Genomic DNA, 138,495 nt, shown 5'->3' with positions numbered 1-138,495 from the left:
ACTGACTACTACCTAATGTGCCAGAAATACCGTTGGTCCTCATTATTCATGGTGGTTCTATTGTCTGAGTCACCAAGAACACTGAATTCGCAAATATTGGAACATTGCTCCCAGAGGATATACAGTGTTAGGTTTCTGCTGACCTCTGGTCACAATATTTTCATCAGCCAGTCAACCTATAACCTCATTTTATTAATGTTTCTAGTTTGTTTTGTTTTTTCTCTTTCTGTTTAAAGACACCATATTTAATATGTCTGAGTAAGCTTATCTAACATGCATTTTCACACAGCCTTCTTGGGCTTAGGAACATTAGACCGCACTTTAGCACTATGCTTGAGAGCCATTTTAAAGAACAAAATCAAATATGTTACCTATACTTTAATTAAAAATTTTTAAATAATAGGGGCGCCTTGGTAGCTCAGTCAGACTCTTGGTTTTGGCTCAGTTTATGACCTCATAGCTTGCCAGATCAAGCCCCACACCAGGCTGTATGCTGGCAGCACAGAGCCTGCTTGGAATTCTCTGCCCTTCCCCCTCTTGCATGCTCACGCACTCTCTTACTGTTGCTCAAATAAATAAATAAACACTTCAAAAATTGTAAATAATAAAATAGTTTTCTCAAAAGAAAAATAAATGGCAAAAATAAATAACAAAAAGCACGTAAAAAGCAAAAAACAAATCACAAAAAGGATGCTGTGTCAAGTGACACATTTTTCACAATTCTGTGTATGTCCGTGAATGACCGCAAAATTGCCACAAGTATTGATTTTGGGATTACAAATAAATTTTAGCAAGTGGACAAATTCACAGATAAGGAATCCACAAATCAGCACTTATTGCCAACACCCTAGTTACTCTTACTGGGAAAGGCATTTATGACTCCTCTAGAAGAAATAGTGCAGTTTTTGTATGCATTTATTCGTGAGCTTTTATTTTTTTAATGTTTATTTATTTATTTTGAAAGAGAGAGAGAACGAGCTGGGGGCAGAGAGAGAGAGAGAATCCCATGCATGCTTTGTGCTGTCGGCACAGAGCCCGACACAGCGCTCCATCTCATCAACTGTGAGATCATGACCTAAGCCAGAATCAAGAGTCAGACACTTAACTGACTGAGCCACCCAGGCATCCCTGTGCATGCGCTTTTAAAATGTTCTTATTTAGGGGCGCCTGGGTGGCTCAGTCGGTTGAGCGACCGACTTCGGCTCAGGTCATGATCTCACGGTCCGTGAGTTCAGGCCCCGCGTCGGGCTCTGTGCTGACAGCTCGGAGCCTGGAGCCTGTTTCGGATTCTGTGTCTCCCTCTCTCTGACCCTCCCCCATTCATGCTCTGTCTCTCTCTGTCTCAAAAATAAATAAACGTTAAAAAAATTTAAAAAAAAATAAAATAAAATAAAATAAAATAAAATAAAATAAAATAAAATAAAATGTTCTTATTTATTTTTAAGTAATCTCTACACCCAACATGAGGGTTGAACTTACAACCCCAAAATCAAGAGTCACATGCTCTACTGTCTGAGCCAGCCAGGTGCCCCCATTGTTTTTAGTAGCTAGTATAATTGATAATAGCCAGTAATAAACTCAGTCATTAACAGTTAATTTACTGACTTTTACAGCCTTGTGAAGTAAATATTTCTATTTAAAAGAAATGAAAACTAATTTGAAAGATCTGAGTAACTTATTCATACTCCCATAGCTAGTAAATAGCTATGTATAGTAAATAGAGGAGTGGGGTTTTGTCTGGCATCTAAGGTCTTAATCATTACACTGTACTGAACCTCCCCTCCAAAAGGATCCTTGTTCTGCTAGGTCATTGAAGTGGTTTCTGAGTAAAGCTCCCATGCTGTCATGAGAGGGATGTGCAGGAGTGTTACCAGATTGATTTTTTTAAGTGTAATTCTCTCTTTAAGATAATTTGCCCTGTTTTCATTATTAAATTAATTTTAATATTCGCTTACTTTTAAATCTGATTTAGTTATATAACTAAAAGAGGAAGAATAGTATATTACAATCACAGAATTTTAGAACTGGGAGTGTCTTTTTAAAATAATATAATAAAATCCACCTATTTTACACATGAGCAGACTGAAGCTTCAGGAGATTAACTTGCCCACACAGTTAATTACGAAGGCCATCATCCAAATTGCTTAAACTCTCAATCTAACTTCTCTAAGTTTTATGTCGTTCCTTGTACTCAAAAGATTGTTTTAACCAGATTCAGCAAAGAGTAACCAGAGTTAAGCCAAAATCAACTGCCACTACTCACTACTTTTTAACCTTGACATCCTGTACTGAGCCACTGATATGAGACAAATCTACATTAGAGCAGGGGGAGGAGGCACTCAAAGACACTCAGGCACCTTGGTGAAGGAAAGAGAGCCTGCCTGAGACAAACGTCATCTGATTAGTGACACTTGAAAATGCAGGCCCAGTGTTATCAGATCCTTGAATTTTTCATTGGAAGCTCAAAAAACAGATATTATTATGAAATATTGGCAACTATGTCAAACTTTAAAACCACACTATAAGACAAAAAGCAAATATGTCCATGGGCCGGTTTGAGGCCACCAGCAGTTTGAGACCTGTACTTAAGAGGATTCAGCTTACACTGCAACTTGCATTCCTGTGCACAGTGAGTGACTATGAGAAGGAACCAAAACCAGAGTTTACTGACAGGCTAAATGAAAATGCTTGAGTCAAGTTTATAAGTCAATAAACCATTAAGTGACCAAGCACAGTTAATCTGTCTGTTTACTTCTTGAAATAGCTTGTTTACATGTGTTTTGGCTGCCTATTACCCACAGTGCAGAGATCTTCCATGTTTATTACAAGTTCAAATTGATTAGTATTTTGAGGCTAAGTAGAATTTTGCAGTCTCATATGTTAGCAGACTTGTTGTCCTTATCTAATGCCTGCAAGCCTCTGACGTAGTATTATCACTTGCTGGAAATTCATATTTTATCTTGTTTCACAGCAGTAGACATTACACAGCATCTGCAACCAAAGTTTTACTCAGTAAAACTTAGTACTTAGTACTCTCTTAGTACTCTCAGACATAGAATGTCCCCAGATGCATCCAGAAGTCTTAGCTTATTTATTTCTTGAGAAAATGATGGAAGTTACGGTTCTAAAAGCATGAATTGGTATAAAAGTACAGCATTCTAATCTAAAGTGTAGCTGTCGGTTATGATAAATTTCTGTTCCATTAATATCAGAAAGAAATAGATGAGAGTAAATACCTGGAAAATTATGGGAAAACTGTGGCATTCATTCATCTTTTTTTTAAAGCTTCTCATTGAAGTAGAACACACATACAGAAAATTATACAAATTACACAGTTCAGGGGATTTTCTCAAAATGAACGTGCCTGTGTAACCAGAACCCAGATTAAGAAATGAAATATTTATACTATTGTTGATGGACATTTGGCTTTCCATTTAGGAGTGATTACATTTAGTGCTGCCATGAACATTCTTTTACATGGTTTTTTTTGTTTTGTCTGAGGTGAATTTAGCACACATCTCTGTTAATTATATACACAGGAGTAGAATAGCTAGGTCATAGAGTATACATATTTTGAGCTTTAATAGTGGCCAATTTGCCAGTATGTTTGAACTAGTTCAGACTCCACAATTGTGTATGAGTTCTTGTTTCACATCCTAACCAATGCTAGATCTTCGCTCTTCCATTATAAATCATTCTGATGGATGTCTCATGTGGTTTGACTTTACATTTCCTGATAATTGAGATTGAGCACCATTTCTTTTGCTTATTGGCCATTTGGATATCTTGTAAAGTGCACTGGCTTTGTAAACTTTTTTCTTTAACTTTTTTTTACATAAAGTTTATTTATTTATTTTGAGAGCAAGAACCAGTGGGGGAGGGGTCAAGAGAGGAGGGGGGGTGGGGACAGAGAATCCAAAGTGGGTTCTGTGCTGACAGCAGAGAGCCCAATGTAGGGCTCGAACTCATGAACCGAACCCTGAAATCATGACCTGGGCTGTAGTCAAATGCTTAACCAACTGAGCCACCCAGACACCCCTCTTTAACTTTTAAAAATAAGTAGTTTGCATATATAAACATTCTCATTCGGGCTAGCTCCTTTCCCTCCATTGACTCCACTGCAATGTATAACATCTTAGAGATCTGCTGATATATGTGTAAAACCAGAATGGCTTTGGCCCACAAGATTGCCTTCTAGATAACTTTATAAACAAGAGGAAACTTTGTGTGGAATTTTTTAGGCCATTTAAACTACCAGCATTTGAACTTACAGCATTTCTTGGTAAGAAAGAGTAAAATAAAAGTAATAAATAGAGACATACTTTTTAAAAATTTCATTTTTGGAATAGCCATTTGCCTTTTTGGTTTTTTTAGTTGGTTTTATGAATTCTGATGGTAAACAGAATCAGCTGTTAATTAGTAATATGTTCCTAATTAGAAGAGTTAATTTAGAAAGAATGTAGCTCAAATTTGCCCTTTTAAAAAATATTTATATAGTTGTTGGGGAAGAGGGGTGCCTGCGTACAAGTAATACATGGTCATAGTCAAAACTTCAAAAGTTACAGAAATACATAACATAGAAATTGACAGTTTCCCATAATCTCATATTCCAGATCATTGGTTGATTTGTATTCATCCAGATTTCCGTCTGTGAATTTGCTAACATATATCACAAATGATATACCCTACATACAGCTTTGTCACTTGCTTTTTAACCTAACAACTACATGTTACTGCATCTTTAGGAGTTTAAAAGATATCTGTGATAATTGGGTACTCATTATTGATGATAAGAATGACTTATTGAAACAATAAATAATAAATTAGTATATCAATTTTATTAACCTTACTTATAGATGCTTAAAATGGTTCACCTAGCAGTTTCAGTACGCATTTTTTTTAATATTTATTCATTTTTGAGAGCGCGAGCAGGGGAGGGGCAGAGAGAGACAAAGACAACAGAATCCAAAGCAGGCTCCAGGCTCCCAGCTGTCAGCCCAGAGCCTGACGTGGGGCTTGAACCCACAAACCGTGAGATCACGACCTGAGCCGAAGACGCTCAACCGACTGAGCCACCCAGGTGCCCTTCAGTATGCATTTTTAATTTACTTAGCACAGTGTTTTCCTAGTACACAGAAAAATTCCAACTAAAAAAGATCTAAATTAATGTAGTTTATGAGCAGTTGAAAGTGGCTTGATTTTTTTTTTTTTCAGCAGCTTTTTAAAATATATTTAAGACATCCTAATCAGAATCCAGATGCTGAATTGGTGAATCTACTGTTTTTTATGAGAAATTCACTGGATTGAGCCTGTACTTCACACTTTGTAACAAAATGGTAGTTTCTCATCATTTCAAGTGGTACTGGTGGCTGTCAGATTAAGAATGTGCTCTGCAGAAAACCTGGAAATCTGACTAGTCTTCCAAGGGTTATGTTTGTTTTCTAGTTCACTACTCAGCACTATTGGGAATGTCATCAAATCCTTCCTAAAGGTGAGTTATCCTAGTCTTTGGAAATCTCCAGGTGAATTCTTTTTAAGCAGTGAGGCTTAAATTTAAAAGTATATACTGTTAGGCTTTATAAAAAGCAATATTTTAAAAATTAAGTAAGTTCCAAGGTATTCTGCTTTGTATCTGATGTACAGTCTTCACTTTGCTCTAATCTAAAGGAAACTCTTCAGGTAAATCATTATATTCTGAGCGTTCTAGTCTCAATTGGTTGCACCTTCTTTTGAAATGAGAATAACAGGCACCTGGGTGGCCCAGGCGGGTAAATGTCCACTCTTGGCTTTAGCTCAGGTCATGATCTCACAGTTTGTGAGTTTGAACCCTGTGTCAGGCTCTACAGTGGTAGTGTGGAGCCTGCTTGGGATTCTCTTTCTCCCTCTCTGCCCCTCCCCTGCTCATGCTCTCCCTCTCCAAATAAACTTTTAAAAAGTGAGAATAAATGAGCTGCATTTTCTCTATTCAAGTTTGAAAGATTATATAAAATAATACTGTTGCTAAATATTAATGACGATATATTCTTTCAGTACCTTCATCTTAACCATGTGGTCTAGGTTTGGGAGTTTGCCTCGCGTTTCTAGTACTTTGCTAGTGGAAGAACCCTTCCAGTCTTGTGAAGTATTTCACTCGTATTTGCTTTTCTGTTCCAATGGGACCAGATGGAAGTTTCTTTGTGGATTATACATTTGGCAAACTCAGGAATAGAAAATAGGCATTCTTCTCTGGAGGCTTTTCTGTGACTGAACTGGCGTCATGTAATAGATGTCCTCAGTAAAGCTGGTGGGTGGGAGAAGGTTTAATACAGCTGTTACTGTGCAGAGGGAAAAAATGCTGTGATGTGTTGTTGCTATCCTAAATGTGAAATTTAATAGCTGATCAGATAATTGCAGGATAAATTGTTTTATTCAGGGTCCCAAAAAAGGTGATTCAAAAGACTGTTAGATTTGCTTTGGAAACATTAGGATCCAAAAGAGCATAAAGATAAATGTCTCATTCTCCTCTCCTTCCATGGGTAGAATGGGTTAACCCAAATAAAATGACTCTTAACCCTGTGGGTTTTAGATGTTTTCACTAATTGGGAAAACAAAATTGTTTCCCATTTGTTCTTCTGGAGACACAGAAATAGAGCTATAGTTCTTCAAACTGTTTGTGTAAATGGTCAAATTACTTTTTTGGTTTTTAAACAGACTTGTTTCCTGAGCTGAGAACTCATTAACAGACTTACCCTGCAGTATGTTTTTGTCTCCTGAATTAAAGCAGATCAAAACAAAACAACAACCAAGAAGGCCCACCATAACCTGCATGTAGGTTTTTAGCAGTAAGGAACTACCCGTGACAGATGCCTAGCCATTGTCATGTGAACAACTTTGTTATAGTAAACATAAACAAGAGATGCACTGGGGGAGCTACCAGAACTGCTTGATGAGACTTTAAGGAGAGTCATTATACCTTAAGCAGCATGACTATTTAGGGAGTATCCTGTTCAGGATTTTGGAAAGCTCCAAGTGTGTGGTGGCTGTGGACTTATGAGGCTGCTGATGGTTTCTGTGTTACCTGTTTCTAAAATAAATTTTCCCCTTTTTTAAATGAATCATTTTATTCTATTTTATTTTTTATGTTTATTTATTTTAGAGCAAGAGATAGAACATGAGTGGGGGAGGGGCAGAGAGAGAGGGAGACACAGAATCTGAAGCAGGCTCCAGGCTCTGAGCTGTCAGCACAGAGCCCGACGCGGGGCTCGAACTCACGGACCGCGAGATCATGACCTGAGCCGAAGTCAGATGCCCAACTGACTGAGCCACCCCAGGCGCCCCTAAATGAATCATTTCGGGGGGGGGGGGGGGGGAAACCCAGCCTGCTAGGCTGAAACAAAATCTTGTGAACTTGGGGATTTAAAATTAAACTGATTTGGGGCACCTGGGTGGTTCACTTGGTTAAGCATCAGACTCTTGATTTCAGCTCAGGTCATCTTCTCGTGATTCGTGGGATGGAGCCCCATGTTGGGCTCTGCACTGATGCACTGAGCCTGCTTGGGATTCTCTCTCCCTCTCTGCTCACTGTCTCTCAAAAAAAAATAAAAATTTAAAATTAAACTGATATATTGTCAGTAGGGTTGTGGGCCAATATTGCAACCATATTGCTTTCACATGTGTTTATGGACTATATGTAATTAATTAGTCTTATACTTTATTCTTTGTGTTTATAAGCTTGTGAAAAAATCAGGTACTTATGGAGGAACTTCATCGAGATCTGACTTTGCAAGTGCAGTTTTATCTGTGCTTTTAAGTTCAAGAAGTTATTAAGTGAGACTCCTGGAGGTCAGAGAGGGACAAATTAAATATAAGGCTAATCCGAGTCCCAAGATGTTTTGAAGGGTGGCTGGTTTGTTTTGTTTTGGAGTAGCAGTTGTGTTTGTTGTGCTCTCGGAAGCAAGACCCCTGATCTTAAGAGTGTCAGTACTTGTCTTTCTTGTTTTCTTTAGGTTAATGTTTGAATTTTCTTAATCAGGTTGAGTAAAATAGGTATCCTGCCCTAAGGGCTTTCCTGCTTAGTGGAAAAGCTGTGATTTATAAAGTTAACACCATAATGAAATAAATTGATGGTGAAAAGCCTTGAGCAGATTGCCTGTGTAATAAATTTTAGACTATTTACCCAGGTCAGTTTGTTTAGTATTATTATTATTATTATTATTATTATTATTATTATTTCTGTTCTTGTCAGAATTGTCATTTCTAATAGTAGGATCCCTCAAACTCTTTAAACCAAATCTTGCTTGCTATTGTAGAAAATAGGCTCAGATTTCTTCTTAAAGTCCAAACCATTTCTTTAAAAACTAACAGATGTTTGCCCTCCTCTTCAGTCAGTGAGAGGTGACAGTTAAGTGCACTCTTACAGGTTTCTTTCCTCTTTGCTTCTCAACACTTCCACGTTCAGTGGAAGTAGACTTGCATCCCTTTGGGTTCTGACTGAAGCACACACCCATCCCCTTCCTGCCTCCCTGGAACTGTTTCAAGATTTGGAGAGAAGGGTTTGTTTGGGGGCGTTTCCCTCATCTTATCTCCGTCTGAGCATGTGCTAGGGTTGAATCTGTTTTGACCCTTCCACTTTAAATTTGGAGCTGAAGCACGAGTTTAAAGTACAACAAGAGAAGAGAGTCTGCTGAACTTTAAACATGAGGGATCCAGGGAGGAAGGTGCGTACATGCATTCTGAAGCTTTCCCAGAGAGGTTGTCCATCTTTATTTATTCAGACACAGAATTGTAAGCTAATAACTACTAGGCAAAGGGAAAATATTTAAAACTATTTAAAGATGTGTGACACATTGTGTGTTTATGTGCTTAATTTTACAGGAATGCCTCTAGTATTGAGTTTTGAAATTGATGGGAGAGCAAGTAAATTCTGAATTTTTATTTGAAAGCCTTTTGGAAAAGCTTAGGAGGATGGGTATTTGCAATGAAAAATGTATTGTTTGTGATTGATCTTTAAGGCAATGACTAAAAAAGCATAGATAGACATTTTAGGTATTTTATCATTTTGTCTTCTAAAGCATAAAATTTTTAAAAAGCTATAAATAGTTATTATTAGATAAAGGTCACCCAGATTCTCCTCAGAGTTGAAAAGCAAGTCTCTCTCCATTGATTATTACTTATCTTTGTCTAGTGGCTTTGAGGACAGTACATTGTGTGTATAGACTGATTTCTTTCTTGACTGATCTTTTCCAGAGCCTGGCCCAACTCGAGAATCTGTGCAAACAGCTCTATGAAACAACAGACACAACCACTCGACTGCAGGCAGAGAAAGCCTTGGTTGAATTCACCAACAGCCCTGATTGCCTGAGCAAGTGCCAGCTGCTCCTCGAAAGAGGAAGTGTACGTAAGGCTTGAAAAATCCTGTAGGATCAGAGAGGTTTAGGAAAATACATTCTAAGTTTAAGGGTGGACTGGGATAAGTTTTGTTCCTTAATTCTTCTAGGTACCTCTGCCTCCTTAATTTCACCTTTAAAAAGCACCATAGCCAGCTGCCTGGTCGACAACAAAAGGACACACAGCCCCATCAGGAAAATCTCACTGAAATATATCTTGTTCTCTCATTTTTCATCTTGAATCAAATTTCTGGGACTTTTTTTTTCCTGTTTCTCACACTTAAGTACCACCTCATATCCTTTACAAAGAAGACAGACCTTTCTTACCCACATAGCCCGTGTCACACAGCGTACAAGCTCCCTGGTCACCTCTGTTCTTCCTCCTCTGTACCAGAGTCACTGCTTACTGCCTCAGAGGGGTTGGGGAAAATCTTGACAACGAAAACTACAAGAAGTTACAGTTTTTAAAAAGGGAATCAGAGCTCCTTCCAGCTTAAAAATGGCAGTGTGGTGATCAATATAATGCTGTTAATGAGACATAATTTGATTAAGTTAACATTTTAGGCAAGATGGAGATCTTAGGAAGGGAAGGGTAAGAATCCAACCAGGGTATCATGAAAGGGCACCGAGAGTCAGAATCCCGACTGGCAGCAAATATCTGAAGGTTACAGAGACCCGGGTCAGAGGTTGTAGAGTGCTCTGCTCTGCTTCTGCATGTAGTGTTTTGTATATTGCTTTCCAGTCGCTCAGTCTTAGGATTGACCCACTTAGATTTGTATATTTGTGCTATGGGAGATGCACAACCAGCTCTTACAGGTGACTCCCACTGGGGCCCCACCCTATCGTATCTGACATCGTTAACTCCAGATCCTCACGTTGACAGTCAGTACGTAAAACAGGCTGGAATAAATTGGTGCAATACTAAACACAATTATAGTGGGTGCTTCCTTCTAATCTCTATTGACTTCTTAGAGTGACCTAGCAGATTTATTGGAATTATGTGTGAAAACCACTTAGATGTTATATAATGTATAGTTACATTTATATGCTCTATTCTGCAGTTAGAGTAACCTCTCTTGCGTTATTAGTGATTTGACACACCTGCTGTAATCAGTTAACCCATGTTCAGGGCTGTTGAGTAAAAGTCACATGTCAAGTGATTTTTTTATAGATTTTTTTTTCTTAAGCATAAAGTTTTTTATAACTGGTGGCATTATGCAGTGCCTATGGATAGCCTGCTGTCTTAAGGACTTTTAGTGTCGTGGGAAATTATCCTTAAACCTTAATTAAATTGTTTTAATAGTTCTGAGTCTGTCACTGTTACATGACACTATTATAATAGAGCCACATGGAAGAATTTGTACATGGCTCCCTTTTATACATTATGATCAGTTAGAGTACTCTTGATTCTCCATAAGGTTAAAATTCATAAAATCCACATACGAGAATATGATAATGCTATTCCCTTGCACAGGGCATAATTTTTCTTTCTCATAAATAATTGTTATAAATTTACTTTAAAACTACCATATACATTCTGGAAAGCTGTATCTGATTGCTAGTTATGCTGCTGTGAAGATAAAAGTTTAGGATTAACTGTACAGCTTAATGTAATGACTTCCTCTAATGCTGCTTTTTTTTTTTTTTTTAAACTTTCTAATGGTATACTACAGGAATATTTTGAGTTGAAACTTTTTGAAGCATCATTATAACAAGGCTTTTGACTGAAGATTTCTCAGTTTAAATAAGAGATCTGTCTTCTTAATATCTTTCTGAAGTGACCCCCTCTAAGTGATACAGAAGTGGCACTGGGTTCAGTTTGATCAGGCCATTCACTTCATACTGCCTTGTTCGTAACTGAAATCAGTTAAGTGAACACGTACTATGTGTGGGACTCGTTTTTCCTGAGGCCCTCTAAAATGCAGAGAAACGAAGAAAATGGCAAAACTGATTAATTTTTCTTCAATCTAAGCATAGATATCCAAATAAAAAGCCTCATGACTGACTAATTCAATAAAATTGAATTCTGAGTCTTTTCCCCCCTCTTTTCACAGTCCTCTTACTCCCAGTTACTGGCAGCTACATGCCTTACAAAGCTTGTATCACGCACAAACAACCCTCTACCATTGGAGCAACGCATAGATATTCGTAAGTAGAGAATTATCAGTTTTTCCCTCAAGAAATTAGTTTGTTTAATGATGTGCTAATAATAGTTAAATTCGTGTTGCTTGTTTGATAATGTTCTGAAATTGCTGAGCATAAAAAATATATAGAATCCAGGTTTTTTCCAGAATTAGGGGCCTTATATAATTATTTCTAGATAAGTCTAAGTCCTCCCTTTTGTCATCAGGGGGACAGTCCTGTCCTTTGTCATCAGACTGTTTTGTTCAGCCTTTACTGCCACTAATAACTAAGAAAAAACAACTGTTAAGGATTTTGAATTCTGTGCAGACAAGCTCAGTACATTCAAGCTCAAGTACATTCAGAACGGCCATACTCCAGGGTCTTCATTGTGACAAGTATAAAATCCTGAATTGGAAAGCCTAGTAATCTTAAATTCAAAGTGCCATTTTCTCAGTAGTATTAAGAATTAAGGGAATACAACAAAAACAAGAGTTACAGGAGGTTTAGGGGAAATAGTCTAAATTTACCATTCCTCAGACATTTCGTATATTTAAAGATGTTTGCCCTTCCCTGGCAGAGCTTGCTTTATGTGACTTTTTTTGTTTTGTAGGGAACTATGTGCTCAACTACCTTGCCACTCGGCCAAAGTTGGCGACTTTTGTGACGCAAGCGCTTATTCAGTTATATGCCAGGATCACAAAACTGGGCTGGTTTGACTGTCAGAAGGATGACTATGTCTTCAGAAATGCAATCACAGATGTCACAAGGTTTTTACAGGTAAGATGTATATATCTGATGTAATAGGAATGTGAGAAGCAGCTTGCATACGCATATGTAATAAACATTACACATTTAAACATTACACAAAGTGGTATTATCTTATACATTCTCTTCTGTGTCTTTTTCACCTTTAATATGCCTTAGCTTTGCGTGTTTACACGTCAGCACAAACTCTGTTCCAATCTTAAGGTACCATAATTTAGTTAACTAATTTCTTATATAGGTGGGCATTTAGTTTAGTTTTATATTTTGACTGTTACGTAAACACTTGAATGAATATCCTAGAATATATATACCTGTCATATTTGGAGTAAGTGTGTTTGAAGGGTGAATTCCTAGCCATGGAATTATACAATCAAAGGGCTATGTGCGTTTTTGGCTGTCAAAGATACTTCCAAATTATCCTCAAAAAAAGTTGTTTCCTACAGCAATTAAAGAGTGTCTGCCTTTCTCCCGTACCTTCACCCTGCGAGCTCAGCTTTTTAATTTTTCCAATTTAATAGCTAAAAAGAATTAGTATCTCAGCATTTGAGTTATAAATGAGACAAAACAAAATTTTCATTTGTTAATTTACTACCTATTTTCTTCTGTGAACTTCCTGTTTATATCTTATGTACATTTTAAAAATCTGGTTGTCTTTTTCTTATTGTATGTAGTCTCTTTGTAAATTATGTTATGCATTCATTTGTCACTTATCTTAAATGTATTTTGCCAGTTTCTCTTTGTATAATGGATATGAGGTAATACGAGTATTTTTAAAGTACAAAAGGCCTCAATGTTGATAAAGGCAGATTTAGCAGTCTCCCTGCATGACTGCTAGGTTTTGTGTGCTGCAAAGCAATAGTTTTATTTTATTTTATTTTATTTTATTTTATTTTATTTTATTTTATTTTATTTTATTTTATTTTATGTTTATTTACTTTTTGAGAGAAAGAGAGAGACAGAGGCATGAGCAGGGAGGGGCATAGAGAGGGAGACACAGGATCCCTAGCAGGCTGCAGGCTCTGAGCTGTCAGCACAGAGCCCAGCATGGGGCTTGAACTCACAAACCATGAGATCGTGACCTGAGCTGAAGTCAGACACTCAACCAACTGAGTCAGCCAGGCGCCCCAGCAAAGCAACAGTTTTAAACTGCAATTCCTTGCTACCTTATCCAGGCAGTTTTGATAGCAACACAGGATTGTGCCATTTCAAAATTGTGAGTGCACTGCCATTGCTGAAATCAAGCTGCACATCCCAACTTCTACCTTATGTTTTTGTTTTTGTTTTTGTTTTTTTTTTCCAGGATAGTGTTGAATACTGCATCATTGGCGTCACAATTTTATCTCAGCTAACCAATGAAATTAATCAAGTAAGTGCTACAGCCTTCCTCATTGAAGTAAGTGCCATATTTTTTCTCAGTATTGGTGTTTTCTGCTATGTGTGGGATGATCTTTTTTGGCAGTTGTGTGCTTTTGCGGTAAGTGATTAATGCCCTTTGAAACAATAGTTCCATTGGGTTTTCCTCTGTAAGTGCAACCTTCCTCATTCTTAATGTCCTGGTCCTCTTCTGTCTCCAGAATATTTGATCCTCCCATCAGCTAGCTATCCTTGCTGGAATTAAGGTTCATTGTGAGAGATGGGAGGAACAGTCCTAAGTCAAAACGTTAATGAAACAATTGTTAAATGAGTCCAAAAAAGGGACCACAAAAGTGGAACCAGAATATTTGTGTGCCACTTCTGTATACATTAGTATGTGTTTATAATCATTTAAAACTCAGTTCCCATGTGCTATTAAAGATTTGTGAGGGGATCTTTTTAGAATGCATAAAACATTGTGCTAAATACCAAATAATTATTTGAGTATCCATTGACGTTATAGATTACTACAGAGGAAACACCAGTGGCTTTCTTTCGCTCTGGCTATTATTTTGGTAGTCATTTACTTTTATATCCGGCTAAAATTTTATAATTATTGAACAGGCCAGTATTAATATTAATTGTGACATCTCACCCTTCGGTTGTCAGCTGTTAATTACATTGGCATCACTGTTGCTATGGTGCATATTTATGCAGACATTTTTATTAACCCTGAGAAATTTTAACTGTTAGTACTACTATAAATGCATCAGCTTACAGCCATTTAAAATCTGGAGTCCATATTATATTCTATGTCACATGTGATCCCCACTGTGATCAATCATTATCAAAATAATAATAGCTTATACTTTTGAGTGATTACTATGTGACAGGCACTGTTCTAAAGACTTCACTTATATTAACTAATTTTATTCTCACAGTAGTCCTGTGAGGTAGGTACTATGGTTGTCCCGTTTTCTATATGAGGAGACTGAAGCACATAAAGGTAAATAATTTGCCTAAGATGTCACAGTCAGCAAGCAAAAGTATCTGAATTTGAACCCACATAGTCTTATTCCAGAACCTATGCTCTTAACAACTAACTTATTAATGTAACTGCTATTACCTTTGTGGTAGTAGTAAAGCATGCATTAACTAAATACAGAGATTGTGGAGTTAATGTTCTCCTTTTTGGGGGTGACTGGGTGGCTCAGTCAGTTAAGCATCCAACTTTGGCTCAGGTCATGATCTCATGGTTCATGGGTTTGAGCCCTGCGTTGGGCTCGGTGCTGACAGCTCAGAGTCTAGAGCCTGCTTTGGCTTCTGTGTCTTCCTCTCTCTCTAATCCTCCCCCACTTGTTCTCTGTCTCTCTCTCAAAAATAAATAATAAACATTTAAAAAAATTTTTTTTAATGTTCTCTTCTTTGAAGCTTGGCCCCACAAAATACATTAATGTTAATATTTTTAAAAAAGAAAACTTCAAACTTTTGTCTTTCTTAATGGAAATGTGTGTAATGTACTTAATGTAATTATTCTCTATTATGATCAGCATACTTGGAATATGGTACATAATCTAGCAATGGAATAATATTCAAGACATTTATGATGACACAGTGACAGTGAAGCTAGAATTGGGGAATATTTTGAACCACTATAAAATTCAATTTTCTGTTGGGTTTGTGTTTTTTTGGGGGGAGGGGATTGTCAGATTTAAATCAGCATTTTTCTGTCTAAGTTCGTGTTTGAACTTAGAAATAAAATCAAGGGAGGGGTGCCTGGCTTGTTCAGTAGGAGGAGCATGTGACTCTTCATCTCATGGTCGTGAGTTTGAGCCCCACACTGGGTGTAGAGATTACTTATAGATAAAGCGTTAAAAAAAAAAGAGAGAATCAAGGGGAATGCTGCATTACTCTTTAATGAGCCCCCTCTTGAATGAGTTGATTGGTCTATAGAAGAGATTTAAGCTTTCGGTAGGTGGTTGGACTAAAAATTCCCTTGGTAACCTTGAAATTCCTTTGTTCCCTTACTGAAGTGTCTGTGTGTCAGAAATAGAGGGCATACTAAAGAAGCCAGCGATGGAGTCCTTAACCACAGAAACCTTTAAAGTTTGGCTGAAAAGAGAAGAACAGAGGAAAAAAATGAGAGACCAATACAACCATTCAATTTAAGTGCTCACTTCTGGGATAGAGACTACATGTTGAAATAGGTTAGAGAAGGCAGAGAATGTTGTGGGCTATTGTCAGTTATCCTAAGTTCATGGTTGTTAGTTAATTAATGACTGTTGTAGAAATTCTATGGTAACTTTAGCCCTGAGCAGATTGTTTACCAAACCCAAGCCTTGCCACTGTCTGTTTCTGAGACTAAGCCACAATACAACATGCTAGTAATTATTAGCAATATCTGCCAGCAGTTTGTTAAATTTTACCCCCTTGTGCAGAGGAAATTAAAACTTTGCAGCGGAGATACTCATCTCTCTTTCCGTCTTCCATCTGTAAGCAATAGACAGATCCTGGCTAGCTGTTAGCCGCTTATTGTCCTTTGCATCCTCTTACTATACATAAGTTAATGGTGATTTAAACATTAAAAATGTATTTTGTATATACAAGTTGGTTTTATTGGAAATCCTAGTTTATTTGAAGTCTGCATGAAAGTTTTTTTTCTTTGCAATTAATTCTAAAACTTGGATTGGTTTATTTTTTGCACAGGCAGACACCACCCATCCTTTAACCAAGCACAGAAAAATAGCCTCTTCTTTCCGAGATTCATCGTTATTTGATATCTTCACACTTTCCTGCAATTTACTAAAACAGGTAAGATTGTAGGTTGGGTCCTCCTTCCTAGGCCTCTTTGAAAGGATGAGAATGAGTGGGGACCTGTTAGGGGTCAGCTCCAAGCCAACCCCTTGAGAGTTGGTGCAGCCCTTTAACCATCACGATCTCTCCTACGACACCTGCCTCTGAGATGCGGAAGAAAGTGGCACGCTGACCACTGACATTAGGAAAAGGATTGGAATTGCCCTATTTCAGAGCTGTTCCCCTAAGCAAAGCACAGTAAATGAACACATATCCCAAGGAATCTAGTATAGCACAGAATTTGGGACTTGCTGTTTGCTTTTTTTATACGCACATAAAATCTCCCTTCATGGAGTAAAGGCATGTTAGCTTTATGGTGTTTGGATTCTTAGTGCTCTGAAAGTAGGTTCAGGCTGCATTGTTAGCATACTGAAACAGGCCAGCTCCCCTGCCCCCTGCTGAGTTACAGGCAGCAAATAAACAAGCAACATCTGTAAGGAAAAGTAGATTTTGAATTTTTAACATCCATTTAGATTTCATATCCTGAAGGGGTAGACAGTTATCATATAAGGAAATTACCTGTTTTAAAGCAGAAAATTGGTGTTGTGGTTCATTTATGGATAGAGTTGAACTAAGAAAACAATGCTCACCTATGAGTTCTACACATTTGTAACAATGTGTAAGGAAGCTTCTCTCTGTAGAAAGCTAAATGGGATTAGCCTCTGGCTGTTTGTTTTTGTTTTGTTGTGGGGGGTTTGGGGGAGTTGGGTTTTTGTTTTTGTTTTGTTTTTGTCTTCAGTCTCTTTTTCCATTATGTGTCAACTTTTAGAAGCAAGTTTGGATTCTTTCTGTTGCTCCATTTAATGATCTTCATCTTCCTCAATTACTTCATTCTACCTCAGAATTCCCAAACAGTCCTCAGGTTGGGCAAGCTGCCTGGCAAAAGCTGTTGTACCCCCTGGAGGGGAAAAGCTTTGGAGAAAACTGAGGATTGACTCCTCCCCACTGATACTGTCAAAAACAGTTAGCCAGCCAGTCACTGAGTTCACAGACGCTATCCAGAAATTATTAGGATCTCATAGCAAATGGAACAACCACACATCCCATATTGCTTCAGAATCCCTTGTGGTCACTGTGTCTACAACATTTAAAGGATAAGTGTCCAAAGAAGGAGGTCTTTAAATACCAGTTTCATGTTTTTATAGTAAATAAGGATCTAGGATTTTCATAGTGACGTTAAGGTGATGGAAGTACAGCGTCTTTTGCAGGGGAAAACTTACTTTATTGAGTTGAAATACTGCCCTCCTTTTCTGGCTTAACAGCCTTCTCAGGAGTCTGGCAGCAAGCTGGGAAGAGAGGAGTGATTGTTTGGGGCTCATTATGTGGTCACTTTTACAGGCTTCAGGAAAGAATCTAAACTTGAATGATGAAAGTCAGCATGGCTTGCTCATGCAATTGCTCAAACTCACTCATAACTGCCTAAACTTTGATTTCATCGGCACTTCTACTGACGAGTCCTCAGATGACCTGTGCACAGTACAGATCCCCACCAGCTGGAGATCAGGTAACAGAATTTTACCACCTGGGACAGACTGCTGCTGCTCAGACCTGCACAGCGTCTGTGGGATGACAACCCTTTGCTTGTTGTTAGAGACAATTTAGAAGGTCAGCATCTGCCTTGATAAAGTGAGGAAGAGGTTGTTGGAGGAATCTTACAGATCCCTCAGCCTCAGAGCCTTTTTTTAGTTACTGGGTTACTAACGAATGTAACTTTGACCTTCCTACATTAATCACCTAGAGACCTCTGTGATCTTACTCATTTGACATAATTTCTAGCTTTAAAAATGAAATAAAAGAACTTGTTCTTATTCTGTGTTCTTTAGGATAAAACTTGAACACAGTCCTGATTGGTTTAAGTTCTCTGAGAGTCAGAAAAATGAATCTGTCTCTTAGAGGAGCTAAAACCTAGTTCTCTAAAAACAGCAGTGAGGGAAACAAAAAGCCCCTCTTACCTTGTCACTTTGAAAGGAGGTAAACACTGGGAGATAGGAAAGCAGGGAGATGTCCACTGATACATAGTCCCATGTGTACCACTGGCAACGAGCAGACATACTCAGTAACGCACTCCTTTGTCTTTTTCCAGCATTCTTAGATTCTTCAACTCTGCAGCTGTTTTTTGACCTGTATCATTCCATCCCTCCTTCATTTTCACCTCTGGTGAGTCAGGACCACAGTTTCTAAAACAAACCTACTTCTAGAAAGTAGCAATGGTGAATGAGCCTTATGCTTGTTCATTTTGTTGTATAAAATCCTAGAAGCAAGGCATAGAAATAGTGGGGGTAGTTATCTAGCCTTTTGTGGTAAAGCTTGTACCCTAAAGGTTCTTGCAGTAAAGTCTTAACTTAATTCTCTCTAAATTTATTCCTGTCTAATGACAAATTGCTGCAGATGTCAAGCTCTTTTGGTCTTATCTTGAATCTGACTTTATACTACACCTCAAATCACAGGCTGGAGTGGGAGGGTTCACCTTGTATTGTCTAAATGAAGATGATCCTGCCCAAGAAAAGTTTTTAAAATCCTCAGGCACATGTTACATAGGTGATAAATGGAAGCTGTAAGGGGAAGACAAATTTGTATACTATCCTGGACAACATTTGAGGGCTCTTGGAAGTAATGCATTTCTTCTTTAAAGCAGAATAATTACCCTCCTCAAATCTCAAAATTATCCAGGTCCTAAGAGATACTGGTCTCATATTTCAAATTGTTTGGTGTAAAATGCTACTGTACGAAACACACAAATAAAACAGGAAAGTAATGGATGTTTTGCATAGTTTTTCTACAGTAGACTGTTTCCCTGGTTATTATGGTACTTTTCCAAATGTAGACCTTTGCTTTAGTAGAAACATGAAACATTGCTGTTTTTATCTTTACGTTTACTTCAGGAAAAGGTAGCTCACTCAAGAGGGGTAGTTAGTGAAAGGACTATTTGTAAAGATATGTGGGCAACGTTAAGGGAATCCAACAAGGGGTGGTGAGGTGCCATACACCCTTAAGGGAGTACAATAGTGGGGAGCCCTTGGGGGCAAGAGGAGAAAACCCTGGAAAGAGCTGAAGCTGTGGCTTAGGGGAGGGCTGGACAGCAGAAGTAGGGATACTGCCAATCATGGCCCAGCCAGGAGTTGAGAAGGGGTGCCTCTCTCTTCCTGCCCTTAATCTCCTGCTAGAACTTTCCAGTGGTTGAGGCCTACTAGAGGCAAGAGGGCAGTGGAGCTTGGCTCTGCTTAGTTAACAGAAGTCAGCTTCTGAAGGAGTAGAGCAGTGTGGAGAATGATAGAAGATACAGATCTGGAGGGGCAAACAGTGTAAATATCTAACATAGTGGGGAAAGAGAAGTGTTTTCAGTATAAAGCCTGGGTTTTTTTAGGACACAGATATAACTTGGTTATTTCATTATAGCACTACATAGCAAAGCCTGATGAGCCAAAATTCTTCATGAAACAGAGAAAACCAAATCTAAAACTTTACTTAAACTATGAATTGAATGATATTTTAAAACCTTAAATACATATCTTAACAAGAATCAAAGAAGCCAGTAGGTGGTCAAAGAATAATACCTAAGTGAATTTCTAAACTCTGGATTTAACTAGTTGTTATGGTAACTTGGATCTAATGGGGTTTTTTTTTCTTGTAATAAAGCTGTTTCCAATATCCTAAGTTGCATCTTCCTGAACTTTTTCTACGTCATTGAAATGGTAGCAGGGGTTGAAAGGAAAGAATTAATGGCATATGTAAGAAGAATATTATAGGAGGGGAAGGAGGGAAAAGATAATATGGAATAGCCATATCATCTTTTTAATCAATTGTGTTTGGATTGCATCTGCTTTTAGGTATTATCCTGCTTAGTACAGATTGCCTCAGTCAGAAGATCCCTGTTTAATAATGCAGAGAGGGCCAAGTTTCTCTCTCATCTTGTTGATGGTGTTAAACGAATACTGGAAAACCCACAGGTAAGATTTTTGAGGATTTATTTTTATTTGAATAAATACATACATATATATGCTGTTGTGGGGGTGGGGGTGATTAGTATATGCCTATCTGTTAGGAGTCAGAAGGAAATCCGTCTAGAGGCCACACTTAGCAGAAATCCTAGAGAGCAGTTGGGTGTGTCATTCTTCAGAAGGTTTAAGTGAATCTGTATCTGTAGGCAGTTTCTTGATCCCAAACGAGGGATTTGTATGCTCTCGCTTCAAGAATGCAGGACTTATACAGGAAAAATAGGGAGAGAGCTAGTAATTTTCCCTCAAGAAATGTGGTTTTTGTTTTTGTTTCTTTTTTTTTTTAATATACATTATTTACCTAAGTGTATAGGGCTGCTTTTAGGTGGGAAGAGAGATAAAGTGCTTTTTCTAATATATACATTCTGTAACTCGATTGCCCTTTTTGTCTTTTTCAGTCCCAGAGATTCAGCCAACACCTACTTTTCTTAAAGTACCACTTCTCTACACTAGGAAATACCATACAAGCATTTCATTTTTAAATATACTTAGTCCTGTCCCTCTGTTTAAAAAAAAAAAAAAAAATTTTTTTTTTTTTTAAAGTTGAAGTATAGTTGTCTCAGAATGTTACATTAGTTTCAGATGTACAACATAGTGAAACAACTCTTTATGTTATGGTATTCTTACCTCAAGTGTAGCTACCATCTGTCACCACACAACACTACTACAATACCATTGATTATATTCCCTGTGCCGTACCTTTTGTCCCTGTGACTTATTGACTCCATAGCTAGGAGTCTGTATTCCCACTCCCCCTTCACCCATTTTTGGTCATCCCCACAAACCTTCCTCTCTGGCAACCATCAGTTTGTTCTCTGTATGTATAGGTCTGTCTCTGCTTTTTTTTGTCTGTTCATTTGTTTTGTTTTTTAGATTCCACATATAAATGAAATCATACGGTATTTGTCTTTCTCTGTCTGCCTCTCTATATATATGCACACACATACACACACACACACACACACACACACCACTTTTCTTTATCCATTCATCTGTCACTGGACACTTACGTTGCTTCCATGTCTTGGTTATTGTGTTGTATATGCTGCAGTACACATAAGGGTGCATATATCTTTTCAGGTTAGTGTTTTTGTTTTCTTTGAGTAAATACCCAGTAGTGGAATTACTATATCATATGGTATTTCTGTTTTTACTTTTTTGAGGAACCTCCATACTGTTTTCCACAGTGACTGCACCAATTTACATTCCTCCCAACAGTGCATGGGAGTTTGTTCTTCACCACATCCTCACCACCATTTGTTATTTTTTGTCTTTTTGGGTCAAGATTTTTTGTTTGGTTTAAAGTAAGCTCTACACCCATTGTGGGGTTTGAACTCATGACTCTGAGATCAGGAGTAGCATGCTCTAATGACTTAGCCAGCCACGTGCCCCAGTATTTCTTGTCTTTTTTTAACTAGCTATTCTGACAAGTGTAAGTGGTAGTATCTCATTGTGGTTTTGAGGATTAATGATATTGAGCATCTTTTCATGTGTCTGTTGGACATCTATATGTCTTCAGAAAAATGTCTATTCAGATCCTCTGCCCATTTTCTAATCAGGTTGTTTTTTGGTGTTGAGTTGTATGAGTTCTTTATATATATTGGATGTTAACCCCTTATTTATATCATTTGCAAATATCTTCTCCCATTCAGTGGGTTGGTTGTCTTTTCATTTTGTTGATGGTTTCCTTCACTATGCAAAACCATTTTATTTTGGTATAGCCCCAGCACTTTATTTTTTGCTTTTCTTTCTCTTGCCTGAGGACACATATCTAAAGAAATGTTGCTGTAGCCATTGTCAAGAAGATGACTGCCTACATTTCCTTCTAGGAGTATAATGGCTTCAGATCTCACATTTAAGTCTATAGTCCATTTTGAGTTTATTTTTGTGTATGATATAAGAAAGTGGTCCAGTTTATTTTTTTTTTTTTTTTTTTTTTTTTGCATGTAGCTGTCCAATTTTCTCAGCAGCATTTATTGAAGACTGTTAAAAATGCATTTATTCATTTAACAAATACACAGATCACCTACTATGTGCCAGGGATGTGTTGGTGAACAAAACAAAGTATGCTAATAGAGGAAGACCTGTGTAAGAAAACAGATATGTTTGTCTAATATGCAAGCAAATCCAAAGTGTTTGATAGAAGTATGAAGTAAAACACATAAACATACTAATATAGGACTAAATTTATTATAACAATGGTGATATAATGTAAATAAACTAAACATTTGTGTAACTTTGCCACTGAAGTGTTAGTCTTATTTAATGATAAATCTGACAGATGTGAGAATGAAAATTTCATAATTTTTTTATCAGTATAAGACCAGTCATATCTTAGAATGTGCTCCTTTTATGCTATTTAATAGCCACTTTAGGCAATTAATGTGATCCTTCTGGGCTTCTATTTCAGACTCTTTATTGATGCTAGAAATTTTATCTCACAGGATGATTTTTATGAACACATGAAATAATAGATGCGACCGTCCCTTTTTAAAAACAACTTTTAAAAAAAATTGTTTTTAAACATGCTAACAGAAGTGTCATTCTTTTTTTTTTATTATTAATTTTTTTTTAACATTCATTTTGGAGAGACACAGCACGAGTGGGGGAGGGGCAGAGAGAGAGGGAGACACAGAATCCAAAGCAGGCTCCAGGCTCTGAGCTGTCACCAAAAAACCATGACTCAGGGCTCGAACTCACGAACCGCAAGATCATGACCTGAACCAAAGCTGGACGCTTAACTGACTGAGCCACCCAGACACCCCGAGATGTGTCATTCTAAGGGAGGACCTGTAGCTCAGAAGTTAAAGTAGATTCTCCTTTCCCCTCATGCCATCCCAAATGTCATTCTGGAAGTATAGTGAATCACATTTTACATTTCATTTTCCTTCTGTGCTGTCACCAGAGTTTATCAGACCCAAACAATTACCATGAGTTTTGCAGACTACTGGCCCGATTGAAGAGTAACTATCAACTGGGAGAATTAGTAAAGGTGGAAAACTACCCTGAGGTCATCCGATTGATAGCTAACTTCACAGTGACCAGCCTACAGGTTTGTCTTTGATTGCTTGTCTCTCTCTCACCTACACATAGGAACCTTTTCTCTGGCTCATTGGTTTTAAACTTCTAAGAATACAGGCAGACCTCGTTTTCTTGCATTTCATTTTATTGCGCTTCACAGATACTGCATTTCTGACAAAGTGAACGTTTATGGCACCCCTGCGTCGAGCAAGTCTTCTGTCTGTGCCATTTTTCAGCACCATTTGTTCACTTCATGTCTCTGTGTCACATTTTGGTAATTCTCCCAATATTTCATGCTTTCTCATGTGTATTACAGTGATCTGTGATCAGTGATTACAGCTTCCTGAAATCTCAGATGATGGTTAGCATTTTTAGCAATAAAGCATTTTTTAATTAAGATATGTACATTGTCTTTTTAGACATAATGCTATTGCACACTTAATATACTATAGTATAGTGCAAACATAACTTTCTTATGTGCACTGGGAAACAAAAAATTCATTTGACTCACTACTGTAGTGGTCTGGAACCAAACCCATGGGTGTGCCTGTATTCCCTTTTTTCCCTCAAGCCAAAGTGAATAGAAGTATAGGGCAACTCTGCAGAGTAGTTCTTGCAGCCTACTCATTTGCATTTAAAAAAGTGCAAGGATTTGGTTAGAGGAACTTGTAGGAATTGCAGGGATAATATTTAGATTATCACTCTGAAAAAGGCAAGATTGGAACAGGGAACTAGACAGAAGAGGGAAGAGTTAGTGACATCTTTTTCTTAGTCACGTAGTATAAGGCAGTGGTTCTCAAATTTTATGGCTTGATTCAAAATCCTCTGGAGTTTGATGAAAAATGCAAGTGCTTGTCTTACCTCCATAATTTCTGCTTCAGTAGGTCCAGGGTGGAGCCTAAGTGTCTCTGTGTCCAGCAAGTTCTCCCGGTGATCCTCATGGATACTAATGTTTGAGAACCACGTACGCAAGGCTTTCCTTGTGGGAAGGTTTACACAACCAGGATAGAACAGCTCTTTTTATTAGATGGTTAATCTCTGAAATACTAATAAGTACATTGGATGAGTTGTCATGCACAGAACAAAGCCCATAAAAATCTGTCTTTTTTTTTTCCCCAAGTCTTTATCCTTTGTGTCAAGTGGCATGGGACTAATGTATTGTGTACAGAAATGAGAAGTATACTTCCTACTCTTTTGGCTTTCCTTAGCACTGGGAATTTGCCCCGAATAGCGTGCACTATCTCCTGAGCCTATGGCAGCGGTTGGCAGCCTCTGTGCCATACGTGAAAGCCACAGAGCCCCACATGCTGGAAACTTATACTCCTGAGGTCACCAAAGCCTATATCACATCCCGTTTGGAATCTGTGCACATCATACTGAGGTAAGGAACCTGGGACAGGGTTCAGTATTCTCTCTCCAGTTGCCTGGTGTTGGACTTGCCAGAGATGAGACACCCACTTGGCAAAGGCATTCTTGACATGATTCTCTTTTGGAGCTAATGCTGTTAATGGCCATTTTTTCATGTCAGCAGAATAGCAGATGAGAGCATAAAATCTGAAAGAATAGTCTTTAACATACTTATTAGGTCTCTCTTTTTTGCCATCCTTAGTAATATCTTTGACTACTAGGTATATCAGTATACTGTTTGTCCTTGCCACTGATTTCCTTTAAACATGAGAGGAACATTTATAAGCTATAGATGATAAGAATTATGTGTAAGCTATAGGTGCTTTATTTTCCTGAAGAAATAAATGGGTAAATAAGATGACACAATCCAGAGCTTACTAGGAGATGATCCTAGGCAGTGGATAGCTGATTGTATTATAGGAACACATGGTTTCTGTCTACCTTGACTGTTAACTAGACCGGAAATCTATAGCTAAAGAAATGTTAGACCCTTTCAAAAATGACCTGTATAAAGTGAAGTTATTCTTTGTTTAGGGACCTTTCTTGTAGATTTTTTTGTTAGCTGTTTTTCAGGGGAATTTACTTGGATTCTGAAGGTCTGAGGTATTTTTAAAATCAGATCTTAATTGGCTCAGAGTCAAGTACATTTAATTGCCATGAGTGATAGTCTCAACTGTTAATGACTTGAATCATTTCAAAATCCAAGTATTTGTGAAGCCCACTAGAAAGCATCATTCTCTCTTTTTTTTTTTTTTTTTTTTTTTTTTTTTAACATTTATTTATTTTTAGAGAGAGCACAAGCAGGAGAGGGTCAGAGAGAGAGGGAGACAGAGAATCCCATGGAGGCTCCGCGATATCAGTGCAGAGCCTGATGTGGGGCTGGATCTCACAAACCATGAGATCGTGACCAGAGCTAAAATCAAGAGTCAGACACTTAACTGACTGAGCCCTCAGGAGCCCCGAAAGCATCCTTCTCTTAGTGACATAGTTTCTTTTCCTGAGGATTCAGCTGGTTTCATTGAGGCAGTGTTGAGGAGTGGTTAGACGTGCAGGCTCTGTGCCCAGGGAAGCCAGTTAATAGCTGTGTGCTCTTGGGCAAGGTTATTCGAAGGATCACACAGCTATGTCCTGGCCCAGTGTGTGGACCATGGTGCACCCACAACTGTGAACTCTAGCTGTAATGGGGGCAGTGTTGCAGCCGCTGGGGTGTCACACTACAATGTAGCAATACACAAAGAGCTTGCAGTATGACAAGATTTTTAAATCTAGGAGCAGTAGGTAAGGTAGGACCTGGTGTAGATCCACAGTGCCTCAACTGCAATTCTGAAATCCAAGATCTAGAACCAAATTTTCTCATCAGTTTGGAATGAAAATGCATTTGGTGGCAAAACTTGACATGTGCTAGTATGAGCACATTTATAGTTTTTTCTAAAACTTATGTTTTTTGTGACTATTCATAATATTGATACATTTTGCTACAGGAATGTTGTATTTGATACCCCAGAGAGTCCATTGAGGGTTCATATTATATGGTAGAAGCATTCATATTGCTTCATTAAAATCTGGAGATTTCTAAGTTTCAAAATACATTGGGCCACAAAGACCGCACATGAGGACAGGATATTTGTAGTCCCAAAGGTTATTATAGTCAAGGACCAAGAGCCCCTGGGGTGAGAAGCATAAGACAGAGAGGGTTGAGGCAGACGAATGTTAAGGGAGCAGTTGTTCAGATCAAAAGACTGGACACGAACACACAGAATCTATCTAAAGAAGACGCATCCTAGGGTGACGACACTGGTCTTCCCACTTTTTATATATATTCCTTCTGTGCAAAAGGGAGTGTGGGGATGTGGGCCTCTACCAGTGGAAGTGTTGGCTAAATGCAGAAGAACAAGAGCTGTCGTGGTAAGGAAATCAATAGCATATTTTAAGAGAGCCGCCTTCTTCTTCCCTCGGGATCAGGGATGGACTGGAAGACCCTCTGGAGGACACAGGCCTGGTGCAGCAGCAGCTGGACCAGCTGTCTACTATCGGACGTTGTGAATACGAGAAGACGTGTGCGCTCCTTGTGCAGTTGTTCGACCAGTCTGCCCAATCCTATCAGGAGCTGCTACAGAGCGCCAGCGCAAGCCCCATGGACATCGCCGTGCAGGAGGGTGAGTGGGTGGGGGATGTGGCCTGTTAGGCGGTGCTGCCAGTACCCCTTCACTCGTTGCCACCTCTCTCTCTTTTTTTTTTTTAATGTTTATTTTTGAGAGAGCGCAAGTCGGGGAGTTGGGGGGGGAGGGAGAGAGGCGAGACACAGAATCCCAAGCAGCCTCTGCACTGTCAACACAGAGCCAATCAGGGCTCCACGCAGGGCTCCTCCTACTCACGATTTTGACCTGGGCCGAAATCAAGAGTCAGATGCTCAGCTAACTGAGCCACCCAGGCACCCCTTATCACCACCTCTCTTTCCTCCCTTTACCCCAAAATGACTCTTCCATCATTAGTTACCTCCATCTGCACGAAAGGCTATTATAAATAAATGCCACAGGTAGCTGGGGAAGAGTAACCAAAATCTTATCTACATGGATGTCTTTAACTTCAAGAAAGTACTGGACTATAAAAGTAATGACCTTGTCTGATAGGAGAATGTCTGTTACCTAATGAATTTCCCTTAGCAGAGTGGGGTGATAGCTATACTCTGTAGGAAGAGTTAGGCATTATGGCTTTACCATAGTGTTCTTAAGATTACAGAAGCCCATAGTAAGAAATGAACCTCACTGTGAGGAAATTTCTTCAATGAAGTAACCACTGGAGTGGACACTAATAGGTCTTCTTCCTGTTGCAGGAAGGCTGACATGGCTGGTTTACATCATTGGCGCAGTGATTGGTGGCCGGGTTTCATTTGCCAGCACTGATGAGCAAGATGCTATGGATGGCGAGCTTGTCTGTCGGTAAGTGGTCTCACAGAGGCTTTCTATTTCACTGCTGTGACTGCCACTGCTCCTTTTGGTGTTCTCAAGCCATGGGAGCTTGGCCTGCTTCTGTTAGTGCTTTCCTCCCCATGTATAGAATGTAATCTCACAAACCTGATTGCCCATGAAAATGAAGGTCCAACTGCAGACATTTTATAAATACATTTTATAAATATAGCAGAAATTCTACCTTCAGCTTTTACTGAGGAAACATCTGCAGTAATTCAGCAAGGAAATGATGGATACAGAATTAGGAAAATGACAGTAGGGAGTAGCTTTTAGTTTTAAGGACAGTATCTCAGAGTTAATGAAATGTGGACTACTTTTGCAATAGCAGAGTGAGACTAATAGGAAACTGTGGTTCTTCAAATATTTCCAAATATGGAATTGCAGAGTTTCTGCAGCCTTTCAAATCTCTTGACATAACTTTTCCACCCAGAGGATTTCAAGTTACTTTGTACCTGTGATTCTTATCCATCTTTCTAAAAAAACCTATAAATGAACATTTAATGATTTCTAAAATTTCACCTAACACGGAAATAAAAAGGCAGGATTTTTTAATACTCTATTGCAGAGGTTCTCAAACCTTTTCACCAAGACTGTTTGTCCTCTTAAAAAGTATCGAGGATCTCGGGGCCCCTGGGTAACTCAGTCCATTGAGCATCCAGCTCCTGATTTTGGTTCAGGTCATGATCTCATAGTCATGAGATCGAGCCCCACATCAGGCTCTGTGCAGAGCATGGAGCCTACTTAGGATTCTCTCTCTCTTCCTCTTTTTGCCCCTCCCCTGCGCACATGCATGCTCTTCCCCTCTCTCCCTCTCTGTCTCTCTCTCAATAAATAAACTTTAAAAATAAATAAATAGTATTTGAGAATCTCAAAGAGCTTTTGTTTATAAGATATAGCTATCAAAAGGACACCCGGGTGGCTCAGTCACTTAAGCTTCCCACTCTCGGTTTCGGCTCAGGTCATGATCTCATGGTTTCGTGAGTTTGAGCCCCATATCGTGCTCTGTGCTGGTAGTGTGGACCCTGTTTGAGATTCTCTCTCTCCCTCTCTCTGCCCCTCCCCTGCTCACACTGTCTCTGCTCTCTCAAATAAAATAAAATAAAACTTAAAAAGAAAATAAGATACAGCTATTGATATTTTTCGTATTAAAAAGTAAAACTGGGGTGCATGGCTGGCTCAGTAGAGCATGCAACTCTTGATGTCGGTGTTACGAGTTTGAGCCCCACGTTGGGTGTAGAGATTACTGAAAATCTTTTTTAGGGGCGCCTGGGTGGCTCAGTCGGTTGAGTGTCTGACTTTGGCTCAGGTCATGATCTCACAGTTCATGGGTTCGAGCCCCGTGTCAGGCTGTGTGCTAACAGCTCAGAGCCTGGAGCCTACTTCAGATTCTGTGTCTCCCTCTCTCTCTCTGTCCTTCCCCCACTCATGCTCTGTCTCTCTATCTCTCAAAAATAAGTAACATTCCAAAAAAAATCTTTTTTAAAAAATAAAAATAAGTAAAACTGAGAAAGTTTAAATTTATTCATTTAAAAATAACAATAAGCCCAAAACATGTCAACAGAAATAATGTTTTTTTAAATATTTTTCAAAAAAATTAATGAGAGAAGTGTCTTTGTTTTAATGTGTGGCCCAGAAGTCAGCTGGATTCTCAGATCTGTGTCCTCATTCAGTCTGTCATGATGTCATGCGTCTGGTAGCCACTGGACACCCCAGTGCACCCTCCTGTCAGAACGCAAGTAGAAGAGCAGGTCATGTTTCAGTATTGTGTGACCTTGGGGAACCGCCACCCTGAAGGTTTCTGAACTTTGAGATGCTCTCCTTAGAGATAAGCACATTTTAACATGATGCCTTAGAATATTTTGGTTCCCAGACATTTCAATCCGTAATTCCTATTCTGAAAATGCCCATTTGTCTGTTATCAGATGCGCATATGCCCTTAGGTGCCTTAATCCTGACAAAAGTCTCCACGGCATGTCACACTGGCATTTTTTGAAGAGCCGACCAAAGATTTGATAAGGATGAAAGCAAATAAGCTTTCTGATTCAGCAGCTTGGTGTGACACCGTGTGTGTGTCCTAATATAAATTGAAGACAGTGTCTTGTATCCTCGTTTCTCACACTGAGTGTTACAGCATCAGGCCTGAGTCTGATTCACTCATGATGTGTCAGAAATAGTTTACCACCTGTTCTCATGTCATCAAAATGTCAGATGACTTGCTTGTAATAACACTCATTCAGTACTTACACGCTTGCATTCCAGCCTTCTTTCACCAGGGAAAGGCTCGGGGAAAAGAGACAAGGTCACAGTAGCACAGGGATGAGGTCACGGTGGTATATCTGCTCTTGGTTCCTGGAGCTTTTACCTACCTGTGGACATTGTCCTTCATGGGTCCATTCCCTTCATGGCTCGGTGGGAAAAAAGATTGAGGACCATGGGCTTAGTCCAGTCTCCCTCGTTTTATGGGTGAGGAATTGGGACTCAGAAAATAAATTGCTTTACTCAAGGTCTCACAGAAGTTTCAGGAAGACCGTTACCCCAATACTGGTCGGGGGCGGGTAGGGTCCACTATTTTTAAGCTAATTATGAGTTCTGACTCAGCCTGCGGTCTCAGTGGACTAGAAGTTTTAAACATCCAACCGGACACTCATATTCATTCTCTGGCTATGGTTCATATGGGGGCAGAAATGGAGAATTTTGTTCTCTCAGCAGAGCATAGAGCCTGTAGAGAATGCCTTTTAGATAGGATGGGTAAGGAGAGGAGACACATATGACCATTGGAGGGTAGGTTGGATTTTCTAAAGTGACCAGGATATCCTGCTGTTGAGAGAATCATTGCTCTTCTTCCTCTAGGGTGCTCCAACTGATGAACCTGACAGATTCTCGCTTGGCTCAAGCGGGTAACGAGAAGCTAGAATTGGCCATGCTGAGCTTTTTTGAACAGTTTCGTAAGATCTACATTGGGGACCAGGTGCAAAAATCCTCTAAGGTAACAGACTCTCAGTTGGCTCTACTTCTTTCTCACTTGGGCTTGCGGAATTGCTAACTAAGAAACATCTGATAACAATTCAGACACAGGTTTTAGTATCAGGATAGTCCACATGTCTCCTCTTCATGTGTAGAATTTTGAGAGATTCATCAAAGAATTGGGCCCATCTCTCTAATGCTCCCTATGCTTAACAAATGGCCAGTCAAAACATCTATTGGTCTCAACACTGGCAATTCTCAGTTTCTGTACATGAATTGATACTGAGAACAGCAGAAGGTTTTGATAGTCTTTATAATCTCAGGGTCGAAGGGGACTGGTAAGATAGCTCAGCATCTATCCAGTGTCAAGTAATACTTCCAAACTAGCTTAATCCCTTCAACAAAGACTTCCCCTACAGTTTCGTCCATTTTCTTCCCACATCTTACCCCTGAATAAGGACAAACACAGTACTGAGATGTGATTTTTCTAATCCATATTTTCTGATTACTTTCTCTTCCCTTAACACAACACCAGCTGTACCGCCGACTCTCAGAAGTTCTGGGCTTGAATGATGAGACCATGGTCCTAAGCGTCTTCATAGGAAAAATGTAAGTGTTTGGCTTGCCATCAGCAAGAGTCCCTTGCAACTGTAAAATGTGATCTTGGCATTATGCTGCCAGTGCCTTGGTATTCCAGCATTGATCGTTTGCGTCAGAAAATTGTGCATTTGAGTGTGTGACAAGCTGTGCTTAGAGATATGGCCCGGCCCCAGAGCATTCCAGGCTTGTACAGGCAAGGATTTAATTTTGTTCATGTGGAATCTCCTCTATAGCCTCTGGAATCACCGGTGAAACCCTGTCATGGCATTAGCAAAATGGACATCCCTCCCCAGAGGTGCTCAGCCTCTCACCCAATCACCCTGCTGCCAGAGATGCCCAGAGTAGGCATTCGTTTTCTGGTGCTGATTTCCACTAGGTGTGCGCCCCCCCCTGCCAGGAGGAGAGCCCCACTTTAAAACAGGCTTATTCCTCTCAAGAACTATCACACTCTTGAAGAGTCTTGAATCTGCAAAATCTAGTGCTGTTTGAACTGTCTTCAAAGTTGGAGCTCCTAATTGGCCCTTTTTTTGTTTGTTTTCTTTTTTTTTAAGTTTTGCCCCCTTTGTTTACATTTTCCCCTTTTTAGGAGCTCAGTATCTCAAAGCACACAACTAGGAGCTAAATATTTTACCCAGGGCTGTGTGCAAAGTGACATTTTTCCCCTTCCAGCCATCCCAATCCTAAACACCCATATTCATGAGCTGGTTAATAATTTGATGCAAAAAGCAAAGGGGGTCTAAAGGACTCTGCCAGCCAAGAACCCGGAAGCAAGGGCTACTAGAATTCTGCAGCTGACAGTGGATGGCGCAGGTGCAGAATTGCATACGTCTGCATGTTATCACTGCCGCAGAAATCTCTTACCCTTGCTGCAGAAATCAGCCCTGGAGTGCCCCAGAATTCCAAGGGCCTGGGTATGGGCCAGTGTAGCTTTGGAACCAAGTAGTGAAGATTATCTGAAGGATAATTTTTCTAGTCAACCAAATGTAAGTACGGAGATTTTATACCCATTTTTTGTGGTTGTGATGTCTGTGAATTGGTGATGCAGATGTGTGGTGACTCTTGGTGGATGATTTTCTTCTTCTTCCAACCCTCAAGGAAACCAGGCAAATCAAAAGTATCTCCTGCTTTTTTTTTCTTTTTGTCCTCCAGCATCACCAACCTGAAGTACTGGGGCCGCTGTGAACCAATCACTTCCAAGACACTACAGCTTCTCAATGATCTCTCCATTGGATATCCTTTTCTAAGCCGGTTTCTGTGCACAGCAGGAACTGTGGCTTGCCACAGTCTTAGAAATCATGGCCTCCTGCTGCTTCCACTTTAATTTAGCTTTATGTGTGCTCAGGTATTCTCCATTCTCCTAGGAGCCAAAGCCAATACCCACACAGAATCCAGGGAGAATTCCAGACTCCAAATAGGAGCCACCCCATAAGCTAACAGTTTCTACAGATTTATGCCTGGTTATCTCTAAGATCCAGAAATACATAGCAGAGCTGTCTGATCAGTATACACTCTGTGGCCATGATTTTTGCATCCCCAGTGATGACAGAGTCCACCTTGATTGTCAGCCTGTTGCTAGAAGCAGCCTGATTCCAGGCCCTGCAGTAAAAGTAGTGACTGTATTCCCTCTTGGGCTGGACCAAGTCTACTATAAAGTTTGAATTGCTCTTGAGGCAGGCTTCCACAATCAGGGGTCTACAAGAGACTAAACCCTATAAAAATTAGTGACTTTTAAGATTGTACGTAACTAGTGCCATTCTAAATGCATAAGAGAGAACCTAATTCACCACACACCATGGATGCCTTAGGCAGGGATTTAGGGCTTAATTTGCTCTTAGAAGCCCCAGTGAGAAAAGCTGTCCTAGGATATTCATGATTCTTGGGGGGGAACTGCTGGGTTTTATCTCTTTTCTTACAGATAGGAGTTTGGTATGGGTATTCTGTCATCAATCAGTTAAATACTGCTTAGAAGAAAACACATTTTCCCCCCCATTTGGCAGGTGTTATATTCAAGTGCTTAAGGAAAATAAGATAATCTGGGTATGGAATTCATAGCCAAGAAAGAAGCTACTTTATCCTAGAAAGTTGCATTCTGCATTAAAGATTCTTCATTTGCACACACTTTCCTTGACCTTCTTTCTTTGTCTTCACATACAGTAGTGTAAGGAAACTAGTGAAGCTTAGTGCGGTACAGTTCATGCTGAACAATCACACGGTGAGTGATTTAGCACCTCTTCCCAGTTCTCCTCTCCAGCCAGCCACACACACTTCCTCAGCCATATAAGAGGGATGTTTCAATTGAGGTCCGTAGTGCCCCCACAGCCAGAGACTGCTCCCTGACTCCCTTCACACTGCCAGATCACACTTACTCTCATCTGAGCTGCTCTTTGGAATCCAAATTATCTGAATTATGGTGAAGCTGCCTACTATTATTCATAGAAAGATAAATTAGTTGTAGATAACAACAATCATTAAAAAAATTTTTAATCCCACTCATACCCTTAAGGAATGATGATGTGGCCATTAGCTTGAAACGGCTCAGTAATTCTGAAATTCCTGGCTTGCCTTCCGCCTGTGACCCATGTCTTTATCTTTTTAACTTGTCTTCTTTTTTTTTAATAGAGCGAGCACTTTTCATTTCTGGGTATTAACAATCAGTCCAATCTGACAGACATGAGGTGTCGGACTACGTTCTACACGGCACTTGGGCGTCTCCTCATGGTGGATTTAGGTACTGCAATAAATCCTAGAGGCTCGCGTAGTAGTCTGGCATTGTTCTAAATTCTTACTTGAGCATGGAAAACTAGATGTGGGGGAGGTCTTTTTTGTTGTTTCATCAGTAACAAAACTGTCTGAAATAACGGTCTGATTTCACCAAGAACAGATCATGCTATAATGGTCCCTGTAACTGGAAGAGAAGAACTATATGTGCCAGAAGTTTTCATCTGATGTGCAGTGATTTTTAAAACCTATTTCATACTTGTCCTCAGAAAGTTAAGAGAATTGAGGCCTAAATGCCTGTTGTTGGCCAGATAACCCTCTACCCCACATGAAGGTGCAACCCACCCAAGACAGTCAACACAACTTTTCATGCCCACCTCTCCCCCTCCCCCCCCAGTTCACTAGCACATGTGAACCCACAAGGCTTAAGAGCCTTTGTAGCTGCCGTGTGATATTAGCAGTTTGGGGTCAACTAATGACTGAAACACAGCACTTGTCTTCATTCTGAGCTATTTAAATTCAATCCTACTATATAACATTACAGAACCTTCCAGGTTTATGGAAGATTAGTGAAAAGAGAGAAGTGTGAAGAGAGCCTCCACAGGCACCTGACTCCAGTACGAGTCTCATCAGGTTCTCATACACCAGACTCGGTCCTTTCTTAACTGACTGTCAGCTGTCACTTAAGGAGAAGTAAATAAAAACATAGTACCTCATACACATAGGAATCTCTGGTATTGTCAAACACAGTGTGGACATCCCTGGACTGGATGACTTCCGGCCATTTTCTAGTTTAAAAATTCTCTCTATATATTTTATTCTGAAATTAGTACTCATACCCATGGGGATGATAAAGGGGCCCCCTTGAATTATCCTCGGGTCTGCTCATCTTTCATACCATCTTATTTTCCTTGCATGCATAGCTTTGAATTTTTTATATTGGAGTCACACCCTGGGTTGTTTACCTTTCAGGAGAGGATGAAGATCAGTATGAGCAATTCATGCTGCCACTCACAGCCGCATTTGAGGCTGTGGCCCAGATGTTTAGCACTAATAGTTTCAACGAGCAAGAGGCAAAGGTGAGTCCTTCACCCACTGATTGACCAGTTTCTGCTTTTGGGCAGCCCCTGACAGAAACTAGATTAGCTATTACTACAGAAAATAGTGCTCATCCATACATTTCCCACTGATTTCACTTCTATTTAATCTCTTGGGCTCCTGGGATTTTGAAATCGACAAACCAGTAGAGATTTATAAAGTCTTTTGTTTTTATGTTAAAGTGTTTTCTTATGTAATACTTATGATTTTTGTCTACATTTTCAAATGTAGTAGCATAAAGTTATTTTGTGTGTTTTCCTATTGTTTTTTGATCTCTGGTTGTATCTTTAGTTATGTGTCGCCTCTCAGTTTTAATACTGCATATTTGTGCTTTCTCTTTCCTGGATCAGTCTTGCCAGAAATGTGTCAACTTTGTTAGTCTTTGCAAAAACAAAACAAAACCCTGTTGTATCTTTGTTTTCTACTTCATTCAGTTCTGCTCTTTATGTTTATTTTCATATGTTTTTCTTGGGGTTTTTCCATTCTAACTTTTCAGCCCTCCTTCTTTCCTAATGTAATCATTTAAAGCTATAACTGTCCCTCTAGGCATATTATTCCACATGTTGGTTTACATAATGTAAAATTTACCAGCTTAACCATTTTTTAGGTGTACAGTTGAATAGCATTAAGTATATTAACACTGTCATGAAATAGGCCTCCAGAATCTATAGTTTTTGTATGTAACATTTTCATTTTCATTCAATTCTTTGGATTTTCTAATTTCCATTAAGATTTCTTCTTTGACAGGAGTCATTTAGAAGGGTGTATGAATTTCCACATATATGGAATTTTAAAGTTACCTTTAGTTATTGATTTCTGGCTCTCAGAATTATCATTTCTTGATTTTTGCTCTCCTCATCTTCACACATACCTGCTCTCCTTGTCCATAGATCTCTGGACCAAAACCAGAAGATATTAGGCTATTAATATTTGTAGGACGTAGGACTTTTTTGCAGTGTTCATAATGATGCTGAAGCTGAATTATAGTCACCAAATAGCCAGAAGTATTGCCCCAAGATGCCAGGCTTTACCTAATATTCTAAAATTCTGTTTTCTTCTCTAGAAAGCCTCTTAGTTTTCTGTCTCTAAATCATCAGGGAAGTCACGGAGCAACACCACTTTGCCCGGCTGTCTCCCCTCTTTCTACCAGTGTTTTGAGATAGGTACTATTCAGAGTTGAGTTTAGTGTGGAGCATGTCAGTAACTTGAGCTAGAGTACTAACCAGTACCAAGGATAATTGAGGGATATCACTGAATAGCAGCCCTTTTCCCCATCACTTTAGTTCCATACAAAGCAGGTGAAGTTAATGAAAAGAACCATTTTGGCCACGAACTGCAAGCATTTTCCACATCTTTGTCACACCTCATGTAATAAGTTTTTTAAAGTGGCTGTGTCTTAGATTTGAAGACAAGTTATGGTATCAGTTTAGGAAGAGAATTGTCTGCTTAAAGCAGGCTGTTAGAAGTACAGTCTGTTTTGTTTTGTTTATTTAGAGAGAGAGAGTGTGTGTGTGTGTGTGGGGGGGGGGGGGCAGAGGGGGAGAGAGAGAGAGGGAGGGAGGGAGGGAGGGAGGGAGAGAGAGAATCCCAAGCAGGGCTGTCAGTGCAGAGCCCGACACAGGGCTCGATCTTACGAACTTTAAGATCATGACCTGAGCCAGAATCAAGAGTCAGACATTAACTGCCTAAGCCACCCAGGCGCCCCAGAAGTACAGTCATTTTTGGCAAATGAGTCAGGACACCCAAATGTTCCCATGTCCTTGAGCCTATTGATTATCAGCTTTTAAAAGCAGTCTTCCTGCTGTTCAGGGCCCACGGGACAAGTAAAAGTCCTACTGAGAAACAGAGGATTTGGAGTCTCGATGGTATGAGTCTTAACCCTGGCCCTCATGCCACCTAGCAGTATGACGGCACAAGTATCTGCCTCTTAGGCCTCCATCTCTTTCACTGTGAAAGTGTACTTTACCCTCCAACATTTACACATCAGTCTTATTTCCAGGGCCTCCAACCAGGGCAGGTAAGATGGAGGTTGCTGTGTTTCCTCCCTGCAGGATCTGCATTTGATTTCCTGTGGTGCTGATGCCTTTGTAACTAGGTGTGGTACCAGACCTTTCAGATATGTGGTCCTTCTGCCTCTTCTTGTGTGGACTTTTTGGCCATTTTTATCTTCTTTTTTCCTAACTCTTCTTCAATCAAGCTTTTTTGCTCTTCTTTTTACTTAGAACTTACCATATTAGTGTCTTAAAACTTTATCAGCTTCTGTTTTTGCTGTGATGGATCAGGAACCATTGCTTTTTCTTAGTAGATAACAGGCTTACAAAACTAATTTTCTAAGTGAAAAGATTCCATTCTAGTAGGGAAGAGATCAGTTCGGAATATCTGGGAAGGAGTATTTGTTGAATGGTGGAAGAATTTGATTACACATTTGTGAAATCCCCATCAAGTAGTTATAGGTTTGGTTTTTCTTCTATTTTAACCTACTTTTGCCTTCTACTACAGCGAACTCTGGTTGGCCTAGTAAGAGACCTGAGAGGGATAGCTTTCGCCTTCAATGCCAAGACCAGTTTCATGATGCTGTTTGAGTGGATGTATCCTAATACAGACCAGGAGCGTGCTACTGCAAGCCTTAACTGGAGGGTGGATGGGCGGTGTAGTCATGGGGGATGAGGGTGGGCAGGGTTAGGGAGGCTACGAAGGCAAGGAGTTGCCCCCAAAGGCAACTCATAAGCTCCCATTCCATAGTGGTGTGATGGCATAGCGCTACCTGCTCCCGTGAGAGAGATGGGGAAATGAACGAGGTCGTTTCCTACCACTTTCTTTTCTGGGCCCCAGATATAAAATGCCTGTGGAGCTGCTGCATGTGAATTTTGCCACACTTAGAAAAAAGAGACATTTCGATCTACTAAGAAAAGACAGCTTCCCTAGGAATTAGAAAGCCTAACCTTGGATTCATAACCTTGAACAAATCATTTCGTATCTGACTGCCTGTTTCTCCAGTAGTTATATAACGGAAATAGCTGCTTCCCTGTCACGAAGGGATAAGAGGATAAATAACAATATGAAATACGTTATGCTCTTCAGAAGAAAATCATTATGTAAATTACAGCACATTATTAGATGCCTATGAAAATTTTAAGAACACACAGTCTGGTTAGAAAGACTGCAAGATTAACAAGCAGGAGGCAGGAAATTAGAGAACTTTAACTTGACAGTTTGTGCTTGGCCAATGCGGAGAGATTATTTTAAATTCTGTACCTTTCTGGATTCAGAATTTTTCCTTAGCTTTTCATTTACAGATATCCATCCTACATGCCAATTCTCCAGCGGGCAATTGAGCTATGGTACCATGATCCAGCTTGTACCACACCTGTGCTCAAGCTCATGGCTGAATTAGTTCATAATAGGTAAGCAAGAGGAAATTTTCAAAGGGCACAAGTGCCCTTTTACCCGAGAGAATTCTAGGAGAAATTATTTCATCTAATGTTTTGGGCAGATTGTGAAAGATAATAAGACTCACTGCTAATAGAATTTGCAAAAAATATCTATAAAAGTTCACGTATGTATATTTTTGTATGTTTGGAAAAAGGGTGCTCCAGCCACACAAAGCCACAGCTGCTTGCAGGAAATAAGTCACCTTGAAAAGAGCCCCAAGATACCCATTCTTACAAGAAGTGAATTTGGCAACCAACATTCTGATTTTGCCACCCACATATAAAAGTTAACACTTAGTAATGGTGCCATGCCTACCACATTTCAAAGTTCTCATTTCAGAAGGACTAATTGAGAATGATGCCGGGTGCATTAGAATACTGTTTTAAGAAAGGTATCTATTTGGGAGATTGCAGCTGGATTGGTAAAGATTTACTTAAGAAGAAAGTAAGAGAGACTTCCAAAATACCAAATTTTAGATTCGCTGAAAAATTTAGGGATGGAGGAAAACAGTAATCCGGCACATTGACTTCACTAGAATTTCAGGTCTGTGTATCTGCCTTTCATGGCACACCTGAGATAATTAATTTTTAAAACTGCCTTACTGAGGGGTGGCAGTAGCCTCCCATCAGGCTTATAATCAAGAGTTACTCATTTACAAGATAAATATTTGAGAGCATCTAGTCTTTGCCAGCCACTTTCTTAGCTGTTGTGTCAGACAAAACCTCTCCTCTCTTAGATTTTACATTCAGGGGAAAAGACAGTAAAACAAGCATGGAAAATCATTTCAAATAATGGTAAGTGCTATGAAAAAAAAGTTAATAAAATGGGAATTGACGGAGAAGAGGGTCAGAGAAGGCCTTTCAGAGAAAGTGATATTTAAGCTGGGATCTGAATGACAAGAAAGACTCTGGTAGCCCAGCAAAATAAGGGGAAAAAACATTCTAGGGGCGCCTGGGTGGCTTGGTTGGTTAAGCGTCCAACTTCGGCTCAGGTCATGATCTCACGGTCCAGGAGTTCGAGCCCTGCGTCGGGCTCTGTGCTGACAGCTCAGAGCCTGGAGCCTGTTTCAGATTCTGTGTCTCCCTCTCTCTGACCCTCCCCCGTTCATGCTCTGTCTCTCTCTGTCTCAAAAATAAACGTTAAAAAAAAAAAAAAAAGCATTCTAAACAGTGAGAACAACTATAAAACCCTAAGATGGGATGAGCTCACGGGGACTTGAGACAGAAAATACCACTGGCTGGAGCATGGCAAATGAGGGGAGGCCATAGTAGACAAGTCAAACAGGCCGGCAGAGACCCAGTCATATAGCAACTTAGGACAGCAGTAGTGAGGACGAGTGCATTCTCATTACAGTGGGAAGCTGCAGAAATCTTCTATGCATGGGATTAAAATGATCTCTGTTTACCTTATTTAAAGGTATCACTCTACTCTGAAGTAAGAGACTGGGGGAACAAGAGTGGAAGCAGAAGGACCGCACAGGAAGTAGATAGATTCAGGGCATACTGTAGAGCTAGATCTTGATGGATCCAGTGTGGGGAGGAAAGGGAAGAAGAATCAAGGAGGACTGTTAGATATGAGGCCTTAACCAACTAGAGTCATTAAAAAGACCAACTAGAAGCTCATTTAAAAGGTGGAGCAAACGAAAGAAGAGGTGCTCTGGTCAAGAGAACAGTCAGGAACTCAGAACTCAAGTGTTTTTGTTTTTTATTTTTCAAGTTTATTTATTTATCTGAGAGAGCATGAGTGGGGGAGGGGCAGAGAGGGAAAGAGAGAATCCCAAGCAGGCTCCAAGATGCCAGCACAGAGCCCGATGCAGCTTGAAACCGTGAAACCGTGAGCCAAACCCAACTGGGCACCCCAGAACTCAAGTTGTTTAAAATGCTTGCCTCACCTACTTTGTCCTGTAGCATTCGCAGTCCCTTTGCCTCTCTTCTTTTATAAAGTGGTAATAGTGCTTGTACCCTCCCTTAGTTGCCACCAAAGCTATAAAGGTAAATGTAGATTAATGTCTGACGAGCTTTGAGTTCGTCAGAAATGACTGTTGTAGAAACTATACTTTAATCAAAATGGACAATTTTAAGAGTAATTTCATCTGCCTCACTTTTTTTCTTTTAAATGCTTTCACTTTGAGAAGCAGAACTTGAGTCTAGGTGTTAGTCTTCAAGATACAAGCTCTGTCACAGGTTAAATATCTTTAACTTAGTTATTCCATGTTAGGATAGGTAATCTGAACATCTTAGTGCAAAAAGAATCACCCAAGCCTCAAGTATCCCAGTCTTCCAGCAACATACCCCTGACTTTTTCTCCTTCTGTGTTCTCTGCTCAGATCCCAGCGGCTCCAATTTGACGTCTCTTCCCCCAATGGCATTTTACTCTTCAGAGAAACAAGCAAGATGATAACAATGTATGGTAAGGGCTTTAGAGGAGCATAACCCTGGGAGTGAATTCCAGCTCAGTCACCCTAGTGTATGCAGTGTAGGTCTCAGGCTAGCCCTGGCAATAACCAGGACAGTATTACAGTGCCAGCTGACACCAAGGGCCTTTGAGTAAGAGGGTTGAGTTGGTTACAGAAACTATCAGTTACAATGTGGTTGAATAAATAATATATTACCACGTGTCTGTCTACTCACTCAGGCAATCGCATCCTGACACTAGGAGAGGTCCCAAAGGATCAGGTCTATGCACTGAAGCTCAAGGGCATCTCCATCTGCTTCTCCATGCTGAAGGCTGCCCTCAGTGGGAGTTATGTCAATTTTGGAGTCTTCCGTCTCTATGGAGACGATGCCCTGGACAATGCTCTACAGACCTTCATCAAGCTGCTCCTCTCTATTCCCCATAGTGACCTCCTGGTAAGCCTTAAGCATCATTGGCAAGATCTGAGCCCCTCATCTTGTTTGCGTGTTTTTGTTTGGCGGTTTTGTTTGTTATTTTGCCAACACTGATTGAATATTTCTCTGGAGAGCTTACACTAGCTCCAGCTAGCTCTTTTGTCTTCCCATCTGAAGGGAACTGAGCTGTTTTATTTAAGATCTTGCTCCCTGTATATGGAGGTGCACAATGCTAACCTGATTTTTGTCCTCTTTTCCCACAGGATTATCCCAAGCTTAGCCAGTCTTACTATTCACTACTGGAAGTCCTGACCCAGGACCACATGAACTTTATTGCAAGCCTGGAACCTCATGTCATCATGTATATTCTCTCTTCCATTTCTGAAGGACTTACTGCACTTGGTGAGTGCCCGTGTCGGTTGGTTTTAACCACTTAACAGAAAAGGAGAATTTTGCCCCAGGATCCAAAAGGGTTACTGCTTTGGGGGAATTGGCCTTAACCACAGAGAGTATAAGATTCATGAGTACATTCTCATCCAGCAAATATTTACTGACCCTGTCCTGAGGACCAAGTACTGTGCTATACACTAAGGATACAGTAGTTAACAACACATAGTCCCTGTCCTTTAGGGGCTTTTTATCTGGTGGATGAGGCAGACACATAGACAACTGCCTATTTCCTACACTTTTCTGCTTACTACAGTGAGGACGGAGTGCTGAGAGAGCTGCCAGGAAGCATACCTAAACTAGTTTTGAGGAGGTGAGGTGGGGGTCAGACAAGGCCTGGCTGAAAGCATTCATATCAAAGCATAAACCAAAAAGGTGAATGGGCAGTATCAGGTTAGTGGGGAGGCTTCCCAGCATCAGGAACTGCAACTACTAGCACCTACAGCCCAGAAAGAATCAGGAAATTGAGATGGCGGGTACACTGGTGCAGAAGAGAAGGGGGGTGGGGGGAGTAGAGCTGGAAAGAGATGGGGGGGGGGGGGGGCAGGAGGGCACAAAGGCACCCGTAGTATCTGGATGTCTGGATTCTAACCTACCGCAGTTGGAGGCAGTGGAAGGTGTTCACACAGCCAGCTTCACAAGTTTTTCCCCCTACTCCCATCTGGTTCCTGTCAACCCTTTTGTTCCTGGGTACCTTCAAGCAGTCTTAATAGGTGTATATTAGGTGTGTATGTGTTCAAAGAAGAAAATTTTTTATTTATTTTTTTTTTTAGCATTTATCCATTTTTGAGCAGAGAGAAACAAAGCATGAGCTGGGGGGAGGGGCAGAGAGAGAGGGAGATACAGTCTGAAGCAGGCTCCAGGCTCTGAGCTGTCAGCACAGAGCCCAACGCGGGGCTCGAACTCATGGACTATGAGATCATGACCTGAGCCGAAGTCGGATGCTCAACTGACTGAGCCACCCAGGTGCCCCAAAAATACATTTTTTGTAGTACGCTGAGCAGAACGTAAATGGGAGGATTAAGTCAACTGCAAAATAATCACCATATATTGCAAATGCATATTGGATGACTTGGATTGCCTACATGGTGAGTCATCCACACCTCCATGCCACCCCTTTGATACACATTTACCTCCAGCAGGGTGCAGAGGCATATCTAGGACAGTCTAGCCAAGGGATCCAACCTGGCTTTGGAAGGCTGTTTTATAGCTCCTTAAAAATAGAGGGCCCTCTGTATAAACAGAAACAGAATGGTTGACTCATTTAAGGGTTCATCCCTCAGTGCCCTGGCCTGTGCCTCACGTGGTCAGAGCGCGGTCTGCAAGCTGTGCTGCAGTATCCCCTTTGTAAACTACACAGACAGGTCTGTAGCTCCCACAGGATGCCTCGGAAACCAAGAATACGGGTCCTCTGACAGACCAGGAATGTTGCTAGGCAGTGCGAAGCTGTGCCACCCCTGTAACTCAGAGCAGAGGCTTAACAACTCACACTTGGATTCTCCTCATGGCCGGTCCAGTTATTAGCAATATGATCTCTAGACTTTGGTTTATTCATTTGTAAAATGGATCACCTACCTCCCAGAGTTCTCAAGACGATAAATAAGAGATAATACCTACAAGGTCCTTATTAGCACAATATCCGGCACAATGGAAGTACTTGCTATACTAAATTGTTCGTTATTTTTTAATGAAGCAGAAGACCTACATCCATACCACCTGAGTCAATAATGTCAATATCAGTCATTTATATTGTCTATCACCATACACACACTCTCAGACTTAGGATCGGGCCTTGCTATCTGATGAGGGTGAGAGGCTAATGGGAAACACCCAGCACAAGGCGTTGACTGAAACGGGTGCAGTTCCCAGTCTGCCGGGGTACCTCTGCCTCTATGGGATCTCGGCTAAGGGCAACCCATGTTTTCCTGGGTCACCGTCAGCAGCTGCGTATCCCTGCTCTAATCCGCCCCTGCCCCTCTTCCAGACACCATGGTATGCACAGGCTGCTGCTCCTGCCTGGACCACATCGTGACATACCTCTTTAAGCAACTGTCACGGAGCACCAAGAAGAGGACGACACCTCTGAACCAGGAGAGTGACCGCTTTCTGCATATCATGCAGCAGCATCCAGAGATGATCCAGCAGGTAAGGAACATGAGCATTAGGAGGCATTGTGGGGTGTTCTACAGTGGAAGACCCTCTCTGGGGGAGAGGAAAGGCCAAGCAAGATGCAGAGTCTTACGTCTCACCAGGATAATGCTGCCGAAGTGAAGTTTACACCTTAAAATTACAGTGGATTTTGAGTTTGCTGAGCAATCATCAGACAGAAACAATCTGAAAAAATCAGGTTCTGTCTGAGTTGTTCTTCCAAGTGTCACACCTACCCCTATGCCTTGGACCTGTCCTCCTTCTACAGCAATGACTGTTGCCATAAGCGGGGCACAAGTTAGCAGCACCCAGCTATAAAGCTTTTACTCCCATTTGCAAAGTGGGAACAGGAATGCAGGACAGAGGGAAATAACTGACCACACAGAGATCAAACCATATGTTTGCCATCGTTTTATTTGTATGCTGCATCTTTGCAAAAGTAAGATTTGCAAAAATAGATAAAAATAGATAAGGAAAGGGGATCAATGGAATTATTTAGCTTTTAGCTATTAGTCTCACCTTTGTATTATTCTCTAAAGAAACTGAAATAATTCACATTCGTATCACATCCCCAAAATGTTATAAAAGCTGTCTCTGGGGCACCTGGGTGGCTCAGTCGGTTAAGCCTCTGACTTCAGCTCTGGTCATGATCTCACAGTTTGTGAGTTTGAGCCCCACATTGGGCTCCTTGCTGTCAGTGTAGAGCCTGCTTGGGATCCTCTGTTGCTCTCTCTCAAAAATAAACATTTAAAAAAAACAACTTAAAAAAAAAAGCTATCTCCTCTCAGACAAGTACCGGGGAGCTACAGTGCAAAGGGATTTTACCTAGTATGATCATTGTGTGACCCATCCCATTCCCCACAGAAAACAAGGTGAACTGGAAAGGTCCATTTTTAAAGGAATTATTAAACCAATTTAAAAAGCAGGAAAGGAAATACCTTAGAAAATTTACCTCATAATAGAAGATTAAAATGAAACTTCATAAACTATTTGCCTGGTTTACTCCAGACAGAAGAGGCCTTCAACCCAATAAACTCTTCTGTTTGGAATCTATAATTCTATCTTGGGTAGCTACCCACTAGGTCACTGCCTCAGATTCTCCATTTCCAGATGCTGTCAACGGTGCTGAACATCATCATCTTTGAAGACTGTAGGAACCAGTGGTCTATGTCTCGGCCCCTACTCGGCTTGATACTACTTAATGAAAAGGTAAGAGAGCCAGAAGCATGGGCAGACACATTTAGCTATCATTTGCCAGGGCACTGTGAGGAACGTTATAGGAACACCCCATGATGGTAAAGCAGAGGGAAGATAGCCTGTTTTCTGAGCATGTTCTGTTCATGGTTTGACAAGTACATAATCACTTAACTGTTAGAAGTCACCATGTATAGCAATTCAGACAAAGGTAAAGGCTGAGGAAATGTTACCAGAAGGGAATATACCTGGAGATCAGACCACCTGTGACCTAAATTCTAGCTCAGCTCTACCACAAACAAATATAAGGAAGTCTAGAGAGTCCTGTAAAAGAAACCAAATCCGGGTCACCAGTCCGGCTCAGTTGGTGGAGCATGGAACTCTTGATCTCAGGGTTGTTGGTTCTAGCCCCACATTGGGTGTAGGGATTACTTAAAAGATAAGATAAAATCAAGAACCTGGATCAGATGACCCTTAGAGTGTTTACAAATTTAAAACTCTTGATTTTTAAGTAAGATGAAGATAAATTATCTGGCAAGTACTTGCTTGAATCAAAAAAGGCACCCAGTTTTGGTAGATAATTCTGTTTCTTGTTGGAGAAGAACATTCCTTCCACCCTGCAGAAGAGGGAAGGCTAATAAGCCTCATCTCTCCTTACCCTGTCTCACTCCTTGCCCCACAGTATTTTTCTGACCTAAGGAACAGTATCGTGAACAGCCAGCCACCAGAGAAGCAGCAGGCTATGCATCTGTGTTTTGAAAACCTGATGGAAGGCATCGAGCGAAATCTTCTTACGAAAAATAGAGACAGGTGAGTGTAGAGAGCCCTGCCGAAAAGTCATAGGCAGTTTCTCCAGTCCTCGAAACAGGACACTCCTTAACAGTCTTTTAGAGGCCATCTAAAGCAGTGCTCTCCAATAGAAAAGCAAGCCACATAAGTAACTCTAAATTTCCTAGTAGCCACATTAAAAGGGGATAAAAGGAAACAGACAAAATTCATTTTAACACATTGTATGTAACTTAATGTATGCAGAATATTATGTCAATGTGTAATCCAGACTTAAAAATTTAGAATTTTAACATTCTTTTTATTTTACTAAGTCTTCAAGATTCTGTATATTGTACATTTAACAGGGAATCTTAATTCAGATGCTAACTACTCATTTGAAATGCTTGATTTGTATTTAGACTTCATAAAATTTACAGTTGACAAAGTAGATTCCCATATTCAAGTATACCGAACATACTTAGAAATTGTCCAGTAACTGAATTGAATGTCAGGTTTCCCTGAATTCATGTTTAAATATGATTTCATTTTTAAAATGGCATTTTAATTTAAAACTAATTAAGATACAATTGGGGAACAGAATTTTAAATTTCCATGTAATTTGATTCAGTTCTTCTGTTGTACTGGGTACATTTCAAGTGTTCAGCAGCCATGTGAGGCTGGCAGCTACCATATTGGACAGGTCTCCGGCATTAAGAAAGGAGATAGCTTCATTTTCTTCACACCCTCACTGTGTGAGGGTTACTTCCCACCTCCGTCAGATTTTCCTGTTGTGCTGTCACGAGTTCAAGGTGGCCCTCAAAGCCCCAGATTTGACCAGATCTCCAAGTCTACCACAAGGTTGTCAGGTAGAAAGGGGTGCAAAACTAGCTCAACTTTCCCTTAAGTTCTTAAGACCGAGGTTAACTGACCTTAGATTCATGCATTCTGCCTTTCAGTAGCCACTTCTCTGCCAGAAATGTTTTAGGCAAAGACCTTTCCCTTCCACCCTACTCCCTCAACCTACAATTCATCCTCTCTGCAGGTTCACCCAGAACCTGTCAGCATTCCGTCGAGAAGTCAACGACTCGATGAAGAATTCCACTTACGGCGTGAATAGCAATGATATGATGAGCTGACACCTCCTTGGACTCTACCTGTACAGAGCAGCGTCCCTTTGGTCTGGCCCAGAGGGGCAAACAATTACAAGGGAGAGGGCCTGGCTGATCCTGGCCCCCTCCACCAGGGGTGTGGGGAAAATGGCAAAGGTCAACTGGCTACTTCCCCAGGGAATAGGGATGTGAGTGCACTCACTAGGGGGCAGGGCGCTGCTGGTTCCTGGGGGGATTGGGTGGGAAGGGTGGTGGGAGGAGATAGAGACACAAATGTGTGAGACTCCAGCCCCTCCTCCTGGGGCCACCCCAGGGGGTGGGGGAGGAACCCCCAGTGTCCTGCCACAACCTGCCTTGTATAAACATGTACATTTTTTCATAACATTTTGAACAAGGTTTATATTGACTCAAGTTTAAAAACAAAAAGTGTGACTGAAAAATTTTTACAGAGTCTAGTGCACCAATGCTGATGTGAGGGGTTGTGTATGCGAGTGAGAAAAAAATGTGTATTCTGGTGGCCTGAAGCTTTACTGGACGAGGATGTGTGAACGTGCAGAGATATATTTAGTGACACAGTGTAGAGAGGCAAAAAAAAAAAAAAAAAAGGTAAAAATTCCAAATGTATATTTTTTCTTATTGCCCTTTCCTTGCCCCCAAAATTATCACTTCCTGTTACTGTATTACCCTTGTTATTAGGAACTCTAAGCCATGTGGAGCACCATCCTTCCCCTTCAACCGTAGATGCTGCCCTAGGTCCGTTGGCCTCTTGCAGTGACAGACAACTCCAGCTAAAAGTGTTTGGTGTTCTTAGCTTCATCCTTTTTCCCACTTTGCTTATCCTCATCCTCAGACAGATGCCTCTTGCTTTTATAAGTCGGATGTAACTCTATGATTTAGGGTTCTCAGTCTCTGTAAAGGTAGAGACCAGAGAGAAGGAATTGAGCCAGTTGCTCTCCTGTTGAGCGATTTGGATGAGTCCACCAGAGGCCTGATTGTATGGCCGATAACTTTGAGTCTTCCCCAGCCCTTGAGGCAGTGTGTGTGGATGTGTGCGCGTGGATATTTATATATGTACCCTGCACTCGTGAATGTATGAACTGGAGGAAGTTACTACAGTGGAGGGGTTCTTAATAACAAGGTCTGCCTAGCATGAAGTATTTAACAATCTCCCACCCTTTAAAAATATACATTTTTATAAAATAAAAACCATAATAAATGTTTTGAATATTAAAAAAATTAACCTACAGAAGAAAATTAATGGAGAAAGCTATTTGCCTTGTACTTTTTCCACAATTGCTGCTGCTAGTTGTACGCATCTCTAGTTCAGCTCTTGCCCATGGGACACTCATCAATTAGGTTTTATCTTTATTTCTCTCCTCTACCCCCAGAAACAAGCCTGTTAATTTTTTTTTCCTTCTCCTCTGGCGACTGTGTGGTGAATCCTTTCTTGCGTGATCAGGTTGCGGATAGACTTGTAAGGGTGTTTGCTGCATACAGTGTAAGCATTGTGACCGCCAATAAACTTCAATGGTTTCTACTGACCTGGCTTCAGTGATCAAGTCTAGTGTGTCTATAGGGACACGTCTCACTCTAAACACACTAAGATGCTTGAAACACACATTCTTAAAAGCCAGTAAATGACAGGTTCGTCTTACCTTTGTAAAATTCGCTTGTTTCTCATTCAACTAAGTCTGACTCCATTTCTTTTAAAAGTATGATTGTTTTAGTTGATATATCTATGCAGATAGATATAAATATATATAGATACATACAGTGCTGATGTCCACAACTACAAGAGTGAAGCCACTCTACCTCTACTAGCAATCGGAAAAGAAGTAATGATTGCAGAAAGCCCAGTTTTGTTAACGTCCTGATCCCCGCTCCTCTTCTGTGAGCTGGGCTTCATTCATTAGACCCTGACAGGTTCAAGGGTAAGTTTTTCACTGTACTATGCAGGCTTCATGGGCCAGAATTATCAAATGAAGAACCCTATAGTTAATGAGGGCTATTTCTCATCCCCATACTATGTAGTACCTAGGTATAAGAGAACTTAATTACCAGAAACACTGTATCTTAACGGAGATTTATATGCAATGAATCACAGGCTCTAGAGTGCCACTCTTGTCTACCTTATCTAGATGTACTGCTACCTATGTTTGCTGTTTCAGTGTTCTGGGTGGTATCTTGGTCCTAAGTTATTTTGAAGGCAGGTCATTGTATTCTAATGACCAGAAGGCAAATAGAATGGATTTATCTTAGCCAAGTCTATCTCTAAGCCTAAGAGAAATATAAAATGGTCAGGCTTCATTAATATGCAAAACACACCAGTCACATGCCCCAGTGACCTGGAATTCTAATTCTGTAGTAAATGAGACAAAATAACTTTCTCACTGGTACTTGAAAAACCTCCTCTGCCCCAGCTATCCTGAGATGTTGCTTGATCAGCAAAATGGCAGAGCCCTCCTTTCCCTTCCACAAAAACAATTTTAGAGGCAAGAGACTCACCAAACATGGTGATCTCCTCAGTGCAGCCCTAATGCTGTCCAGTCATGACAAACTGCCATAGTTAAAATCTTCTACAACCACATTAAACTTTTTAAACAGTAAAGCTATTCCTTTCTTGACAGTTACAAGAGGGGGCACCCCCAAAAAAGCCAAATAAGATATTTTTTCTGGTCAAATTAGCAATTGAACATGACCCATCTTAATAAATGTGAAAGTCAGTTATCTTTAAACTTTGGTTTCCCCTCAAAGTCCTGTGCAGGCTTTATTCAGTTAAAAAGAGTTGTTTATTAGTTTCTAGGCTATCCTGGGGGACTGTGGTTGTCAAGTCAGGTGTCTTTAGACAGTGTTTCCTTACACAAACTATACCTTACGTTGACAAAACACCTAAAGTCTTTACGGCAGATGACTAAATTGTATTATGTATGTACATGTTTTTTTGTTGTCTCTGCCTAAATAAGGGTTATCTATTCCCACTAAAGTATAAATCAGACAGATGAAGAAGGATTTGGCCCAGGGTCAAATTTTAAGTTTTGATATGACTTTAACCCAATGTCATGAAATAACAGGAATTGAGTGTAAAGAACCAAAGCACCTCTCTCTATCCATTTGCCACCAGCCAACCCTTCTCCCACCCAAGATTTTTGGCTAGATCTACAAATACACCTAAGTTGCCTTCCAATGCTGCCAAAGTGCCAAGTGCCACGACAAAAAAGGAAAGCAAAGAGAATACAGGGAACCTGCACAAGCCATAAATGTCTGTAAACATTTTAAAAGCCCTACTCTAGATATTTCAAAAGTAAATTTGAAATATGTACACACCAACCATAATTAATACAACTACCAACTGAGTGCTAGGTAATGAATGCCGAAGAATTCTTGCCTCTGTAGCTTGTCTCCTGGGTCCATCACATCTATCTTGCAATTTCTTAGATACCCTGGAATTCACTGGTCAGCCACTTTGGTGTATTTCGGGAGCAGTGGGTCAACTAAATGAATCAGCTGCCAGACCGTGAGACATCAGATGATCAGAATGTTGGACGGGATCAAGCTTAGAATATTAATCCCTCTTCCTCAGAGAACCCTTACGGTTTTCAGGGTAGCCTGACTGTTGCTACCTGTTCATTTACCAAATACTTAGCATCCACTTAAGGACAAATACCTTTTTGATGGTCAGCAACAGAAAAGGAAACTCCAAAGCAAACAACATCATGTGCAAGGCAAATTCACTTCCCACTCTTTCGCATAAGATCCCTCAAGAGCACAAACGAACTACAAAGCATAGTGAACAGTACTTACATTGTTACACAGGCATCACAATTATATTTTTAATTCTGTTTGATAACCATGAAGACAATTTATAATAGATCTAAGCATACAGCATTACCTATATGGGCCAAACCACCCCATTATCCGTTACAAAGGAATGAAGAGGGACAAGTGGGCAATCTCCTAACTTCTGCTACTAGATAACACATTCAGTCCATTCAAGGTCTGGAGGACAACCAAACTCGAGACAAAAACTAACTGGAAAATAGATTTGGCCTCGAGAAGCTCACGCCACTATACAGTCTGATAAAGTAAAAGGGTGGATGAATTTAAGAACAGTATTCTCAAAGTCAAAAAACTCAGCTCTTACAGACTGATTATATTGTGCAATGAAGGTAAAGCAACCTCTAGAGGCTGAATTAATTCAACTGAAAAATCAAAAATGAAACCACTTTTTAAGAGAGCACACCATTATCGTTTCTATTTATCAGTAAGCCCAGGGCCTACCCTTTAACACCTTGCCGTGTGGGACAGGGGCCACAAAGCAAACCAAGTTATAACTTTACCAACCAGGCTACAAACGCTGCAGTAGAACCCTTCCCTTCAACTAGGCATCTGCCTCCACATCCTATCTCGTGCATCCTACCTCCTTTCCCCGTCTGCAGAACCGTCTCTTCTCAGTCTAAATTTCCATGCCCTTTGCCCACCTGCCGTTTTCAAGACCCCAAGTAGAACCCCACTTCCTCTCTGGAGTCGCTCCCCACTGTCCCTGTCCCCACGTCTTACGGCCTACTCAGGTTTGAGATATTCCTAGCCCCCCTTTCTCCCCTCAGCAGCTAAAATGTGCTCCTTACGAGTCGGGACCAGATGGCAGGTGAACAGTGGAGAGTAGCTGGGACTAATCTGGCTGAAGCCCCGGCAGCATGGTACGGGCGGGTTAATCTCCATTGCTGCCACAGTCAATACCGAAAGGAAACGAGTAGAAGCCGCTAACATCAACCCCTTGACCTCACGAAGAAGAAAAGTAGAGTTCACCCCGACCCCGTACGCCCGCCCCGACAAACCGCCGCGCCCCGGAAGAGCTTCCACGCGTTCCTTCCGTCCCCGTCGCGCCTGCGCACATAGGCCCTGTCTTCCGGCATCTCCTCGGCGTCGTCGCTTGCCCCGCCTCTGCCGCCCTGCGCAAACGCAGTCGTTACTCCTAATTGTTCTCGGCGGCTCTTGGTTGCGGTTGGAGGAGGGTTTGGCCGCTGGGTGGTCCTGGGACGTTCTTGGGGAAGGCGGAGCTGGGCTACTAAGGCGCCCGGACCTCTGCCCAACTTTGTGCCTTGTAGGGGTTCGAGTTCACGAGCACCGTGGCTTCACACCTAGTATCTGCAGTAATAATCATAGAGTTACTGTTCAAGGACTTGGTTCATGGCTGGGAAGGACTCAATGAAGTGGGCAAACGGGCTAAAAAGGGTGATCGTTGGAGGCTCAGTTTGCTCTGGGAGTACCAAGGAGCCCACCCCCTGCCCCCAAGTCGAGCCCTATCAGAATAAGCCGTTTGGAAGAAGGCAGGGGAAAATATTCAGGCAGTGCAAAAAGCCGCTGCATTGTACACCTTGTACCTTTCTCGAGGGTGCAAAAATTGCACGGCTGAAAGGAAAGTGCACATGTCAGTGAGGGGTTGGGCACAAGAGATTGGGATTTAGGGGCTCCTGGGTGGCTCTGTACGTTAAGCGTCGGACCTGGGCTCAGGTCATGATCTCACGCCTCCGGGCTCTGTGCTGACAGCTCAGAGCCTGGAGCCTGTTTAGGATTCTATGACCCGGTCTTGGGGCGCCTGGGTGGCTCAGCTGGTTAAGCGTCTGACTTCAGACGGTCCGTGAGTTCGAGCCCCGTGGCAGGCCCTGGGCTGATGGCTCAGAGCCTGGAGCCTGCTTCCCATTCTGTGTCTCCCTCTCTCTCTGCCCCTCCCCCGTTCATGCTCTGTCTCTCTCTGTCTCAAAAATAAATAAACGTTAAAAAAATTTTTAGGATTCTATGACCCGGTCTCTCTCTTCCCCTCCCCCGCTCAGGTTGTCATTCATTCATTCATTCATTCATTCATTCATTCTCTCTCTGTGTCTCTCAAAAAAAAGAGAGAGAGAGAGAGAGGTTAGTATTTGATCCTAAAAGCCTCAAGTTTCAAGAGGCTACTTTGCAAAGCAGGCTAGTGATCATTCTTTGTTTAACCCATCAGCTAGTGGGTAATAAGGATTTGAACCAAGACAAGGACTGTGGAGGGAGAGCTAAGAAAGATTGGGGAGGTAGGGGGTGGAGGTTGGAATCAACACACTTTGTGACCAATTGGATGTGAAGAGTAAAGAATAGAGGATTCTAATAGAATTCTCAGGTTCTAGAATGGGGCAGCAACTGAGTCAAGGCAGAGTAAGCATGAGACAATGCAGGGATGAGTGCAGAGCTCTTGGTGAGCCTGAATTGAACTCTGATCCAAGGACACTTCCCTACTCTTGCACAAAACATAAGAAAACAGAAGAGGGAACACTTGCCAGTCATTTTATGAAAGCCAGACAAAGATGTTAAAAGAAAAAAAAGAAACCTTTAGAATGATATTCCTCGTAAATGCAAACATTTTTAATATACGCAAACTTAATCCAAGAATACATGAAAAAGATAATACATCATGACCAAGTGGGATTGATCCTAGAAATGCAAGGTCGGTTTAAAACGTTCAGAAAACCTGGGGCATCTGAGTTGAATGCTTGATCTCAACTCAGGTCTTTATCTCAGGGTCATGGGATCAAGCCCTGTGTCAGGTTCTGTGCTGAGCGTGGAGACTGCTTAAGATTGTTTCTCTCTCTGCCCCTCTCCCCCACTTGTGTGCTTGCTCTCTCGCTCTAAAAACAGAAAACCAAATATTTCTAAAACAATTTTTTGATTCAGAAAACCAATAAATAATTCACTGTATCAACAAAATGAAAGACAAAATGTCGATCATCTCAGTAGATAAAGAAAAAGCACATGACAAAATTCAATACTCATGATAAAAAGTCTCAACAAACTAGGAATAAAAAGAAACATCCTTTACCTATTAAAAGACATCTATGACAACCTACCACCAACAGAATGTGATGGTGAAAGAGTGAATGTTTTCCCTAAGATTAAGAACAAGGAAAGGGCCACCCTCTCTTACTACCTCTATTTAACATTGTACCTCAGGTCTTAACCAGAGCACATAGGCACTTAATTAATTAATTAGTTAATTAATAGTGCACAGTACAAAAAGGAAGAAGTGAAACACTATTCATAAATGTCATGATTTGGGGTTCAGAAAGCTACTGGAACTAATAAGTGAATTTAGTAAAATCACAGAATACAAGGTCAGTAGACGAAAACCAAATAGTATATTTCTATACACTAAAACTATTAGGGGCACCTGGGTGGCTTAGTTGGTTAAGAGTCTGACCCGTGGTTTTGGCTCAGGTCATGATCTCGCAGTTTGGGAGTTTGAGCCCCAAGTCCAGTTCCACCCTGACAGCATGGAGCCTGCTTGGGATTCTCTCTCTCTCCCTCTCTCTCTGCCCCTCCCCTGCTCATATTCCCTCTCTCTCTCTCTCTCTCTCTCTCTCTCTCTCTCTCTCTCTCCCCCTCTCTCAATAAATAAATAAACTTAAAAAATAAACTATTAGATAAAATTTTAAAATATATACTGCTTGTGGGGCTTCTGGTGGCTCAGTTGGTTAAGCATCCAACTTTTGATTTCGGTTCGGGTCATGATCTCAGGGTTCATGAAATTGAGCCCCAAATTGGGCTCTACACTGGCAGCTCGGAACCTGCTTGGGATTCTCTCTCTCTCCCTCTCTCTCTGCCCCTCCCCTGCTCTCTCTCCCTTTCTCTCTCAAAATAAATAAGACTTTAAAATGAAATAAGATATATATTATTTGCTATAGCATCCAAATACATGAAATACATAGGAATAAATTTAACAAGATATATAACAAGTATATATACACTAAAATCTGTAAAACACTGCAGAGGAAAATCTTTAAACAAATGCAGAGATCATAACATATTCATGGGTTGGATGACTCAAAACCGTGATGTCCTTTCTCCCCAAATTGAACTATGCATTCAAAGGAACCCCAATAAAAATCCCAGAAAGTTTTTTTTGTAGAAAACGGCAAGCTGATTCTAAAATTTATATGAAAATCCAGGCACTTAGGTGGCGTAGTCAGTTGAGTGTCCAACACTTGATTTCTTCAGCTCAGGTCATGATCCCAGGGTTATAGGATCAAGCCCCGCTGCGGGTTCTCTTTCTGAACCTGCGTGGGATTCTCTTTCTTTCTTTCTCTCTCTCTCTCCACCTCTCTCCGACTTGTGTGCTCTCTCTCTCTCTCTCAAATTAAAAGTAAAATAAAATTTATGTTAAAATGCAAAACATCTAGAACAGCCAAAACATTTTTGAAATAGAAGAACAGATTTGGAGAGCTCAACTACCTGATTTCAAGATTTGCTCTAATGCTATAGTAATCAAGACTGTAGTGTTGGCACTATGGCAGACAGATCAATAGAACAGAATAAAGTCTAGAAATAGACCAACATATACATGGTTAAATGATTTTCAGCAAAATGTGCCAAGGTATTTCAACAGAGAAAGGCTAGTCTTTTCCAAAAATAGTGCTAGATGAACTGGGTGGAGATCCACTTGAGGGGTAAAAGAAATGAACCTGACCTTTAGCTAACACCACACACAAAAATTAACTTCAAATCAATCACAAATGTAAAAGTACAAGCTCACACTACAAGACTTCTAGAAGAAAACTTAGGAGAAAACTTTTACAACCTTGGGTTAAACAAGATTCCTTCAAATACCAAAGCCATGAGCCATTGGACTTCATCAAATTTAAATTTATCTGCTCTTCAAAAGATACCGTTTTAAAATATGAAAAGACAAGTTATAGGCAGGAGTAAAAAAATCTTTGTAATACATATACATGACACAACACAGGTATCCAATATATATAAACAATCCCTACAACTCAGTAAGAATAATCTGAAATAGCCCAATTTAAAAATGGACAAAGTATTTAAACAGGTATTTTGCCAAAGAAGATACACGAATGACCAGTAAACACCTGAAAAGATACTCAACCTCACTTGTCATCAAACAGAAACAAATAAACACAAGAGATGTCACTATATACATCCACTAGAATGGCTAAAATTAAGAAGACTGACAATACCAAGTGTTGATGAAGATGTATGGCAACTGGAATTCTCATACATTGCTGGTAGAAATGCAAAATGACTTCAGAAAGTAGTTTTACAGTTTCACGTAGTTTAATACATGCTTACAAAATGATCCAGCAATTCCACTCCTAGGTATTTATCAAACAAAAACTAAAACATATGTCCATGCAAAGACTTGTTCATGTTATTTTTATTCATGATATATGTCTAAAACTGAAAACTACCCAAATATGCATCAACGGGTATATCAGTCAGGGACATATCACAAGGAATTGGCTTATGCGGCTCTGGGGGCTAGCAACAAGTCTGAAATCCACAGGGCAGGTCATCAGAAAAAGCAAACTGGAAGCTCTCTGGTAGGAGCTGAAGCCGCAGTCCACAGGCAGAACTTTTTCAGGGAAACCTCCCACCCACATTACTGACAGTAATCTTTATATAAAGGCAGCTGATTATAGGTGTTAATCACCTCTACAAAATGCCTTCACAGCCACACCATTAGCATTTGACTGAACAAGTAGGTATGATAGCCTAGCCAAGTTGACACATAAAACTGACCAGCACATGCATGAGTATACAAATCATGGATAAACAATAAACAGAAACAAACTACTGATACAAACAACAATATGGGTAAATAACTCTCAAAACACATTTTGTTCAACAAAAGGACTGGTGAAAAGACCCTGTAGGATTCTACTTATATGAAATTCTAGAACAGTCAATGATGTCCACAGTGTCAGAAAGCAGGTAAATGCCTGATGCCAATTAGGCATTGATGTGAGGATACTGACCACAAAGGGAAACCAGAAAATTTGGGAGAGTGATGGATATTGTAACTGGACTGTGGTGGTGGCTACCCAGGTATATACATTTGTCAAATTCATCAAATTATACACTTTAAATGAGTGCCTTTTAAGACATAAATTATTTCTCAATAAAGTGGACATGTTAAGAAGGAAAAACTAAAAGCTGATTCCTGCACAGCACAAGCTCCAATCAAGGTTCCAGAGAGACATATCCAGTTCCTCTAGCACTATTTTTGGAAAAGACTAACCTTTCCTTATTAAATTACCTTGGCACTTTTGTTGAAAAGCACTGAACTTTATGTGTAGGTGAGAAGTTTCCAGAATGGAAAGGAAGGGTAAAAATGCAATCTGATCAACTATACTTCATTTTTAAAAAGGGGTTGGGGGAGGAAGGAAAGAAAAGGAATTCAAAGAGAGAGATCCCTGGTTATTTCTGACTCCCAGAGATGATTCATGTGCAGAGTAGGACAAAGGGGGATGTGGCCGGCTGAAAGGCAGCGTCCTTTCCACCACCCCCAACCACAGTGCCCTGTGAGCTGCTGTTTGTTAGATGACTGGCCCTGGTAAAGTCACTCACTGGACCCTATAGTGTATTCCTCACCAGCTGCCACAGCTGGTGACCTCTGGTGTCCTAACTCATCCCCACCCCCTTCCTGTCCGTGGGGCAAATTATCCTTCTGGAAACAGGGCTCTTCTTCTCTGGGGCCCAAAACCCTGGGGGACGGGCCCTCCTGGCCTTGGAAAAGGCCCACACCGAGAGGGTATGAAAAAAGGAAGGCGTTGAGCAGGAAAAACCCTTAATGCTGCTTCCCACTGGGTGGCAACGCAAGTCCAAGCTAGGCGATCTCACCCAGTAGGCCTCGGTGAATCCCCAGGGGCCATGAAGGTGGTGCTCACAGCGCGGTCCTCGACCAGCAGCAGCAACTTCACCTGGAAACCCGTTAGAATGCAAATTACCTCGGCCCCACCCAGCCCTCCACGACCAGAAACTGTGGCGCTGGCACCTAGCTCGGTGCTTTAACGAGCCCTCCAGGTGCGCCGAGGCACGAAGAGCAACGAATGGAGGAGCGGAATGGGGAAAGAAGGGCCTCTCCTTTAAGACGGAGCGGACGCCCCCCGCCGCCCCTTCCCGGGCCTCCTAACATCCTGCAGCGGCCGGCGGCTCTCAGGTGCGGCTGCGAGGAGGCCGGAGTGAGGGAGCCCGAGGCGCCCAGCGCACAGGGCCGGTGAGGCGGAGGCGGGCTGGCGAGCGGGTCTGGCGCCAGGGGAAGTACAGCCGGGACCGCTACGGCGCCGACGGGGCCCCCGGGCGCAGCGGGCCGGCGCCCAGCACCTTTCCAGCCCGGGCAACCTCAGCGTCGCCCCCACCCCCACCCCACCCGGCACCGCTGGCTCCGGGCTGCGGGGTTGGACGGCTGCGCCCGCCAGGGGCTCGGAATCCGGGGCGGCCGGCCGGGATGCGGGCGGGAGCGGGGAACCGGGCCTCGCCTCACGGCGGGCGCCCCTTCCTCACAGCCGCCGGGACCCCGGCGCCCGCGCCCAGAGTCATGAACCGCAGCAGCACGAGCAGCGCGGCCGAGAAGGCGCCCACAGCCATGCTCTGGGGTGAGTGAGGGTCCGGCGGGTGGAGGGTGGGGAGGGAGGCGGAGGAGAAACGGGGAGCCTCCCTGAGCCGGCCCGGCCCCCTCGCTGCCCTCCTTCCGCAGGCTGTGAGCTAAACCAGGAGAAGAGGACCTGGACCGTCAAACCCCAGAAGGAAGGGAAGCAGGACTGTAAGCTGTTGCTCAGTACGGTGGGTGTCCCGGCCCCCAGGAGGGGATGGTAGGATGGACTCGGGAGGGACGTGGCCAGCTGCGGGGGAGCAGGTGGGGGCTCTCTGGTCTCTGCAGGTGGAACAGGGGTTCCCTCCGGTGTTGAGGTGGCCTGTCTTCAAACGCTCTCAGATTTGCTTGGGGGAGAAAGCCAAAGAAGAGATGAACCTCGTGGAAATCCTGCCCCCAGCCAGCCAGGAAGACAAGAAAGCCAAGCCCATCACCATCGCCTCTCTTCAGGCCTCGGTGCTCCCCATGGTGAGCCTCCCTACCCCATCCCCCCCGCCCCCGCAGGCTTCGGGAGGCTGCCTGCCCCGGGCACTCACCGCCCTCATGAGTGGGTGTGGACGGACAAAGGTGGGATACAGCCGTTCTGCAGGAATGCAGTCCCGCCAGGGGGCCGTATAGCCAATGACTTTGAGCCTTGGACTTAGGAGGCAGGGAGCCCCGTTTCCATCCCAGCTCACCTTTTCCCAGCTTGGGCAAGTTAACCTCTCTTCAAAATCACGTTTTTAAACTTTTTGATGCTGGTGACAGGACACTGTTGATGACTTCCACATTGATTGTGTATCCAGAAGTTCTCTTATCTCTAGTAATTTGTGTTGAGTTCTCTATGCAAATCATCATTGTTAATGGCAGTTTTTGTATCTTTTTTTTTTTTTTAATTATACTACACGGTCTAGGACCTCCAGTGTACTATCGAGGAAGATTGTAATGGTAGATGTCCTTGTTCCTTTCTTAATACATATATGTATATTTTTAAAGGAGTGCTTCTAACGTTTCTCCATTAAGTGTGGCACATCTGATAAGACGATAACTTCCTTTTTCAAGTTAAGTTTTCCCCATCTAGTCCTGCTCTGCGTTTTAAAATTGAGATTTCTTCTTTTTAATCAAAAATGGTTATCAAGTGCTTTTTTAGATTTAGATGATCATAGGTTCTTTCTTCTTTAACCTGTTAAGGTGGTGAGTTATATTAATAGAATACTCTTCAGCCAACTTTGCATTCCTAAGATAAACACTGATTGATCATACTGTGAATTTCTAGATTTGTTTTGCTAATATATTTTTTAAAAATTTAAATCTTACATACTCGTGAGGTTGGCCTATCTTATTTGGGTGTCAAGGTACACTAGCCTCATGAACTGGGGGATGGAGTGTTCTCTCCTTCTATATGGTGGAACAGTGAATGTAAGACCGGTATCATCTGTCCCTGAAGATCTGGGAGTCCCATCTGTAAAACTGCCCCAAAACTCCCCCCCCCACCCCCATCTATGAGCTCTCCCTAGATCTCCTTCATTCCCAGGGTTTTATTTTTAAAGACCATCTATACAAATCAAAACTTTGATATTTATTTCTATACACCCAATCCCTCTCTTGTGCTCCAGATCCTGTGTCCAACTCAGTGTATTTAATAGATATCTAAGAGATAACCCAAACTTAACAAATCCAAATCCAGATTCTTGATTTTTATCTATAATCTCTTCTCCCACCCCCAAACCTGAGCCTCTCCCAGAATATAATTGCTCTTCCAGTTATTCAGGACAAAAACTTCTTTCTCTAACACCACATATCACCAGCAAATCCTGTTGGCTCTGCCTTCACAGTGTACCCCCATCTGACCACCTGTCACCACCCCTGCCATGTCCTGGCCCAGGTGCTCAGTTTTATTGCAGAGTCTCCTAACTGGTCCACCAACCCCCACCCTTGGTTCCTTATAGTCTATTCCAGGGTTCCACAAACTACAGGATTAAATCCAGCCTACTGCGTGTTTTTGTAAATGAAGTATTATTGAAACACAGGCACGCTCTTTCATTTTGTATATTATCCGTACCTGTTTTCCCTTGGTAACAGAACTGAGTAGTCTCCACAGAGACCATAAGGCTCACAAGCCTAAAATACTGGATATCTACAGAAAGAAGTTCCCCAATTTCTGGTCTATTCTATGTATGCACCAGGTGCCAGAAGGATCCTTTTAAACAAAAGTCAGACCATGTCGCTTCTCTGTTAGAACACTTATGTCAGTGGCTTCCCATTTCACTTAGAATGAAATCCAAGATCCTTTATGTTCTGGCTCTTAGAAACCTCTCTTAAACTCACCCTTTGGTACTCTCCCCTCCCTAATCCTGCTCAAACTACACTGGCTTTCTTGATTGTACCTTGAAAATTTCAAACATACCCCCTTCCTGGGAGTCTTGCATTTACTGTTCCCCATGCTAGGAATTCACTTGCCCCTCACTTCAGCCTTTGTTCATATGTCACCTCATTCAAGAAGTCTTTCCCAGGGCACCTGGGTGGCTCAGTTGGTTGGGCTCTCAATCATGGCTAAGGTCTTGATCTCACAGTCGTGAGTTTGGTCCCCGTGTCTGACGTGAATCCTGCTTTTTTTTTTTAAAATTTTTTTTTTTTTTTTTTTAACATTTATTCATTTTTGAGACAGAGAGAGACAGAGCATGAACGGGGGAAGGTCAGAGAGAGAGGGAGACACAGAATCCGAAACAGGCTCCAGGCTCTGAGCTGTCAGCACAGAGCCCGACGCGGGGCTCGAACTCACAGACCGCGAGATCATGACCTGAGCCGAAGTCGGATGTTCAACCGACCGAGCCACCCAGGCGCCCCTGACGTGAATCCTGCTTTAAAAAAAAGTCTTCCTGACCACAAACCGCATCCCCTCTTCCTACCCTTCCGTAACCACTTTTTCTCCATTGGAACCCATCACTGCCTTCAGTTTTCATCTGTGCCTGTCTTTCTCCCCAACAAGGATACAAGCTCCAAGACAGCAAAGACTTTGCCTTTTCATTTACTGCCTTAGCCATAATGCCTATATACCATATGTTATGGTATGTTGTAGAAACTGGTATATTGTAGACACTCAACATATAATGAGTGAGTAAGGAAGTGAACAAACTGTGTGCAACTGGTTTGATTTTAAACTATTGTCATTTAAGTTTTAGGTCTAGATGTTTCCATTTCTTTGAGTCAGTTTTTATATCTGCTTTATTGAGATATAATTTATATACAGTAAGATCCACCAGTGTTAAGTATACCACTTGATGCATTTGATAAATGTATATAATTTTGTAACTACCACTGCAATCAAAGTAGAGAAAAATTTCCTTCACCCCCCAAAATTTCCTCATGCCTCTTTGCGGTCAGCCCTTTCCACCTATCACTGCCTCTGGCAACCATTGATCTACTTTCACTACTCTTTTGTCTTGTCTAGAATTTCATTTAAAGGGAATCATGCAATACATAGTGTCTGGTACCTGGCTTTTTTCACTTAGCATAATACTTTGAGATTTATCTATGTTGTTGGTGAAACAGTAATGTGCTCCTTTTTTATGTCTGAGTAACATTCTATTTTACAAGTACATATATATGTCAAGATTTATTTATTCATTCACTTGTTAGCAGACATTTGGATAGTTTCTAGTTTTTTGTTTTTTGGGTTTTTTTTTTTTCATTTTTGAGAAAGAGTCTAAGCAGGGGAGGGGCAGAGAGACAGAGTGGGACAGAGGATCCCAAGCAGGCTCCGCGCTGACAGCAGTGAGCCCAAGGCAGGGCTCAAACTCACAAATTGTGAGATCATGATCTGAGCCAAAATCAGACGCTCAACCAACTGAGCCCCCCAGGTGCCCTGGGTAGTTTCTAGTTTTATACTATGAATAAAGCTGCTATGAAGTTTGAGTGTATTTGTATGCACATGTTTTCATTTCTCTTGTGTAAATACCTAGGAGTAATACTGCAGAATCATTAGTAAGCATAGGTTAAACTTTATTTCCCCCCTCCCATCCTCTTGGCATATGTTAAACCTTACACACCACTGCCAAACTATTTTCTGAATTACTACACCATTTTGCATTCCTACCAGTTGTTTCACATCCTCCCCAACACTTTGCATTGTCAGTCTTAATTGTAGCCATTCATAAATTTAGGCCATATGTATAGTGGCATCTCATTGTGGTTATTATTTATATTTCTTTGATGACTAGTGATATTGACCATCTTGTTGTCTGGTCATTTGATATCTTCTTTTGTAAAATGCCTGTTTAGATGTTTTGCCCATTTTTAAATCAAGTTATTGAGTTGTAGAAGTTCTTTATATATTTTGGATACAAGTCTTTTATCAAAAATATTTATTTCAAATATTTTCTGCTAGTACATGACTTGCCTTTTCATTCATAATGATTTCTTCAAAGAGCACAAGTTTTTAATTTTTATGAAGTCCAATTTGGTATTTTCTCCTCTTATGGTTCTTTTTTTTTGGGGGGGGGTGTCCTGAGAAATCATTGCCTAAACTAAGGTCGCAAATGTCTTTTTCTAAGCTTTCTTCTAGAAGTGCTATTGTTTAAGCTCTTACATTTGTCTGTATTCCTCCATTTCAAGATAATTTTTTTGTATGGTATAAAATAAGCGTAGAGAAACATTTTTTTCCCAAGCTGATACCCACTGCTCTAGCACTATTTTCTTTTTTTTTTTTTTAAGACTGTCCTTTCACTATACAATTATGCTGGCATTTTGCTATAAATCAGTTGCCTGTGTATGTATGCATATATTCCTGTATTTTGTTTCATTGATTTGTATTTGTATCTTTACTCTCATGACAGACTGATTTGATTATTATAGTTTTGTAGTTAGTCTTAAAATTAGTGTGTCTTCCAACTTTGTTTTTCTTTTCCAAAATTGTGTTGGCAATTCTAGGTCCTGAACATTTCCACATAGATTTCAAAATAGGCTTTCTTTGAAAATCAGTCTGTTGATGGGGCGCCTGGGTGGCGCAGTCGGTTGGGCGTCCGACTTCAGCCAGGTCACGATCTCGCGGTCCGTGATTTCCAGCCCCGCGTCAGGCTCTGGGCTGATGGCTCAGAGCCTGGAGCCTGTTTCCGATTCTGTGTCTCCCTCTCTCTCTGCCCCTCCCCCGTTCATGCTCTGTCTCTCTCTGTCCCAAAAATAAATAAACGTTGAAAAAAAAAAAATTAAAAAAGAAAAGAAAAAATCAGTCTGTTGGGTTGTGACTGAGATTGTATTGAATCTATAGACTATTCTGGGGGGAATTGGCATCTTAACAATTTTTAGTCATTAATAATTGAGCATATGTTTCTCTATTTGTTTAAGTCTTTCACTTTTTACTCTAATGTATGTCTTTAACTTAACTTTTCCTACTAATATTTTGTAGTTTTCAGGGAACTGGTTGTGTACATACTTTGTAAGATCTACCCCAACATACTGCTACATTTGATTTTAGGTGCTATTGTAAATGGTATTAAAGTATTTAATGAAAGATAATTCACATGCCATAAGCTTCACCTATTACGTGTACAATCAGATGGTTTTTAGTAAATTAAAAGTTGTATGCCCATCACAGCCTAAGTGTAGAACATTCTCATCACCCTCAAAAGTAATCCCATACCTACTAGCAGTCACTCCCCATTTCCCACACTCACCTGCAACACTAGGCAGCTGTTCATCTATTTTCTGCCTATTTTTGGCTACTCTAGACAGTTCATATAAATGGAATCCCAAAACGTGTGGTCTTTTGTGACTACTCCTTTCACAGCATAATGTGTGGTGTTTTTTTTTTTTAATGTTTATTTATTTTTGAGAGAGAGAGAGTGGCAGAGCGTGAGCAGAGGAGGGGCAGAGAGAGAGGAAGACACAGAATTCAAAGCAGGCTCCAGGCTCTGAGCTATCAGCCCAGAGCCCCATGCAAGGCTCAAACTCGTGAACCGCGAGATTATGACCTGAACCAAAGTCTCAGCCACCCAGGTAGCCCCACATAGCATTATGTTTTTAAGGTTCATCCATGTTGTAGCATATAGCACTACTTTCTTTTTATTGCCAAGTAATACCCATCATATGAATATATATAAAATCATCCATTCAGCAGCTGATGGACACCTGTTTTATGTCTACCTTTTGGCTATTATGAAGGCTGTTATGAACATTCATGTACAAACTTTTATATGAATATATGTTTTCATTGCTCTTGAGCATATCTCTGGGAGTGCAATTGCTAGGTCATTGTGGTAGCTTTATGTATGTAACATTTTGAGGAACTGCCAGATTATTTTCCAATGTAGTCACACCATTTTACAATCCCACCAACAGAATATGAGGATTCCACTTTCCCCACATCCTTGCAATACTTACCATTGTCTATAATTTTGATTAGTCATTTTAGTGGGTGTGAACTGACAGTTCAATGTGGTTTTGGTTTGCTTTACCTAATGGCTAATGATGTTGCATCTCTCTTCATGTGTTTATTGGTCATTTGTATATCTTTTTTGCAGAATTGTCTATTCAGGTCTTCATTTTTTTTAAATTGCATTTGAGTTTGACATTTTAATATTGGTCTTTTTACTTTAAATTGTATGAGTGCTTTATATACTCTGCATACAAGCCCCTTATCAGATGATTTGCAAATATTTTCTCCCATTTTCTGAGTTGTCTTCTCAATTTCTTGATGATATCATTTGCAGCACAGAAGTTTTGAATTTTGATGTAGTCTAATTTCTATGTTTTATCTTGTTTCTTGTGCTGCTAGTATCAAATCTAAGAACTTGTCACCTAATCCAAGGTCATGAAAATTTGCTCCAATGTTTTCTTCTAGGGGTTTTATAGTTTTAACTCTTCTAGTTAATTAACTCCATGATCTATTTGGAGTTCATTTTTGTGTATAGTATAACGTATGCAAATGTATTTTTAAATTTCATTTTATCATTGTTCAGTAGTAGTATATAGTTACATAATTGCGTTGGGTTTTTTTGCTATTATTTGACCTTGCGAAACTTGCATAGAAATCCTAGCAGCTTTTTGTTGATTCCTTATGGATTTATTCATGTCATCTGTGAATAAAGTCAGTTCAACTTCTTGCATTCTTTTTTCTTGTCTTCCTTCACTGACTAGGACCTCAAATATAATGTCAAATAAAAGTGGTGACAGCATGTCTGTCCTTGCCTTTTTCTCTTCTACCAGTGTTCAGCCTTCTACCATGAAGACACATGAAGGATTTTTGTACAGATGTCCTATATGAGGATGAGGATGTTCCCTTCTGGTTCTAATTTATTGAGATGCTGTTGAGTTTTGTCCAAGAATTTTTTTCTGCATCTATTGAGGGGTTTTTTGGCCTCCTTTATTAAGTGGCAAATTACATTTATTGATTTTTTTTCAAATTTTATTTTTATTAACTTTTAGTTTTTTTATTTTAGGTAGGCTCCACACTTAAAGTGGAGCTGACACTCATGACCCTGAGATTAAGAATGTCATGCTCTACCAACTGAGCCAGCTAGGCACCCCATCAAATTTTAAACCCATTGTACATTCTTGGGGTAAGCCCCATTTGATCATGATATATTATCCTTTTATATATTACTGGATTCCATTTGCTAATATTTTATTAAGGATATTTGTTTTGGGGCACCTGGCTGGCTCAGTCAGGAGAGCGTGTGGCTCTTAATCTCAGGGTTGTAAGTTTGAGCTCCACACTGGGTGTAGAGATTACTTAAAAATAGTATCTTTTTAAAAAATATTTGTGTCTACATTTATGAACAACATTGGACTGTACTTTTCTTGTCATGCTTTTATCTGGTTTTAGTGTTAGGGTCATGCTGGCCTCATAAAATGAGAAGGAAAGTATTCTCTCCTTTTTTGTTTTCTGAAACAGTTCGTGTAACTTTGGTATTTTTTTCTTAAATGTTTTGATAGAATTCATGTGAAGCAATCTGGTTAACTGCAAGTTAAATTTCTTTAATAAATTTAGGACAGTTTGGGTTGTTTTTCTTAAGAGAGATTTGTTTATGTCTTTCAAGGAGTTTTTCCATTTTGTCCACATTGTCAAATTCATTGGCATAGGGTTGTCCATAATATTTCCTTTCTTCCTCTTCTGTAAAATCTGTAGTAAACTCTGCTGTCTTATTCCTGATATTGATAATTTGTGTCTTCTTCCCCTTTTCTTTGTGCAGTCTGGTTAGAGGTTTAATATTTTTATCCATCTTTTTCAAGAACCAGCTTCTGGTCTCAACTTTTCTCTATTGTTTACCCACTTTTGTATTTTATTGATCTCTGTTCTTTATTTCCTTTCTTCTGTCTGTGTGGGTTTTAATTTGCTCTTTTTCTAGTTTTGTAAGGCAGAATCTTACATTATTGATTTAATTTTTTTTCTCACTTCTCTGTATACCTCTTTTTTTGTTGTTGTTTTATTTTTTTAACGTTTATTTATGTTTGAGACCAAGAGAGAGAGCATGAACAGGGGAGGGTCAGAGAGAGGGAGACACAGAATCTGAAACAGGCTCCAGGCTCTGAGCTGTCAGCACAGAGCCCGACGCGGGGCTCGAACTCACATACTGCGAGATCATGACCTGAGCCGAAGTCAGCCGCTCAACCGACCAAGTCACCCAGGCGCCCCTCTGTATACCTCTTAAGGTGTCTTCACACAAGCACCATCCACCAAATTCTGCTTGCAACTCACTGGTCCAGAAATTAGTATTGCGGTCACTGCCAACTGCACAGGAAACTGGGGAATACGGTCTATGGCGGGTACAATATTAGGGCGCTGATATTATGGGAAAAGGGAAGAATGGATATTGGATAAGCAATGAGAAGCCTCTGCCACATCTGGTAAATATGTCTCCATATCTTCAACATTTCTATGTGCTCACATTTTAGGCATGTATCTTATAAGCAGTAAGTAGCTAAACTTTGTTTTAATCTATCTAGCCAATAATATCTGTTTATGTTTACTGTGATGCTATCATACTTGGATTTATTTGTAACATGTACTTTGTGCTTCTATGTTCATTGATTTTTCATTTTTTCTTCTTTTTCCTTTTTCTGTCTTTTATTAGATTAAGGTTTCTTTCCCCCTTTTCCTTTCTACTGGTTTGGAACTGTAGAGTCTCACTCTACTTTTTAGCGTAGTTTTCCTTAATTTTTTAACAATCATACATGACCAATTTAAAATTAATGCTATATTCCTCTCTCCCATACAATCCAGGGAACTTTCCTGAGCACCCTTTTCTTAACCGACCTGTTATTATCATGTAGTGTTTTAGCTTCAACTTGTTTTAAACCCACTCAATACTAGTCATTACTAGTACTATTTTATTTTACAGTAATGCTTACTTGGATTTGTCTTAGTTGACCAAGTTGCTTGCTCACCACTGCTGCTCATATCCACTTCTTCCTTCTCAATTCGATTGTCAGCTTTTTGAGACCTCTTTTAATAGGTCTGGGAGGAGCGAACTTACTTGGGCTCTGCCTGGAAATGTCTTTATTTTACCCTCATTCCTTCATGGTAGTTTGGTTCTGTATAATTCTACACAGAGAGGTCCTTTCCCTCAAAACGTTGAAGACGCCGTTCTGGTCTTCTGGTTTCTGACGTTGCTGTTGAAACCCTCAGTCTGTCTGCCTATTGTTCCTTTTCTGGACATCTGTCTTTCCTCTCTGGTTTAAGATAGCCTCTTTGTTTTTGGTATATACCATTTCACTATGGGATGTTCAGATGTACATTTACTTTTATTTATCTATTCAGGACCTAGGTTTCCTGGACATGAGGATCTGTGTCTTTGGTTGTTTCTAGAAGCTCTTGGTTATCACTTTGCACATTGTGTTGTTTCTAGTCCCTTACTGTGATTAGATGCGTCTTAGATCTCATTCTGTCCTCTGTATCTCTCAGCCTCTCCTTCGTATTTCATTCCTCTTGTCTCTGTGCTATGTACCGGGTCGTTTCTTCACAGCATGGTTCCAGTTTACTGATACTTGCTTTAGCTGGTGTATTCTTTTTAACCATTTGTTCAGTCTAGAAGCTGCATTTGGTTCTTGTTATTTCTCATAATACCTTGTTGTTATGCTTCTGATTCCTACTTCTATGTTTGTTTGACTTTCATCAACCTAATGTCATAACTGCTAGACTGTTCTTTTCTCTCTGGCTCTTGGCTGCATCGGTCTACAGTCGTCTCGTTTCCTTCTGCTCACTCTAGCAGGACCGTGCCTTGGACATTTTGTCACTTTACACGGTGAGGCATCTTCGTGGTTCCACTGTTTTCTCCAAGAGAATTCTGTGTGAGGAAAATTGACAGCACCCCAAGGGATTGGTTTTGTGCTTGTGCCTGCTGTTGGCCCCAGGAGTCACCAGCCTGGGATCTTATACGGGTCTGTTGGCTTCGCAGTGCCCACCAAGTGAATTCAAGCTTGGTGTGAGTGGCAGGTACAGCCATGGGTTTTTAAGTTCTCACAGGAGACTTCTTTTATCCCACATGCATTTCCTTATTCCCTTCCTTCAGTGGAGAGGAGTTCCTGGTGGGTGGGTTTGGGATTCTTCCGTCCCCCATCCTTGCCCCCGACCCTGGAGCTTCTTCCTGAGGTGCACCCGTGGAGGACCCCAGCCCCATTCAGTGGGCCCCGTGACCGCACGCCTCTCTGGAGCCCAGGCCTGTCTCCTGTCCATGAGCGCATGTTAAAACCCAAGGCCGAGGCTGTTTTCGGGCACATTTTCCCTTCAGCAGCTACAGCACTGGTGCTTGTGCGTGCTGCCCTCCTTTCTGGTGCACAGGGCCTCTTCCTTCTGTCCTGCTGTTCAACCAAGCAGTGAAAACATCGGAATACATTTTATCCAGCATTTCTAGGCATTGGTGGCTACAGAGTTTCAGTTTTTGCTTGTCTCCTTCCTGTCTGAGCCAGAAACTCTAAATTAATATCCCTAAGCCCCAGTTCCCTCCTCTGTAAAGGAACGGCCCCTCTTTGTGGGCTTGTTGTGAGGGGTTAAAAGAGGAAAGCAGGTGAAATGCTTAGCATAGGGCCTGGCATACGGTAGGAAGTCAATAAATTTGAGTATCATCACTGATACAATAGAAAATGTGGAAAGTTTGGAAGAGTATCAAGAAAAGAAACACTGTCCACTGAAAATTAGGGTTCACACTTAATAGAATTCTAACTTTATTCATATGTATATCCACACATGTAAGACAAAAGTAGTACTGTACATACAACTTTGCATCTGCTCTTCTCATTTGATTAGTGTCTTATTCGGGTTGGGCCACCATAACAAAGTACCAGAGAGTGAAGGACTTAATGTGCATCTATCTTGTCATAGTTGTAGAGGCTGAAAGTCTGAGACCAGGGTGCCAGTGTGGTCAGATTTGGGTAGGATCATCTTCCTAGCTTGCAGATGGCTGCCTGTTCTCTGTGTCCTCACACAGCAGAGAGACAGAGACAGAGAGAAATCTCTGGTCTCCTTTATAAGGGCACCAGTCCCATCATGAGGGCCCAGCTCTCATGACCTCATCTAACCCTAATTACCTCCCAAAGGCCTCATCTCCAGATACTATCACATTGGAGGTTAGGGCTTCACATAAGAATTCGGCAGGGGCACGTGGATGGCTCAGTTAAGCATGTGACTTTCGGCTCAGGTCACGATCTCATGGCTTCTGGGTTTGAGCCCCACCGTTGAGCTCTGTGCTGACAACTCAGAGCCTGGAGCCTGCTTCGGAATCTGTGTTTCCATCTCTCTCTTCCCCATGAGTTCTCTCTCTCTCTCTCAAAAATAAACAAACATTAAAAAATGTTAAAAAAAAGAATTTGGGGGACACAATTTAATCTGTAGCCATCAGACTTCTCTAACAGCTGCCCCTCAGCTTAGAAGCCTGTCTGTGATCTTTAACAAGAATGGGATTATCAGATTCACAGTCTTCCATTTGAATCCACCTCAACAGGGAGGGCCAAGGGCTTAATAACACAATGAGGTCCAGAGAACCTGTGAAATGTGTGTAGTTGGGGTTTGGGGAATAAATTCTGAACGTTTCTATTAGACACCATCCCCCAGACAGGTGCCAGGCCTGAGTGAGCCCATCTTTTCTGCTCTTGCCCCTACATCCCTCCTTCTGCAGGTCATGATGGGATTGGAGCTTTCTCCTCCAGTCACTTTCCAGCTCCGGGCTGGCTCTGGACCCGTGTTCCTCAGTGGCCAGGAATGTTATGGTAAGTTGGAGCTTGGACCTGAGGCGGGTCTGACTATAGTGCCTAGCACAGGGCCAAGGGAATAGGTATTCAAACGCTGGATGGATTCTTGAATTACTAGAGAAAATCTCCAAAGGCAACGTGATGGCCGGTAGCCTGGAATGGAAGTTCTCCTTTACCTCCCCGCCATGTCCTCTGTGGGCTGCAGTCCTCTTGCCTGTACCATGAGGGTGGGTGTAGACTTGATTTCATCTTCAAAGAGCCACTGTGAGGAATAAATGGGATACTCAGGGAGAAGCAGTTTGCATGATAGCTAGTACTAGCCCGCATGTAAAATGTTAGGTGCTATGAGGTATGTAGCTGGAGGAGCAATATAGGCTCTATCAAATCACTGTGCTGTTGACTCTTCTCATATCCTTCTCAGCCCAGTTGTGCCTCTGTATCAGGGTACAGTTACTCAAAAACCCTGGCAGGCTCCACTTCCCTTAGGATGAGGTCTAAATTCCTTAGCTGCTGTTTCCATTTCCTCCCTTCCCTTGTGCTCTCTGCTCACCCTCACCCTCCTCTGAATCCTTCCCAGCCAGAGCCACAGCTTACCACCTCACCTGCCCTCCTCTACCACCCCAGCTTTCTGGGGTCCCGGACCCCTCACTCCATCTGAGCTTCCACTTTGTCAGGCCAGAAAGGGTCTCTAGGAAGCGGCAGGTGCTGGCTTTCCCAAGGCAGCTCTGAGAGCAAGACCGATCGTGGAACAGGAGCTAGGCCAAGACCTGGAGCTCAGCATCCCTGCTCCCTTTCCATACCCTCACAGACACTTCAGACCTGTCCTGGGAGGAGGAGGAGGAGGAGGAGGAGGAGCTGGAGGAGGAGGAAGAGGAGGAAGATGACAGCGATGATGATGACGATGATGATGTTGATGTAGATGTGTCCCTAGAGGAGGAGACCCCTATTAAACAAGTCAAGAGGCTAGCATCCCAGAAGCAGACAGGTGTTGCCAAGGTGAGGGAAGGGACACCCCCCCACACACAGGCTCCTCAGAAACCTGGGCCAGGCCTCCTGAGTTGAGTGTGAGTGTACAGAGGCCTGGGGTCCTGCCAGGTGCCCAGCAGGAGTCTGCTGGCCCTGGACCCTGCCCTAACTGTCCCCATGCTGCTTGTGTTTGCTTCCCAGAAAAAAAAGGTGGAAAAAGAAGAGGAGGCAGTGAGGTAACTCTTTCCATCTGTTAACGTGGCCAAAATCTTACAGCTGAAGCCTATAGGGTTAGAAAGGGTCTGGCGTGTGTGCATGTTTGTGACCACACAGGTGTGCTGTCTCTGATGGCCGGCACAGCCTTTTTTGGAAGGCATCAAAGTATTCTTATCTTCTGACCTAATTCCACTCATGGTAACCCCTTCCCAAGGACCCCATCCAAAATACAGGTAAAATCATATGCACTAAGAAACTGATCCCTGCATTATTCAAGTAATAGTGAAAAATGGAAGCATTCTAAGTGTCTACCAATATAGTAGATTAAGCTGGGTCACATTTTCCCAGTAGAATGTGACATAATGCCTATGAAGAATATAGCATCCTGGAAAGTGTTTACAGAATTTAAAAAGAACAGGATCTTAAATCATTTTCATGTTATTTCACATGTTTTTAGAAGAAAAAGCAAAAAGTCCTGCAAGGAAACACACCAAAATGTTAATACCGGTGGGAGGTAAAGAAACAAGTGATTTCTATTTGCTATATTTTGTGCAATGTAGTTAAATATTACTTTTATAATGAAAGAGACCTATTTGTGATAAATAAAAGAAAGCAGGTGGAAGTCTAACAAGAAAACACCTCTTGTTAAGAGAGAGTCAGAATGGTCCCAGCAGGTGACGGGGTGGAGAGGTGAATTCTGCAGCCTCCCAGCTCTCCATATCACAGCCCCTGGCTTTCCTGGAAGTGGCCAGGGCCCTGCATTGCAGTGTAGGCATTAGGAGGTTCTGGGCTACTGGTGTCCTGCTGAGCTCTCTCTCTTTCTCACCCTCATCCCCTCTCCTGGCCTCCCCACCCTATTCCAGACCCAGCCTTAAAGACAAGAGTACTGTGAAAAAGGTAAGTACCAGGAGAAGGGGCTGGTCTTCCTGGGGGCAAAGGGAGGGAGTGGGACTCTGGTGCCCTCCCTTCTCTCCATAGGCCAAACCCACACTCAAACCTAAAAAGCCAGGATCCAAGAAATGAGGAGCCAGGAGTGGCCTGGCTGCAGTGACGGAGGGAGAGCCAGCTAGAACACCATACAGAGTGGCCTTCCTGCGGGTGTGCTGCAACCCCATGTTCCCCCCCACCCAGCCTCTCTCCCTCTGAGTCTGAATGTGATGGAGCTGTTGGGGGCAACACAAGGGGCCCACACTCCAACTATCAAGTTTCAGCAGGACCTGGAGGGAAGAGCCCTGACCTCAGAGCCCCAATAAAGTTTGCTTTGCCGGGACCTTGTTTCTGCCATCTGTTCCAGAGGGCCTGTCCTTATTGCTGGCTGCAGTGAGCCCGTGTGCCCAGCAGAGGGAGGCCATGTGCCAGCACACCCCTACCTGGTGGCTGGCCCGCCACCTGGACTGAGGCTGAGGCACCCAGCCAGCCAGCTGGGCTCTGTTCTGTTCTTTCATCTCCCTCTCATGTCCTCAAACTCCCACCCATTCCAACCCCCCCAGCTTTGGGACAAAAAACCAAGGGTCTCAACCCCCTGCACAGCTTCAACTTTGTGCCCTTGTCCTGAGGGAGGGAGCTCCAGACATTGTGGGTCTTCCTGTGTCCACACTCCCTTCTGGCTGGTTTTCCAGGTAGAGAGTCAGAAGGCTAGAGCTGCCTGCCCCCCACTGGGAAGGGCCTTAGCCCCTGTCAGACTAGCCTGGGGATCTTCTCTCCTGGCCCTAATCACGTGTTCATTATCAAATGCACAGACCAGGACATCTATTGGAACCTCGGATCAATGCTAATGCTGCTCTCCCAGGCTTGCCTCTCCTGTTCAGGGTGAGCTCCTGTTCATTTGTGTGAAGATCTGTGTCAAGCAGGAGCCCAGAGGCCTGGACCTTCAAGGAAGCCCTCCCAGACAGGGCAGATGAGGCAGGCCTTGCAGAAGCTATTGAGGGTCTCTTACAGGGGTGGACAGGTAAACACTTTTAACTCTCATGCGAGGGTTCACCCAGGGCAATTCTCGGAGCCATGGGAACAGGGCTCAACAAATTGTTAGGGTAAGGCAATAGGGGATTGGCAAGGGGATGAATGACCCATTGGGTGGCTCTGGGCTCCTGCCCTCTCCCAGGCCTGCACAGCCACTTTGGAGCCCGGCTCACCCATTGTGACACACAGATAGCCTCCCACTGGAGGTTATAGTTGCAGGGCCTCCACTGGGCTTCTCCCTGGCCCTCCTCTACACCCCCAGTGGCCAAACCTAAAGTGGGCCAATGGGGAAATGGCCCTGTCCTCTCTCCAGGATCCCCAGGCATGGGTCCCAGAAGGTTGGAGGTCTTTGAATGCCTGCACGGGAAGGTCAGCAACTAGGCTTGCATGTTCCTGTTCAGCTTCAGTTTCTTTTAATGCCAGAAGAGACTGAGAATGGTAGCTTAGCATTCTTGCTGCTTGCTTTCTACATCCCAGGAGACAGATGTGGGCACCGTCCCACCCTCGAGCAAATGAGAATGAGCCACTGACCTCAGGTCACCCAGAGAGCGACAAGGCACATGGGTTCACATCAGGCTCCAGGTGGGCAGCGACCATTTACCATGGCCTCATGCCACAGTGACACAGGGTAAACAAGACAAATTCTTCACCTTCAAGCCACCTACAGTCTAGTGGAAACACAAAAGCCAACAGCAAAATTTCAGTTACTGTCAAGTGCTTTGGAGGAAGTGAGACAGCACTTCTCCAGCCTGGAATTAGCCTATTAGGAGATCAGAGAAAGCCCCTCAAAGGAGAAGACTGACAAGAAGAGGGTGGCAGGCTCCATGAGTAGCTGGCAGAAGGACACTCCCAGGAGCAGGAACAGAGCAATGCAATGTGCCTCAGGCAGAGCAAGCAGAAAGAGAGAGGGTTAGCAGGATTTTGGTAATAACATGCTGGAAGCTAGGTGCTGAGCGCCTTCTGGGACTCACTCCATAAAGCCCCATTTCTCAGACCTGGAAAATGAGGCACAGAGAGGTGAAACAACTTGCCCCCAAGGCCACAGAGCTAGTGGCGGAGGCAGGGTTCACCACCAGGTTGTCTGGACCCACAGCTCTTATCTTGAACCACTCTGAAATGACTGAGAGAGATGGACAGCACAGCAGCCAGAGTCCTACAAAGTCTCATAAACTGAAAATAATAGTTAAGAATAAGGTCCACGGTGTAACCCGCACCTTGGGAGGGGCAGCCCCCAGCCAGTTATAGCAAAGCACAGATGCACACAGATACTTCTTCCCTTCACCTCACCCAGGCAAGTGCCCCAGCAGCCTAGCTCAGCCATAGCTCTGTACATAAGGGCACGCAACAGCTAAGCTGTTCCTGACTTGATGTCCAAATGCTGGCAGGCAGTGGGGATCAAACAGCAAGGATGGTAGGTGCTCCAAATTTTAAGAGTCCATTGCCTTTTGCCCTGCCCCAGCCCCAGCCCTTCTGCTTTCCAACAGGAAAATGGTGGGCTGGGGTTTGTAGCAGGTGGTGACAAGTGGCAGGTCCGCAGGTGGGCTCAGTGTCTGCACCAGCTGGGCTGTCAGAAGGAGCAGGCGTGAGACGCCTCAGTTGGGGGGTGTTGAACTTGGCACTAGGGGGTGGGGATTAACCAACCAGCCCAGGCTACTTCTCACTTCCTTTATCACCTCCTGCCACCTCCCCCTATAAATGTTAATGAACCCTACTATTCTCCCTCCCTCTCCTCTAGTCAAGGGAGTCAAAGTTTAGGTCAACCGAGTCTGGACCATATAAGAAGGTCTATGCCCCTCGTTTCCATTCTTGTGGCACTTGATACTTTTCATGGAGTGTCCATCTCAGTTGATACTCATGGTGGCAATTTTGACAGCAGTGATAATAACCATTTCCTTTTTACAAATTAGGAAGCTGAGACCAGAAAAGTGAAGGGACTTGCCATAGGTCGTAGAGGCCAGGGAACGGGGATAAAATCCATGGAACACTCTTCATGCTGCCTCCCCTCTTGGAGCCCAGCACTGGCCTTCCCATGGGGATAAAAGCGCAAGCTGAGTCAGAAAGGCAGGCCTGCAGGTGCACAATGGGAAGGGACAAGGAGCAGATGTCACACCATGAAACAGGCTATCCAGCCATGCCCCAGAGGCCCCTGGCACCAGCCCCTGGCTGAGCCCCAAGGCCAAGCTTGACTGCTGGCATCTGTTACCATGGAGACCCAGGCCTGGCTGGGGGGCTGGCCACTGACAACAGGCCCCTCCCCCACTGATAGGAACCAGGCACTCAGGCTCAGAGGCCTGGAGTCCAGACCTCACTAGATGGGGCTCCCGCATCTATCTCCTTATTTCATTCCACCCCCCCAGCTCACCCATCCACCCCAGAACCTCAAGCCTGAGCTATCTCCTTCATGCATCTGCTCTTACCTGTCATCCCAGGACTGAAAGTGGGAGGAGGTAGCCTTTAGTACCCCACCTGGGAGCTAGTTGTTGGTGGAGATGTGGGTGAGGTCAAAGGCCCGCCAAGAATAGAGCCAGAGCCAGCACCAGTTCCAGAAGTAGATTTGGGGATTTCTGCAGAAGAGGCAGAGTTCAAATCGAGACCCCAAACAGAACAAATATGGAAGATGGAAACGATCAGGAGCATCAGCCTGAGCAAAGCAGAGCTGTGGGACGGTCTAGGGCATGCTCGGACAACGACGAGCACTGGATTGGGAGTCTGGGCACCTGGCACCTTGTCTGAGTTGTGCCATTGACTAACTAGCTGTGAGACCCTCGCTGGGCCTCATCAGTGAGTGAGGAGGCTGGACCAGATGAAGAATCTCTAAGACCCCTTCCAGTTTTGACATCCCTTCTATTTGATTCCAAGCCTGGACTCTGCCAGTTACAGGGAGCTACCCCTGCACTCTCCAGACCAGCTCAGGTTCAGCAGGGCCTTGAGTCCCAGTGGCCCGAGGGGTGGGGGATGGGGCTAGGAGCCCAAAAGCTGGAGGTGGCCAGGAGGTAGCCTTGGGGCTTGTCTGGGGGAGGGGGGAGGGGTGGCAGACAACTTTGTGGATTGATCTAGCTCTGGAAGGTGAGGAGACTTGGAGGTGAGAGTTTCGCCCTCCTGCTCATCTCTTTAGGTAAATACATCCACATCCAGCATTTCCCTTTCTCTTTCCATCCTGGAGGCACTGAGACCTCCAGGGAGCCCAGAGCTGAGGTGCGAGCTCCGCTCCCTACACAGAAGACTTCCCTCAGAGATCCCTCTAAGCACATGCCCCCTTCCACAGCCACCATCACCCACCTTCTGTAGGGAAGGAACCATTAGAGTCCCTGGTCACCTAGCTTCTGGGACCTTAGATACTGCAGCCCGGAGGGCATGGACACAGTGGCAAGGCTCCAGACATGATCCATGTGGACCTTAGGAACCTAGTTCTGCCATTCACTGGCTGGGCCATTCTGAGCTAACTATCCCCCATGCCCCCCCCCACCCCGACCCCTGTCCCGTGTGCTTTAGTGTCCTCTGCACAGGGGTCCTAGAATGGGGTCCTGCCTGCACAGTACAGAGCAGGGTGGGACCAGAGGCCATGTGAAGAGGTTGGTGGGCACAGGGAGGGAGGAGGCCCTAGGGATGGCTGCTGCCCTAGAGAGGAGGGTGAGTGAGGCCCGGAACATATGACACACTTGACGTCTGCTAAGCCCAGTTAACTCCTTTGGTCTGCCGGCATCCTGAGGCACTACTGCCCCCATCTCTCAGACAAAACTGCCGAGGCCCAGAGGAAAGTAGCTTGTGCCAGTGCACCAGCTCCTCTGAGTCTGTCTCTTCCCGGACGTCAGGCCAGCTCTCAAGATTCCATCGCGTCCTCCTCCCACAGCTGCACCTTCCTCCCCCTCCCTGACCCCCAGCCTGCAGCACCCACTATTTGCTGCCATCGGGACAGCCCTAACACCTCCATCCCGGTGGCCAGACAGCAGAGAGGGGGAGCAAGGGGTGACAGAGGCAGGGGAAGCAACCGCTCCTAGCCAAGCCCACCGCCTGCCCCCTGGAGGGAGGCTCCTCCTTTTAAGGCTGCTTCTGGGAATTTCCACCCCCGGAGCCAGACTCAGCAACCCCTGGCCCTGAATGATACCTGCGCTCACCCTTGGGGAGGTGGGGCACCAAACCTGAGGGCAGGAGGAGCTGACCCTGGGAGGGGAGGAGGGACCCTCTAGTCCAGGTCTGAGGGTCACGAAAAACGTGGGAGACTACAGGGGCCAGCCTCCTTATCAAGAAGGCTCCACAGCTCCATCCTCTGTGCTCGGGTAGCCCAGCAAGAGGCTGGCAGACCCCGCCAGCCAGCGGCTGCTTTGCTGTCTCACTGGCCAGGAAGGTGGACACCTCACACCTCAGTCTCCCAATTACGCCCTCCTCCCCCATTCCTTCTCCCCTCCCTTCTCTCTCCTCCTCCTCCTCCCCTCTCTCTCCTCCTCTCCCCCCTGAAAACCTGTGGCTTGAAGAGACCTTGGCTTCTCTGGGACTCTACCCCTGGGGACTGCCCATATCTGCTCCTGAGTTTGGGGGCAGGAGGGCAACCGCCCCAAGAAATCTCTCCGGCGATGGGAGCCACCCGCCTGCTGCCCAACCTCACTCTGTAAGTGCACTGCCTCTCTGAACTGAAGTTTTGTTGCCATTTGCAGCCTGGGGCAGACCTAATCTTACCGGGAATCCCACACAGAGGGGCAGGAGGTGGGGGGGGGGGGCTCTGCCTTCTCACCCTGGGTTGGCTGCTGGCACCCACACCAGGGTCTGCCTTGTCTTCTCACACAGGTGCTTGCAGCTACTGATTCTCTGCTGTCAAACTCAGGTAGGCGGGTGCCCCCCACTAGCTTTTCTCCATCTCTCCCACCCCACCCAACTGGGGGGGGGTAGCTTCCTTTCGGTGGACAGAGGCAGGTTCTGGCCTCTCCCTGGATCCAGATGGTTTTTGAGGGTGGGGGCTGGTGTCAGCCTCTGGAGGTGTATAGAAGGGGCTATGGCAGATTTGGGGATTGACTAAGGTCTTTATCTGTCCTCCCTCCATGACCTTCTCTACATGTCCTGAGGTCTCTGCTTTTCTCTCCATCCGGCCCCCCTCAAGTGTTCCCCTCAAGGCTAAATGCATGGGGCAACCCAGTCTTGAGGGATGGAGTCTGGAGTGGTAGGAAGAGGGCTGAGGTGATGGCTCAGGTGAGGCTTGTACTTGGAGGTACCTGAAAAGACAGGTTTTCATGCAAAACCAGTTGTGTATTCCACTTACTACCCCACTCTCACCACCATAGATGTCCTGGGGAATCACCGTCCTGGGGGATAGCCCCAGTCAGGGCGGGGTGACTCCTTACCTACAGGGCAATGAGGTCAAGCCCCAAGGGGTTTGTTTGGGACAAGATTCAGGGTTTGCATCTCCACACTCCCCCCACCCCATGTTAGCCCCCCCATGCACACCCCCACCCCAAGCCTCAGCCCCCTGTGCGAGGCTCGGTCCCTTTTTGTGATCCTCCATAAAAGTGCAGCTATTAAAATGCACTGGTCCAGAACCGCTCTGGGGAGAGATCGCTTGGCTTTCCCAGGCCAGAGGCCCGCTTCTCTTCATATCCAGTGGGGACTTTTTTTGAAGGTAAATGCCTTTTCTCTGGGAGAGGGAAAGGGGCTGCCTTTGAAGCAGTGGGGGGGTGGGAGAGAGAGAGAAACAACTCCCCCCCCTTTTCCTTCCCCCTTTTGCTCTAGCCCCCGTTCCAGGCCTTTTGCTTCACACATCCAGGGAGAGCAAGAAGAAAGCCCCCAGCCTGGCCGGGAGGGGGCTGGGGGTGGGCCCAACCTGTTCTGGAAGGGGAATTAGCACAATGGTGAGGCTGGCCGGGGCGTTTATGGCCTGGCTGAGGCCCCATTCAGGACTCAGGGAAGGTGGCAAAGCTGTCCTTTCCCCCTTGAAGTGCCCCCTCGCCCCCCTTGGAGGGGGGGCCGGCAGGCCGGACCATAGCCATGCTTGAGGGGCCGTCTGACAAGCAGCTGTCTGCAGCAGTGGAAGGGGAGGTCCCCCCGCAGCGGGAACATGAAAGGGACAGGCCAGGTCCCGCGGGGAGAGCGACTTGTGGGTTGTGGGCTGTGGGGGGGGCGTGGGGCTGCTTTTGTGCAGGGCCTGAAGGGGGACAAGGAGAGGAGGGGGCTTCAGGGGGGCCTCTCTGCTCCTGACCTGGAACAGACAGCCAGAAGGAGGCTGCCCGCCAAGAGGGGCGGAGGGCCTGAACCTGGGCCAGGAGATGGGGGCTGGGGATAGGCTGGACCCCACCGAGGGTCCTGGCCCAGCCAGACCCCACCCCCTGGCAGGAAGGGAGGCCCTCATCCCAAATGCTGGCCTCAGGTTTTTCTGGGGTGGGGTGCAGGGTGCACTTTGCTGCTTTGAGTTTCCAGACCCTGCTCTCATAGGCAATGGGGGGGGGGGGGGTGCTCCTTGTGGCACTCCTGGCCTGTGGCCTAGCTGGAGTCGGAAATGAGCAGTGACACACATGAAGGGTTAACCCTGAGCAGGTTACAGGGTCAGCCTGTAGCCGCTCCCTCACCGCCCCCTTCCTCAAAGCTGATCCTTCCTGCTCCTCCCTCTACCAGAGAATGGCCCCTAACAGATGCTGATCTGGGTCGAGGTCTGTCTAGGTGGTTTCTACGGGGCCTGGGATAAAGGTGGCCTTAGGGATCTGGGGTACAAAAGTCTGTTCCAGCACAGGCCAGTAGGATATGGGTGGGGAGAGAAACATTTTAGCCTAGGGTTGAGGCTGTCACCAGCAGCTGAGAAATGTCATCTGGTTTGCACCTTCCTGGAGACAGAGGACAGGAAGGGGTCTGTTTTTCTCCCACTCAGTGTTGCAGATAGGTGAGACAGGCCAGAAGAAGGTAATCGTCCTGGCTTTGCACCATGCATGGGTAGAACCTGGTTAGCGGGCAGGCAACAGTATTGCCCCTACTGGCCACGAGCCTCTGTTACATTGTGACACAGGCAGGCGGCTCGCAGGAGAGCCTGGGCCACCACTGATAGCTCCTCTCGCTGCTGCAGCCTCCATCTCCCTTGCCAAGGAGGCACCTCACCCCTACTGGCGGGAGGAACACTGACCAAAAGGGGGACAGGGTTCTCTGAGGGTCCTGAGCACCCAGAGGGAAAGGCAGGGGAGATGGGCAGGAGCTCAGGATTCCACAGTTAGCGCTGAAGAGAAATGCTTACAGGGGCATTACAGGAGCCTAAACAAAAGGTCTTAGAGCCTCCATAATGCTCTCTGGTAAGCCTAACAGACCAGCTTCTGTATGCACATGTATGTATATGCCTGTGCATGTGTGTGTGCCTGGGGTAGGATCCTTCAAGGCCAGTGGGGAGGATGAAGGAAAAATCTGGTTATCCTGGCTAATGGAGCCAAGACCCTGGCATTCTGGAGAAGGGACAAGCTCCAGTCCTAGAGGCAGGACAGCACTTCTGTCTCTAATCAGCTGGGTCACCCAGGGCACCTCTTTGACATTGGAATTGGGTACCATAACTGTGAAGGTTCTGTCTAGCAACCAGAGTCATGATTCCAGATCTGCACTGCATCACCAAGGGTCCCCCAAGCCTGTGCAGCCACCAGTTCTCTGCTCCAGGGCAGATGGGGAGCCAAGAGGTCATGACTGGCTCATCCGCTGGCCTGGAAAGACCATGGCCATATGCACCCTTCACCCTGCACCTCTGCTTCCCAGGACAAACGGCCTGGCCCCCTCACACTCACCTCCACACCCCTCTCCCTTGGATGGACCAGTGGTGGTGTCACCCAAAGCAAATTGACACTATTTTTCCCTTGGTAACCGCAAAGGGGGAGAATCACCCGTCTCCTAATTTTAACCAGTACGTGAGGGACCAGGGTGCCATGACTGACCAGCTGAGCAGGCGGCAGATCCGTGAGTACCAGCTCTACAGCCGGACCAGTGGCAAGCACGTGCAGGTCACCGGGCGTCGCATCTCTGCCACCGCGGAGGACGGCAACAAGTTTGGTGAGACCCAGCCCTCACCAGAGGCCACTCACACTGCTGGCTGGCCTAACCTGGTCCATCCCCAGATCCTGTGCCAGGGCAGGGGCCACAGTGGGAGAACAGGGAGAAGCCTCTTGGAGTAGGGCCTCTCGGTGCCCCCCCACCCAAGTGCGGAGGTCAGGCTGGTTGGGGGGCCTCCTGCCATACCTGAGCCGGCAACCCCAATGGACGGAGGTCTTTCTCCCCCTCCCCCCATCATAGCCAAACTCATAGTGGAGACAGACACATTTGGAAGCCGTGTGCGCATCAAGGGTGCTGAGAGCGAGAAATACATCTGTATGAACAAGAGGGGCAAGCTCATCGGAAAGGTGAGAACTGGAAGGAGGGGGAGTGGATGAAGGAATCAATGTTACTGTGTGCCCCACAGCACCCCCTACTCCCCTCTACTAAGCCCAAGCCATGACTGACTACGCACACACCCCAACACTAGGCCACTCTGGTTTCTCCATTTAAATGAGTCCCTGTGGGGTCAAGAAGCCCTCTGAGGACCCTTACTGACCCATAAGGATCTTCAGCTCTGATTTATGAGGTATTTCCCCAACATCAAGGAGTCAGAATTTTAGCACTTACATGATATTACAGTCCCTATGTTGAGGCTTAAGCGCTGATCAGGGTTGAGAGTTGACATTCATACAAGGCCACTAGTTTCCCCAAGGTCAGTGGGGTCCACAGGATCCAACTAGCAAGATGCACACTAACTGCCTGCTAGCGTAACCACCCTGCAGGGGCAGTTCCAGCACTGTTGGGTAGGAGAAGTCCACTTCCCTTAACATTTGTCAATCCTGGCTTCCAGTTCTGGCTGTTCTCACCAACTATTTGCTTACCTTGGTTAAGCCTCAGGCTTCTTGTCTATAAAAATGGGCATAGTGTCAAGGTTATCTATTGGGTCAAATGGGTGGTGGGGTGGCTCCTGACATAGTCTGGTATTCTGTAAACATTTGCCCCTTGTTTTCATCAAAGACTGTTGCCTCCTTTTCCTCCACCCAGCAGCACCATTGGCCCAGACTGAGGAGTGTGCTCGTGTACAGAGTGCCCACTGGGTATGCGCTGAACTGCATAATAATCTTGATCTTTATGCCACATCTTGGGAAACAGGCTCTGCATGGCTAAATACCTTGCTCAAGGTGTACAACTTCCAAATGACCAGGCTGTATTTAAGTTCAGACCTGACTCCAAGCAAAGCTTGCTCCTTTCTCCCACTTCTGCCTCTCACCAGGCAGAAATCCTTGGGCACACGGCTCCTGTCATTCCTTCCTCAGTCCCACAAAATAGGCCCCAAAGGCAAGGAAGGCAGAAAGTTGGGTGGACAAACTCGCCTCCTCTTGTTCCTTCCCTCCTCCCCGCAGCCCAGTGGGAAGAGCAAAGACTGCGTGTTCACAGAGATCGTGCTGGAGAACAACTACACGGCCTTCCAGAATGCCCGGCACGAGGGCTGGTTCATGGCCTTCACCAGGCAGGGTCGGCCCCGCCAGGCTTCCCGCAGCCGCCAGAACCAGCGAGAGGCTCACTTCATCAAGCGCCTCTACCAGGGCCAGTTGCCCTTCCCCAACCACGCTGAAAGGCAGAAGCAGTTTGAGTTTGTGGGCTCAGCCCCCACCCGCCGGACCAAGCGTACTCGGAGGCCACAGCCCCTGACATAGTCAGGGACACTGGGGGCAGCTGCCCCTCACCAGCCTTCCCATCCCCTTCCCTTCCTAATCCCAAGACTGGGCTGGGGCGGAGGGAGGGGAGTCAGAGCCCCCAAGGAGGAAGGACCCTGAGGAACTACAAGCGTCAGAGCCTCAAGCCAGAAAGGGGACAGGACTGCCACATAGCAGGGCTGGGCGTCAGGGCAGCTGCCCCAGACCCAACAATGGAATAGGCCCCGGGGGGGAGGGGGGATGGCAGACCCCCAGGAGAGGAACTGTAGTGTTACCCTGGACTCAGGCTCCCTGAAACAGGCGAAAAGGGCAGCAGGTTCAAAGCCTTGCAGACACTGTCTGGAGCTGGCTCTCTTTAAATTCTCCCCAAATCTTCTTCAGTCTGCCCCCAGCCTCCAGTTTCCTCCTGGCCAGACTGTAGGAAGGGACTTTTGTGTTTATTTCAGGAAAAAAGGAAAAAAAAGAGGGTTGGCCATTCTTCACATTCCACTACCCAGGCCTGCACCCCCATCCCCGACTTCGAGCCCCAGAATAAAACCATTTTCCTGCAAACGGGTTATCTAAAGGCGGGGTGGAGGGATCCACTACCAAACGGCATTGGTAACAAAGTCTCCTCTCGGAGAGGCGCCCGGGGGAGCCGTGGAAGCCAAGTGCCCCGGCCCGGGCGTGGCCCAGCAGGTGGAGGGGGAGCGCGCGCGCGCGCGCGCGTGGGGGGCGGCGGGCAGTGCCGCCTGTAGGGAAAGCGGGGTGTGGGTGGCCCAGGAAGGCCCCGCACCTCCGCCCCACGCGAGGCCGGCGGCCCGGGGCGGGCGCAGGCCCCGGGACCGGCGGGCGCGCCCCTCCCTCCGCGCGGGCTCCGGTTTCCTGGCTGGCACTGCGTGTCCCGTGCTACCTGTTGGGGCGAACCAAACCCAACCCTGGGGCCGGCGAGCGGCCGGGGCCGGGGCAGCAGGCCCGAGCGCCCGCGGAGGAGCGGGCAGGCGCGGCGCCCGGGCGGCCCGCGGACTCTGCAGCCTCTTCGCCGGTAGCCAGATTGCTTTTTTCCGGTGAGGAGGGGGGATGGGGGAGGAGGGCTCAGCCGAGCGGAAGGGGGAGAGAGGGCGAGAATGCGTCCCCTTGTTCCCCAGGCCCCTGCGGGGGGCGGAGGCGGGGGCCACACCTGAGGGGAAGATGCAATTAGAGGCGGCGGGCTGGGCCGCGCGGCCCCGGGGGGAGGGGTGGCCGCGGCGGGAGGGAGGGGGGAGGGCGCTCCCACCCCCAGCCGGAGCTTCTCGGGTGGGCTTTCCCAGACGCTTCCAGGTGTGCTTTAGGGGAGTGGAACTAAGAGCCATAAAACACGCCTCTTTCCTCCTTTTCGCCGGCGTGTAATCTTGTTGAGGGGGAGGCCCTTCCAGCACGTCTCCCAGCGCAAGCCCGCTCTTCCGTTGATGGACCCCCCCCCCCCCCAGCCTCAGTTTCTCCTTCCTCTTCTTTCTGGGAAATTGTTGGAGGGAAATATTACGGAGAGAGAGGGAAAAGGATGAGAGACATCCCTTCTCCCCACTTCTCCCAAGAATGGCCCAAAAATAAGGTCCGAATGGGCAATTGGGGAGGAGCCTGGTTTAGTCATAATGGGAGGTGAGTGAAGCAGCCGTCCAAGGCGGTGGGGGCCAGGGGTCCACCCCGCCTCTCCTTTGGTGAGGACTAGAGAGGTCTGACGCCCCCAGCTCTGGGCAATTTAGAAGGCAACAGCCAAGAGGGAGGTCTCTCAGGCCCCAGGACAGACATTCTCCCTCCAGCTTGTCATAATTGCTTTGCACCAGGTTGCTTTTTTCTCTCCCCCCTTCTAATCACAAAGAGCCTTAATCCTGGTGAAGACTGCGGGAGACGTGTTGGGGGTCGTTTTCTGGGAGGGGGGCGGTGTAGGGAGGGTGGTCTGGAGGCACAGCTGATAACTGGCGAGTTCAATGGGATTTTAAACACAGAGGCAACGCCCAGCAATTACCTGAGGACAAAGGGTTGGGGCCCCCAGGTGTGGAGGTCTGGACTTGGGGGGCAGGGGCAGGGGGCTGAGAAGGAGGTGTGTTGGGGAGGGGGAGCTCTTACAATCCCTCTGATTTCCGCAGGAATTTGAGACATTCTTTAAAACTCTAGACTGCCTCCCCCCAGCCCGGCTCTCAGACCCACCCCACCCTCCCTGGCTCGGGTTAGAGACAGCTTCAAAGGTGGACTGGGCCCTTTGTCTTGCCTCTGCTTTCTTCTCTGCCTTTCTCCGGCCCCTCCCTCCCTCTCTTTGACCTCCCCAGCACAGACGGCCTCTGGGGGCCGGCTCCAGAAAGCCCTCACTGTTTCCTTTCTTGCTTTTTGAGGTGAGACCTGGTGGGGAGGGCCTGAGACAGGGAGGAGTGAGGGAGGAAGGCAGCTCTGGAGGCCTGTGCCATCCCTGAGTGTCTTGCCCTTCCCCAAGCACCAAGCCTGGCAAGTCTTGGGTCTCTGGTTTGGCTCTCTGAACCTTCTCCCCACACCTTTTAGTGCCTCTGCCAAGTCCAGGCTCCATACCTAGGGGGCCTTGTCATATCTAGTGAAATCTATTCCAGCTGATTTCATCTGGTCTGGGGGTGAGTTCAAAGATGCTAAAAGGAAGAAGCCAAAGGAATAGATCTGATAATGGGGTCTCAAGGGATTTAACATGTGGAAAGGGGTGTTGGGGGAGAAGACTTCCCAGAGGACCACAGACTACCCCTGGCTGCTTCTGTGTGCCGGAAGGTTCTAAGCAAGTGTGTGGGTGGGGGTAGGCAGTGTGGGGGAAGACTTAGGGCAAGATGAGCACATCCATCTCGGGGAGGATGTGACAAAGTGGAGGGAGGCAGGCGGCAGGTGCCTCAGATCCTGTGTTGGTTAGGATTACCAAGACCTCCAGCTAAGAATAGCCTGCATATTGATCTCCCCTCCTCTGTGCTGTCCTCCAACAGCCAGATGGAGCACAGGGGGACATCCACTCACTTTCTAGTCCTCACAAGCAGGCTACTATTTAAATCACTCTGTTGAGCCCTGTCCCTCATACTTTCAGTGGCCAGTGACCTCCTTGGCTTCAGCCCTGGCTGTCCTCAGCCTCATATCCCTGGACTCTTTGAAGGACCTCCCCCCCACACACACCTTTTTGAAGCTCTTTCCTCCTTCTTCATTCTCTCACTGGGACCCTACTCTTCCTGGCTCCTCTTTAGAGAAACATTCCCTAAGATTTCTGCCTTTCTCTTCTCTCCTTGTTCTTCCTGCTGAGTCTCTCCTAGCAATGCAACATGTCAGCTGTCACCACCTTGCACACCATTGCTTTCTCTCCCACATTTGGGAACTGCACCACTGCCAGGCCTCGCTGGGGTCTGTCTCAGTTACTACAGCAGCTTTCCAAGTCATGTCTCTGCCTCCTGACACCCCCACCTCCTCCAGGACATCACACAGTTTGTTCCCTGGCCCTACCCAACCCTAAACCACAGCTCTGCCAGTGTTACCTGATCACTAGCAGACTCCTTAGCATGGTTTTCAAAACTCCTGTACAATCCTGCTCAGCCTCCCTTCCCCGCCCTGTCCCTACAAGTCCCCTCTGGGGAGTTCCAGGAGCTCTGGTTTAATAGCCAACCAGCACCCTGTGCCTGGCTCTGTTCCTGAGGTTCCCACTGCCCAGCACACCTTTCTCCAGAATGCTTGCACGCTGCTGTCTCCTCTGCTCCATAGACTTTCCTCCCCTCTGGGGCTAGTGGCAGTCTCTGGTGCCACAAGTGTCTCTGACTGCCGACTTGCCCTTCCCTTATGGCCTATATCACAGTTTTCTGGAACTGTACTTATTTGTGCTTGTGTAATGGTTGTGCTACAAAGCAAGTGTCTCAGATGTAGAAGTAGTAGGTCTTTGCCTCCCTCATAGTACCCAGTGCAGTATGTTACACAGAATAAGTATTTGTTAAGGGAATTAAATCGACTGAAGGTCCAGAAAGAAGTCATTGGCTCTGAGCCCTGCAGTCCCTCAAGATGGAGGCAGAATGAGAACCAGAATCCTGCCTCCACCCTCCATCCTTAGGTGGACGTGGGTGGGGAGGGGTCCTAAGCAGTTATCCAAATACTTATTTATCCCCTACAATGTACAAGCACTGTGCTAGCCCTTCAACTGACCAAAAATATGGACAAGATATTATGTCATCCCCGGTCAAGATCTCAAGACACTTGAAATATAGGTGGGGGGATAAACCCACTTTTGGAAATTTTGGAACTTTTGGAAATCTCTCTTATACCTAAGATAGCAAAGTGGCATTTGGTACATCCCAAAAGAGGGAAAAAGGAAACAGGAGCTATTGGAAATAAGGACACTAATGTGCACAGAACTCTGGAGATGTGCTTACATGTAACCCCTTATTCAGGGGGTATTCCCATATAATGTGTGCACAAGCTTAGACTCAGAGATATTAACTCATCTACAGTTGCAGCTAGTGAGCATTACAGTCTAGGTTCTTGCCGGTCTTCATCACCTGAGTGGGATGTTCTCTGCTTGTGGCCAAGCAGGAAGGGTTCTCCAGGGTGGGAGAGTACGTGGGGCTGGGACACTGGGAAAGGCTGGAGTTTGCATGGTCTTTAAGAATGAGCAGGATTTCAGTTAGCAGAGAAGATATGTAAGGGAAAATTTTAAGAGGGAAAACAGCATGAGAAAAAAGGTTTTGAGGGGCTCCTGGGGTGGCTTAGTCGGTTAAGTGGTTAAGCGTTGGACTCTTGATTTCAGCTCAAGTCATGATCACACGGTTCGGTTCCAGAATTCGGGCCCTGAGTCAGGCTCTGCACTGGCAGCCCAAAGTCTGCTTGGAATTCTCTTTCTCTCCCTCTCTCTCTGCCCCTCCCCTCTCAAAATAAATAAATGAATAAACATTAAAAAGAAAAGAAAAAAGGTTTTGAGATAGGAAAATGTGAGGAGTGTTCAGGGGAAGGTGAGCAGTCCCTGGGTTTGGATAAAATTGCAAGTTTGCCTGGAGAAGTGGCAGGAAATGATTGGGTTACATGATAGAGAGTTTTGTGTGGCAGAGGCTTTGAGAAGGAGAGTGACCATGCAATTGTGGGGTTGGAGGTTTGGAGAGAGACTGGTCTGGTGGCAGCATGCTGTGAACTAAGGCTCTGGGGTCCCTGAGACAGAGGGTCCAGTGCATAGGGGTGGGGTGTGTGTGTGACTTCTAAACTCTTTGGAGAAAATGTCATTTCTAGGCCCTCATCTTTCCCTTTATTCCTTTGGCCCAGTTCTTCATCACCTTGCCCTTCTCCTTAGGTGCCCAGGTGCCCTCATTAGCCTCTCCAGGAGTTAATGTTTAGATAGCACAGGGGGAGAGTCCCTGGTCCTCCCAGCCCCAGCAGGCTGGTGCATGGGGCGGGGCAAGGGGCAATGGAGTGAGACAGAGAGAGTACAGAGAAGCCTGTTGCACAGGCCTTGGTGAGGGGGCTGGTGGCAGGGCCGAAGTCCAGTCGGGACATCTGGCACCAGTGATCTTGCTGCAGAAAGGAGCCAAGATCTAGTTGACTGGGGCCTGGGACTGCCTGCCTGAGAGGGGCAGGAGCCCCAGCCCTTGTTGTGGACGAAAGGGGCCATCCTCAAGGCCTCAAGGCACTCCTGAACTTAAAGGTATGCTAGTCCCCTTAGTAGCTGGGTATGGCCAAGTGGTACCCAGGAAGCCTACCCTGGGGCCTGGACAGTAGGCACTGGTGTTCAGTGTTGCCTGGCTCTAGGGGAAAGATTTTGCCTCCCCTCTTATCCCAGCCTGAAGGGGAGAGAGGCAAGCACTGGGAGGGGGAGTGGTCTACTGGTCTTGAGGAGTCTAGGGCCTTCCCAGGAGGAAGCCACTGGTGACAGAGCAAGCCTCACTGTAGGGCAATAGAGGAAGTGGAGGTGCAGCAGAGGCAGGCAACAGAAGGGTCTCCTGGCCTGGCTGTGCCCTCCCTGTGAGCCCCAACACACACACACACACACACACACACCAGGATCCCTCTCAGTAAGGAATGACCTTGACAGCTACCACGCCTCAGGTCGACAGAGGGAGCCCTAACTCTGCAGTCCCCTTGGTTCCAGGGCTGGCTGGTGGCAGACTGTTCCTGCCCAAGGTGGCTCTCCCACCCTGTGGAAGGACATTCCTGTAGAGTCGGGGGCAGTGAGAATGGGCCTTGCAGGATTGGAAGACTCTGATTCTCCTCTTGGTCAAGGGGAATGAGAGGAGGAGATGCTCAGAGATAGCCGAGGTCAGATGCGGGGCAGACTTCTGGGCCCGAAGCCCTGTGTTCACCCCAGCCTTCCTGCTGGAAGCCACCCTCTGACCCTTTAACATAGGTCATCCCTCCCTGTTCCTATCACTGTTTCCCAGCTGCACACCAAGCTTTCTGGAATGGAGGATGCTGCCCAGTGCTGCCTCCCTTTGCAAGTTCGGCCTGCTATATGGCCCTGAATTAGAGCTGTCCTGAGGCCATACTGGGAGCCAACCCCAGAGCCTTATGGAAATGGGGAGGGGAGACTCAGTGGGAGCCCTGGCCCCTGCAGCTACCCCACCCCCACCTCAGCACCGAGGCAGACCTCAGGCCGCCTCCCTCCATCACTGAAGAGGCAGTAGGAGTCACAGCGCCTCCTCCCCCCTCCCTGCTGCCGCCGCGGCTGAGCCGGCAGGTTGTCTTGGCAACGGGAGGCGGAGAGGAGATGCGCCGAGGGATGGAGGTGTATGTCACCGAGGAAGCTGCCGTGCTCCTGCCCCACGCCCCAGGCCCCTGAAGGTACTGGAGAGCCCTCCCTTCCCCCTCCCCTTGCCCTTTCCCCTGGATTCCCCCACTCTATCCGAGAAGGGCCTTGTTTCACAGACGAGAATGCTCCCTTCCTCCCAGGCCACAGAGACTCCTACCCATTTCTCATGAGCTACCTCATTCCAGGCCCCTGTCCACAGCTGTCCTTCCCCACACCAGCTCATTCCAGCCCTACCTCTGGTCACCCTTGCACCGGAAGACAAATCTCCTGGGGTGGCGTTGTCTGGTGGGGGGCAAGTGGGAGCAGGACAGGAACCGTGGTAGTGGGAAAAATCAGGGGCCCTAAAGGGCTGAGGTGGAAAAGCACCTGGTGCTTGGTCTCCTGGAGGGTTGGCAGCAGGGCCAGGGCACTTAAGGGTGGGCTTGAAGGGAGGGAAGCAGAGAGGCTGTCTGAGGTTGGCAGTTTACCCAGAAAGGCCTGATTCCCCCTCCTCCGAGGCTGTAGCCCCTCCTGCCACATCAAAGGTACACCCCCTCCTGCATCATGTCCTGACCTTTTTTTTCATGGTTAGATGTTTCTTTTCTCACCCCCAGGCTTTCTCATTCCTTTCCACAGGGCCCTCTCCCTAGCCACTCCCCAGCAGCTAAGCCTGAATTCCTTCTACCCATCCTCAGTCACTCAGCTGCCTGCCTTCTTCATTTCTCCATTCTTTCTGGAGCCCATCCTTTGAAATTCATTCTCCTCTATCTTTCACTAACCCAGACATCCCTCCCTTACTGTCCCTACCTGTCCGCTCCTGTCCTCTTTTCCTTGAGCAAGAGGTCTGGAGCACACTCTCACCTGTCCCCCTCAAGACCCTCCCCCTGTGATTTTCCATTCAGATACCCCAGAGCCCCCTCCCCAGATTCTAGATTTCCCGAAGGACAGCTCATACCATCAGCTGACCGGCTGTGGGCAGTGGTTACCAGGGCAACAGCAAGGGCTGCCTAGGTAGGCAAGTCTGCTGTGAGGTGGAGAGACTGCTGGGGCCACGGCCAGGGCCAGCCGGCTGAGTTCCCTCCCCTGCCTCCCAGGGGTCAAAGATGAACCACGCTCTGCTCTGTGCCCACAGAGAACCAACAGGCCAATGACAGGGTCCTGGACTTGTGAAGGTTTTCCCAGACAGGGAGGGCACATCCTGTAGTTCTGTGCTGGGACCTGGGCATTACCTGGCCGGAAATTCCCTTTCGATGAAGCTGCCCCAGTGAGAGATGGGGTCCTTCTCACAGTTGCCAGGGGATTCTGGTAATCTAAGGGCCAACCCAGTCTCTTGTGCTGAGAACCTGGTTTTTCAGATCTTCCCATTCGTCCCTCACCAGGAGGGGGTTAAGCCTTCCTTGAGTGACCAATTCCGGCATCTTTACCCTCTCCTTACCGCTGAGAGTCTATGCCCTTTAGCACCCCAGGGAGGCAGGACCCCAGAGGTCTCCGTTGCTGCTCTTAGGCAAGGAGTAGGAAGGAGATACAGGTGCTGGGAGAAAAAGGTATTGTCATCTCTCAGTTATCAGTAGAGCCCCCTCTGCCCCCACCCCAACTCAAATTCTGTTTATGAGGAGGCTTGAGGGGCTGTGTGTGTGTCTGTGTGTGTGTGTATGAAAGTGTGTGAGCATGGAATGTTGCAGGGTTGGGGGTGTGGGAAAGGGAAAAAGGCCAACAGCTCGCTTCCGATTCTGCTTCGTCATGATGCCGGGTTAATGCTCCTCTTGTTTGAAACGGATTGAACTGCAGCTTTGAGCTAGGTGGAAGCGCAGACACATACAAACACACACCCTCAGGCCGGCCACACGCTATCAGCTGGAGGTGGGGAGGGTGCAGTGGGGGAGCCAGAGGCCCGCCCGCCAGACCGCCAGACCGCCAGACGCAGGCTCCAAGCGCAAGCCTGTGGAGAAGCAGGGTGGGGACGAGGGGGTGGGGGCTCAGAGGGTAGGTCCCCTCCTGTGCCAGCTCCCCCCACCCGCCCACCTACCCCAAGCCGGGTTTTTCCTGCTATTTGTGCTCTGGGAAAGCACGGCTGGGTTCCTGGAAGAGACGCCTATTACCTTGGCTCTGGAGAAAAAGCGACAGCGCTGGGATCTGGGCCTGTGCCTGCCCAGCCCAGTCTTGGGGCCTCAGAGCATCTGGGCGACACTGTCTGGGAAGAGGTAGGTGGCAGGGTCTCCCGTCTCTCTTCCCCTCTCTGGGCACTTTGGGCCACAACCCCTGTCTGGGAGTGAGGCTCTGGGTGGTGGCAGGGATCCCCTTAGGAGGGGTCAGCTATGGCCGCTGTTCAGGGGGAGAAACCCTGGGACTAGCTGGGTTTGATCTCATCAAGCCTGATTTGAGGAAGAGGGCTGAGGGTTCATGCTGTCACCCCAGTGCCCCCTTCACCTAGCTGTGCTGGGCAGAAGTGCAAGTGATGGAATTGGGGGGGCACTGGGGTGGGCAGGGGAGCTGTTCTTTCTTTGCTGAATAACGGGGAGTGGTAGGGGTTGCCCCCTCGCTGCCAGTGTGCTGCAGGTTTTGAGGGGGAAGCACTACACACAGACACCTGAATGCTGTTGGTGAGGGGTGTGTTCCTTGGGAGGAGGTACCTGGTGAGCCCCTTTCTAGCCCTCAGCTGGCCAGGCTGGGGTGAGAACCAAATGCAGAATGATGTTGGGTGGTAGGGCGTGGCTGCAGGCCTGACCCCTGCTCACTCCTGGCCACTGCTGAAGTGCTTGAAGAGGCTGGGGGCTGAGCAGACATTCAGGCCTGTGAGGATCCAGAGGCAACCCCTTGCCAGCCTAGCAGGCCAAGCCCCCTCCCTGGGCAGATGCACCTAGTGTTTCCCTCCCAGGGGACTGTGTTGCCAGGGTTTGAGAGTCAGGGGAGCAGGGGCAGGTGTAGGAGAAGGAAGGCAGTCATGCTTTGGGAATAGGGAGCAGGGAAGCCACCAGGGAGTGGGTAAATGGGGGGCATACATGTGCACAGCTCAGGGAGGGGGTGTCAGCACGTGATGCGAGTGGTTGTGAGCATGGAGAAAGGGTGCCAAGAGAGGATCAGTGGGTGGGTGGGAGTGGGTGTCAGTAGCACTGTGTGTCACTGTGTGGGGGCCTTGCTGGGAGAGTGGGGGCGTGATCTTGCAAGCAGGGTGCATGGGTTCTGCAACTGTGTTTCAGTGTGGGCTCTTGCCTGTGTGGGCAAAGTGCTATGTCCACATGTGTCTTGCCTCAGTGCTGCTGGCCTCTCCTTATGTTCAACACCTGAGTCAGGCAGTTCACCTGGGGATGCAGGTCTATAGGAATTCCTCTTTTGGAGCCTGTGTGTGTGTGTGTGTGTGTGTGTGTGTGTGTGTGTGTGTAAACATCAGAGTAAGGATACCCTCAGAATTCAGAAAGCTGAACTTGGGACTCAAGATCCTTGCATCTCCCCGCAGCTCTATCAATCTACTTTGTACCAGTGGTACCACAATGCACCAACAGAACCAGCTATAAGTAGAGACCAGAGCAGAAGCATGCTGAGGACCAAGTAAGCCTGAGGAGTTGGGGGGCACACAGAAAGAGGGGCCTCTTCAGAAGGAAGGTATAGAGAAAGGATACATCAACACAAGAGAAGTCTAGGAGAAACTGAATGAAAAGATGCATATTTGTGTGAAGTGGGGGGAGTGGAAGGGGCTGCCTGGGCCCAGTCCTGCTGTCATCAGGACCAAAGATGGGGCAGGGCCTTGAGCAGGTGGGTTCTCAGGCTGGGGCCCAGATTCTGGGCCCACCTGCCCTGCCTGATGCTTCAGCAGAGTGTGAGAGGGTGATATATATATATAATGTTGGTATTAGAGGAACACCAACCCTAGTCCTAGCATATTGAACAGGCCTTAAAAAATGGGGATGAGAAGAGAAGGGAAGAAGGGCAGGCATAGGCCTGATGGATGCTCCATGAACTGCTGGCCCAGAGCTGGGAGCCCTCTCCTGGCCTTCTTGCACGTCCTTTTGGAGCAAGCATGGGTGCCCCCTGCGCACGCGTGCACACAACCACCCACACCCACCCACCCACACGTACCCCCTCAGGCCTCCCTGGCTACTGCTGGTCTGCTCCTGCCCACTCTTCCCCTCTCCACCCCAGGATGGGATGCTGTTTTGGGAACCAGTGACCTAGCTGGCTCCTTCCTTTATTTCTGGCACTGAATTGTTGCCACAGTAACTGTGGGGGTGGGGCTGGGAGCAGGACAGTGTGAAAGGGAAACAGAGCCAAGGGAGGAAAGATGAAGAAAGAGAAGAAAAAGGGAATGGAAAGCAGAGAGTGGAGAAGGAGCAGGGAAGGGGCAAGGCAGGCAGTCACACTGTGAGTGAAACTGGGGAAAAGGGAGAGGGGCAAAGTTCCTGCCCACACTGACCCCAGCCCACTTGGACAGCTCATTTGCCTCGTTTCATAAATTGCTTACTCTCTGCACCACCCACACCCAGGCTGGCTTGACCCTGCCCAGGGGCACAAAGCCCCAGTCCCCCAGTCTCCCTGTTCCTTGTCCACAAGTCAGGCCAGCGGGCAGGAATCTGGGTGGCTCCACCATGTAGGGTTAGCACTACATAAGGTTAGCCCCAAGGCCCAAGTTCAGATTGAAGTAGGATCTTCAGAGACCCACTGAGAAGACTGTCCATTGGCTTTAGCCTGACACTGGCCTGGGTAGCAATTCCAGCTTGCCTTTTATTTGTGTGGCTTTGGCAAGTCAGCCTCTCAGCCACAGTTTCCTCATCTCTAAGTGGGGAAGGCTGGTGTGGAGGGTAAAGAGGATGTTATGAAAGTCCACGGCACAGCGACTGGCACAGAGCCAGCGGGGGTTGGCTTAGGATATGAGCAGAGGCTGGACTGGAGGTCCCCAGCTGTGGTTCTGCCCGCTGAGCCTTCATTTCTACAAGTCCAGGGAGGCACAGCCAGGCTAGTCCTATTTGGAGGAGGAGCCGGCTGGGATGGGTGCAGAGGTCTTATCACCCCCAGCCCAAAGCTGAGAGGTTCTAGTTGCCATGGAGATGCGCAGGTGGGCAATGTGAGGTGGGGCTGGGCTGGTGGCTCAGATAAGGCAATGCTTCGGGGCTGGGGGAGGGTGGGGTGGAGAAGGAGGGATGAGGAGCCCCAGTGTGTGATGGGAGTGAGCAGCTGGGAAGTCCTCTCCACCACCTGGGCTTGCCTGCCTCCACCGCCTTTCTTTCTTTCCCTGTCCTTCCATCCTGCCCTCCCTTCCTGCTGCAGCCTGCCCTTTTGGTCTGGTTCATAGGAAGTTTCTGGGACCGAGGGGGTGCATGTGCATGTGCATGTGCAGACACAAGGGGTGTGTGCGGTCGGGAGAGAGGGTCAGGACTGGAGGAGGGGAGAGTGGGTGTTGACTTGGGAGGAAATTCGCTTTGGGGGAGGGGGCCTCTTGTGGGTGGAGTAAGCAATTGCCTGCATAATGTGATTTGAGAGAAGCCAAGAAATCCCTCCTTTCCTCCCTCTCGCCCTCTCCCTCACTCTCTCTCCTGAGAGAGAGAGAGAGAGAGAGAGAGAGAGAGAGAGAGAGAAACTCCACCCCAAAGCATTTTTCCTTAAAATTTCACCAGAAAGAACTTCACTTCTTAAGGCTAGCCCTAAATTAAAATGTAGTGCCCTGGAAGAGTAAGAGATCAGTTTGTCAGCGTGTTTCCTAACACACTGGGCACTGCCAAGCAGGCTCAAAGGAATGTGGCTCAGAGTAAGGGAGAGGAGACTCTGAGGCTAAGGGGATGAGACCCAGCACAGGGGACTGCCACAGGGTTGTGGACAGCTCTGGAAAGGCCTGGGCAACAGAGCAGACACATCATTATTTTGAATCCTGTTTCTGAGTGGCTATGCCTGAAGCCCAGTGTTTGTGCACATGTGAGTGTGGGTTCAGGGCGATTGTGCACTGCAGTGACGTGGCTGGTCTGGTACCCTTCCCCTCACTTCTTGCCTGGGCAGTTACCACTCTGATACACAGTCATTGCCTCATCCTGTACCTCCCTGCCACACACACACACACACACACACACACACACACACACACACAGGTGCTTGAGGGGAAGGTGCCAGGGCTACCACCAGGCTCAGCCTGAAGCTCAGAACACATGGAAACCCTCAGTTCTCCCTGGCAGCTCAGCCATCCACACTCCCCACCAGACCTTTTCTACTGCCTTTAGCTTCTGCTCACCAACCTGTCAGATCTGTGTATGGCCTTATCTGTCACTTTTCCTGGGAAAATAATGGCCTCCCAATGGGACTGGCCCAGGCTACATGCCTCTGTGTTGTGGATACCCAACTTTCCCTTTCCTCTCCTTCCAGGGAAGCCTAGAGTTTTCTTTCCAAATCCAGCCCTCCACTTGGGCCTGAACCACATGCCTCTCCCCTGCTGGGATCCCTCTTCCCTCTTCAATGCCTACAAGCGTGTTCAGGTCTTCCCTTTCTTTAAACACCTTCAGCCAATCTGGCCTCCTCCAGAGCCACTCTCCAACCCTCTACCACCCTCTGTCACACTCTTCTTGCCTGTGTGCTATCTAGGCCAGCCCTGACAAGGGAGCCTCACTACTCCTCTGGAAATGCTCTCACAGGCCACCAAACCAGAGAGCCTTCACTCCCTGCAACACTTCCCGCCTTCTCTGGGCCAGGGACTCTTGGCTCCATGACCTTCTTTTCTCAGCCCCACTTGCCCACCATTTTTCTCCATATTTATTGCACTCTTACTGTGCACTAGATACACTCCGTGCCCCCAAGGAGCTGGCCATTCCGTTTCACCTCTCCCTTTCATGCCATCTGTGACTATTCTGGTCCCCTTGGTATTTCCCAGGATGCTGGTTTTAAACTTCTTTTCTCCTTTGACAACCTCATGTGCAAAGTACTGTCTGTAGTCAGATGGCTTCCAAATCTCTATTTCCAGCCTGCCCCTCCCTCAACCTCCTGTTCCTCCTGGATGTTCCCATGGGCTCATCGACTGCACCCACCTCGACCTCAAAAAGTGAACTCCATGCTTCCCCTTCTGTCTCTGAGGGCAGCCACCTCCCCCTCCCCCAGGGGTTCTCCAGATCAAGTCTGTTTTGCACACTGTGCCTCTAGGATCTCTCCCTTTTGCCTCCTTTCCATCATGGGCCACATACCCAAGTCAAGGCCCTCACAAGCCCCTGCCTGACTGCTGCCGTAGCTTCCAGGCTGGTCTCTGTCCACACTGCCCCTTCCTGTCCAGTTCGTCTTCCAGGCTGAAGCCACATTCAAAGCACTGCTTGGGTCTGTCACTTCTTTATTTGAAAAAAGTTTCTAAGCATTCTATGGCTCCTCTTGCCCACAAAATACAGTCTGAATCCCCTAGTCTGGGTTGGAGGCCTCCATAATCTGACCCCTGACCTCCTGCATCAAACATATTTCAACCTTATGAGCTCTATAATTTAGCCATATGTGCTGTTCCCTAGCCAGACCCAGTGCTGCTCCCCGTATCTCTACTTTTGCTCATGCTGCTTTATCTCTCAAGAATCCATTTCTTCGGTTTTTACATGAACTCAAACTGGGCATTCAAGGCCTACCTCGAATACCTCCTCTAAGGGATCTTTTTTATTATTCCTTTCTCAACACCCCAGCAGGAGTGATCCCTCCTCCTGTGACTTCTCATGGCTCCTTATATTATCTTATCTAGCACATGTAATTTTCTGCTTTGCGCGCAAGTTATCTACATACATGCCTCATTTCTGGAGGGGCAGCTTGGCTCCCCTGACTCATCTTTCTGTTCTCCATAAGGCTTATCACTGAGTGTTGTCTGTGGTTACTGAAGAATTAGGTACTCAGGAAGTATTTGATGAATGGATAAAGCAATATATGACTGGGTAGGTGGGTGGATGGATAGGTGGGTGGATGGATGGATGGATGGATGGATGGAAGGATGGGTAGATACATGGATGAATGAGTGTTTGGCTCTAAGGCTAAGCCAAGTATATAGTTAGTTTGACAACGGCTGCTAACACAGTAAAGATCAGAGAGGAGTGAAAAAGAACTAACAGCTCTTGAATACGTATTAGAGTTTACTCTGATCCTCAACGCCTAGTTAAAAGCATTACAAAGTGAGAGCTAAGAAGGCAAGAGAAGGATAAAGCTCTGGAATGGAGTCTTTCCATGGGAACCAAATACCTAGTGTGACTCTGATGGCCAGAGTCCTGTCTTAGACAAGCCTTGACTCTAGAATTTCAAAAAGACTTGAGAAATGTGGCAGATTTTAGTCTATCCCCACAATGCACCTGACATGGCACTAGGCAGGCACTTTGAATCATGCCAATGCTGAAGACACAGTCATTTTCAGCTCACGACTCTGGACAACTTTATAACCTGAGCCTCAGTTTTCTCATCTGTAAAATGGGTCTACCTTTGTTGTTGAGGGGGGATGAAACAAAATCATTCTTTTAAAGTCCTTATCAGAGGCACCTGGCTGGCTCAGTTGGTGGAGCATGCGACTCGACTCTTGATCTCAGGGTTGTAGGTTCAAGCCGCACACTGGGCATAGAGATTACTTAAAAATAAAATCTTAAAAAAAAAAAAAGTGCTTATCAAAGTACCTAACATGACCATTCAAAAAATGATATCTATTGTTATTGTTTTGTCCTCCAGAAGTTAGCACTCATTCTGGTTAGTGAAAAAACATTTTCTGGCATTAGGCAACATATAATCAAGGGCAAAGTTATTCAGGTTTCTTTTTCAGTCCCACTGGAATTCTGAGAAGCGTTATAAGAAGGCCTAGAATAGTAGGGGAGGCCTCCCAGAGGAACAGAACTTAGGATGGCCCCTGAAGGACTAGTGGGTTCTGGGAGACATGGAAGGGGACAGAGAATAGTGGAAAGGGCATGCGCAAAAGCAGGGACATGGGAGTGAGGGCTGCTTTTGCAGCAAGCAGGTGGTTTTGGTGGGGGAAAGAGGGTGAGCAGAAGAATGGCCTGATACAAAGTAACAGGTGATAAGATTGGGAGCACCAATGACCTCAGTCTTTCATTACCCCCTGTGGTAAAGAACAGCTACAGAAAAGACACAAAAGTTCATTAGCCCTTGGGGAAATAGAAATAATAATAGTTAATACTCCACATAGTAGAATTTATAATGTTTTAAGCATTTCACATTTTATAACTTATCTAATACACAGAGCCACCCCATGACATAGATACTATGACTGTCTTCCATTTTACAGATGAGAAATGTAAGTACAGAGAGAGTAAGTAACTTGCCCAAGGTCACACAGCTGCTGAGTAGCAGAGTCTACTCACCCCCAGGTACTCTGGTCCAGAGTTCATGCTGCCTCTTCCCTGTACCTTCTGTAGCCATCAACTCTCTGCACTCTAAGGCCCATGGCCACCATGGCTGGAAAGTCAGCCAGGCATTCACTGAGTGGTTATTATGTGTCTAGTACAGGCAGTGGGGGGATGGGAAGATTGCTAAGGGAATCAGGGATGAAGGGGAAGACATGGACTGTGGCCCCAGGGAACTCATAATCTACTGCAGCAGACAAGACCCAACTCCCCAGGAACAAAGAGGCAGCAGTGCCAGCTGGGATGCCTTCCTGCTGAAGCTAGGGGCCCTGCCTTGTAGAGAAGTAGCAATTCAGAGGACAGCCTCAGCACAGGCAGAAGGCTGTGCAGAGCTGGGATGTGGCCTCGACCCCAAAGGGGACTCTATCAAATGCCTGCAAGTGAGACTGCCTGCTGGACAGGGACAGGGACACCGAATGTGGTGTCCCTCCACACTCCCCTCCCTTTTTCCAGGAGGCCTCCCCCAGCCCATGACAGGGCCACTTCATGCCAAGTCAGTTTCACTGCATCTCCACCCAGTCTGTTCACCTGATAGGTTCAGTAGGTCCCTCAGTGTTAAACCTGCCTGGGATTTGAGACACAGGGGGCACAATGGACAATGGATTGAGTAGGGAGAAGGACAGGCGCCAGCACAGAGCCAGGGAGAGAGGCCACGGCCTTGGCCGAGAGGAGTGAGAACCAGGGCTTGAAACCGGACTGCAGCCCCAGGGCAGGGCAGGTGTGACTGAGCCGGAATGTGAGGCTGCACCGGAACGGGTGACCCCTGCAGTCATTTCCTTTCCGGCCAGAGAACAATGGCTCAAAAACAAGTGCAGTCCCTCCGCTTTTCCCGCTTTGCCGTCCACACGCGCGCTCGCTTGCTTACCCGGGGCTGAGCGAATGGAAAGCCTGAACCCTGAAGGGCGCTGGCTCCCTTCCGCCCTGCTCTCCAGAGCTCCCAGAGATCCGGGGCCCCACCGCCCTCCCTGGCACGTTCTTCCCTCCCAGGCCCGGCACTCGGTCACCAGCCGGGAGAGTCACTGAGGGATGAGGACGCCACAGCCCGGTGGAACGCACTTTCTGCTCTCGTGGCCCCGAGCGCGCAGCGCCCAGGAGCCGGGCAGAGCCTGACGCCCTGTCGTCAACCCTCGCGCACGGGGCTCTGCGGGTGACCGGACCGGCCAGCTCCCTGCTGCATGGAACGGCTGCAGAAGGTGCGCGGAAGCTGCCCCCCTCCCCGCCCCCCTCCACGTCCCGGCAGTGCGCGGCCTGGGCACCGGGTGGGGCCAGGCTTCCCCGCCGAGGGTCAGGTCGGGAGTCGACGGTGCCACCTGCTGGTTGCCTGCAGAGCCGCACCTCGGGGCCCCAGAGGCCTAGGGAAGCCCTCCCCTGCCCCAGCCCCACCCTCCTTCCCTCCCTCCGCCCGGAGGAGAGCCAGCCCGCACCCGGCCCTGGCACGCACGCTCATTCCCACCCGCCCGCCTTTCACTCTCCCCAGCAACCACTTACCTCCCCTGGGAGCGTCAGCTCCTCCCGAGGCTCCAGTGTTCCTGGCTCTCCCTCCAGCATCGTGGTGAGTACTTCTCGGCCACCAGCACCCCCAAGCTGGGACAGGGATGGGGTGGGGACACTGCTGGGCCACTTCACCCAGAGCCTCCCTGACGATGGTCCTGCCAGGGCTGGTGGGCAGAGAGAACCCAGAAATGCAGAGAAGGTTCTCCACACCCCCCTTCTCTGGTCTGGTCCTGCCTCATTGTACCCAAAATGCTAGGCAAAGGATTATCGTTTTGTAAGGTGACTCTCTAAACTCTTAAAATTAAAATAATAGAATTATTAACTTTTAAGAGTTGACATCTCAGCTGGCTGCCCATTTTCTTCCTAAGGCCAGTATTCTAGGTGAGGCTTTTGGCACATCTGTTCCATTCACACCATTTCCCTTCAGGCCAAGATGGACAATCAGGTGCTGGGCTACAAGGACTTGGCTGCCATCCCCAAGGACAAGGCCATCCTGGACATCGAGCGGCCTGACCTCATGATCTACGAGCCCCACTTTACCTATTCTCTCCTGGAACATGTGGAGCTTCCCAGAAGCCGGGAGGTGAGGGGTGGGAGGCTCCTCTTGGACAGGACTTGGGGGAAAGGGTTCCCCCAGCCACACCGGGTAGGAGGTGGAATCCCTCTGACGCTTCCTTTCCTGGTGGCCAGACTCCAAAACAAGAAAAGGAACTGTGGGCAGAAATCAACCAATGGTCAACCCAGTGTTTGTGGAGAGCAGGCAGAGACAGGCCGGAGGCTGGAGGATAACCTCCATGCAGAGAGTGGGGAGGCCATGTTTGAATGGCAGCCTCACAGAGCCGGTGGGGGGGGGGGGGTCATGGAGGAAAAGGGTGTGAGTGGACAGAAAAAGCAAATTTGCCAAAAGCCCTCAGGAGCACTGGACGAGAAGGCTGGAATTCCTAGCTGAGTGACCTGTGTGAAAGTATGGTTTCAGTTTCCCCTCCTGTAAATCGAGGCAATACATCTGCCCTCCCACCTCACCAGCTATTTAAGTATGAGAGAGAACTTGTGGCAGCTACTTCGTAAGCCGCGTTCCAGAAAGGGGTAGTGTCATGACTGAACTGTGGGCTGGGGGCAGGCTGGGGGCTACCCTGCTGGGAGCCCAGACCCCATCCTGGCTGCTTGTGGGTCTTGTCCCTTCCCCTGGGCGCTAGGCTCTGAGGACAGGGTCAGAGCCACCTTCAATTGGCCCTCAGAGCACAAGCACACTGCTCCAAGATCCATGGCTTCTTCGTACATCCAGAGAAAGAGAGGGCTCTGCCCAGGAGAGCACTAGGATGAAGAAGGATGGAGGGCCAGTTCTGGGAACTGGCAAGGACTGAGAGAGAAGAGGTGGCTCAGAAATTGGCCAGGCAAGGGTGCAGAGTTGGGCGGGGGATGAAGTGGCCCTTCCGGGGCTCTAGGGATGAGGATTTACCCCTACCCTTGTGGCTCTGACCAGCCTCCTCTCCATCCGCAGCGCTCACTGTCACCCAAATCCACATCCCCCCCACCATCCCCAGAGGTGAGTCTGCCCCACACCTGACACTTGCCCGGCTCCCCTCCCCCACACATATGCAGAGCCCATGGGATGACCTCATCCTGTTGCTGACCAGCTCTGTGTCCATCTGTCTGTCTGACCCAGGACCTCATTTAACCCTTTCTCCCTGGGTCAGACATCATCAGTAGGTCGAGTCCTTGGATACCCTTCCTCTGCCCTGGGGTTGGGGGCTTGTGGGCCGTTACGGTGGGGGGGACAGAGATGGTGGAGTCAGGTGAAGCAGTGTCTCTCTGGGTTGGAGAGGGTAGGGTGGGAGACCTGGGAGCTTCAGTGAACCACACTTCTGTTCTGCAGGTGTGGGCAGAGAGCCGGTCCCCTGGAACCATCTCTCAGGTTTCAGCCCCAAGAGCCACTGGGACCCCACGGACCAGCCTACCCCATTTCCACCATCCTGGTAAGCTTTACTGTCATTGTGGCTGCACCCTTTCCCTGGGACCTCTTTTTCCTGCAGGAACCCAAGCTTTTTACTGTCCGTCCCCACTCTCTGGGGTATATGCTCACTATGGAATTGGCTGGAACCCCTGATGGCAGGACCACAGACGGATGGTGCCTTCCCTCCCACCCAACTAGAAAAGTGGGAAAAGTCCCAATCCCCTGAGGGACAGCTGTAGGAACTCCAGTTCTGTCTTGGCTCTTGGCAGGAGCCCATGAATTTCCTGCCTTCTTCCATTCCATTTGTGCCTCCTCATTGGCCTGGTCTCACCGACCATCAGCATATCCTCCTTCTCATCTGCTCTTGCTCCCTGTCCACAGAGACAACCCGCCCAGATTCCAACATCTACAAGAAGCCACCTATCTACAAGCAGAGAGGTGAGGGTTCCCCTCACTGACCTGGGCTGCTTTGCGCCACCGGCTAGGGGACCGTGGGAGAATAGCTGTTCATAACAGCATATAACCTCTGCTCTGTATTCTTTGCTGTGTGTTGTGTTTACACCCATGGTCTCACAGGTGTGAAAGGGGACAGGAGAGGGAGTTAGGGGCTGGGCTAGGCCGAGGTGGCCTGGCAGGGGGTATGGGCTGACCCTGACCTTCACCTGCAGAGTCCATGGGAGGGAGCCCTCAGAGCAAGCACCTCATCGAGGACCTCATCATCGAGTCCTCCAAGTTCCCTGCAGCCCAGCCGCCTGACCCCAACCAGCCAGCCAAGATTGAAACCGACTATTGGCCATGCCCCCCGTCGCTGGCCGTCGTGGGTAGGACACTGTGTTGGAGAGGGGAAAGGGAGGCCTGGGATACTGCCTCCTGAGAGCCGCTGTTGAAGCTCCATGAACCCACCCTCTCCCCACGCCCACCCCACGTCCTTCATGGCCCTCTCAGCTCATCGCCCTTCCCTGTGGTCCAATGGCTCTTGGTGTGTGTGGCCCTGCTTGTTAGTCTTTCATTCACTTTCCTTTCATTTGGCCACTCAGCAGACATTTACCAGAAGTCTGCCTCCCAAGCTCTGTGACAGGAGCTCTGGGAAAGAGAAAGAGGAGCAAGACAAGGGCTTAGTCCCCTGTAAATTTAAGTCATGTGAGTGTGCATTGCCTACTCAGCTTTACCACAAGGCTAGAAAACGTTACCTTTATTTTATTTTTTTACAAAATAATTTGTAGTGTTCTCTTCAAGGTGCAGCCCAGTTGCCACACACAAAGCCAGCACCTGACAAATGCTTGTTGAGCGAATGGCTGATTGATGAGCCTACTTTTGCCTGTGTTCCCCAGAGACAGAATGGAGGAAGCGGAAGGCATCGAGGAGGGGCGCAGAGGAAGAGGAAGAGGAGGAAGATGACGACTCTGGGGAAGAGATGAAGGCTCTCAGGGAGCGTCAGAGAGAGGAACTCAGTAAGGTAGCATCTCACTACCCCCCAGACACCCTGCCTATATCTTCTTGGGGACAAAAGTTCTGGTTCACTAGCTGTTCTGTTCTGAATGGTGTCATGCCTGAAGAACATCCTTGTAGGAACACGAGGACCCCCCCTTCTTCCCAGGACTTCAGCTTGCTGCTACTGAATGGACACCAGGACCTCGTGCTGCTTTTGGGAAACACTAGTTAATTTAGGGTCAAAAGGAAAGAAAAGCGTGCCCCCTCACAGTGCTAGGCTTCAGTAGGCTAAGTTCCCAGGAAGAGGAGCAAGGAGAGAGCAGGCCACTGGTCTCCAGAGCAGGAGAAAGGGTGTTGGGGGTCCTGGAAAGGTCACTGACGGTGGCACGGACTTGTGCTCTGGGATGCAGAAGCCACTAGGATACAGTTACGATGAGCTGCGCTGATTCCTTGCTCTCCAGGGTGGCCAAACCCGGTGTGGCAGTGCATCAGACAGTGACAGGCCCCACAGGCTCCAGGGCACCACCGAGCCACTCGGAAACCAGTCCCTAGTCCTGCCTGCAGATACCCAGCTCTGAACCTTTTGGAGATGAGAAATGAGGGTAGAAGTCTTGGACCCATCTTCCTTTCTCCTTCTCCAGGTTACTTCCAACTTGGGAAAGATGATCTTGAAAGAAGAGATGGAAAAGTCATTGCCTATCCGGAGGAAAACTCGCTCTCTGCCTGACCGGACACCCTTTCATACCTGTGAGTGCCACGGGGTGGGGGGGCTCCGAATCACCTGGCCAGACCTTGAGGCCAGAATCGGAGTCTGAGTTTGTTTATCATATGCCCAGCTCTGTGCTCCTGCGGTGTAAGGGACAAAAGATCATGTCACTGGCTCAAGGCACTCGTGTTCTCCTTAGGGCAAGAATGCCAGTTGTGGAATAAGACTAAAGCAGAATTAGCAAATTTTGTTTAACTTATCAAACACTTATTGTGTGTTCAACATATGCTAGACATTGGGGATTGTAAAGAGTCAAAAATATAGTCCTGTCCTTCAGTAGCTCCTGGTCCATGGGGAAGCTGACATGAGAATTACGGTCAGTGCAGTTTGGGGAGGTGTTGTGGTGACATGAGAGGCACACAGTGAGTGCTTCGAGAGGATCGTGACTGGGCCTGGGGCTGGAGGGTCGGGGAGGAGGGTAACTAGGTCTTGAAGAGAAAGAGTGAGTGGGGGAGAAGGGCATTGTGGACACAGGACAGTGTGCGAGCAAAGGCAAGGAACAGGAAACATCCTGGCCACCTTACAGGGCCTGCAGGAGCCTGCAGTTACAGAGCCTAGAGTGTGCCTTGGGGTGGCAGGGATTAGCCAGAGAGACGGGGCGGGGGGGGGGAGGGTGGCCTGGGCTTTGGGTACTAAGCCCTCTAAATCACTGGAGTTTAGCCTGGACTTCCCTAGAGCAGGGCGGCTGCAGCAGAGGGAGGGAGAGCAGAAAGCCCAAGCTGCAGCAATGAGGCCTCTAAAAGCCTAGCCTCAGGAGCCACCCCGCATCACTCCTCTGCATCCTATTGGTCAGAGCAGCTCATGGGACAGCCTAGACTCAAGGGAGGGGAGAGGCATTCCACTGCCTGATGAAGGCAGTGGTACAGAGGCTCATGGGCTGGAAGAAAATGTGCAAGCCATCTTTGGAGACACTCTACACATTTCCCAATAGTCTGGATAAGGACTAAAACTGTACATAGGTTCAGAGGAGAGGCAGTGGGTTTGAGAAATATATAGGAGGTGGAATCAACTGGACTAAGTGGTTGACTGGCTGTGGGAAAGGAGAGCCGAGTCAGGGTCTTGGCTTGGGTGCTAGGTGGGGACATACCTGGAACTGATGTGATGAGGGAGGAAGGGGTTGGATGAAAGATGAAGGGACTGGTTTAGAACATGTTGGGCTTGAAGTACATGTAGGTGAAAGCCGGGTCTTACTGAGTTGGAAGCTTGAAGGGCAAGTTGAGTCTTCAGCTTGTATGTAGTGGTAAGACCCCCAGCAATGTCCAGCTGGAGGTCCCAGGAGGAGGCCCAGCCTCAGGATGTGGGAGGTGAGCCTTAAAAGGCCCCTTTCTCTGAGGGCTGGGGACTCGGGTCTGGGAGCAGGCCCCATGGGAAGTTGAGGTTGTCTGCTGAGCGGAAAGAGGGTGAGGCTGGGTGAGACTGGAAAGGTTAGGACCAGACGCTGCAGGGGAGGGGAACTGTTGCCAGTCTTTCGGACTGTAGTGATGATCATCCACGCAGTGTGGGCCTTATCTCTGTGGCCTGCAGGCAAGAGGAGCTGGCTGATCCAGGGTTAGAGTTTCATAAGGCAGGTGTCAAGGGATGAGGGGCTGGGTGAACTGCTGAGTGGTGGTGAAAGTGGTTATATACCCCGCCATGGGTCAAAGGTCCCAGGGGAAGCGGGGAGCAGGGGGATCAAGACACTGGAGGTCCCCATGAGACTGATGGACAGATGTGCTGGGAATGAGGCTGCAAGGAAGCCGCAAACAAGAAAGGTGCTGTGGCTGCAAAGTGGGATTCCCAGGCTTCAAATGTGCAGCAGTTGGGGACAAGACCTAGGGGGTGGCCATTTGGAAGGGCTGCCTGATGGGGCTGAGTTGAAGGCCACAGAGGGGGTGGGATTCAAGGAGCCGTAAGAGTCATATGTGCTTGGACATCCACAGGGTGACTGAAGGTCCCCAGGATGATATTTCAGTAGGATTGGGAAGAGTTACAGTAAGGCCTTTTTAGAGAATGTAGAATAGTGAAGGCGGGAAGAAAGAAACAGATAGAGAGATGTCCCAAAGGTTGGATTCAATCTTCATGTTCTACCAGAATTTGCTATTCAGTCAAAATTAGCTCTTTAACTTCCATTTTGGCCTTGCAGAGTTGAATGGCCAAATATCTACCACACCATCATGTTTGGCATCCCTGAACTCCTATGTGACCACTGATCACATGACTGCTTGACTGCTTACGTTACTGTCATAGCTAATCAGCTTCAACAGTTTCAGAATTGTGAACAGGCATGTCATTCTGACTTGATGGTAGTGTTGAAATGGTCACTTTCAAACGTAAATGAGCATTCTAAAAATAATTCCAAGTGAAAATCTTCTGATATGCTTTGTAGGTTGAAATTCTATCATTCATTTGAAATATAAATGTATACTTATCACAGAAATGAAATGCTTCAATAGTGAATGATCATTGTAGAAACAGATAATTTCCTATACAAAAGTAAGAAGTATTTAAAAAAATTTTTTTAACGGTTCTTTATTTTTGAGAGACAGAGACACAGAGCGTGAGCAGGGGAGGGGCATAGAGAGAGACAGAGAGAGGGAGACACAGAGTCCAAAGCAGGCTCCAGCCTCTGAGGTGTCAGCATAGAGCCTGATGGGAGCTTGAATTCACAAACTGTGAGGTCATGACCTGAGCCGAAGTCGGATGCTCAACCCACTGAGCCATCCAGGCGCCCCTTAAAAGAATGTTTTAAGAAGACAATTCCTTATAATTTTGAATCTGTCAAGGCTGAACCTTCAAACAAATTGTTTATCAGGGCACATGTCTGGCTCAGTCAGAGGAGCATGTGACTCTTTTTTTTTTTTTAATTTTTTTTTTTTTTCAATGTTTTTTATTTATTTTTTTTTTGGACAGAGAGAGACAGAGCATGAACGGGGGAGGGTCAGAGAGAGAGGGAGACACAGAATCGGAAACAGGCTCCAGGCTCCGAGCCATCAGCCCAGAGCCTGACGCGGGGCTCGAACTCACGGACAGCGAGATCGTGACCTGGCTGAAGTCGGACGCTTAACCGACTGCGCCACCCAGGCGCCCCAGCATGTGACTCTTAATACTGGGGTTGTGAGTTCAAGCCCCACATTGGGTGTAAAGATTACTTACATAAATAAATACATACACTTTAAAAAAATGTTAATCAAAATGATTGCCATAGATTGCCAATGATTTCTAGCATTTGGACATGAAAGAGTTTTGAGATCTGGGCAAACTAAGAATCTTAGGTACAAAGTTCTCTTTAGGAAAACCTGTTACTGAAAACCAACAATATGTAGAGATAGAACGCCTAATGATCCTATGAAATGTGTAAGTTCAAAGTGATATCTGATCTTGCACACGTGAAGTCCCTCTCTAGATATTTTTAAGTGATCTCTACACCCAGCATGGGGCTCGAACTCATGACCCTGAGGTTGAGAGTCGCATGCTCCACCCACTGAGGCGGCCAGGCGCCCCGCAAACATGGTGTATACGGACTTCTGTGCTAGTATACTGCTGCCACAGTCTAGCAGCTGATGGCGCTGAGGAAATGATCGTTTCTGTATGATAACGTCATACATCTGAAATGTGATTACTAGCATTGCTAATTGTAAATTATGATTCCGTCCGTCATTTTGATGAAATTTCAGATATATTTCTGTAGTCCAGAGTTTCATCTTATGACGGTGAGCCTCATCATCTGACTGTCACTGGCCAACTATCAGTTTTAACACTTGGGCATTTCGTCCAAATGTGTGTTTGTTTAGAGAGACAGCCCAGAGCTGCCAGCACAGTGCCGCTTGCTGAAGGTAATGGGCAAGAGCGAAAAGCCAACAGGGGCTCCCCGGGCCCCCCAGGTCTGCCCTTCACAGCCCTGCCTCTGGCAGGGGAGGCCAGGGAGGCAGCCCTCTCAGGAATGGCTGTCCAAAGGCACCGACCGGCCCTCTTGCTCTCTTCCAGCCCTGCATGCAGGAACATCAAAATCATCTTCTCTCCCCGCCTATGGCAGGACCACTCTGAGCCGGGTAAGGTCCCAGACCAGAGATCACCGCCTGCCAGGGAAGAGTGTGTCTTTGGGCACCTCTGAGGGACTGAGCTACTTGGGCATCCTGAGGGCACAGGAGACCCTTAAAGTGAGGGGGAACAGTGTGGAATCCTCCAGCTTCCTTCTGATCCCTTCATGTCCTTTCTAGCTACAGTCCACAGACTTCAGCCCCTCTGGGAGTGAGACTGGAAGCCCAGGTGAGAGGCAGGGCCATCCAATACCAGGCGAGCAGGGAAAGAAAGGGGCCTCAGCAGGCCCCAGGGCAGCTCCGTGTCTGTGATGTGGGCTGGGCTGTGACTGGAGGCTGGGGAGGCTGAGCTGGCAGGCTTGGAGGCCTGCTGACCTTTGAGCTACCTCCAGACAATGACTCTTCTCTCCCACAGGCCTGCAGGTGAGTGCCTCCTGGAGGGGAACACATGGAGCAGCAGAAGCCATGGATGAGTGACAGGCAGCATTGGGGGCGGGGGGTGTGGGGCCACAGAGGCCTGGTAAGGACTCGAGAAGCCCAGGGTAAGGCTGGGGAGGTCTCCCTGCCCCACTCTGGCTCACTGCGGCTTTGGTCTCCCCAGAACGGAGAGGGCCAGAGGGGGAGGATGGACCGGGGGAACTCCCTGCCCTGTGTGCTGGAGCAGAAGGTGAGGGGCAGGGGCAGAGTCAGGGGTGGTGGGCCGGGGACAGAACCATCTACAGTGGGGGTGGGCCAGCCAGCCGGGGGGAGAAGCCAGGGAAGTGAATGCACTAAGGGGTCGATGATGGGAGGGGCAGCAGGGAAGTTGGGGGACATGGCTGGCAAAAATGGCATGAGCCCTGAGGGCCCCTACAGGCTGATAAGGGGCCCAGGGAATTGAAGGGTTACACTGACAGGAAACTCTATGAGCCTAAGACTGCCCCTTCCCCTCCCTGCCCAGATCTATCCCTACGAAATGCTGGTGGTGACCAATAAGGGGAGAACCAAACTGCCTCCAGGTGTGGATCGGATGAGGCTTGAGGTATGCGGAGGAAATGTGTGGGGTGGGCTTAGGTGCCACTAATGGGGTGCCTTCCCCTGCCTGATGGGGAGAACCGGGGGCCTCTTTGAGTGCTCCCTTAGTCATTTGGCCAGCCCCACCCTGCGCCCCTGTTCCTAAGCTGCCTCTGCGTGTCCCCTCTACAGAGGCATCTGTCTGCGGAGGACTTCTCAAGAGTATTTTCCATGTCTCCTGAAGAGTTTAGCAAGCTGGCCCTGTGGAAGAGGAATGAACTCAAGAAAAAGGCCTCTCTCTTCTGACCACCCCTCCCACTCCTTGACTGACCCTGTCCCCTGCTGCTTCAGGGCTCTGGAGCTGGGGTCACTAGACCCCAAAGCATCATCCCTTGGGGGAGCAGGGAGGTGGGGCGGAGGTAGGGTTGGCTCCATTCCCCAGGTGAGGAGGAACCAAGACCTCTGTAGTGCTGGGGTTGTAGGACATGAACTTGCTTCCCCATAATGAGCTAGGGGGGGCCTCCTTCCCTCATCCCTGGTCCTCACTGCACAGGGCAAACCCAGTCTGGACTCCAGCACACACAGAGTTAATGTTTGTACCCTCTCCCCACCCCAACCCCACATGAAGGTCCCCACAAGAGAGTGAGGAGAAACGAGGCAGCATTAGTGGTCAGGCATGTTGGCTGCCTTGACCAAATGGGTGGGTAGGACCCTCGGACCTGCTAGGAGGCAGGTGAGGGTGGGAAGCATCCAGGCAGGCAGGGAGAGCCCCAGGATGCTGTGTGCACCCAAGCACGCCTCCTCACCTCACCTTGGACAGCTTCCCCTACACCTGGGCCTCTGGCTTCTCTGACTCTTAGCAGGAGCAGGCTTGAACTCAGCCTCTAACAAGGAGGCCACCCTGCCCTCCAGCTCACCTTGTCCTCTCCTTGTGACCCCTAAGCTTCAGAGCCTCTTGCTCCAGCCCTGTGGCTTCCCCAGAAGCCTTGGCTTAGAGTGGAGATGTTGCAGAACCTCAGCCCGCCGTCAGCCTGCAGGCAAAGTCCGCTAGACTTCTAGCACCCAGGTCCCGGGCAGAACCCAGGCCTTCAGGCTCCTTGGATGGGATCAAGAGGCCAGGCTGAGTGTCCTGGCTAGCAGGTCCCGTCCATTCCCACGCATCCCCCACCACGCTGTCTAAAGAATGTAATTTATTGGGGCACCTCCCCAGCTGCTTTCTCTCCTAACTCTCTGCCCTACTTTAATCACACTCCCAGCTTTTCTTCTCTACAGAAACATATGTGTATATAATTATATATATATTTTTGCCTGGGGCTGGGTTTGGTACCTGCCCAGACTCTGGCATCCCTTTCCACTGTGTGTGTGTGTGATAATGCTGTGGGAGGGGGACTCTGCTTGGAATTAAAAGGTTGCACTGGGCCCCCAAATCTATTTGTTCTTTCTGAGTCACCAGATCTGGGAAGGAGGGAGAGGTGACACCAGGATGAGGAAATCCATGGGAGTGAGGGTTCAAATGGGGAGTACGTAGGGTCGGAAGAGGTGGGGACAGCACACACACTGCCCTCAAAAGCAGGAGCTAGCATAGCAGGGTCCCGTCTGCCTCCTCTTCTGGGCTGTGTGATGGTGGTGTGGAGGAAGGGCAGAAAGTCACACTGTGGAGCCTGATATAGGAGCCAGCTGGGAGGAAAGCTTGTCTGTCCTCTGCTGAGGCCCTATATACTCACCTTGGCAGTCAAGCTCATCAACACCTGACGTGAATGCACCCTCTGGGGCCTAAGATACTCACCGTTCAATGGGGAGGCCAAACACACAGAGTTCAATGGTGTAGGAGTAGGCGGTGAGCTGACTTGTGAAGAGCAGGCGGGGAAAACCAATCAGTGGAGAAATGCTGGGTGAGATCTAGCGGACGGCTGGTTAAGTGGAGGCTGAGGGAGGAGGTGGGTCACATGGTCTTGGTTGACTTAGCAAGGCCTCCGGTGGCCAGGGAACCAGAGACAGGGAACCGGAGACAGTCTACCCTCCGGTAGACAGGGAACCGGAGTGTGGAGGTGGGTGGAGGAGGTGAAGATTGGAAGATCAGAGGACTTCAGGTGTGGATGCTTGAAGGGAGGGGCTGGGCTCACCTGGCCAGAACAGAACCCAGATGTGGGTGCATAAAGAGGTGCGCATTCAGAAGGACTAGGTGAGCTGGAGTATGAACCTAAGAGCTGGAACCTGATTCCAGTCTGCTACCCCTGAGACGAGTTTCTATCCCCTTTGGCTGAAACAAAAGCAAAGGGGATAAGAATCCCTCCAATGCAGACAATTATTTTAAGCTGTAGAAGCTCTCATACGTCTACAACATGGTTTTATCCTTTCAACAACCTGCAAGGTAACAGCATAGATCATTTTAATCCTTTTAGGCAATGAGAAAATTGTAGAAGAGTTCAGCCGAAGCCTGAAGGTACGTGTAAGTGAATGAGTGGAGAATGGAGACAGACATCCAGGTTTCATCACTGTTAACCCAGGACTTTCCCCAACGTAGTTCCCTCTCAAGGGGTAGCAAGGAGGGCCGACTAGGAGGCGTAGAGAGAATAGTCTCCAACGCCAGTACCCAGTTTTAGGTGTTCAACCAATGTTTGGAGGGCTTACCCTGTTCCAACATTAGAGATTCAGCAGTGACAAGGCCAGCATCCTCAGGGCCACGGAACTCCCAGGGTGTTGAGCATCAAGGGATGCTGAGGCAGTGTTTGATCACAGTTCACTGGGAGATGCTTTTGGTGGGGCAGACTGCATGCTAACACCTAAAGGATTTTAAGTTCCTGAGATTTGGAGACCTGAAGTGGAGGTGGGTCCCTAAAACAAAACCTTAGAAGAATCTCTCAGTGCCTCTTCCTGCAACACACACACACACACGTACGCAGGCACATGCACATGAACAGATACAAAATCTTCATGATTACTTAGTGGTTTGCAAAACTTTTTTCAAAAAGTGTATCTTGGGGGCACCTGGGTGGCTTAGTTAAGCGTCTGGCTTTGGCTCAGGTCATGGTATCACGGTTCGTGGGTTCGAGCTCTGCATCATGCTCTGCTGTCAGTGCAGAGCCTGCTTCGGATCCTCTTTTCCCCCTCTCTCTCTGCCCCTCCCCTGCTCACACTCTCTCAAAATTAAATAAAAACACTAAAAAAGTAAAAATTACATCTTATTATTAGTAATTGGAATACATTTATAAATAGAATTTTATAGTTAATTATAAAAATGAGTGAGAACAAAGAAGCTCTGATGAATAAAAATTTTTGAGATTTGTATATGACAGTTGCCCTTTTTTGTTGCATTTGGCTGTATAGTATCAGGAAAATCCTGATTCATACAGATAAGTAGTTACAAAATTGTGGTGGTTTAAAAATGCACACAAATCCATTCTCATTCCTCCCATCGAGTGGCAGTGTCCATGCCCCCTCTTCTTGAATCAGGGCTTAAGTGACTTGCACCTTTAAAACTATTCACCCTCCAATAGCCTTCCACCCTCATTTAAACTGACAGGAGGGAAGGCTTTATTCAAAGGTCTTCTCCCCAATGAACTAATCTGTCAGACTTTAACTACAGTTGACCCTTGAACAGCATGCAGGTTAGGGGTGCTGACTCCTCCGTGCAGTCGAAGATCCACATACAACTTCTTACTGCCCCCAAATCTAACTGCTAATAGCCTGTTGACCAGAAGGCTTACTAACATAAAACAGTTAATGAACACATGTTTTGTATGTTATAGGCACTATATACTGTATCCTCAGAGTAAAGTAAGCTAGAGAAAAGAAAATATTAAGAAAATCACAAGGGAGAGGAGTACTTGGCTGGCTTGGTCAAAAGAGCATGCAACTGTTGATCTTGGGATTGTGAGTTTTAGCCCCACATTGGGTGCAGAGATTACAAACACACACACACACCAAAAAAATAAGGGCACCTGGGTGGCTCAGTCAGTTAAGTGTCCGACTTCGGCTCAGGTCATGATCTCACGGTTCCTGAGTTGGAGCCCCACATTGGGTTCTGTGCTGACAGCTCAGAGCCTGGAGCCTGCTTTGGATAGTGTGTCTCCCTCTCTCTCTCTTCCTCTCCCCCACGTGTGCTCTCTCTCTCTCAAAAATAATAAACATTAAAACAAAAAACAAAAACACACATAAAAAACCTTTTAAATTTTTTTTTAAAAAGAAAAAATCTTAAGGATGAGAAATTACAGAGTGTTGCACTGTATCTAAAAAAATGCATGTATAAGCAGACCTGTACGGTTCAAACCCATGTTATTCAAGGGTCAACTGTACATCAGTGGGCTCCAACACTTTTGGCATATAACACATGTTTCCGCTAACATTTATTAGAAGTTCTAAGACAAAATTTTTAAAGTGAAGCCAAATGAAAGGTTATGAATTCCTGATGCACTTTCACTATATCCCAGAGTTTCTTGGGGAAAGCTGATTTAATCCATTCAGCTGCTTCCCTTACCTATGAGGAAGCTGGCCCAGAAAAACACAGTGCAGGACTGGACTCAGGTCTCCAGCTCTCCAGGTGGCCTCTCTGTACACAACAGGCTTGTTTCTTCCCTTTGTTCTTACACATTCTGTCCTGAAAGCTTCCTCTCGTTTCCCATAGGGCTCCTCACAGGGGCCCATTTGCAGATGGACTATTTTAAAAGGTCTCTTTTTCCCAAGCAGTTGTCAGAGAACTGAGATCCAAATGCCAGCTCTGGATGGGCTGGGCAGAACCCTGCCCCGCCCCCCCCCCCCCCCCCCCCCATCCCTCGTGACTTAGCCTGGACTCCAGGCTCCACTCCAGGGTACACAGCCATCTCTGGACAGGTCGTTGTCTCCTGGGCCTCAGCCTGACTGGTAAATGGAGCCCAAAAGGCAGGGCTAGTGCGGTGAAGCCCCAAGACCCCCTCCCCCCAGCTCTAGGTCCTACAGCTTTGTGATAGAGGCTACCCCTCACCCTCTCATCAGATGTCAGTGGTCAGCAGAAATACATTTTGAACAGATATCAGCCCTCTTCTCAGAAAGATCTTTCCATTCCTGAGGGTTGGAGGTGGAGGTGGTAGGGAAAATGGGCTTTAAACTGTCAAGAGTTGCTGCTCCAGACGTTCCAGGAAACCCTGCTCTTGTTGAGGGTTCTGCCTGTGTAATTCTTGGGCTCACCTTGCCCTGGTAGGGGGCGCCTCAACATGGAAGACCCATCTTCTGTTTCTTTCCTTGGTGCTGCTAGAAGGGCAACCGGGCCAGCTGTCGCTTCCTCTGCAGAACCTCTGCACCAGTGGTGTATCCACTTAAAGGAACAAGCAACAAGTGAAATTAATTTTAATCTAGTCCGTTTAACCCAATATATCTAATATATTACGATTTCAACAGGTAATCAACATCAAACATCATCAGTGAGCTATTTTACATTTTCTTTGTGTACTAAGTCTTAAGAATCCGAGGTGTACTTGACCTTCGGCACATCTCAATCAGGCCTAGCGCGTTTGTTTCAGGGCTCCACAGCCTCATGCGGCCAGTGGCTACTGTGTTGGGCAGAGGGCGGGGGCAGGGGCATCTAGAGACTTACAGGATCCACAGACGTTCTCAAGCCTCTCTTCCTCGGGAGGAAGAAACCTCCCGGTCCCACTCGCCCTTCTCGCTGCCATCTGGCTCCCCAGGGAGCCCTGGCAGCACTTGAAGGCGCCCCTCCGCTGCGACGCCGGGCTTCAGCGTCCCCCCTGGCTCTCCACGGGCGAAACACGTCGGCGCCCGGCCTCCTTCCCGACCACGCCGGGCCGGGCCGGGCCAGGCCGGGCCGGGGCCGGGGCGGTGGGCAGCGGTTGCCCCGGCGGGCCGAGGCGGGGCGGGCCAGGCAGGGCCCCGCCTCCTCGCCGCGCCTCCCGGGCCGCGCTCCGCCTGTGAGCTCCGCCGCCGCTGCCGCCGCCGCCGCCCGCCGCCGCCCGGGAGCCGAGCCGAGCCGGGCCGGGCCGGGCCGCCAACATGCTGAGCCGGCTCGGAGCGCTGCTGCAGGAGGCCGTGGGGGCGGTGAGGCGGGGGAGGCCGGGGCGCGCGGGGCCTAGGCCGGAAGGGCGGGCGCGGGACCGGGGGAGGATCCGGCGGGCGGGCGGGCGGGCGGAGGACGCGGGCCCGCCTCGGGGAGTGGACCCCCACCCGTGCCGCGGCGCCCTTTCCCTGGCCTCCTCTCTCCCCCGTCGCGCCCCCCTCCCCGCCCCCCGCACAGCACTCCTGCTTCGCGTGGCTTCTTTCCCGATCGCTCCGACTTCCAGCCCGTCTCCGTATCGCCCCAGCCCCTAACCCTTCTCCCCAAATGGCTTCCTGTCTCTTTTTCCTGCTCCCCGTTCCCAGTTCGCTCCCAGTTCCCCAACTTTTCTGTGCCAGAGGGCTCCCTTGTCACCCAAGAGTTTCTTCCCCGAAGTCCCCTCCCCAGGCTGTTCGCCTTCCTCCTCGGCCCACGCTCCTCCCTTCCTGGTCACCTGGGCTTGAAAAATAGACGTCCCTTGCCCTCCTTCTGAGCCTCCAGACAACCCCAGGACCTTAGTCAGGCGCGTGTCTCTCAGCCTCCACTTGAGAAGTTCCGGCCCAGATGGCCCAAGCCCTGACCGTATATACACAACCCAGAGGTGGGTGGGTGCCTGGCCCAGGAAACAGCAGGGCCCAGGGGCTGTATACAGAATGTTATCTCCCACCACACTAGCCGCACCACACCAGCCGAGCCAAGTTGACCTTGAGTCAGGAGAGGCCTGCCTGGTGGGGCCTTCGGGCAGCCATGTGAGGAAGAGTTTGTGTTTTTGCCATTTTCTGTTGGGAGTTGAAGGCTGGTCACAGGCGGGTTCACTTCATTCAGTGAGATAAAAGTGCAGTGTGGATAGGGTAGGCCAGAGGCCTTCTGTTTAAAGCAACCCTGCCAAGAATCTGTCTGTAGAGTTAACAGTTCTTTTGTCTCAAAGTAGAAGTCCTCCTCTAATTGATCGGTTTAGTATATTGTATCAGAGTTGCTCTGGAGAAACAGACTTGTGTTTCACCTCCTTTCTCCTCAACGCACCCCCCCAAAATAGAGCTTATTGTACATGGGAACAGGCTCAGCCTTAATGAGATTTGTGAAGAAAGTGAAAAGCTTCTCCTCCTGCCTCTCCTCCTCCTGTCCCCAGCCCTGCCCTTCCCGATGTCCAGGTGCTTCCAGGGAAGCCCCCCTTGGGAGGGGTTCTAAAATGATCTCTTCTTCTGCTCCTCCTTGTCTCTTATCAAGACAGCTGTCATCTTAGAAAGTGATGTGACGGGGCGTCTGGGTGGCGCAGTCGGTTGGGCGTCCGACTTCAGCCAGGTCACGATCTCGCAGTCCGTGAGTTCGAGCCCCGCGTCAGGCTCTGGGCTGATGGCTCAGAGCCTGGAGCCTGTTTCCGATTCTGTGTCTCCCTCTCTCTCTGCCCCTCCCCCGTTCATGCTCTGTCTCTCTCTGTCCCAAAAATAAATAAATGTTGAAAAAAAAATTTTTTTTTAAATAAAAAAAAATTTAAAAAAAATAAATAAATAAAAAAAAGAAAGAAAGTGATGTGACAAACTACTTCATACCTGTCAGGGAAAGTTCCATGGACAGCGTGGGTAGGTGGGCCAGAGAGAGCCTTAGTTTTGAGAAGTGAATTTCTAATGCTTCCAATGAGGGAATTTCTGCGTCAGTGGCTGGAGGGGGTACTGGTGGTCAAGGGAAATATTTTTAGGCAAGTGATCTTCTGCTCCTGAGTATACAATATATAGACAATTCTGGAGAAGTTTGGCTGACCCAGTATAGCTGTCAGGAGAGATAGGAGCCCCTCTTTTGCTCTCTACCCCCCAGATCAGGGCATAGCCCTTCCCCTGGCTGGGTCACCAGGTTAGGACCCCAGCAAGTTGCTTGACTCCTTGTTATAAGGAGGGAGAGTGCTCCTTCCTGCCCTCTTCTGACAAAACAGAATAGCAATCCTTATGGTTCTTTTAAAAAAACATCTTTGTTATCATTAACCAAGATAGTAAAGATCATCATGTGGTATAGTTCCTTTGGAGTTATGATAACTAATAGTAGATTCCCTTGCTTTCTTCCAACAGTCTGTTTTGTGACAGTCCGTTACAGTTTGCTAACAGTCTGTGTTCTCTGGGTTCTCCTCTTACCCAATTGTTCTTTTCTAATGTAAGTCCAGCTCAAGGTTTTAGGAGACTATCAATGAATTTTGAGACTAGATGAGAGCCCATCACAGAAAAGTGAGATAATTATAGTGCTGGTCAAGGAGCAGGGGGCTTTCCAAGAGACAAGAAACTATGGAAAGGAGGTGTTAAGGAGTTTGCTGAGCTATTTAGTACATATGAATGAGTAGTCACTATGTGCAGAGCCCTTTAGGAGCAGGCAGAGGTAGAAAACACAGAACCTGAGCCCTCAGGGAGCTCACAGTCTGGTAGAAGAGGTGAGCACTAGTCCAGCAATAATAGTATCACACAGGACGTGGTAAGATGCAGTCAATTCATGTGGAAAGTGTGTTTGGAATGACTTACTGGAGGTGCCACTCCAGTAAGAGTCATGCCCCCCACAGCTAACTTTGAAAGAAGACAAGGTTGTCTGGGAGCGTTTCAGGGCCTCTGATTCAGTGTTACTGCTTCTTTCTCCTATCTTAATGGCCTTCCAACCATTCTTCCTGCCTTCATCTCCTACACAAAACTGCCAGATGACCCTGCCTGGAACACTGCTCAGAAGATGTCGTTGACTGCCCCCCACTGCCTGCAAAAAACAATCCTGACTTGGTGGCTTGATGTACAGGGACACATACACTCATCAACCCATCCTCGTCCCAGACACTCTGTGCAGAGTTCCTTCTGCAGGAAATGTCTTTCCTTCATCTCGAACTGTTGAACTCGGGCCCTGTTCTTCAAGTTTTAGTTCAAGGGTAACCTCAGTAAAGCCTTCTCTGTTCCAGTGCTCTTTTCCCAGAGATCATGTTCCATCTCTCCTGTGTCCTCACGCAACTTCCTGTAGCTGAGTTATTCAGGGTGGTTTTATATTCTCTTCTCCCTGGCACTGGGTCTTCAACATCCTTTTTTTTTTTTTTTTTTTTTTAATTTTTATTTTTTTTAACACTTATTTATTTTTGAGACAGAGAGAGACAGAGCATGAACAGGGGAGGGGCAGAGAGAGAGGGAGACGCAGAATCTGAAACAGGCTCCAGGCTCTGAGCTGTCAGCACAGAGCCTGACACGGGGCTCGAACTCCCGGACCCTGAGATCATGACCTGAGCTGAAGTCGGACGCTTAACCGACCGAGCCACCCAGGCGCCCCTCTTCAACATCCTTATATTGCTTGTAGCGTCTAGCATAGCGTCTTATACACAGTGGGCACTCAAAAGATACTGAATAAATAAGGAGTAGACTGTCAGTTCTATGATGTAGTAAAGTGTGAGGTTAGAGAAAGATGTGTCCAAGAACTCTGGCAAGGCCTTTCTGGAACTGGTGGCCCTTAGCCGGACCTCACTGGTGACTGTTAGGATCTAGGCAAGCTTAGGGGGATGCAGGGCTTCCGGGGTAAAGGAGTGGCCTGAGCAGAGATGGAGAGGTAGAAATGAGCATCTGTGGTAAGGGATTATTTGTGCATTTTTCTCCTGTAGTCATTTACTCCGCAAGAAAAGGGAACAAATACTCTTTTTTGGAGTTTTCAGAGAAAGTAGTTATCAATTCAAAGCTACTCTCAGTGTAGAGATGGAGAGATCACTTCTGGAAAAGGGAGAGGTTTGGGGCTTGCTCACAATGGGAATAGAATTCCCTGGGGCTTCAGGCTGTGCACCCCTAACTCCTCCAGCAGTTCTCAGCCTTGGATAAAAGATGCAAGCATGTTGTAAGTAAGGCACTTTATTAATATTATGCTAACATTACCCATCTGGTTGAATGAAGCCTTTCAGTGGCCTTGAACACAGATTTTTGCAGACTCTCAAATTGAGAGAGACCTAAAAGCTTTGTCTCTGCCATGTTTTCCAAGTGTATCATTTTTATTTTGTTATTTTGGGGACGCTTCACTGTTTTCCTCTATGTCTTTCTATTGTAGTATAACTGTCTTGAGAGGATCTGTTTCTGTGTCTGTTTCCCCCACCAACATTCTTAGTTCTTCCAGGACAGGGACTGTGGAATCATGACATGTAGCAGGAGTACAGCATTTCCAGGACAGAGGGGGTCCAGGAGAGGTGCCAAGAGATTGTCCTGGGGAAAATGTGTTATTGTTCCCTTTGAGAACCTGGATCACTGTGCTTCCTCCAGGGCCTAGCACTGACCCAACACTTGGTAAATGGTAGAACATCTGTTCTGATGGGTGATGGTGGCAGCGGAGCCCGTGATCACTGTGGTGGCTACTTAGGTTGTGTCTCTGCTCTCTCCACAGCGGGAGCCCAGCATTGACCTGCTGGAGGCCTTCGTGGAGCACTGGAAGGGCATCACGCACTACTACATTGAAAGCACAGGTGGGGCCTGCTTCCTGTTGGATGGGGGACTCCTACAGGGAGTGGGGAGGAAGGTGTAGGCAGGGTCACCACGCAAGGCAGAGATGCAGGTGTCCTGGATAAGGTGACAACTGCTGCCGAGGAGTTCAGACTGGGGGCTGGCCCCACCCTGACCTTTTGGGAGAGGAGCCGAGTGAAGTGGGAGTAGGGACTAGGAAGTTGGGCGTCTCACTGGCCTGACACTTCAAGGCAGAGGTTGAGCCCCACTTGCCCCTAGCTTCCAGCTCTGCAGACGTCCAGGCCTGTAGTCCCCAAGTACCTGTTCCTCTTTTCCCTGAGCTGACTTAGAGGGCATTTCCCTTATAGAAATCTAGGGTAGGAGGAGAACTGAAGTCCAGGCATGTAACGTGCCTGTGTCCTTCTCCCCTAGCTGAGAGCCAGAGCCTCAGGTAATCTGGGCCCATCAGGATGGCTTTCTGAGGGGCGGAATCTGATTGGCTGCTCTGTAGTCAATATGTTGGTATTGGCAGATACACACTGGTGGCCAGGTAACCCTGTCCTGCATCCCTGGCTTTCTACCTCCTGGTTCAGACTAGGGTTTGATTCCAGTCTACATCTTTCCTAAAGACTTTATTTCCAGCCTGAGCCAGCCCAAGAAATTAAAAAGCAGTCTTTGGACACTCTGAGGGACACCTAAAGGTCCTTTTAAATCACGTTTCTGAATCTTGGCACTGTTGACATTGGACTTAATCATTCTTTGTTGTGGGGGGGAGCTTTTGGGGGTGCGTGTTTAGCAGCAGCTCTGGCCTCTACCCACTGGACACCAGTAGCACCTTCTACCCATTGTGATAACCATAAATGTCTCCAAAAATTGCCAAATGTTCCTGGGGGCAAAATCGCCCCCAGTTGAGAACAACTGCTTTAAACTGAAGATCTTTTGGGGCACCTGGGTGGTTTAGTCGGTTGAGTGTCTGACTCGTGATTTCGGATCATGTCATGATCTCATGGTTCCTGAGATTGAGCCCCACATTGGGCTCTGTGCTGACAGCGCAGAGCCTGCTTGGGATTCTCTCTTCCTCCCCCCCCCCCCCCACTCTCGCTCTCTCTCTTGCTCTCTCTCCCTCTCTTTCTCTCTGCCCCTCCCCTGCTCTCTCTCTCAAAATAAATAAACATTAGAAAAAAAAGAATCAGAGGGGCATCTGTGTGGCTCAGTCATTTGCACATCTGACTTCAGCTCAGGTTGTGATCTTGCAGTTTGTGGGTTCAAGCCCCACATCGGGCTTGCTGCTATCAGCCTGTCAGCACAGAGCCAGCATCAGATCCTCTGTCCCCGTCTCTGCCCCTCCCCTGCTTGCGCTCTCCCCCAAAATAAATAAATATTTTTAAAAGGAATCAGAAATGTCATTAGCTATTAAAAAAATTAAACTGAAGACCCTTTTTTATTGAGATATAATTGATGTAACATATCATATAACTCAGATATACAACATACTGATTCAATGTATGGATATGTTGTGAAATTATCATCACAATAAGTCTAGTTAATATCCATCACCCTATATAGTTACCAATTTTTTTTTCTTGCGATGAGAACTTTTAAGATCTACTCTTAGCAGTTTTCAAATATACAATACATTAACTCTAGTCACCATGCTGTACTTAACATTCCCAGGACTTACTTATTTTTTAACTGGAAGTCTGTACCTTTTAGACTGAACATCTCTTGACAGAGAGCCCCAATCTATCAGGACAGTGGGAAAAGATCCAGAACTGACTCAGGTCCACCTGAGATTTCATCTGACCCCATCCATTCATTTCCTGAGCAGTACCTAGACCAGAGGTGCAGATGTGGGGGAGGTGAGCCAAGTTGCTCAAAAGCCAATGCTTTTGAGAAAAGCTAGGGGGTGCTCCAAGGCCAGTCCCAAAGCACCAAAACTAGTTTTACAAGAACGCTCCATCTGAGACTCTGACTACAAAAGCCCCAGCTTCTCCACCAAGACCTTCGCACAGTGAAGCAGCTTTGCCTCCAAACCTGTGGTCGTGCATGGACTTTTTCTGCCTTGTAAAAAATGGAGTACTGTCTCCTGTGAGTGTAAAGAGGACAGGAGGTTACCTCTCAGGAAGCTGCTAGAAGACAGCTTCTACATTATGTGACAGAGACCCCTAAGCCCATGGCTTGTCACTTTGGCCCAGAGCTGGCCTGCAGCCTGGGTAGTGTACCCTTCTGTATGTCCCAGAGTTTGGAGGAAAAATGATGCCACTTTTTTGTAATTTTTTTAATGTTTATTTTATTTATTTTAAGAGAGAGAAAGAATGAGCAAGTGAGCAGGGGTGGGGCAGAGAGAGGATCCCAAGCAGGCTCCACACTGTCAGCGCAGAGCCCGACATGGGGCTTGAACCTATGAACTGTGAGATCATGACCTGAGCCAAAACCAAAGTCAGACCCTTAAGCAACTGAGCCACCCAGGTGCCCCTAAAAGATCTTTTGTCTTGTTAAATATAGAGGCACCAAGTGCTAACTTCCATTTCCTTTGGTCTTTGAAGCAAACTGTTAACCTGGCCTTACTCCAGGTTTACCCTCCGCCCCCCCCCAGTGTTTCCGGGGGGACTGTGGGCTTGACCCCCTCAACACAGAGTGCCCCTCTTCCCCCCCCACCTTTGTTTCCTGAATCTCTGTTAGATGAAAACACCCCCGCCAAGAAAACAGATATTCCCTGGCGGCTGAGGCAGATGTTGGACATCCTGGTCTACGAGGAGAGGCAGCAGACAGCAGCTGGCGAGGCAGGGCCCTGTCTGGAATACCTGCTGCAGCACAAAATCCTGGAGACCCTGTGCACGCTGGGCAAGGCTGAGGTGGGCAGGACCCTGGGGTGCCCCTGGAACCTTCCACCCAAACTGGAGCCCCTGTGTTCCAGGCTCTTCCACCTGTCCTCCCATCACCTAGGTTGAGGAAATGCTCCCATTACTGTCAGCATTCATTCAGTGAAGATGTACTAAGAACCAGCCATGTGCAAGGCAGGGTCCTAGGTGCTGGGGACACAGCAGTGATTAAAACAGACAAAAATTCTAGTCAGAGAGTGGTGGATAATAAGAGGAGCCTGCATGCGGTATATTCAACAATGAGAAGGTCATGCAGAAAAATAAAGCGGGACGGGGAATTGGCAGTGCAGGGGAGGCCAGTTTCATACAGGCAGACTTCGTTTTATTGCACTGCACTTGACTGTGCTTCACAAATACTGCATGCTTTACAAGTTGAAGAATTATGGCAGTGCTGTGTTGAGAAAGTCTATTGGCACCATTTTTCCAACAGCATTTGTTCATTTCGTGTCTCTGTGTCACATTTTGGTAATTCTTATAATATTTGAAACTTCGTTATTATATCTGTTATGGCGATCTGGGATCAGTGATCTTTGATGTTGGTATTATAATTGGGGGCACCACAGACAGTGCCCATGTAAGACTGCTCCACCTACCAGCCACTCCCCATCTCTCTCTCTCCCCTTGGGCCTCCCTATTCCCTGAAACACAACAATATTGAAAGTCGGCCAATTAATAACCCTATAATGGCCTCTATGTATTCAAGCGAAATAAGAGTTGCATGTTTCTAAATCAAAAGTTAGAAATGATTAAGCTTAGTGAAGAAGGCACGTCGAAAGCTGAGATAGACCAAAAGCTGGGCCTCTCACACCGAGCAGTTAGCCAGGTTGTGAATGGGAGGGAAAAGTTCTTGAAGGAAATTAAAAGTGCTTTCTGGTGAACACACAAATGATAAGAAAGCGAAGCAGCCCTGTTGCTCTTACTGAGAAAATGTGGGTGGTCTGCATAGAAGATCAAACCAGCCACAACATTCTGTTAAACCAAAGCCTAATCCAGCACGCCCTGACTCTCTTCAATTCCGTGAAGGCTGAGAGAGGTGAGGAAGCTGCAGGAGAAAAGTCTGAGGCTGGCAGAGGTTGGTTGACGAGGTCTGAGGACAGAAGCCGTCTCCGTGACATCAAGGTGCAAGGCGAAGCAGCAGGAGCTGATGTGGAAGCTGCCGCAGGTTCTCCAGAAGATCCGGCTCAGATAATTCATGAGGACGGCGACACTGAACAACAGGTTTACAACGTAGTGAAGCAGCCTCTGTTGGAAGAAGATGCCACCTAGGACTTTCACAGCTACAGAGGCAAAGTCAATGCCTGGCTTCAAAGCTTCAAAGGACAGGCAGCTGGTGACTTCAAGGGAAGCCAGGGCTCATTTACTATTCTGGAAGGCCGAGGGCCCATAAGGATGATGCTAAATCCATCCACTCTGCCTGTGCTCTGTACATGGAACAACAAAGCCTGAATGACCACACTTCTGCTCACTGAGTGTTTTAAGTCCACTGCTCGCTGACAGTGCACGGGTCACCCATGAGCGCTGATGGAGATGGACGACGAGGTGAATGTGGTTTCTGTGCTTGCTCACACAGCATCCATTCTGCAGCCCGTGGGTCAAGGAGTCATTTCAGCTTTCAAGTCTTATTATTTAAGAAATGTATGTTGTAAGGCTATGGCTGCCGCAGACAGGGATTCCTCTGATGGATCTGGGCAAAGTAAATTGAAACCTTCTGGAAAGGAGTCACCATTCTAGGTGCCATTAAGATCATTCGTGACTCACGGGAAGAGGTCAAAATAGCAACATGAACAGAAGTTTGGAAGAATTTGATCGCAGCCCCCATGGAGGACCGTGAGGGCTTCCGGACTGTGGTGGCGGAGGTGTCTGTGGGTGTGTGTCAGGGGGAACAGCGAGAGAACCGGGACTGGAAGAGGAGCCTGGATATGGCACTGAATTGCCGCCGTCTCGTGAGCAGACTTGAACGGATGAGGAGTTGCTCCTTCTGGATGAGCAAAGACTATGGTTTCTTGAGGTGGGAGCTACTCCTGGTGGAGATGCTGTGAAGATGCTTGAAATGACAACAGAGGGGTCGGAACATGACATAAACTCAGTCGATAGAGCAGCGGCAGGGTTTGAGAGGCTTGACTCCAATTTTGAAAGAAGTTTTGTTGTGAGTAAAGTGCTATGAAACAGCATCGCGGGCCGCAGGGAAATCGGAAGACTCGATCAACACGGCAAATTTCATTGTATTATTTTCAGGAATTGCCGCAGCCACCCCGACCTTCAGCAACCACCGCCCTGATCAGTCGGCAGCCACCGACATAGGGACAAGACCCTCCACTGGCAAAAAGATTATGACTCGCTGGAAGTGTGGATGGTTAGCATTTTTTAGCAATAAAGTATTTTTAAGTTAAGATCATGTACATTGCTTTTTAGATATAATGCAATTTCACACTTAATAAACTATAGTATAGTGTAGACACAGCTTTTATGTTCACCAGGAAACCAAAAAATTAATTTGACTTGCTTTATCGCGATATTCACCTATTGCAATACTCACTTGATTGTAGTGCTCTGGAAGCAAACCTGTAGTATCTCCAGGAAGTGAAGGAAGGAGGCTTGCAGAAAAGGCGCCCTCTGAGCAGTGACAGAAGGGAGGATTGTGCTATAGCCCATGGGGGAGGAGCACTCCAGGTGATGGTCATGGCTTCATCTTCTGATGGGCACTCTGTTCCTTGACCCCCAGTACCCCCCAGGCATGCGACAGCAGGTGTTCCAGTTCTTCAGCAAGGTTCTGGCCCAGGTGCAGCACCCCCTCCTGCATTACCTCAACGTCCACAGGCCTGTGCAGGTGAGGGACCAAGAAACTAAGGGGTGTCTGAGGGTCAAGCCCTTCTCTTCCCTGCTACCCCATTCCCTTCTGTTTCTATCTTGCCTCCCTTCTAGAAGCTTCTCCGACTTGGTGGGACAGTTCCTGGATCCCAAACAGAAAAGGAGGAGGTGCAGTTCACCACCGTTCTCTGCTCCAAGATCCAACAGGATCCAGCCCTGCTCACCTACATCCTGGAAGTGAGCACCTCTGTGGGGAACAGAAGCGGGAGGGCCCAGACCCCAGGGCAGACCCCTGTGGCCCTTCTGAGGAAGTAGAGGATGGAGCAGGTACTCAGGCACCTAGGCGGCTTCCTCTCTAGCTCCACGCAAGGCCCTGCCAGCCAGTGTGCAGCCTGTATTCCCAAGGGGGCATCATGGGGAATGGTCTGTACCATGAGCTGGCCTCATGCAACCTTCTTTGCAGGGTAAAAAGATTGTCAGTAGGAAGAAGTCATCCAAAGAACCCATCACCCTGCCTAGAGAGGCAGCCAGCATCCAAGACAAGGACCACCCCCACAGCAAGTCTCCTGACATGAGTCCCTGTAAGGCCCAGGCCTTGACCACCCAGCTGCCTGCTGAGACAGAGGAGCCAGATGGAGGAGTTGGGGAAAGCAACCTGATCACCTCTCTGATCGGGTTGTGCAAGAGCAAGGTGCTAGCTGCACACAGAGTGGAGAGGGGTGGGGAGGGTGAACTGCTGGGAGGGGATCTGGGGGCTCAGATGTATGTCCCTGAAGTTGTACCCCTACCCCTAGAAAGGTCGGGTGGCTCTGAAGGCCCAGGAGAACCTGCTGCTCCTGGTAAGTGTGGCTTCACAGGCAGCTGCCACCTACCTGGTACACAGCAGCCCTTGCTGCCCTGCCATCGTCGAGCACCTCTGCCAGCTGTACCAGTCCATGCCCACCTTCCTGGACCCCGCAGACATTGCCGCTTTAGAGGGCATCAGCTGGAGGTAGGCACTTGGCCAGGGAAAGCAGGGCTACATCTTCAGTGGCTAGCAGCCCTCCCTGTCCTCTGGTAGCCACTCCTCTGATTTCCCAGGAGGGATGGGGACCCCTGCTGGCCACCCTCTTCCTGAGGGTATAGCCCATCCCAGCCCATCCCAGCTTTCCCTTGAGGAAAACACTACTTTTGCTTCTGTACCTGCTCTCCCAGCAACAGTGGTTGCAGGGAGAAGGGGCCCAGATTCCAGAAGGTACCTGAGGCAGGCCTCCCAGCTCCTTTCTTGCTTCCCCCTTCAGGTTGCCCAGTGCCCCGTCTGATGAGGCTTCTTTCCCTGGCAAGGAGGCCTTGGCTGCCTTTTTGGGCTGGTTTGATTACTGCGACCACCTCATCACAGAGGCACACGTGGTGAGCAGGGGCGGACATCAACAGGGCTCTCTGTGGGGGTGCCCCGCGGTTCACCCCACTCTCTTCACTGCATCCACCTTGAGGAACAAGTAGGTCTCTCAGGAACTAGGGCCCTAGGTCTGCCTGTTATGTTAGACACTGCAAGGACACAGTTGTTTCTCAGTGGAAAGCACTCATGGGGTAAAATGTGTTTAATACATGCTCTTTGGCACCTAGGTGGTTGCAGACGCCTTGGCAAAGGCTGTAGCTGAGAAATTATTCATGGAGATTCTGCAGCCCCACCTCCTGCATGTGTAAGTTTATGTCCAGTCCCCTTGGGCATGGCCATGGTCTGGATCCAGCTGCCCCTCCCCACCAAACCTTTTCCTGTCCCTAAGGCCAGGGACCTCCTTGGCCAGAGTCACATGGGTCTGTGGGCTCCATGGTTAATGTTTGCCAGGTTTGGCCCCCTGACACACATGGGCTGACAAAGTCCTCCCGCTCCTGGACTCTAGGACCTCAGGAGGGCTAGGGAGCGAGAAATATAAGCCAAGATGTAAGGAAACCAGGAAGGGGTTCTGTCAGCACCACATTCATTCACTCCTAGCTGCCTCTTTGGTCTTACGTCCCCTGCCTGGCTTTCAGCCCCCAGGCCTGGCTCAGTGCTCTTTCCCTGTAGTTTTTTTTTTTTTTTTTTTTTCAAGTTTATTTATTTATTTCTTTTGAAAGAGAGGGAGTACGAGCGAGCAGGAGAGGGACAGAGAGAGAGAGGGAGAGAGAATCCCAAGCAGGCTCTGCACTGACAGTTGTCCAGTTGTCCAGACGCTAACTGACTAAGCCACCAGGTGCCCCTGTCTCCCTGTAGTTCTGAGCAGAGTGTGCTGACCTCCACCGCCTTGCTCACGGCCATGCTGCGCCAGCTCCGCTCCCCTGCGCTGCTGCGAGAGGCTGTGGCTTTCCTCCTGGGTGCAGACCCGCAGCCCGCAGCCCCCGAAGATGGCCCCCGCTCTCTGTGCGCTCACCTCATCGGGCACTGCGATCACCTCTCTGATGAGGTGAGGTGGGACAGGAGGGGGCGTATCCTACTGCCTCCCATCAACCCCTGCCCAAGGGATTTCCTGCATGCTTCTTCCCACTGTCGTTAGCTTACCTTGAGGCATTGAAACTCCTACCTGTGCCCCCAACAGTGACATGGTCATGGCGGCCAGACTGCTTTTGTCACATAGTTTTCTGTGATCGCATACTTGCCATGTGACTTTATATTTTCCAGACCTATTTCATATTCATTTGGCTTGTTTGAGGCTTACATCTACTCTGAGCTAGGTGAGGCCGATATTCCGTTTTGCAAACATGGAAACTGAGACACAGAAAAGCCAGTTGGCTTACCCGATAGCACACATCAAATTAGTAACAGAACCAGGACGGCAAACTTCTGGCTCCTAGACCAGCAGCCACCCACTCCCCCCAAACCCTGCTGTCTGATCTTTCTTATCCAAGTGAGCAATTCCTAGGTACGCCTGCTGACCCTTTCTTACCCAGATCAGCATCACCACGCTTCGGCTGTTTGAGGAGCTGCTCCAGAAGCCACATGAGCAGGTCCTCCGCAGCCTGGTCCTCTGCAACCTCGAGGGCCGCCATTATGTGGCCCGAGGCTCACCTGAGCCCGAGAGCTACGAGGACACCCTGTAAGTGAAACCTTGTTCCTCTGGGAAGCCTCAGGCTGCCCAGGACCCACTACGGCCCTCAGTACCCCCACACTTACTCATTTATTCCTTGGTACCACTCATCTGCCCTGGCCACAGAGATCTGGAGGAAGACCCCTACTTCACGGACGGCTTCCTCAACTCCAGCTTTCAGCCCTCTGCAAAGCCTCCCCCAGCTCCTGCCACCAACTCAGATGGCAAAACAGCAGTGACCGAGATCGTCAACAGGTAGGGAGCTGGTCAGGAAATCCAAGTCACTTGAGGTTTGTTTGTTCTATCTTTGGCCATAGCCCCGATGAGGGGCAGCCCAGGAGGGAGTGTTCCCTCAGGGCTGGAGAGGGGGAAGGGAAAGACAGAGCAGCCCAGCCGGAGCTCCTCCACACCTAGGGTCCTGTCTCTCAGTTTCCTCTGCCTGGTTCCCGAGGAAGCCAAGACCTCAGCTTTCCTAGAGGAGACTGGATATGACACATACGTTCACGATGCTTATGGACTGGTAAGTGTTGAAGCTTCTGCCAACATCCACTTCTCATCCCTCAAAGCCGTGGTATTGATCAATTCCACCTTCTCCCTCTGTGATCTCTCTCTCTTCCCTGCTCCGGCCAAGAACCTCAAGTGTATCCTTCCCACATGGCTTCCTCTGCCTGTGGGTGCCTCCTGACCACTGGGCTCACCTCCTCAACTCTCACTTCTGTTTCAGTTCCAGGAGTGCAGCTCCCGAGTCGCCCCTTGGGGCTGGCCCCTCGGTCCCACACCCCTGGACCCCCATGAGCCTGAACGGCCTTTCTTTGAGGGTCACTTCCTCCGAATGCTGTTTGACCGCATGTCCCGGATTTTGGAACAGGTAGTCAACAGGACTGGGCCCTGGCTACAAGGTTACAAGGTGAGGGCCCACAGGAAAACTCGAGGCAGTTTGCCTCTGGAGTCCTTCAGGAGAGTGGCCTGACCCTGGGGGTCGAGCCCTCTTTGGTTCTTCAGCTCCATACTCTCCTTCCCCCAACCCCACCCCTCTCCGTTCTCCAGGCGGGAAGCCCCATCTTGCCTCTGCTCCACACGCCCTAACATGTTCTGGCCCTCAGCCCCAGGGAATCCATGACACACACACATCACGTGAGACTCCCACCCCCGCACACGTTCACACTGGCCAGGCGCCTGGCTGGGGGAGTGCAAAAATGCTCACCGCCCCCTGCCAACCCTCAGCTTGTCCACTGTGTTCCCTACAGCCATACAGCCTGAACCTGCAAGTGACCTCAGTCCTGTCCCGGCTTGCCCTCTTCCCCCACCCCCTTATCCATGAGTATCTCCTGGATCCCTACATCAACCTGGCCCCTGGGTGCAGGAGTCTGTTCTCTGTGCTTGTCAGGGTAAGGATGCCGGAGCCGAAGGGCGTGTGTCGCTGGTGGTGCAGGAAGGGAGGGCAATGGGACAGGGGGTGGGGGGCTACAGGAGTGGGAACCCTGGCCAGCGCCAGGGGAAGGCACAGGCACACAGCCCCTCCCCCGCCACGGTAGTGCAGAGCCAGGGGACCCTGCATGAGTGTCACCACTGCCCCCCTCAGTCCTGTCTCATTCCTGCTGTAGGTGATCGGGGACTTGATGCAGAGAATTCAGAGAGTACCTCAGTTCCCAGGCAAACTGCTCCTGGTACGCAAGCAGCTGATGGGTCAGGTCCCCGGGGAGCAGTAAGTAACCGAGGGAAGTGGTGCCCAAGGATGGACCCTGGGGTGGGAGGGCAGAGTGCTCAAGGGAAGTGGGAGGAGCACAGGCCAGAGGGCAAAGAGGGCCCGTTGCCGAACTCCATCTTCCCTCAGAGGTGTCTGCCGTTGGGATGTACCTCATGGACACTGGGTTGTCATCCTGGGTACACTCCTGCTGCCTCCCAGCTATGACTCCCGTGCTGTCTCCCTCAGGCTGGACCACCAGACTCTCCTCCAGGGCGTGGTGGTTCTTGAGGAATTCTGCAAGGAGCTGGCTGCCATCGCTTTTGTCAAGTTCCCCCCGCACAGTCCTCACCTGCACCTGTCCCCACCCCAGGAAGGGCACGTCTGAGCCAAGAGCAGGACCAGATGGGGGACTCCTGTCCTCACCTCTGCCCAAGAGCTGCCTCGCACCTGGCATGGCTGCCACCTCCCGCCTCCCAGGGTGGGAGCTTGGTTCCACCTCTACATCCCAGGTGCCTCTGCCTCTGAGGAGGCCTGGGCTTCCACTCCCAGGTTAACTCAAGAAGACCGTGGCCTGTCGGTCACACCAGACTGGGTTCAGGGAGTGGGTCTCCAAGGTACCAGAAGCCAAGGAGCAAAAGAGATGGCCTCCCAGACAGCATGGTGTCCTCGGGGCTTTCTCAGGAGAGCTAGGTAATTGCCAGCTGAGCACCCAGACCCAAACCCTCATGTGTTCCGTACCTATCACCTGTCTCTACGGACGATTTGTGGCCAGGGCCAAAACCTGTGGCTCAATTCCAGGGGCACAGAGGGAGTGAGTGATGGCTCTCAGGCTGGTCAGAACTGTAGGCCAGAGAGATGGGGGCGTGGGAGCCCTGTCTCTGTCTTGCTAGGTACAACAGATGCTGCTGAGACTTGACATTTTTTCTCCTGCCTTCTTGACTTAACCTGTGGTGAAGGGGCAGTGGATGGCAGAGAAGCCCATTCTCCCTTCCCGGCCCTTTTGGAGGCTGTTGCAAAATTCCCAACCACCTCATGGCAAACGCCCAAAGCATGCTCCGCGCCCAGGCGGGGGCAGCTGCTAATGAGAGACTTGGTGCAACTGCAGCCAGGGCAGGAGAGGGCTTGGGAAGTGGGGGGCTGGGTGCCAGGCTCTGGCTCCAGCTGGTTTCTCTCTGGCGCCTCTGAACCCGTCTCGGCAGGTCCTCAACACCTGGGCAGAGGGGATCAGAGACCCGGGGAGGCCAGGCCTGGCCCTCCACATCTCACCCAGCCCACAGAGTTCTTGACGGAATACTCTTCCAGGGGAGCAAGAGAGCCAAGGGGAGAGATGAGGCCAGGATGCCCACCTGACCCCAAGCCCCCAAGGCCTAGCGGGGAGGTGCTGGGGCACAGGCAGCCAGTTGTAGTGTTGTTCTCCCTGCATGCCCTTCACAGCTGGGGCTGCCACCCCACCCGGCCCGAATCTGTCTCAACCTGCAGGAACACACAGGCGGCGCCAGGCATTACCTCACAGCAGGACTGCAGTTGCTGGCTTCGCTCCTGGGCAAGGAGGAGCAGGCCAGAGCCCCTTTCGCTTCCTTTTCCTGCCTATGCCGCTTCTAGAAGCCGGCCGCAGGTTGCCAGGAGGTGACATGAAAGAGGAGGAACTCAGTGACCTCTCCCTCTCCTGCATTCCTCCAAGCTGGGGAGGACTTAACTGCCGCTCTGAAGGACACTGTGCATGTGCGTGCATGCGTGTGTGCGCACGTGGGTGTTGGCGTGGGACAGGGGAGCAGAGCTCATGGGGCAAGTTGGGTCTGACCTCTTCAAGTCAGAAAACATTTGAGCATCCGGGAGTCACAGATCCTCCCCTCCTCCATCCCCCTCAGCATTCGCACTGCGTCCCCCCAGACAACACAGCAATCAATGGTTTGGTTGCGTGGGCACAGCTGCCCCGATCTCCACCGTTTGTGTCCTCCTGCGCAGGCCTCCGCTGCTCATTCAGGCCCATCTTCCTCCCTGAGAATGACAAATTCCTTTTCCAGCACTAGAGCGGAGGGGGGCAGTGTGCTGGGGGGCGGGTGGTAAATAGAGACAGGCTCTGGCAGCGCAAATCTGATGTTCCTCTGCGCCTGCCAGGAACCAGGCTCTCTCTTGGCCAAGCCACACTATTTCTGCCCAGCTTACCTACAGCCGAGAGCCAGCTAGCCTCGGAGACTCCGGGAAAGAATGGGCCGTCTGAAGCATCTGTATGCAAGTCTCATTTTGAGGTTTGTATGTTGGGAGTTGTATGAATGCTTTAGTGGACTTCATATTTTAAAAACCTGGTCCCTAAATGTATGCGTGTGGGGGTGCACTCAGGAGGGGTAGCTGAGAGAACTCCGGGAGAGAGCAAGTTGGAAACTTGGAGAGGGCTGCTGAGTGGCTCTCACCTCAGTGCATGTCAGAATCACTTGGTTTGCTTTTTACAATACCAGTGAAAGCCGTGTCTCTGGGGGGCGGCCCAGCATTGTTACTAAAGCTCTCCAGGTGATTCTAATGGGCACCCAGGGTTGAAAACTACTATAGGCTAAATAAAGTGGGAGCAAAGTTTGCCCTTCGACATGGATATAGACTGGTGGGTCCCTCAGACCCTGAGAGAAGTGAACCAGAGTGAAAGGGTTTGGTTCCATCATGTGGGAGATGTTTGTCCTCAGAGGGGACAAAAGGATTCCTACCACAGCCTAACGCTAGAAAGATAAGATGGCAGGGGGAGGGGATGGGAAGGGGGCCTTGGAGGTTATCCTGGGTCTTCAGTGTCAGAATGGAGTTACCTCAGAAGGGAAGCCTCATCAAGTGTGTCCTTGCTCAGAACCAGAAATCTGTATTACGTCCATTGAGTAGCACGATATATTTTCTTTGTTCACTTCCTGTGGTTTTTTTCCTTAAATTTTAGTAAAGTTCTTTAAAAAAAAAAAAAAAAAAATTTTTTTTTTTTTTTTAAATCAAGATTCTTCTGAACTGAAGGGAAATGAATAAAAGGTTTTGGTCTGGCTTGGTCCAGAGTTGTAGAATGGCAGAGGCAGGAGCCTAGAGGTAGGCAGAGTGATGCAGGGAGGGAACAGGGAAGCCCAAAGAGATGAAACTCTGCTGAGAGGCAGGGCCAGCTTTCACAACTCCTTGTCCCCCTGGAGTTTCTGGTGTTCTCACAGCTTAAACCTTGGAGGGGATGTGGACACCTCGCACCATGGCAGACAAGAGAAAGAGAACCCCACTGGGCCACAGACGCTAGAGTGGGTGGCAGGAAGTCGGCCTGCCCCAGTCCTGCAAGTGGGGGACACAGGCCTGCTGTCTGGGAAGACGTGGGGGGCGGTGGTGGGACAAGGGGAGGAGCTTCTTTTTTGATGTGCTCCCCTCTTCCTGTTCACTCCCTCTCCACAGAGACATTTAGGCAGGAAAGCGAAGTAAGTACCATGTATTTACTCAGCAAGGGCCCCACTCCCTTGGAATGACCTCCCTCAGCACCCAGTCCATGTTCTCAGTGCCTGAGAATGAGATGTAGGCCTTTCCTGAGGCAAGCATGGAAAATGACAAGTAGGTTCATGATGACGAGTAGCCATCTCAGGTTCAGAAGGTTCTCACATCCATCCCTAGGGAGGAGGGCCCTCATCGTACCCATGGGGCAATTAGGTCCTTGAGCTCTGGAATCCTTGTTGGGTTAAAGGCACTGTCCTTTCGGTGCGATGTAGGGACCAGCTCCATGGAGAAGGAAATTCCCCTGACAACCAGGAGAACTGCCTGCTCCCAACACCACCAGATCCCTGACTGCCAACCTCCTGCTTCCCCCAGAGGAAAGCAAAGCCACGGTGGGGGGAGCACCGTCACCCAGCTCCTTGCACAGAGATGGCACCTTCCTATCTGTTGACTGGGATGACAGAGGATTCCCGAAGCCTCTGTAAGAGTTGGCTTTGTAGGTCTTCCTCCATCACCTTCCACCAAAAAAAGTTCTCACCCCGAACCTTTGGGGGCTCCCTCTGCATACCTGGGTTCCGAAAAGCCACAGTCACCAGCACGTTCAAGCAGATGCCATCTGCATGGTCTTTGCCCAGGTGCTGCAGTCCAAGCAACCCCTTGGTCTCTACTGCCAAGTGGTGAAGGGTCAGACACTCCTGTAGCAGCCGCAGGATGGCCATCTTGATGCCACCCCTCTGCTCCATGGGAGTGAAGCCACAGGCAGTGATGGGCAAGTGAGGCATCCCCACTGTGCCCACCAGCACCCACACTGTCTGGACGCTGGTAAAGGTGGCCACAAGCCGCTGGCAGACCAGACTGCAGGGAAGCTCCTGGGGCAGAATAAGAGGGTGCCTGGCTTGCTGGCGGTACTGGGCAGCTAACTCCACCAGGTGCAGAATGTCCTGGGCTCGCAGCGGAGTGGGCAGGGAGGTCCGAGGGTACCAGCCAGCCTGCAGGGACTCTGCATCTGCCTCCTTGGGAGTCTTGAGAATTCCACCTGCAGGGATGTCGAGGATGGGGTGGAGGAAAGGGTCTCTGTTGAGAGAAATGCTGGGCCTGGCGGAGTAAATGGCCACCCAGGCATTCTAGCCCTGACCCAGGGTCATGGGGCTGTGGGGGCTGGGGGTCAAATCTTCAGGCTGGAATCTGGACATGCCAGGCTTGTACCAGTCAGAATAAGGGGCTCATCTCACCAGAGGACAAGTTGGGGGAAAGGTGTCAACTGCCCCCTGCCAAACACTGCCACCAGGTGGGCCATACCTGTGGCTTGAGCGAGGAACACAAAGCGGATCCAGGAGGGGCCCCGCTCCTCCACAGACAGCAACGTCAGAGGCTCACAGTGCAGCCCAGCCTCCTCCTTCACCTCCCGCTGCAGTGCCTCAACGATGGTCTCCCCAGGCTCCATTCTCCCCGCGGGTAGGTACCAGGACCCACGGCACTCTTTCTTGGCCTCCTGGATCAGTAGCACCTCATCCTGAGGGGAGAGAGAGGATCCTCACCCCCACCACAGCTGGGCTGGGAACCTTCCCTTGCCCTGGGGTTAGATCCTAGCTCAAACAGAGTCACCCAACACTCCCTTACTGGTGGATACCTCAAATTGTTGACTGGTCCTTGTGTGCTTGGGGGCTGCAGCTGTCTCGCTGTGCAATGTATCCCTCTTTGCTTTCAGACTTCCATTTGAGAAAGGGGCTAAGATTCCTGGGAGCTGTTTCAGGGGCTGGGGATTAGGCCCCACAGTGAGGCTTGCCATGTATCCTGCACTGACTCCTGTCTGTAGATGCATTGTAGACATCCCCCCTCCCCTCATGGAGGGGCCTCACACTGGGGCCTAGGCTTTGAAACACACTCCCGGGCCCCACCCCATCAACTCCTACCTACAGCCCTGGCCCCTTCTAGCTGTTGTTGCAGCAACTTGTACAGGGATCAGCACAAAAGAACATCACACGGTGGGGCAGAAAGTCTGAGTATAAGTGCAGGTTGTGCCATTACTGTCCATGGGACCCAGAGGTCTCTGAAGCACTGGACAGATCTGAGCCCACTCCGAAGCGGGCACTATGCTAGATTCTGGGGAAAGAAGGCAGCCCTCCTCTCAAGACAATGAGGCCTAGCGGGAGGAAATAAACAGGTTCCTGGGCCTCAGATCCCTCTTCTGTATATAGGTACAGTCTCGGGGCTGGGCCGTATAAAACTCAGATGTAAGTGTGAGTGTCAGTGCTTTGCAAAACTGGGAAGCACCACGCACTAAGAAGCGGTGGCTCTTGTCGGTAGGTCCTCTGTCCCCACCGGGGCTGGCTGCGTGCTCCAGAGGGCCGGGCGCTGGGCCCGGCGGACGCTCACCTGCTCGTTGAGGAACACGGCCAGCACCACGTAGCAGACGTTCTTCCGCAGCCGCACCGGCGCCGGCGGCTCCTCGGCCGGTGCCGAGTCACAGCTGTGCACACTCAGCCCCTGGCCCCCCAACACCGCCGCCAGCGCCCCGGCCAGACCCTCCGAGGCCATCGGGTCCCCTGGGAGGCAGCGGACGGGCCCCCGCAGGTGGGTCGCGCCGGGTGAGGTGGGACGCGGGTGAGATCCCAGTCAGTCGCCCTCGCCCCCTCCCCCTGCCGACTCGGACCAGGCGCGCTCGCGAACGCGGAAGCGCCCGGCGAGCCCTGTCCGCTGATAGGCTACGCGTCACCGCGGGCTGCCCGGATTGGCTGGCTCGCGTCAGTGACTGAGGGGGCGGGGCCAGTCCGTAAGGGGTCTAGGAGCCAGGTCTGAGTGGTGTGCGCAGCGCACTGACCTCTGCCTCTCAGTTACCTCTCGCCGCCCCCCCCCCCCCCCGCCCCGCCACGGCCTCTCTCCGGCATTTCTAGCTGCCAGCTTCGCTAATTCCTCCAGCAAGCACTTGTCTGGGCGAGTTCGGACGGTGACGTCATCGTGCCTGCAGGCTGCAGAGGAGCGCCACAGTGGCCAGCGACGATGACGTCACAGCAAGCCGATGACATCACTGAGGCCCGGGGCTGTGGCTTGGACCTATACTGTGCAGCTGTGGTTATGAACATACCATGGTATTGCCCAAATTGATCACTTCCCAAATAACCTTCTTTCTTCACTAAATATGTACCTCATGTCACTGTCGCAGGAGGAAGAGTAGCTCCTGCCTTGGAGGAGATTCTGACCTTGGGAAGGTGGACATAAACATATAATAAAAAGTCATCTGAGGGTTATAAGCCAAGTGCCAAATGATTGGCTCGGTCAAGAGGTGTGACAGGTGCTCAGAGGAAGGAGGGAGCAGGGCTGAGATGGTCAAGGTGTGGCTGGAGATGGGAGGAGGGGACGGGATAGAAAGAAGGTCTGGAATTAGCCAGTCCAGCCTTCATCGATGTCCTGGCGGCCTGCCCACTGCATTTCCCACACAGTTTTAGGGCCCTCTCCACTGCAGACTGAAAGCCCTGTGGAGGGTGGGGACCAGGTCCTGCTCCTTCATCTTTGTCCCCCCCCCCCCCCCCCCCCCCAGCTCACACGGCCTGGTGGCCTGGCGCAATGAGAGCAGGGTGTGGGTTGTTTTGGCGAGTTCTTACTTCTCTCCCAGACTGACCTTTCCTCCTCAGAGCTTCCCTTAACCTACTCTCAGGACAGGAGGACAGGGCCAACTGGAGTGAAACTGTGAAGCCAGCCAACTTTGGGCTTCTTGTCCTCAGTTGGGTCTCCCCTTTCCCTGCCTGCTGGCTTTGCACACTTTCCTTTTGGGAGCTTGGTGGAGCAAAGCATTGGACTTGGAAGCAGATGCTCACTGGCTGGCTATGTGCCCCTGGATAAATTGTGGGCCTCAGTTTCCTCATCTGAACAGTAGATTCATAGTAGCTCTTCTTTCACAGGGTTGTTGGGAAGGTGAGATGTCATGGGAGGAGCTCTATAGACTGTCCAGT

The 138,495-nt window shown here is 47.4% G+C and overlaps 6 protein-coding genes and 1 long non-coding RNA gene across 26 annotated transcripts; 5 read left to right on the top strand and 2 right to left on the bottom strand.

Annotated features, from left to right (window-relative positions):
* The first annotated feature begins 8,619 nt into the window (after window positions 1-8,619).
* XPO7 (exportin 7) lies at window positions 8,620-48,699 on the top strand. Of its 3 annotated transcripts, none has more exons than XM_042934658.1 (28): window positions 8,621-8,696; window positions 9,226-9,372; window positions 11,420-11,513; window positions 12,100-12,266; window positions 13,555-13,620; window positions 16,314-16,418; window positions 17,799-17,964; window positions 18,544-18,617; window positions 20,288-20,407; window positions 23,361-23,507; window positions 24,685-24,857; window positions 26,846-27,039; window positions 27,717-27,822; window positions 30,703-30,838; window positions 31,352-31,425; window positions 32,566-32,646; window positions 33,565-33,628; window positions 34,036-34,144; window positions 35,107-35,213; window positions 37,732-37,820; window positions 38,529-38,636; window positions 40,991-41,073; window positions 41,299-41,513; window positions 41,756-41,894; window positions 43,924-44,084; window positions 45,198-45,296; window positions 45,964-46,091; window positions 47,092-48,699. In XM_042934658.1, exons 1-28 carry the CDS (start codon window positions 8,676-8,678, stop codon window positions 47,183-47,185), a joined length of 3,267 nt encoding a protein of 1,088 aa, XP_042790592.1. In that variant the 5' UTR covers window positions 8,621-8,675; the 3' UTR covers window positions 47,186-48,699. The 3 variants fall into 3 exon arrangements, with proteins under 3 accessions (XP_042790593.1, XP_042790592.1, XP_042790591.1); XM_042934657.1 differs by having other exon boundaries at window positions 13,555-13,647; XM_042934659.1 differs by lacking the exons at window positions 34,036-34,144; window positions 37,732-37,820; window positions 38,529-38,636 and having other exon boundaries at window positions 8,620-8,696; window positions 13,555-13,647.
* A 9,280-nt stretch (window positions 48,700-57,979) lies between these two features.
* Window positions 57,980-73,178, top strand: NPM2 (nucleophosmin/nucleoplasmin 2). Of its 2 annotated transcripts, XM_042933856.1 has the most exons (9): window positions 57,980-58,196; window positions 58,486-58,575; window positions 58,677-58,762; window positions 58,914-59,039; window positions 70,661-70,751; window positions 71,542-71,729; window positions 71,901-71,935; window positions 72,779-72,812; window positions 72,894-73,178. In XM_042933856.1, the coding sequence occupies exons 2-9, from the start codon at window positions 58,518-58,520 to the stop codon at window positions 72,936-72,938; spliced, it is 663 nt and encodes a 220-aa protein (XP_042789790.1). In that variant the 5' UTR covers window positions 57,980-58,196; window positions 58,486-58,517; the 3' UTR covers window positions 72,939-73,178. The 2 variants fall into 2 exon arrangements, with proteins under 2 accessions (XP_042789790.1, XP_042789789.1); XM_042933855.1 differs by lacking the exon at window positions 57,980-58,196 and having other exon boundaries at window positions 58,468-58,575.
* Window positions 73,179-75,249: 2,071 nt separating this feature from the next.
* Window positions 75,250-84,072, top strand: FGF17 (fibroblast growth factor 17). 2 transcript variants are annotated; one of them, XM_042933853.1, is made up of 6 exons: window positions 75,250-75,285; window positions 78,347-78,480; window positions 78,657-78,693; window positions 81,695-81,872; window positions 82,113-82,219; window positions 83,258-84,072. In XM_042933853.1, the coding sequence occupies exons 1-6, from the start codon at window positions 75,250-75,252 to the stop codon at window positions 83,549-83,551; spliced, it is 786 nt and encodes a 261-aa protein (XP_042789787.1). In that variant the 3' UTR covers window positions 83,552-84,072. The 2 variants fall into 2 exon arrangements, with proteins under 2 accessions (XP_042789787.1, XP_042789788.1); XM_042933854.1 differs by lacking the exons at window positions 75,250-75,285; window positions 78,347-78,480; window positions 78,657-78,693 and adding an exon at window positions 80,959-81,133.
* A 221-nt stretch (window positions 84,073-84,293) lies between these two features.
* On the top strand, window positions 84,294-112,620 carry DMTN (dematin actin binding protein). 12 transcript variants are annotated; one of them, XM_042934644.1, is made up of 16 exons: window positions 84,294-84,597; window positions 100,580-100,785; window positions 101,070-101,144; window positions 101,514-101,669; window positions 102,588-102,632; window positions 102,963-103,062; window positions 103,422-103,478; window positions 103,709-103,861; window positions 104,372-104,496; window positions 105,113-105,218; window positions 109,201-109,265; window positions 109,434-109,482; window positions 109,669-109,676; window positions 109,855-109,920; window positions 110,194-110,274; window positions 110,439-112,620. In XM_042934644.1, exons 2-16 carry the CDS (start codon window positions 100,768-100,770, stop codon window positions 110,550-110,552), a joined length of 1,218 nt encoding a protein of 405 aa, XP_042790578.1. In that variant the 5' UTR covers window positions 84,294-84,597; window positions 100,580-100,767; the 3' UTR covers window positions 110,553-112,620. The 12 variants fall into 12 exon arrangements, with proteins under 12 accessions (XP_042790578.1, XP_042790584.1, XP_042790582.1 ...); XM_042934645.1 differs by lacking the exon at window positions 84,294-84,597 and adding an exon at window positions 92,228-92,461; XM_042934647.1 differs by lacking the exon at window positions 84,294-84,597 and adding an exon at window positions 94,596-94,616.
* A 1,786-nt stretch (window positions 112,621-114,406) lies between these two features.
* On the bottom strand, window positions 114,407-116,080 carry LOC122216882. Its single transcript, XR_006201167.1, has 2 exons — window positions 115,816-116,080; window positions 114,407-115,536 (listed from the first exon to the last, which is right to left on the bottom strand). It is a non-coding gene; the product is annotated as an uncharacterized LOC122216882 (long non-coding RNA).
* Window positions 116,081-116,170: 90 nt separating this feature from the next.
* Window positions 116,171-134,039, top strand: FHIP2B (FHF complex subunit HOOK interacting protein 2B). Of its 4 annotated transcripts, none has more exons than XM_042934639.1 (17): window positions 116,171-116,273; window positions 120,637-120,715; window positions 123,375-123,547; window positions 126,297-126,401; window positions 126,497-126,619; window positions 126,846-127,073; window positions 127,177-127,373; window positions 127,663-127,771; window positions 127,988-128,064; window positions 128,616-128,805; window positions 129,290-129,435; window positions 129,553-129,681; window positions 129,856-129,946; window positions 130,151-130,294; window positions 130,674-130,814; window positions 131,031-131,131; window positions 131,360-134,039. In XM_042934639.1, exons 1-17 carry the CDS (start codon window positions 116,229-116,231, stop codon window positions 131,496-131,498), a joined length of 2,217 nt encoding a protein of 738 aa, XP_042790573.1. In that variant the 5' UTR covers window positions 116,171-116,228; the 3' UTR covers window positions 131,499-134,039. The 4 variants fall into 4 exon arrangements, with proteins under 4 accessions (XP_042790573.1, XP_042790577.1, XP_042790576.1 ...); XM_042934643.1 differs by lacking the exon at window positions 116,171-116,273 and adding an exon at window positions 116,470-116,869; XM_042934642.1 differs by lacking the exon at window positions 116,171-116,273 and adding an exon at window positions 119,525-120,539.
* A 491-nt stretch (window positions 134,040-134,530) lies between these two features.
* On the bottom strand, window positions 134,531-137,204 carry NUDT18 (nudix hydrolase 18). 2 transcript variants are annotated; one of them, XM_042934637.1, is made up of 4 exons: window positions 136,922-137,204; window positions 136,176-136,301; window positions 135,845-136,058; window positions 134,531-135,581 (listed from the first exon to the last, which is right to left on the bottom strand). In XM_042934637.1, exons 1-4 carry the CDS (start codon window positions 137,081-137,083, stop codon window positions 134,986-134,988), a joined length of 1,098 nt encoding a protein of 365 aa, XP_042790571.1. In that variant the 5' UTR covers window positions 137,084-137,204; the 3' UTR covers window positions 134,531-134,985. The 2 variants fall into 2 exon arrangements, with proteins under 2 accessions (XP_042790571.1, XP_042790572.1); XM_042934638.1 differs by lacking the exon at window positions 136,176-136,301.
* Between the last annotated feature and the right edge of the window lie 1,291 nt (window positions 137,205-138,495).

Source organism: Panthera leo, chromosome B1 (assembly GCF_018350215.1).
Source record: "Panthera leo isolate Ple1 chromosome B1, P.leo_Ple1_pat1.1, whole genome shotgun sequence".
NCBI lineage: Eukaryota > Metazoa > Chordata > Mammalia > Carnivora > Felidae > Panthera > Panthera leo.
Note: the sequence above shows the minus strand (reverse complement) of the source record. Positions and strands in the feature narration are given on the sequence as shown.

What these genes read in the sequence shown, in the direction of transcription:
- NUDT18 (XM_042934637.1), bottom strand. Translation starts at nt 137,083, where the DNA reads ATGGCCTCGGAGGGTCTGGCCGGGGCGCTGGCGGCGGTGTTGGGGGGC. An exon ending in CCGTGTTCCTCAACGAGCAG is followed by an intron (nt 136,302 to 136,921) that starts GTGAGCGTCCGC and finishes CCTAATCCCCAG; the next exon opens with CCCCTGAAACAGCTCCCAGG. An exon ending in GTTCCTCGCTCAAGCCACAG is followed by an intron (nt 135,582 to 135,844) that starts GTATGGCCCACC and finishes ACATCCCTGCAG; the next exon opens with GTGGAATTCTCAAGACTCCC.
- NPM2 (XM_042933856.1), top strand. Translation starts at nt 58,518, where the DNA reads ATGAACCGCAGCAGCACGAGCAGCGCGGCCGAGAAGGCGCCCACAGCC. An exon ending in AGGCCTCGGTGCTCCCCATG is followed by an intron (nt 59,040 to 70,660) that starts GTGAGCCTCCCT and finishes CTCCTTCTGCAG; the next exon opens with GTCATGATGGGATTGGAGCT. An exon ending in AAAGAAGAGGAGGCAGTGAG is followed by an intron (nt 71,936 to 72,778) that starts GTAACTCTTTCC and finishes ACCCTATTCCAG; the next exon opens with ACCCAGCCTTAAAGACAAGA.
- XPO7 (XM_042934657.1), top strand. Translation starts at nt 8,676, where the DNA reads ATGAGGGATCCAGGGAGGAAG. An exon ending in TCATGCTGAACAATCACACG is followed by an intron (nt 33,629 to 34,035) that starts GTGAGTGATTTA and finishes TTTTTTTAATAG; the next exon opens with AGCGAGCACTTTTCATTTCT. An exon ending in TCTCCTCATGGTGGATTTAG is followed by an intron (nt 34,145 to 35,106) that starts GTACTGCAATAA and finishes TTTACCTTTCAG; the next exon opens with GAGAGGATGAAGATCAGTAT.
- FHIP2B (XM_042934639.1), top strand. Translation starts at nt 116,229, where the DNA reads ATGCTGAGCCGGCTCGGAGCGCTGCTGCAGGAGGCCGTGGGGGCG. An exon ending in TGCAGGAGGCCGTGGGGGCG is followed by an intron (nt 116,274 to 120,636) that starts GTGAGGCGGGGG and finishes CTCTCTCCACAG; the next exon opens with CGGGAGCCCAGCATTGACCT. An exon ending in GAGAGCTACGAGGACACCCT is followed by an intron (nt 129,436 to 129,552) that starts GTAAGTGAAACC and finishes CCCTGGCCACAG; the next exon opens with AGATCTGGAGGAAGACCCCT.
- FGF17 (XM_042933853.1), top strand. Translation starts at nt 75,250, where the DNA reads ATGCTGGCAGGCAGTGGGGATCAAACAGCAAGGATG. An exon ending in CTGCTGCCCAACCTCACTCT is followed by an intron (nt 78,481 to 78,656) that starts GTAAGTGCACTG and finishes CTTCTCACACAG; the next exon opens with GTGCTTGCAGCTACTGATTC. An exon ending in TTCTCTGCTGTCAAACTCAG is followed by an intron (nt 78,694 to 81,694) that starts GTAGGCGGGTGC and finishes GTAACCGCAAAG; the next exon opens with GGGGAGAATCACCCGTCTCC.
- DMTN (XM_042934644.1), top strand. An exon ending in AGAGAGAGGAACTCAGTAAG is followed by an intron (nt 104,497 to 105,112) that starts GTAGCATCTCAC and finishes CTCCTTCTCCAG; the next exon opens with GTTACTTCCAACTTGGGAAA. An exon ending in CCTGTGTGCTGGAGCAGAAG is followed by an intron (nt 109,921 to 110,193) that starts GTGAGGGGCAGG and finishes CTCCCTGCCCAG; the next exon opens with ATCTATCCCTACGAAATGCT.